Below are 144,179 nucleotides of genomic sequence, written 5' to 3' on the forward strand. Positions count from 1 at the left end.
TTCTGGAGGGTGTGTTTGTACATCGCCAAACAGATCCTCAAAGCTTCTCTGTCACGGACTATTAGAAGGCAATTAGCCACATGCTTTCATTTACATAACACCCCTACCAAAGACCTTAAAATTAGTTCAGAGTTTGGGTTTAGTCGAGTGGAGATATGCCAATGGACAGACGGAGTACGGTGAGGGGGATGGTGAGTGTCGAAGTGGAGACAGATGGCAGGAAAGCGCAAGAGGAGCCTTTGGGGGAAAATATCCAGTAGTAAACTGTGTGGCAGTTAGACTCAGTAACAGTGCTTGACTGGTGTATTTTACAACGTGAGGCTGCCATAGGAACAAAAGAGAAGAACAGTATAAATTGCCACCGGGGCTATTTCTCGACTGTGAGAACTTCTCTTTGAAAGAGCTGGACACGGGGAGAGGACAGTGCTTTCCAAATGGCAGAGAGAAAGCGGTCAACACTGGGTATCAGGAGGCATATTGCAGAGAGCGAAGATCTCAGACAGGAGATGGCAGAAATGGGAGCATGAAATCTGTCCCAGGTTAGCAGAAGCCAGGTTCTGATTCACACAGCTGTGGGCATCCCTTAGCTGAGACGGCCAGCACCACTGAAACTCCATGGACCAAGAGGCAGGAAAGAAGAGCTCTGGCATCTGCAGGGGAAAGTGGGCCCCGAGAAGATCACACTGGAGTCAGTATCACCCCGTGTGTCTCCTAGCGTGGCTGTGGGGCAGATGCCTTTCCTGAAGGCAAAGCATTAACTGGTAGTAAGTGACCAATGAGCTAGCTCTGACTGCACATAACACACTCCTTCTGTTTCCTGGAAAATTCCAGACAGACACAAGAAGGGAAGACCTGAGGCTTTGTCGCTTGGTAAACTGAGGCTCTTAATCCATTTATCAAATGTAAGGTTAAAAACAACCATGCATGAGATACCATTGATGGGCCTCAGGAGAACTTTGGGTGACATATTCTGAGTGCCTTCACACTAAGAATTCTCCAGGAAGAACTGTCTTTACCAAGAGTCACCTGATTCCCTCCAGACCAAGAAATGACCAGCAATATGGTCCTTCCTCTGCAACTGACAGTCTCTAATGAAGAGATGCTGTTGTTCTGCTCCCCACCAGAGTCTCCTAGAATATGTGGCAGGGATGAAGGTTGCTTCATTGGTCCTGTTGGCCAGCCAGCAGAGAGAGTCAGAATGACAGTTTATACCTTCTAAACAACACCATCGGGACTTCCCTGGTGGCGCAGTGGATAAGACTCCGCACTCCCAATGCAGGCGGCCCGGGTCTGATCCCTATTCAGGGAACTAGATCCCACATGCTTGCTGCAACTAAGGAGCTGATGAGCTGCATCTACGGAGCCTGCCTGCTGCAACTAAGACCCGGCACAACCAAATAAATAGTTAAAAATAAAAAACACCAGCAGCTAAGTTTTCACTATGTTATGATTTTAAACCAATACATAAAAATAATGATCATGAAAATATCTTTACTGATTTTCATGTTTATAAAGATAATTCATGCTTATTTTTAAACGATGTAACAATATAGAAGGTAAAAAACAATATCCCCCTTCCCAATAAAAAGTGTTTAACAGTTTGGTTTACACCCTTCCAGAATGTTTTCTAAATAAAATAGTTTGAGTCCCCATGCTAGGTCGTTTGGGGAATCTAGCATTTTCTTCAGCTGTTTCAATGATTCCTGAGGAAGATGCTAATATAGTGGTTGCGTATTCCTCTTGCTCTGGATCCTATTCTGAATTCAATTGCTTATTGCTTTGTGTTGCCTCCTGTTTACACCTGCTGACTGCTCCAGCTTTTCTCTGGTTTTCTTGGCTCCAAAACTTCAAAACAGGAATTTCTTCTGTGGACCATGCTTTCCCCAATGTGTTCAGCAGAGAAAGGGATTGCTTCCTCCTAAGTTCAGTAAAGGACCTTTCAGGAAAAGAGGTGATTGTTTCAGTGGAAAGCTTCAGTGAGTAGAATGACTCATCTTTCAGTCCTAAGACCTGCCTGATGACATCAGTACAACAGCCTATGTGCCATGATGCCCGCCTTCATTTTAAATCCCTTTGAGCTATGCTTTTTGGCTCCTGTAGAAGTATGTGCCTATGGGTACGTTTGGCCATGCTTACAGAGATTCATTTAAATCTTAGCATTGGTAGATTAGAAAACCTGTTTTAAGTGGTTTATAATTTTCAGGATATTTGTTGGTATTATTATTCTTAAATATATTTATGTTTAAAAAGCAAGCTTATATAGGATACATGGAATAAGCTTGACACAGAACTAATATATATTTTAGTTTCACATGTAATAACATGCTTTTTCTCTAAAGCAGAACCCCAAACATTCAATGATGTGCTTATTTATTCCTAGTAAAAACACCCTCAGAATTATATCTTTTTTTAATTTTGTAGGCCACATTATTTGATATCTAATTTGATTCAGTTGATGATGTGTAAAGAAGAGATTTCACAGGAAAAAAAATCAGTTAACTAGTCCAAGAAATAATATATCTAAATATTGAAACGCATACTTTAAACCAATAGATGACAGGGTTGAGAGACGTTTAACCTTTAAAGAAAAATAGAAATAATAAGATATTTTCTGTTTGCAGCCTTAGATTTTGTTTAAAATAATATTGCACAGTGTTGATTACTACACCATTTGGCTCCGTTTGAAGAAAGAACATGATTGTAAGAGCAACTTTTGACATTTGAAAATCAACATTGTTTACATTTGAGAAAATCACTATAGGTTGTTTTTAATAAATTTAAAGAGATTTACAAACACTCATAGAAACTTTATTCTATGTTCATATTACTTCAATTATATTTTTCATAAAGTTTAATAACTGTAAACACTCTAAATGAAGCCATATGTCCAGAGCAGGCACTGATTATAATTCTTTTATATTATACTTGAGTTCAAGACATTTCCCCAGTTACAAATGATTTAAAAGCTAACAGGGCTTCCCTGGTGGCGCAGTGGTTGAGAGTCCGCCTGCCGATGCAGGGGACACGGGTTCGTGCCCCGGTCCGGGAAGATCCCACATGCCGCGGAGCGGCTGGGCCCGTGAGCCATGGCCGCTGAGCCTGCGCGTCCGGAGCCTGTGCTCCACAACAAGAGAGGCCGCTATAGTGAGAGGCCCGCGCACCGCGATTAAGAGTGGACCCCGCTCGCCGCAACTGGAGAAAGCCCTCGCACAGCAATAAAGACCCAACACAGCCAAAAATAAATAAATAAATTTAAAAGCTAACAAAAGGTGAAAGAGTTGGTAGGTTCATAATTGGAAAACAAGATATGAATAGAGAAACTAATGATTGTGAATTTGTATCCAGAACATACAAAAAAAAAAAAAGAAAGAAACAAAAGAAACACGAAAAAAATTTTACCCAGTTATCTGTTGGCTTTCTGATACAGAATATGGTATTAAATCCTATATGCAACAACATACATTATGGATATAGATGTTTTACCAGTCAAAAACATTTGGAATTTAAAAAATTCCAAACAGAATGAGTTTGTTCAGTTAGGGATTGAGTTTCATGTTTGTATTTTTATCCTTCACCCTTTACTCTTCATCCCCAAAACATTTATTGAGTGAGCAGTATGTAGTCAGTTGATACATATTTATCATTTTCAGGTCGAAGATAGCAGCTGAGTGACTATAATTAGTGAAGGAGGGTTTTCAACGGGCACTCATGTTCTAGGACTCCCAGTTTAAAAGGGGAGACAGAGCTAGGAGAAAGATTTGTTGGACACAAATATGAGTAGGAGTAAGGGACTCTACCCCTTGGATCAGGAAATTAACCCCTTTCTCGTGTGTCAAAAGATACTCTAAGAGGGCTTCCCTGGTGGCGCAGTGGTTGAGAGTCCGCCTGCCGATGCAGGGGACACGGGTTCGTGCCCCGGTCCGGGAAGATCCCACATGCCGTGGAGCGGCTAGGCCTGTGAGCCATGGCCGCTGAGCCTACGCGTCCGGAGCCTGTGCTCCGCAATGGAAGAGGCCACAACAGTGAGAGGCCTGCGTACGGCAAAAAAAAAAAAGATACCCTAAGAAAAAAACATCTTGCGATGCCCTCAGGCTTATGCTTGGTGGAGGCAGGAGCCCAGGGACCTAAGTGTTCAGATATCTCAGTAAAAGGGTTTACGGTCCTATTGTGTCCCTGGCCTTGTCTTATGACCTTTTTCCCTTTTCAGCTGCAATAATCCATTCCTTCAATAAAGAAATATAGAAAATAAAGAAAACCAACCCAAGTTCATCTTCCTCCTTCAAGTTTAGGGATTCTCTAAAGATCAACACAGACTTTCCCTCCTCAACTTCCACTGAGACCTGGAAGTCTCTGTCTTCTCAGTGGCTGTTGACCCTACTAGCCCGCAAAACATTGCTGATTGCTCTAGTTTCTGTATAAGTCTTACATTAGGTCATCTAAAATTAATTTAGTTCATATTTCCTGGAGGACAGTAGCCTGAAAACCTACTGGAATGACATCTGCAGGCACAGGTACCCTGGGGAGCTTTCCTCCAGGAAAATTACATGCACTTAGGTTTTGTACCAACTTAGTGAAAGCTCTTCCATGTGCTGAAAAGATACACGCATGACAGCTTGATCTCCGGGCTGCAGGTAGACGGAGGAATGAAAGGTGCGCTGATCTACTCTCCCTTCCTCCCCCTTCCCTCCATGTATGTTTACATACCTGTTTCCATTTGCCCCTGTGTGCACCTGAAAAATCTCTCTAGTGAATTGAAAACAGTTTAAACTCATTTCAGAAGGGGTGAGTTGGTTTTAATAAAACAACGTATGACTATCTCCAGGAAAGGAGAATTTTGGATATTTTATATGTAATTATGAATTATATTAACTATTCCACTGAAAATGACAATAACAATAATAGTATCCTCATCATTAGAATATACTGTGGGCAATGGGTTCATATTTTCTTTTTATATTTTCTGTATTATGAAAAAAAACCCTGGAGAACTAAAAATTTATTCTATTTTGGTAGGCATACTGTTGATTCTAAGTGACTTTTGATTCTCTGTTGTATCTCTCCACCACCCTGACAGCTGAATTAATCTAAAACCAGCAAACATTTTCTAGTGCAGTTGGCTTGGTGCATTTGTCATGTGGAGATCTGACTTTAGTCAGCCAAATAGCAGTCTCATGACATATTTAAAACATCCCTATGCTCCAGGGATAGAAATAACCTTCTTCTCCATACTCTGTTCAAGTAAATATTTCCTGGTAGCATTTCTCAGGGCAATATTGCTTACGTGAAAAACCAACTGTTCCTTGCATTCTTGTTAATACAATAAATGGACATGCTTTAATTGGTGTTCTCTGGCACAACAAAAATCTGTAAGACGAAAGCAAGGAATAAGTCTAATTAGGTCACATTCTTGCTTTTGGAAATGAGCATTCTTCACTTTAATACTTACAATAAAAAAACACAACTTTTTTTAAATGAAGAATAGCCAAATAAACATAATCTTTTTGTGGAACTTTAACATTAAAAGACCATTTTGGCTAAATATGCAAGGAGGAATAAAAATTTTTAAAGCCTTGTATTTAGTTTTCTTTTTGGAGTTTTCTAATGTTACTAGGTGTAGGAGTCTGTATTTTCAAATTTAACTTTATAAGCAACAGGGTTTACAATGCCTAAGTTTAAAAATTAGGTGAGGTGATGGAGGAGATGCTGAGCCCAAATAAATGGGTGAAGTTGTGAAATTTATACCCCTTTTATGGTTTCAGAGACCTGAAAAGTGTTAGTTCGAATATGGAGGATTTTTTTCTATCAAAATAAGATTTAAGAAGTAAATAAGAGATCAAACTTGGGCCAAAACAAACTATTTCTAGAAAAATGGGAAACTCAGGGAATTTCACTAGCCAAAAATTTTAATGATAAAGAGCTAGAATAGTGCTATAGACGTTAAGAAGGATAGAAATGAACGGGAGGGAGAGCATGGCACACTTCATCTCCAAATATGGAGAACTGAGGCTTCATACTACTGGGAATTACGAAAGCTTTGGGGAGATAGAGTGTAATAGAGGAAGATCTTATCAAGATAATGTGACTGAAACTCAGGCTAAAATTTCATCTACTCCGTTATGAATTCTACAAATATTTCTTGGACATTAAGTGTTTGCCAGGACATGAACTGCTCTCTTTGGGTCACAGCAGTGAGCTAGTCAGAACAAATTCCTAGCTCTTAGTAGAATATATGTTCTAGTTGGAATATAGACAGTTTTTTAAACTGACGGCTCCCCTGGTGGCGCAGTGGTTGAGAGTCCGCCTGCCGATGCAGGGGACACGGGTTCGTGCCCCTGTCCGGGAAGATCCCACATGCCGTGGAGCGGCTGAGCCCGTGAGCCATGGCCGCTGAGCCTGCGCGTCCGGAGCCTGTGCTCCGCAACGGGAGAGGCCACAACAGTGAGAGGCACGCGTACCGCAAAAAAAAAAAAAAAAAAAAAATCCTCTCCCTAAAAGCAACCATAAACCTGGACAAAACACCATATGGTCATTTCAATAGTTACAGAAAAAATATTTGGCAAAATTAATACCATTTATGAAAAAAATATCTCAACAAATTAGAAATAGAAGGAAACTTCCTCAACTTGACAAGGGCATCTGTGAAAAACCTATAGCTAACATTGTACTTAATGATGAAAGACTGAATGTTCCTTCCTCGTGATCAGGAACAAGGCAAGGATATCCACTCTTATTACTTCTATTCAACATTGCATTGGAGGTTCTAGCAAGAAAATGAAAGGCATCCAGTTTGAAAAGAAAGAAGTAAACTTTTATTTATTCAGGTGACATAACTCTGTATTCAGAAAACCCAAGGATTCCATTAGAACTAATAAGCATGTTCAGCAATGTTGGATACAACATCAATACATAAAAATTGATTTTATTTTTATATACTACCAACAATTTGCAAATAAAATTAACACAATTTCATTCATAATTTCATTAAAAAGAATTAAATACTTAGGAATAAACTTAACGAAAGAAGAGCAAGATAGGTAGAAGAAGAAAAAATATAAAACTTGGCTGAGAAAATTTACAAAAGATCTAAATAAATGGAAAGACATTTCATGTTTATGGATTGAAAGACTTAATATTAAGATGGCAATTCTCTCCCAATTCTCCCTAGCAGAAGATTTGCAAAAATTGATGAACCAATCCTAAAATATATATGGAAATGCAAAAGACCAGGATAGCTAGAACAATTTAGGAAAAGGAAAAGAAAGTTGGAGAATTTAGAATTCTTGATTTCAAAAGGTAGTATCAGCCTGCAGTAATCAAGATAATGTAGTATCCTTTACACTTATGGTGAATTGATTTTCAACAAAGGTGCCAAGGCAATTCCTTGGGGAGAAAGGCTAGGCCTTTCAATAAACAATACTAGGACAATTGAATATCTGCATTCAAGAAGAGGAATTTTAGGACTTCCCTGGTGGTCCAGTGGTAAAGAATCTGCCTTCCAGTGCAGGGGACACAGTTTAGATCCCTGGTCGGGGAAATAAGGTCCCGCATGCCTCAGGGCAACTAAGCCCACGCACCACAACTACTAAGCCCGGGCGCCTCAACTAGAGAGCCTGCGTGCCGCAAACTACAGAGCCCACTCTCTCTGGAGCCCGTGCGCCACAACAACATAAAAAAAAGATCCCACATGCCTCACAGATGATCCCACGTGCCGCAACTAAGACCCAACACAGCCAAAACACTAAAAATAATAATAAAAAAAAAAAGAATTTAGATCCTTATCTCACAGCATACACAAAAATTAATTCAGATCAATCACAGACCTAACTGTAAAAGCTAAAATTCTTAACTTTTGCTTTATGTGTGTTATTCGTTTAGTTTTCTATGTATGTGGCACATATCTATCTTTAAACTCTCAGAAGTCTAAATTTTCTCTCAAAACCTCCAACACAACAGGTACCCCATCAGTTTCAGAGTTTTGGAAGTTCTCCTGGAGTGTTCTGTTCCATGCCCATGTGGACTGATTCCTTTCTATGACAGAGTCATCATCTCTGAATCTCTCCCCATCCAACTCTTGGAGGGCTCTCCCTTTGTCTCTCCCATATCTGAGACCCTGATTCATGGCTCTTGCTTTATTTCCTCCAGAATATTTTTGAGAAAAGATGTATAGGAGATAAGTTTTTGAGATTTTGCAAATCTGGAAATTCTTTATTGGTCACCTTATCCTTAATTGGTCATTTGGCTGGGTGTAAATTTTTTGGTTGGAAATAATTTTCCTTAAGAAATTTGATGGCTTTGCTCTAATGACTTCATGCCAGTGAGCTACTGGGAAATTTGACTCAATCCAATTCTCACTTTTTTTACACAATTTTTTTCCCTTCTCAGGCAATTTTCAGATTGTTTTCATCCCATGTTTTAGTGATTTCATGATGATGTTCTTTGGTATAATTTTATTTTCATCCTGGACCCAGTGGACCCATTTCTACAGTTCTGAGAGATTTTCTTGGATTATTTGATAACTCTCCCCTCCTCTCCAGTCAAGTTACTCTGCTTTCTTTTTCTGGAACTTCTGTTATTTGGATAGAAGCTTCTTTGCTAATTGGGTGTTATTAAAAATAGCTATTTTGCATCTTATTTTCATCTCTCTTTTTTTTGCTTTGCTTTCTTGTGTGTTTTTTGTTGTTTTTTGTTTGGGTTTTTTTTTTTAACATTATTCTCTATGCCTTCTTTTGAGCTTTTCATTTACTGTATTTTATTCTTAATCTCTCAGCTTCCTTTTATTATCTGATTGTTTCTTATGGCATCTTGCCAGTTTTCACAGATGCTATATTATTTCTTAGCTCTCTGAGGATATTAAAGACAAATTTTTATTTTATTTTGTTTTCTGAGGATAGCTTCCATTTCCTCAAGTTGCATTTTTTGATGATTTGTTTTCTTTTTTTCTCCCTCTCTGACTTTCATTTTAGAACAGTAGAGAATTTCCTCAAATACCTTGTGATCTTTTGCAGTTCATTCATACTGAAAGTTGGGGAGTGAATGGGAAGTTCTAGGGTCTAGTGGGACATGTATACTGTGGGGTGACCTGACTCGGCAGTTTTATTGGGAAGCGCCCAACATCAACATCCACATCCTTAGGCTGAGTAGATTCTCCAGTGAATGATCTTCTGTCTGGTGAGTTTAAGTCAGCTCTCAGGGTTCTAGAAGCTAGTGGAGACAAAACTGTAATCTGACAGTCTGTACTTCATGTATTCCCCATCTTCCCTTTCAGGGCTGTTGCCCTCAGTGCTGCCTGGTCCCCTCACCTCCTTCCCCGATTCGAGTTGCTCTGTTACCCTTTCTGGAGAATAGACCTTCAGTTTGGGGCTGGAACAGATGAGGGTCATTGACGCAGGTGAGTAGAAGAGAGGGGATTTTTTTATCCAACTACTTCCTAAATTTTCAGAATCTTGCTATTTTCACTGTACTCCCCAGCCCATCACCTTCACTTGCAGAGGTATATGGAATTCACTGGCTTGGTCATTTGGAGATGCTTGGATTCAAGTCACTTTTCTCCTTTCAATAGAGAAATAGACTTTCTCTATTGCCAGGTTAGGATTTAGTTTTCTCAGATTTGCTAAGTTGGTTACCATCGATCCATATGCTTTATGGTTTCCAAAAGTATGCTGTTCTTTTCTCCCCTAACATTCTCTTTTTCTGTGCGTTTAAGGCTTTGAAAAACCATGTTAGTGCATTTCAGGAGAGAGAGAGGCCGGGCAAATCAAGTGTTCAGTTAACCATCTTAAATGTGTGTTATATTATTCTTTATGTCTTTTTGTGCCAGAAAGTTTTCATAATTTAAATTAATTAGAAGGATTTTCTGCTCTGAAATAGGTACATTCAGAATAAAGCTGGTGGTTGATTATAGCTAAGGGGATTGATCCCAAGAATGACAGGCACTGTATTGTCAGCAGAACCCTATAGAACCAGCTTTCTCTACTACGCAGAGAAATTACATTTCTCCTGACCTCAAAGGAAATTGCTATCCCTTTCTTGGTAAATGTAAATAAAAAAATACTTCTGGCTTGTTTCTTGCTACATATTGTACTTTTTTTTTTTTTAGCATAGATTTGAATAGTGATTTAGTAAATTGGAAATTAAGGAACAATAAAAAAATAACCCCCAAAACTCACATTTTAAATTTCCAGAATTAACGACTGGTTCAAAACAATTTCCTAGGCCCACAGATTTGTATTTTAACTTTCCTACAAATGAATAGCTATCTCAGAACACTTTCAGGCACTAGATCTTTCCATCAGGTCAGAGGGCAACATGATGCAGCTCATAGAAAGCGAGTGCTTGTGGGGTGATGTCAAAAGCCTCAGGGAGAGTCTGCAAGTCTGAGAGGGGCTTTATTCATCCCAGTCAAACTCAAGGGTCCCAAGCAGTCACCACTCAAGAGACAAGGGGATGCAAGGTCTAATTTCAGTGTGCTCCTTGATCTTCAAGAGTAACTGCCGGTAACTCCACTTAGAGGCTCATCTGCCAGATTTGGTGAAAACTTGCACTTACGGTCAAAGCTGCTGGTTTGGTTAGTCTGCTGGACGATGATAAACCCAGCCCGTCCTGGGAGGTTGGGTGGGGCCCCTTCGCACCAGCTCATTCCCTTTGCCTTTGATGTGATTTGCCCTGGAGCTCTTCACCTCTGTATTTATGGTTAAGAGCAGACCACTTCTCTTGGAACCGTGTTTTTGGAGTCAGCCAAGGGCAACAGGACTCTTCGCATGCTTTTAATTATAGGCTGTTTTTAATGTTTTCTTCTGCACTCCTATATTTCACTGTTAGTCAGTTTTGCTATACTTTTCTCTCTTTCCCCTCTGCTGCTCTAAAGTCATTTAATTTCAGAAGGAATCCTGCCTTATATTAATGACCAGTGGAGTGAAAACAATAACTTCTGGAATTTTTATTTACAAATGTGAATTAAATGGACAAGAAGGAATCAATTTCAGTTGCTTGAAATAGAATATATTTGTTGGGCAAGGTTGGTGCGATGGAGGAGGTAAACAAAAACTGGGTGGCTTGACTAACTTTCCATAGTTTTCTTCTAGAGAAGTTATTTCTAAGTGAAGAGCAGTTTTGTCTTTAGGCTTATTTATTTATTTTATTTAACATGTACTTAAATAAGACCTCCTAGTGCCAAGCTTTAAGGAATTTATAAGTATGAGCTCATTTAATCCTAACAATCTTATGAGATATCTTTAATTTTATCCATCTTTTATAAAGGATAAAAAATGAGGCACAGAGAAGTTAACTAATGTCCTTAAGGTTGCACAGCTGGCAAGTGGCAGGGCTGAGATTTAGCTCCAGGTGGTCCTCTGCTCCAAAGTCTATGCTCTTCTTTTTCTAAAATACTGAAACCATACCTTGTTACCTACAGGTGTGTTCTGCTTGTAGAAATTAAACAAGGAAGGAAGAAAGGAAGGGAGAGAGGGGGAGACAAAAGGTGTGGAGAAGGAGGAAGGACAGAGTGAAAAAGAATCATAAATGACAATGATTAGTCACTTTCATCACTACATCACAAGCTGGGTTTATTTAATTCAGTACCATACATTTAGAGTACATGCCATTTGAAAATGCTTCCAAGGTAATCTATATGCTGCGAAGCCAAGTGTACCTGTACTTGAAAACACTGAAATAGTGCATTCAAATCTGAATCTGCTTTAAATCAAATGTTTCAATTTTCTAAGTAGACAAGGATTATAGGGGAAGAAAGAGATTATTTCATCATACTTTTCAGAGTATTCAGAAGATTCACAATAACTGGCTAGGGAGAATATGGGTATCAAAAGGAAGATTTCAATTTCTACTGTGTTCCTAAAAATTGTATTTTCAAATGTAGATTCAATAACTGAGTTTTAACTTTTGCATAAATTGATTAGATAGATATTAGAAAGATGTATGTTCTTTGGGCAAATACAGCTCTCCCACAGCATACAGATATTCTTAAGCATGTGGTTATGAAATATATGACGAAATTGGAGATGTACTTTAATCGCGCGTGTGTGTGTGTGCGTGTGTGCGTGTGTGCGCGCGTGTGTGTTGCAGGGGCAGAAGTCTAGAGGGTGATGTCAGGACATAGAGGAAATAAGACTTCAGAAGTGAGCTGAAAGAGTGGGATCCAAAGAGTGATTGTGTGTCAAGCAATTTGAGGAAATATAAGACAGGAGGAGATAAAAATATTTACACTACACAGTTAATGATTCAAAATGTCATACCTAAACATTCATTTGGTTGACTGAATTTGCTTCCTAGTAAATTAATTTGATGAGTTGAAACAGCTCTGCTTTGGAGCATCACATAATGAAATGCATTGGCCTTTCACCCTCTCTCTGCTCTAGTCCTGCTCAGAATGGCACATCTCCATTTGTTTCTTTAGAGCCTGGATGCGTTATTTCTTTACGGTGGTTTAAACTTTGTGTCTTGGCTCCACTAAGAGTATCTTGATGCAGTTCTCTCTTAGATAAATACTCTTGCCCCCAATTTTTGCTTTGTTTTAGTTACTCTCCATGTTCCGATAATTCTTACCACATGGAGCAGAACATTTCAACACTATTTATTCGGAATGGAGGCCCTCATTTTGTTCTTTCTTTTGTTGGAGCTCAAAATAAGAAAGTGACAATATTTCAAAAATGGTTTTATATTAAAGAAAAATGTGTGCTGTATCCAGCTCAGAAGAGGAAATCTTGTCAGGTTTTTGACTAACTGTAATTAGATTCTTCTTCTAATGCTCCCTGAGTTACTTAAATCACTAAAATGCAAGCTCCATGAGGGAATGGATTTTTTTTTTTAATGGGGCTTTTTCAGCAATATCTCCAGCATCTAGAAGTATAGGCACACAATAGGTTCTCAAAAGTATAATAATGAATAAAATAACATCCTGGAATGCAATCTAAATAAAAAATTCACAAATTTCAAATCAAAAAAATATTTAAAGGGATTAATCCCAACAAACTAAGGACATATTCTTTCATAGGGTTGTGTAACCATGATGATTTCTTAGAAAGGTTTTGTTTCACAATACATGTGAAAACTTTATGTGTGCTTGTTTAGACGTTCTCATGAACTCCAGCTGCTCTGATAATTTTTAATCATTGGTAAAAATCCAGAAACTTGTAAATTCTAGTGGCTATTGACAAAAGGCTGAGTAAAAAAAAGCAAACTTCTCCATTAGAGAATGTGTGCTGTGAACATTTCTTTCTATTAAATATTTGAGTAGCATTTCTTAATTTTAAAATGTTCCTTCCATAAAAATCACAATATTCTTTTATTTATTTTTTATTTATTATTATTTTTTTTGCGGTCCGCGGGCCTCTCACTGTCGTGGCCTCTCCCGTTGGCAGAGCACAGGCTCCGGACGCACAGGCTCAGCAGCCATGGCTCACGGGCCCAGCCGCTCCGCGGCATGTTAGGTTCTTTTTTTTTTTTTAAATCACAATATTCTTAAACTTTCTGATTTGTCTGGTGCTCCCCAACCTAAAATTTCTCCTATAGATGGAAATCTTTCTTCTAACCAAAACTTCATAGAAGACTCTTCACAAGTCTGATGTCATATATCATACATACCTTAAATTTTGTCTTAATCTTTAACTTTCCTTTTCAGGCCGGGTCTTTAAATGAACTCAACTCCTACAATCATCTCTTTGCACCAGCTCATGTTAGCTGGGCAGAGCTGTCTTGCATCATCCAGTTAAGTTTCTGTTTTCTGTTGGAACATTCCAAGCTTCGGCTCTCCTGGTTTAGAAGCTCTGTTGTGAAATACCGCCAACTAGCCAAGTCGGGGAAATGGCTCTAACTGATGGAGAGTCACCTTAAAATGGGTGATCCAACAGAGGTGGTGATCGTGTGGGCTGAAGCCATGAGACTGAGGCTGGCAGGACTCTGGTGTGCCCCTTGTCACCCTTGTCCTTTTTTACACATTTCTCACTCTTCTGACTCACTCGGTGGGATTGGGTCTGTTGCTTTTTCTAATCTCTCTTTTTGCATTCTTGGCCACCAAAGAAACATACAGCATTCACACCACCTTAGACACGCACTTTTCAGGTAGTTCCTTCATATAAAAGGTAATTCAGAATTGACAATAAATATGCTTTAAGAAGTGGCTACCGTATAGTTTAACAGTTTGCCTAACTTTGCCCCCCTCAGATAACATGCATTTTATCACATGGTGTTTGCTGTTGTTCACAGTGAATCAAATTAAAATTAATGTTCTTTACTTGGGAGTACTTATTATTTCCTTGGGGGAATATATTGTTACAGGAATATCTGCAAGACTGAATTAAAACATCATTTTTAAATAGGAATGGGGACTTCCCTGGTGGTCCAGTGGTTAAGACTTTGCCTTCCAATGCAGGGGGTGCGGGTTCGATCCCTGGTCCGGGAGTTAAGATCCCACATGCCTCACGGCCAAAAAACCAAAACATAAAACAGAAGCAGTATTGTGACAAATTCAATAAAAACTTTAAAAATGGTCCACATCAAAAAAAAAAATCTTAAAAAAAAATAAAAGAGGAAGAGGAAGGAAAAATAGAGCAGGAGATGGTCTGTCTGGATGATATTTGGCCTCTTCTCTGTAGGAGGTGGATCAAATTGATCCCACAGGTCAGGTCAAACCCCTTTCCGGGAATATTTAGGCCTCCTAAATATTCTTCACACAAAAAAACCTACCTTACAAAGGTATATTTTAAAAAATATTTTCAAATCAAAACATTGGTTATGCTAGTCAAAAAAGATTTTTAACAATATTGGAGATATAGAAATGACACTTTGATTTCTCTGGTTTATATCCCAAATCATGATTTCTTAAAAACTCCCTTAAGGTTTTTTTCCCCTGACTTTACAGTCCTGCAGTATAAGTAGCAATAATAAAACATTATTTGTCAGTTCTTCTTTAAAAAGAAAATAAATTTTCTTTTTAAAATTAGATTTTCAAACTATTTTACACCCACTAACTGGTTAATGTTTGTATCATGGTCTAAATTACCTAAAAGCCTTCACTCCCTAATGTCACTAGGGGTCATAGAATTAACCTACAATTTGAAAAACAAAATGTGATCATGGCAATTTTCTCTATAACTTTTTGCTGCTGTGAATTCTAAACACTGATTATATACTTGAGGAAGAGAGATTACTCATTTTTTTTTCTAAGTTATTCCTTACAAGACACCAACTCTCATTTTATATCACATGAAGTTTAAATTTTCAACATGTTTAGTTTTTCTCTCCTAACATCTGAAAAGTGGAGGAAAAAATGGATTGACAATTACCATTCTGCCTAACAAGATTAACTGAGTGACTTTAAGTTGTGTCTGAGTGTACGTGTGGAGAGAGAGGAGAGAGTATAAAAGAGAAATACTATTTTAAAAAGATGGCTTACTTTCTTCAATTTCATTCAAAATTTCACTTCCCCTCTTCACCCTCACCATGAATTTTTAACATTAAATTTTTATATGTTCCATTGCCATTGAACCAATCTTAGTATATAGACACTCCTCAAGGAACTCAGTAACCACATACAGTTTTAGAAACTTGTGTCAAGAAAAGCTCCAAATATTTGCAGCAAATTGATTACCTGTGAGTTTTTGTTTATTTTATTTATATTCAATAAAAATACAACCAGTAGAGTTGTTTGATAAGAGATGTGAAAAAAATACATACCTGGCAGGGGAGGTACCATGATCTCGAAGGTAGTTTTCCCAGGGGGAGGTTTATCCATTGCCCTTTGGATGTGCTGACCCATGCGATTTCCCCAAGTGTGGGAAACTTGACTGCATAATTCGTAGCATTTGGGGGACTGTGTTTATGGTTTCCGCAGAAAAACAAAGAGGTGTAAAGAAGTTTCTAAGACATGTAACAGTTTATGGTTATTAATAAATATTTAATATTATAAGAAATTTCTTCCTTTACAGTTGAGAGAAGATCCTGTTGTCTTTGCTTTTATAGAAGTTGAAAAACGTTTTTCCCCCAGTTTCCTTCAAATAGGGAGAAAAAAAACACTGACTTCATAAAGTTACTCTAAAGATTAAATGTGACAATTCATGTAACATGCCTGCGTCACTTTAATAAACATACTGGTATTATTGTGATGATCGTTATGATTATTATGATGATTTTACTTCTAAGGCTATCAATACTTGGCTCTCCCCATATCCTCATTTTAACAGTTATTCTTTATTCTTTTGTTGTGTCAAGCTCACTGTTGGCATTAGTTTTACCAAATATTAACTTCCATAAACACATGGGAAGGTGAAGAGTAGAGATGAAGAGGTCGTGAATACAGGGAAATTCTCCCCAAGTGTAGGGCTCCCTGGAAATTACCCTCTGGTCATGCTCCTGTGTTCTCATTAACATTAATGGTTTTACTCCTAAGGCTTTTTTGTAATGGCCTGGGGTTTTGATAGGCTCTTTTTGGGCAAACTCTGCTGTAAGTGAGGTGATTGACCAGCAGTTATCTAGTCAATTAACAGTGACAGTCAACCTGATTATTTGTTTTATTTGTTTAATTACCTAAAGAAAAAAAAGATGCCTTTTGAAGACCAAATTGTGTTTATGTAAGGCTAAGTCGATTAATCTTTAATTTCTAAGTTAATTAAGCTTTAATTTCTTTAACTTCTAATTTGGCTATTTAAATGTGGAAATTTCCAAAGAACTGAGACTAGAGCTTAGATTTAAAAATGAAAAGAAATAAAATCTTGCAGCATAGGAAATAAACACACACATTTTTCCTTTTTTATTCAAGAATTGATTAGAGAGCTTCAAAACCTAGTTTAACACTCATTCCCAGACTATGTCTTATATTTGCCAGTTTCCACATGGAAAAATAATTGCTAATTATTCCAGTTTTGCATTTAAGGGAACCTCTTTTCATTATTTATTATGCTTAGTAATGACTTTCATTATTTTTTATTTATTATGTTTTAGGCTGCTTTGGGTCTTATTTGCAGCCCGTGGGGTCTTCATTGTGGCATGCAGGATCTTTCGTTGCGGTGGCACCCAGGCTTCTCTTTAGCTGTGGCTTGTGGGCTCCAGGGCGCGTGAGATCAGTAGTTGTGGCGCGCGGGCTCAGTAGTTGTGGCGTGCGGGCTTGGGATCTTAGTTCCCCTACCAGGGATGGAACCCGAGTCCCCTGCATTGGAAGGTGGATTCTTTACCACTGGACCACCAGGGAAGTCCCCCATTATGTTTTTTAATAATTACATTTTTATATTTCTAGTCTTTATGTTTTTTCATTATAGTATAGATTTCTTTAATTTTTTTCCAAAACCTCATATGGAATTTTAGAATCAAGTAGTACTGAATCATCTCATTCATATTCAGTTTTTGAACTTGATGCTGGTTGCTCATTTCGACTAAGTACGTAGACTTTTCTTGAAATTGATGGTTATAGAAGCATAAGCCCATAGAAGCACAAGCATTTAAAATACCAAATCTACTGTATAACCAGAAGGGTGATATCTAAGGGGAATATTACTGTACTCACAATGACTTCTTTCTCCCAACATGTTCACAGAGGTTAAAATTTGGTAAACCAATACCAGTGGTGGACATGAGACATCCAAAAGAATAACTGTTAAGAGGAGGATGTGGGAAGAGCCAAACATTGTTAATTTTGTCAGGCAACCACCTTTCCTACTTGTATCTATTAAAAAATTGTAACTTTGAATAACAATTCACTTCTCTCTAGGACTTGCTAGCTTCAGCTGCAAGATGAGAGTATGGACTGCAGGGTCCTTGAGGTTCCTTTCAAGGCAAGTCCTAGGATATTCCTAGGACTAACTCAGCACATTTTATCACCCCTCATTTCTCCTCCCATAATCACTGACAGCTTCAGTTGCTTCACTGCCATAGAAACTAAATTTAGAGAACATGGTTATTTTTCTTCCTCTAAAGATCACTCTGATAAAGAGCACAATTCCGGGGTCTATTGCTCTCATCAACGCCCAAACAACTTTTTAAAAAGGCTTTACAATGCTATAGGCTGAGTGCTGGTATAAATCAATTTCTTCCCTACCACGGTATTGATACACATCATAGTTACTTGTAAATGGAAATTCTAACTAGTGATAAAAAATAAAAGTATTATTTTTTTCCTCTAAGAAAATTTTATTACTTTTTCTAGTTGAAACAGTTTGATTTCAGAGTGCGGTTTATAGATAATACCGAAGTGCAGGTTTTGCACAGAGAAAGTGGTTTGCTTGTTGTTATCTTCATATGGAGGGATTTTTCAAGGCCAACTGGCACATATTTTCAAAGTAACCTCAAGAACTCAGTTAAGCCCATTTCAGTTTTTTAATAATAAAAATAAATGCACTTCTTCGTCCGTGCCACCATCATCATTGGTATCATCTGTTATTAAAATAAGGAGTATAATATTGGGCTAATAGTGGATCACGGCATCTGGCTCGTGTGAAAATTAACAGCCCAGCTGAAGGTTTCATGATGATGATCTGCTAGCTTTAAAAATTACTTTTATTTTTTTAGTGGATATGAGGTGAGAGCTAAGGAAAGTATGTAGTCAAAAAAAAAAAAAAGAAGAAGAAAGAAACCAAAGTTCTATTTTTGGCTTTTCTGCCACTGACTCACAGTATTAACTTGAACCAGTGGCCAACTTTCGTCTACTAACTAAGCCTATCCACACAAGAGGCTTAGTTAACAGATGAAATGAGAAATGCTTCGGCTTCCCTCTTTGAATGCTGGAGAACTGCTGAGATCACTTATATAAATATTTTTCTTTGAGCTCCTTGAAGACAGGAACTTTATAAATATTTAGTTTTATTGTTGCACCTTAGGTACAAGTAGACGGGAAATTATACTCCCATACTTAAGTAAGAAATAACCTATTTCAGATAATCCTGGTTCATACCAAGGACTTTGCATTGGCTTGTTAGGGTCTCTTGAGCTTTCTTTTTTTCCATCCTCCTCCGCCCTTGCAGTTGACAAACGTGGAAATATAAATAAACCTTCCACAGCAGCGAGGGTTCCAAGGTAAGGAAGCCCAGCATGGATGCAGACACGCTGGCTGATGGCAAGCTGTGTATCAGAATGGGTAAGGATTCAAAATACACATCACATTTAGAATTCCTGATTGAAAAGTGTGAAAAAATGATTCATTTTTTAAGAATGAGTAATTTGGTTGAATGTTCTGAACTCAAGAAGGACCTCACTGAATCTCTAGTTTTGTATTTTGTTTCTTTTTTAGATACATGGGTAGAGAAGAAACCTAAAAAATGTGATTGTAACCAGCAGGTTTAGAGTCACTCTGTTTATTTCAAGAGGAGTTTTACAAAAGTAATTCACCTGTTTCTTTGCAAATTCTTATTCAACAGGCTCTTCCTTCAAGGTTTTAATGGCACTAGGTTCTGGAATGATGTTCTCGGAATTCATACAAGTGTTATTTTTGGATGGTGGAATTTCAGGTGATTTTTTAAGTTTACTTTCTTATTCATATTTTTTGCATTTCCTGATCTTTTGCTTTGAATAAGGAGCAACTATCATTTTTACAAAAACAATAGTTAAAAAAGTAAATTTGAAACCTCTTGCCACTGATTTCATTCTCTTCTCGTCTCTATACCCTGAGTTTTTAATGGACCTGTGATTTCTTCCTGCTTTCCTTACAGATTTAAGACAAGCAGTTGTACAGTAATTAATTTCCCAGCTGGGAAACTGTGACTTGATGCAACTGAGCGGGGCGATGGTATTGATCTAGGGAACTCAGGCAGCTTATAAAGCACACTTAGATAAAATTGTCTCTTTTGTCTTCATTTACTGGGGTGATTCAAGCCAAGGCAGAATGGGTCTCTTGAGGATGAATTATGCTAATGATGTTCTGTTTGTTGACCTAATCTCAACACGATTATATTAGTTTTAATAGTTCTTAAGCACTCAGGGTGTTTTGGATGCAACGCCAGTTACAGACAAGCAAAGGGCAATAACTTCACCCTCAACATGCTGACTTTATGAAAGAATAAAGACCATTTAAGACCTTCTCTTTTGTGTATTCATGTATGGTCTCCTTTTCTATTTTTGCCTCAATACCAGGGCAGAGCAGAACATTCAATCATATCTGGGGGCCAAGCTTTCCCTCCACAGCCCATCTTTGTTAAGAGGATGCTTCCGGGAGGATCTGAAAATGCATCTATTTATTCTTCCTACAAGTATTTATTAAGCACTATTGCATGTTCAGCCATATTCTAGGCAATGTGCTAGAACAAGGAACCAGAATCTGTTCCTGACTTAAAAGGCTCCTGGAGGAAAACAAGCATATGGACAGACACTGAAATATTAGGGGCGCCATCATGAGGTCTGGACAGAACATTCCATGGGCATGGGTACCACTGTGGAGGGGTCAATGCAATCTGACGGACACGTGGGAAGAAGGATCAGAAAATACTTCGAAGAATGGAGGGAAGAAAAGGCAAGTGTGGCAGAGTGTGAGCAATCTGAAAAGGCACAGTGATGGGAAACAGCAGGGCTCTCTTTTGAGGATTCTAGAGGCAGCTTTTATGTGTCCGGTTGGAAGTGGGTGAGTGACATGGCAGTGATGGAAGGTAAAGCTAGAACAGTAAACAGGGGTCAGATTCCAGATGTGAATTTGGGATTTATATAACAAACCCCAGGAAGCAGATGTAACCATGTATTCCAGGCTCCTCTATGCTAGGGATAAAAGTGGGGTCACAAAACAGGAAGTTTGCCTTTGATCACTCTGCAGTAATATAACTCCCCTGAAATGCCTGTGCCTCACGTGGTACCAAGACCCACTCTTCTTGGCCTCCATGTCCACCATTTTGTTCCTCTCTCTCCACATTCCCTTTCTCTTCCTGGCCAGAGCAACAGCAGTAGCCATGCCCCTGTGCTTGTATAAATGCAGTTCTAAGGATGCGATTCTTAGTTTGCTGAAGTTGATGTCTGCCCAGGGAGCCCTGTGGCGGCTGGTAGTTCATACTCTCAATGCCTCAGTTCTTTAAAGGCTTCACAGGCTCTTTTATTTCTTGCCTTATCCCAAGGTTTCAACATTGCTCTACTCTGATGGTGGTCTGTTGTCATTGACTAAACCTGGAGACTTCAGTCCCCTCTCTGCTTGGGATGAGTCCCTTCTCAAGCAACTCCCTGAACTCCCTGGTAAACAGATCCGGTGGAAGGTTGCTTTCCAGAATTAGTCAAATATGCCCGAATCTTTGGGAGAGCACAGTTTTGATGCATGGTGGCAACTCTGGAAAAGTTATGGGAAAAGGAATGGCAAGAGAAAATAGGAGCAGGAAAAAACAGGCTGAAACGTGACTCGAAGAGAGAGAATTAATATAAGCAGCTTGTGTGGAGCCTCCAAATCCAAAGTAAATAGTACATATTTGTAGTATTCTTCTTACCCATATTTTTTTAATCTGATATCCTCTTATTTTTATATTTTGTATTATTCGTATTTTATAAGCCACCTTAGAACTCTTTTGAAACATGGCAGAATATAAATAAATGAATAAATAAAGAAGGTAATTTGCAGTTGCCACACGGAGTAATTAGCATTCTGCAGACAGGAGTGATGTGGGCAAAGGTAGAGACAAAAACACTTTTTGATAAACATGACTATGGCCAGAACTTGAAAGAGCAGGAAACGAGGATATCAAATTAAAATCTAACTCCCAAATGATGCTTCAACCCTGACCTATTTGCTGATGGCAGAGTGGTTTGGCAGAATTTTGTCCCCTCAAGACCAAACCAAATCAAACAAAAACCAGGCAGAAGGAGGCAAGCCTGAAGGTGCTGACTCCTGCCGTCAGGAACCAGATCTCCCCAGACTCGATGAAAGGGTGAGAGAGTTGCGCTAGACGAGGTGAACCGTGTTCCCGACGGGGTAGAGGCATCGCTGTGTACAATGGTTTCGGAAAATCGACAGCAGCGAATACCGAAATATTAAGCGGTTAACCCAGGACGGGACTTTCTCTTACTTGCCCTCCAGCAAACCCAGTGTTATCCCTTTGATTACTCGGGTCCTCCCCTCCTCGGTTAAGCTAAACTTACCCTCTGTCGGCAATTCCTTATTCTTTCCCCTGGGATCCCCACCCCCTGGTCCCCAAGACGTGCTCACTCTCCCCGCTCCTTTTCCCTCTGCCCCCGACCCCCTTGCCTCGGCTTCCACCTCCTTCTTTCTCCTTCCAGGACGTCCGTCGCTCCGCTCCCCACTGAATCCCACCTCGGGGACCAAAGCAGGGGCGCGGGGTGGCAGATGGATGGGCGGCAGGGGCGGGACGCAGCTGGAATCGGCGGGACCCGGGCCGACGGGCTGGCGGGCCGCCCGGGCCTGGGAGGGAGAGCGGGACGGTCCGGCCCCTCCCGGCGGGCGGGACGGGGGGCGGTGCCCAGCCGCCGGCTCTCGGCCGCCGCTCGGCGTGCGCCCACCGCGTTCCAGGCGGCGGGAGCCCAGGTGCCGCCAGGCGGGACGCGCCCGAGGATGTGCCGCTGGCCGCTGCTCCTGCTGTGCGGCCTGCTGCCCGGCGCGGCGGCGGGGGGCTCGGGCCGGCCCTTCCCGCACCGCACCCTCCTCGACTCGGAGGGCAAGTACTGGCTGAGCTGGGGCCCGCGGGGCGGCCGGCTAGCCTTCCGCCTCGAGGTGCGCACCGCCGGCTACGTGGGCTTCGGCTTCTCGCCCACCGGGACCATGGCCGCGGCCGACATCGTCGTGGGCGGCGTGCTCCGCGGGCGGCCCTACCTCCAGGTAAGCGCGTCCCCTCTCGGAGCCGCCCCTCCGCGTCCCGGCCGGTCCCGACCCCGGGCCACCCGGCTTTCCCTCCGGCCGAGACTGGACGCCGTCGCGCCCCGCCGCTCCGCCGCCCCTGCCCGTCACCCGTTTGCCTTCGCCGTCCGATCCTGTAGCCTCCGGCGCCCAGGTTTCACCGCTGAGCACGGTGACCCCAGGCAGCTTTTCGTCTCTGAGCACTTTCCTGTCCCCAGCGCCCCATTTAATACATCCCCCAGGTACACACCTGCCACGCACCCCCCCTTCATCCCTCACAGGAAAGGAGAGGGACCCCGGCTTTGGGGGCCTAACAAGACAGCTCTCAGGGTTGAAGGGACCAGAGAGCTGTAGCATTTGCTGTCTTGCTATCGAGGGTCGGGGATCTCAGAACTTCCCATATCTCGGCTATTCTGAAGCCTCCTGGCTCGCGGGCTGGGTCAGCTACCTTACCCGAGAGATGAATGAAAGGTCCCCAAGAATCGCTAGGAGCTTGCTATTCTGAGAGCCGTTTAGGAAGCCGCAAAACCTACAAAACCTGGAGTCCCCAGGCAAAACCCCCTATTAAGTGGCAAAACTTTTCACTTACTTTAATAGCAAACAAAATCAATTTGACAGCTACAGTTTTGCTTTGAAAGAGCCCGAGTAGAGTCGTTGCCTGTTCACAGATGTTTTTATGAATAGGAAAAATTTTTTTTTAAATTATGAGATGACCAGAATGATTAGGTAGGTAAGTTTTCTGGACATCTTTGTTCGATCTTGACCGACATTTGGACACTTCTCCACGACGACATAACATCGTGGTAAATATAGTGTTGCTTATCAAAGTTCATCCAAAAATGCTGACCATTGCCAAAAGTCTCTTGATGCAGATGAAAACTAGTTGCTCTGGCATTGTGTTAAGGCTTTGATGATGTTAAAATCGGATGTGCACGATGGATTTCAAAGAGCATTTCGCAGTAATTTTATTTCTGACTTCTAAGTTTGATTTCCACAACATTCTGCAATTGATTTTTAACGCTAATTTTGGCATTGGCCTTTTAACTCCGGCTAGAAATTTTAAAAAATGACAGCAATAAAAACTTTAAAACCGTTCTGTTGTCTATATTTTCATAAATTAGTCCTTTCCTCCCCAAAATAAGGACAACTCCAAGAAAGTAAAGTTATATGAGGATTACACTCTGTTGAAGTCATTAATGTATAAATTTTCTCCTTCTGGAGCATCTCAGACATTAAATTTGTAAACCAAGAATTTGACCCCAAACACAGGCCTCACTAGCTGAATAACTTAGCTCTCTTCTGATATGAAGTAGACAATACCTTATTTAAACACCTGTTGAGCCACATCTTTTTGTTCGTTTGTCTGTTGGGTTTTTTAGGGTGGGGAGAGTCAAATGCCCCTTAACTATCCTTGCAAGTTTTGTTGAAGGGCGCAAGTCTTACTATAGTGATATCATAAAACAGAGCATGTATACTTTAAAAGATAACTTGCTATTGATTTCCCCAGAAGAGTAGCAGTTCTAGAAAGCCCATCCAATTTGATATCAAATGAAAGACTAAGAGTAGAATTCTGTTTCAACATGCCATAATGGGCACACCACAAACACAGGGTTTGTTAAACTACAGTATTTTCACACTGCTGGTGGTTCTTCATAGAGATCACATAAGAATTAATTAAGTGCTCTTTAGATGGGTTTTGAAACATAGAACTTTTCTTAAAGTGATTACTGAACACATATCACTATGAAATAAGCCTTGGAAATGGATCCTTTCCCAATATATTTAATGAGCGCGAAGTAGGACTTTTTCCCTCTGTTTTTATTCCTAAGGAGATGAAATCTTTATTTTTATGTATGAAGGGTCACCATTTTCTTAGTTGACTGACATCCTTTACTATTCCATGTTTTTAAGCATCCCATTCATTTTAGGACATATAATATACAATAAAAATTATGCTTATCAGTTAAGGAGAAAGAAAATTTATTAAAAACTTCTTTAATAAAATGAAAGACCCCAGACACTAAAAATAAAAAGAAATGTATCAGTTCCAGCTGGATCATCCAGGCTGGGTGATTCCATTTCCCAACTCTTGAAATTGTATCTTCCCCCTAGAAACTATTGATTTGAGATTCTTCATGCAATGGTGTGATAAGGGTATCCTCAGCAACTATACCAAAAGGTAAATAGGGTTGTTAAACATTGTGTATGTGATTCCATTAGTAGACTGAATTTTGTGTAATTTTACTCCCAATAGGAACAAATTTTGGGGCTTCCCTGGTGGCGCAGTGGTTGAGAGTCCGCCTGCCGATGCAGGGTTCGTGCCCCGGTCCGGGAAGATCCCGCATGCTGCAGAGCGGCTGGGCCCGTGAGCCATGGCCGCTGAGCCTGCGCGTCCGGAGCCTGTGCTCCGCAACGGGAGAGGCCACAACAGTGAGAGGCCCGCGTACCGCAAAAAAAAAAAAAGAACAAATTTTGCATGAAACAATACAACAAAAAGCATTGGCTTCTGGGGCGCAATGTAGGATGGCATTAGAGTGTATGATAACAACCTAAGTTGACATCCTAGTCACCTCCCCTTGTGGCTATTTTCTATATATTTTATTTCATCCTTTCTTATTTAATTAAAAAAACTTGACCTTTACATATTTTTTATTCTTTTAGTATTATGACTTTTAATAATGATGATTATTAAACTCAGTTTATTATTAAACTGATGACCTTAAACTCTTCTTTTCAATAGAATGTTAACTCCTGGATAACTATTTAAGAATAAATCCTAACCAGCCAGGCAGAGAATTGTCGTTGAAACAGATGTCATAAACCCAAATTCATGTAGAGGTCAAGCAGCAAATGTAAAAGAGTGACAAGTCTTGAGTGGAACAGGCAGGATTGTAATGCAGCAGAGTAGAGGGGAGAGAAGAAACCCGAGTTTTTGCATGTGAATTACTGTTATGTAGAAATGCAAATCGAGTATTGCCAGATCTTCCGTTTGTTTTTGTTTTTTTGAGAGAAGAAACTTTTTTAAAAAATTTATTTATTTAACTTATTTATTCTTGGCTGCGGTCTTCATTGCTGCGTGTGGACTTTCTCTAGTTGCGGTGAGCGGGGGCTGCTCTTCCTTGAGGTACGCAGGCTTCTTATTGTGGTGGCTTTTCTTGTCGTGGAACACGGGCTCTAGGCGCGCGGGCTTCAGTAGTTGTAGCATGCAGGCCCAGTTGTTGTGGCTCACGGGCTCTAGAGCGCAGGCTCAGTAGTTGTGGCACACGGGCTTAGCTGCTCCACGGCATGTGGGATCTTCCCGGACCACGGCTTGAACCTGTGTCCCCTGCATTGGCAGGCAGATTCTTAACCCCTGCACCACCAGGGAAGTCCCAAGAGAAGAAAGATTTTTAGTTTGTGTGTGTGTGTAAGTAAAACCTTCTGATTGGTAAATAGCAGCCACAATTCAAAGTTGTACAAAGCACCCTGTAGTGCGCACGTACATACACAATTTCAGCTGAGATATATCCCATGGACAGCTTCATCCGGGACCAAGAGGAAAAGAAGCTAAAGTTAATAAAGAATCAACCCAAATTATGAAAATCCAGAAAAGGCAGAGAGGCAGGTCCCAAGAGTGAACATCTTGAGAGGCCCAGGTGGAAACTGGATGGCCCTTTATAATTTAGCCATGGAATGACGGACTGTGTCTTCTGCTGTAGTCACAGCCCCACTGGATTGAAGAGAGAATGTAGATGCCACCTCAGCATCATGCTGGGAGGAGGTCACATGGGAGGGGAAGGTATTAGTGTGGCCATCTTCGGAAAGTCCACGCAACCACACCCATCGTCACCAACTTGCCGGTTCCCTTCCAGCACTGCTTCTGAGTACCTGTCACCAGGTAGTCACCCTCTCTTGACACTGCTCGGTTTGGGAGGCAAGTGCTTACTTTTTCACCTCTTTCCTTACCCCCCCCTTCACACACAGACACACACACACACACACACACACACACGCACGCACGTGCGCGCACACCCGCGTTACTCACAAGAAGTTAGTGAATGGTTAGCCTCCCAGTCCCCATTCCTTCCACCCCTCCCCCCAGAAAAAGAGTTCTAAACCTCCACAAACCCACATTTTTCAGTGATGCCCATCACTAATTCAGGGCTGGACCCAATGAGACTGTCTCTGGAGGGCAGCGCGACATTTGCTTGTAGAGTTGTGGAGTGAAAAATCAGATTTTGATTTCCTTGCCTCAAGGCAGTATACTGGCTTGGACATCCTTAAAACCACACCCAGAGATGAGGTATTGTGGAAATTTGCCCTGCCCGTTTTGTAACCCTCCGACCCCGTCTGGAGATATTTCTTCAAATGTTGTATAACCAGGTACCATCAAAATGGTAAAGAAAAGAGAGAAACGCGGTTGTGAAAGCCCGTCCCAGTGTGCCCTGTTGGGTAAGTTGCTCTGGATCGGGTTACACTTGGGGACACCTTACCCCTGGGATGCTGCTGAGGTCAGTTTCGAGACAGTGTGTTTCACAGAACAGCCAGGGGTGGGGGTGGGAAGCGGTCTTTCCTCTTGCCTCGGCTCTGGAAAGCCTCACTATTTTGTCTCAATGAATTAACTCAACTCTCACTTCCCTGATGCACTCAGATTCGTGTCCTTTCCTTGTACTTTGCCCCTTTTTGACACAGAGTGATCCCACCCCGACCCAAGCCACTTAGCAACTGTGAGTCCCCATTTGGGGGAAGTAATCCGGGTTGATGAATGCCTAGCTTGTGTGAGTTGGAGAAGAGGGCAGCATTGTCAGATGTGCCTGTTGAATTTGCACAAAAATGGATTCACTCTTCCTTTGGGGGTGTAAATCGCTGGGGAATGGAGGCTGAAACCTATGTCATCATTTGTTACAGCCTTGCTGGTTGGCCGTCGCTAGGACTGAAACTTTTCTGTGATGAGAAGGAAGTCTTCAGCAGCAGGGTAATTGCTGCAGGGCTGCTCCCTGAGGAAATGTTCGGAAATTATGCTGTGATTTGAAATCACAGAAAACAGTGAGCATTCTTTGTGGTTAACGATGTGCTCCTTTTAAGTGCACCGGGGCCAACGGCAACAAAGAAATGTTTGGAAAGCAAATTGAAAAGCTGTAAGGGAAAGGCGAAGAGAGTGTGCAACCCTGACACAGCTCAGCTGGGGCTTTGTTAAGAGATATTTATAAATCTTCAAATTATGTCCTCTCCCCCCCCACCATCAATTTCCAGATGATGAAGGGACCTCTCCAAGCTTCATGCTTTGTGCATTAGTAATAAGTACACATGCACCAATGTAAGCTGGAACAGCAACACACCAGGATACTCTTCAGCTGTGTGGTTCTCCCTGGAAGAGCAGATGATTTCATAGCGCCAGCCTGAGGAAAGGGCAGAGTAAGAGCGAAGAGAACAGTGCACCTGAATTGACCATCAAGGTTTAAGACTTCAGGCAACCAACAGCCTATTTCTGGATTCTTGGAAGGAGAGGCAAGAATCCACTTCAAAGAAAGTGAACGGTGGTTTATTAATTCATCATTTGTAATAGAGCCTTATTAAAATAAGGTTGCTGGCAAAAGGAATGAATTCATTATATATCATGTTTCTGGAAATGTTTGATCCATATGTAAAAACAAAAAACAAACAAAAAAACACCTCTGTCTATGGATGCCTCACAATGCTGCTTATTGTAACTTTTTTTTCTTTATTTTATTTTATTTTATTATTTTTTTTTTTGGCAGTACGCGGGCCTCTGCCGTTGCGGAGCACAGGCTCCGAACGCGCAAGCTCAGTGGCCATGGCTCACGGGCCCAGCCGCTCCACGGCACGTGGGATCTTCCCGGACCGGGACACGAACCCGTGTCCCCCTGCATCGGTAGGCGGACTCTCAACCACTGCGCCACCGGGGAAGCCCTGCTTATTGTAACTTTTAAAAAATAATTAGTACAGAACTTTTTTTTTGTGGTAAATATTTTTTGTTTATTGAAGTATAGTTGATTTACAATATTGTGTTAGTTTCAGGTGTAAAGGGATGCAGTTACATATACATTCTTTTTTTATATTCTTTTCCATTATGGTTTATCACAGGATATTGAATATGGTTCCCTGTGCTCTACAGTAGGACCTTGTTGTTTATCCATCCTGTCTATAATGGTTTACACCTGCTGACCCCAGCCTCCCACTCCATCCCTCCCCGCAACCCCCCCGACCTTGGCAACCATAAGTCTGTTCTCTGTGTCCATGAGTCTGTTTCTGTTTTGTAGGTAAGTCCATTTGTGTCATATTTTAGATGCCACATAAAAGTGGTATCATATGGTATTTGTCTTTGTCTGACTTACTTTACTTTGTATGATAATCTCTGGGTTCATCCATGTTGCTGCAGATGGCATTATTTCATTCATTTTTAAGGCCGAGTAATATTCCATTGTATCTATATATACCACATTTTCTTTATCCATTCATCTGTCAATGGATATTTAGGTTGCTTCCATGTCTTGGCTATTGTAAATGGTGCTGCTATGAACACAGGGGCGCATGTATCTTTTCAAATTATAGTTTTGTCCGGGTATATGCTCAGGAGTGGGATTGCTGGATCATATGGTAATTCTATTTCTAGTTGTTTAAGGATCCTCCATACTGTTCTCCATAATGGCTGCACCAACTTACATCCCCACCAACAGTGTAGGAGGGTTCCCTTTTCTCCACACCCTCCCCAGCATTTGTTATTTGTAGACGTTTTAACGATGGCCATTCTGACGGGTGTGAGGTGGTAGCTCATTGTAGTTTTGATTTGCATTTCTCTAGGAATTAGTGACGTTGAGCATCTTTTCACGTGCCTGTTGGCCATCTGTATGTCTTCTTTGGAGAAATGTCTATTTAGGTCTTCTGCCCATTTTTTGATTGGGATGTTTGTTTTGTTGTTGGTGGCAGTATGATAAAAATTGAGCTGTAACCCAAGTGAACTCTTTGGGGTCCTCAAAAAAATGTTCAGATTGTACAGGGGTCCCGAGATGGAAATGCTGGCATGTCACTGGTGTCTGTCAGTCAGGCAAGGGATGCGTGATGAGCCGAGTGGCTCATCCAGTGAAAGTGCCCCATGCACAGTTCAGTTTAACCTCTTTTTCCCCTATTGTTATTTTTTTCCTTTGTGTGGGTTTCCGGGAGTGGAGTTTCCAGATTAAGAAGCAAAAAGGCTTTGGAAGCTCCCCACTCCAACTTATAATTACATATTTAAACATTTTAAAATTTTATTTTAATTTTTTTCTGGCCATGCTGCAGAGCTTATGGGATCTTAGTTCCCCAATCAGGGATTGAACCCGGGCCCTCAGCGGTGAAAGCACCGAGTCCTAACCACTGGACCGCCAGGGAATTCCCTAAACATTTTTTTTTAAACTGTGGTAAATTATATGTAACATAAAATTTACTGTCTTAACCATTTTTAATCGTATCTTCCCAAACTGAAACTCTGTCCCCATTAACCACTCAGCCCCCCATCCCCCTCCCCAGCCCCAGGCAACCACGAACCCATGCTCTGTGTCTGTGGATCTGCCAGTTCTGGACGTTTCCCATCAATGGAATCACACACTCTGTGTCTGGCTTCTCTCACTGAGCATCGTGTTCTCAGGGTCCATCCATGTGGTAGCAAGGGTCAGGGCTTCACCCTTTTCGTGGCTGAGGGACGTCCCCGTGTGTGGAGGGACACGGTGTGTTTCTCCATCATCTGGTGGTGGACACTCAGGCTGTTTCCACCTACTGTGCTGCTGTGCACACACACGTACAGGTTCGCTTTGGAAGTTTGTAGGTTTGTGTTGCTAAGCCCCTTCCCCTGGCTGGTCCCCACTGGCACGCTCTTCAGCAAAACTGCCTCATCGGTCCCGAGTCCCGAGGATGATCCTGTTGCTGAACGAGGGGGAAGGGCTGCATGTGTTTGGGTTCCTGCAGGTTCTTTCCCTTCTGCTCCCGCTGACCATTTACTCTTCCAGGGCCACGGCGGTGAAGACTAGGTCCTCGGCGGGTGCCCCCCGCATGTCTTCCAGGATCTGCTCCACCGTGGGGGGCGCCAGGCGGGTGGGCAGCACCACGCGCTTCTTGGCCTTGGGGCCCATCCCTGGCGGCAAGACTTCAGCCACAACCGCGGCCCAGTGGCCGCTAGTACAGAACTTTTAAACACAGAATATTTCTCCAGGAAACCTCTTCCCAATCTATGTCTTTTTAACTTGTTAAATTTTAAAATAGACTGGGAAAAAAAAGCTTCACATTAGGACAACATACAGCACACACATAAGCAGAGAATTCTACAAAAATAAAAATAACTTCAAATATATCACTTTTTGTTAACTGTAAAAATGGAATTATATATGAGCGCTGTGCAAATAATGTATAGACCAAATTTAATTTACTACTGAGGTCTTTTGTCGTCATCAAATGTAGCCAAAAATTATGAGAAAATCTTTAAACAATGTTTGCTTTTACAAGTTAAATGTTGATGTTTTGGGCATTTACTTGCTGCTCGTAAGAGCTCAGAGTTCAGTTGATTCCCCTTAAATTTCCTAAACCACCCCCGCCCCAATTTTACGGTTAAGAAACTAGGCCTTAGGTACCTATTAAACGACTTGTTGGAGACCATACAGATCAGTAGCCTGGATTCATTTCCTCTCAGTCCTGGTTTGGTGGTCTTTCTTCTCCTACAAGCAACTGGTAGCTTACATAAAAACATATTAACAGTTTTCTTCCTCAATAGTGAAAAACATGTTAATAAAATGCATTTTTAAAAAGTGATAAAATCATTGTATCTCTCTCACTACTTTTGTTGTACTATGAATGTCATAGATATACATTTCTATGATGTGATTTTTCACTCATGGAGTTCTTGGGTTGTTTTTTGGCTGTGTAGGGTCTTAGTTGCGGCATGCGGGGTCTTCGTTGAGGTGTGTGGGATCTTTCGTTGTGGTAGCGGGCTTCTCTCTAGTTGTGACGTGCGGGTCTTCTCTTCTCTAGTTGTGGCGCAAAGGCTCCAGGGTGCGTGGGCTCTGTAGTTGGTGGCACGTGGGCTCTAGTTGAGGTGCACGGGCTTAGTTGGCCCACAGCATGTGGGATATTAGTTCCCTGACCAGGGATGGAACCCTTGTCCCCTGCACTGGAAGGTGGATTCTTTACCACTAGACCACCAGGGAAATCCCTCGTGGAGTTCTTAATATATGCCATACCTTATGATAAGTCCTTAAAGTGTGTTATCTCGTGTAATTCTCACAATAGCTCTGTAAGGTCAATATCTTATTTCTCCCATTTTGTAGATGTATAAGCCTGAGGCTCCAGGCCACACAGCATGAGAATCATTTGGGACTTGCATATGACTTTTAGTAAAGTACTCACTGATAGGCAGAGAATGTTAGAATGTTCATTCGTTCACTTGACCAATATTTGTGGAAGGTTTATTGAACAGTTCTAGATGCTGGGGATATAGCATTTAGTGGGAGGAAATCAGTGGTATCAGGGGGCTCACATTTTGATGGGGGATAAACAAATAACAAGCAACAAAAATATCAGAAAGTGGTAACTGCTGTGCAGAGAATTAAAATAGGGTGATGTGATAAGGAACAACAGTGGGGCTGTTTTAGACTGGGATGCTTAGAATCAAAACACGAAGGAAAACAAATATCCCAAGTTTAAAGGTTGTCTTTCAAGATTAACCATAGTGTTTACAATTGAAAATATCATATACTATGAAGAAGATTATCTGGCATGGGCATCAAAGGACTCAGTAGACCTTGAATATAGGAGACTGCCTACCTGGAGGAAATATAATTAACGTGTCTCAACCGCATGAGCTCTCTTTTCTATTTCTGTGGCATTGTCACACAGATGTTTAGTAAGCTCAACTAGAGTCTTTCAGGCTTTGATCTAGAGACTCGGTGATTTTATTTTATTTTATTTTATTTTGCGGTACGCGGGCCTCTCACTGCCGTGGCCTCTCCCGTTGCGGAGCACAGGCTCCGGACGCGCAGACTCAGCGGCCATGGCTCACGGGCCCAGCCGCTCCGCGGCATGTGGGATCTTCCCAGACCGGGGCACGAACCCGTGTCCCCTGCATCGGCAGGCGGACTCTCAACCACTGCATCACCAGGGAAGCCCAGACTCAGTGATTTTATAGGAGTTTCTTTCTTAATACCAGGCATGAATGTTTTTCTCTTATACTCTGTGTTCTTTCTCGTCTTCAATAATATGAGAGAGCTAAAGGACTTTGAGAAGCTAGAGCAACCAAACCACACGCGTCTGGGGAAGATTTCCATCTTTCAGGCAATTTTTAGACTAAAACTTGGAAGTCTCAGTTTCTTAGATACAACTAAATTGCTACCATTTTTCCCCCTGCAAACTTCATGCACAGAAACCCACTCATACAAGGAAGTTCTTGGTAGATGAAACCATGTAGAAGCAAGGCCTCTGGTACTTTGGACGTCCAGATTCCTTTGGGCAGGGCCAAGGTGGATCTGTGCTACGGTGGATTGGAATCCAGCGGTGAGCAGGCAGAGCTAATGGAAGACTGAGAACTGGGAAAGATACTTCCTTCATCAGAAATTCCCGAATTTGCGCATTAGAATCACCAGGGCATCTTTTAAAACTTTCACCATCCAGGCAACCCCCATCCCTCCTTAATACCCATTAAATCACAATCTCTGTGGGGTGGTGGACACAGGCATTAATATATTTTAAAGTTTCTTAATTGACTCTGTGAAGGCAATTCTGAAATGTGCAGACAAGTTCGGGAACTACTGACCTTATGTGGTTAGGCTCTTTGATCAGAATCGGGTGACTCCTGTGTGGTCCACCTATAGAAGCTTGGAAGGTTCCAGGCACTGGGCATCGGGACGCATAGCAGGATTCTGGACAAAGCAATTCAGAGTGACCACTTGATGTTTGAAGCAAGGGCAAACATATGCTTAGATAGTTAAGATTATTTTGTAAAGTAGAAAAATAAAGTGGGTTTTTCTAGAATTGAAACACTTCTGAAATGTTCAACAGATTTGGTGATACTCCTAAGTATTTTCTCGAAAGTACATGCTGAAACGAGAGCAGCAATGGAAGAACTGTGGGTAGTGGTGTATTTTAAAACATGCTGAGCCAGAAATCTCCCTCCTCCTCATAGCCCTCTACCATTCCTACACACCTTTTGTCAGTCGGTACTAGCTGCTGTATTTCTAAGCAACAGGAATATCTGCCCACACAGAGTCTAAAATTCATAAGTTATATATGGCCACAGGGCATTAAAGGAATATTAATAAATGAAAGTCTTAGATAATTTCTCAGCCTGTTCAAGAGGCGTGTTCTGCTCTAAAATCTTCTTTTAGAATTACCAGTGACAAAATGGACTCCCTTTGTATTTGGAAAAATTCTGAAGTGTCTTTCTAGTTACGTAAATAGATCTTCTTTTCCTTCCCTCCTTCATTTTCCAAGGTTGCTAATAAGAAGTGAAATGCCCTAAAGCTATAGTTGCAGTAGGGAGAGGAGGAAAAGAAGCAGGAGTGGTGGATGATTAGTGTTTTATTAGGGTGGGGATGCAACATTTACAGGTGGATGAGTATGGCCATGCTGCCACAGGCTTCCTGAGGGACCAGGAAAGAGTCCATGTGCCTGGCGGGTCCTCAAGAAATACCTGCTGAGCAGCTAAACGCAGGAAGCCCTGCTCTGAATCCCAGCACTGCTGGCTACTTACTCCTTGTGTGGCCCTTGGCAAACTCCTTAACGTCTCTAAAGTGACAGTTCCCTTTATGAAGAAGGGAATTATATCTAACGCATGGGGCTTTTGTGAGGATTAAATGAAATAGGCATGTAAAGCTCTCAGCAGAGTATGTGGCACATTAAAAGTACTCAATAAATACAAGGTATTATTATAATGAGTCGCTCAGTGAAATATCAGAATTGTCAGATGATTACATGGAGAGAAACATCCCGGATTTTCAACTTGGGGAAAAATATCTACTGAAGGAGTAGATGGGGGAGATTCATAGTAATTTTTTTTTCTTTTTTTGTGGTACACGGGCCTCTCACTGTTGTGGCCTCTCCCGTTGCGGAGCACAGGCTCCGGACGCGCAGGCTCAGCGGCCACGGCTCACGGGCCCAGCCGCTCCACGGCATGTGGAATCTTCCCGGACCGGGACACGAACCTGTGTCCCCTGCCTTGGCAGGCGGACTGTCAACCACTGCGCCACCAGGGAAGCCCGATAGTAATTTTTGAGGAAATTCAAGGACAAACTTTAAGCAACTGGTTTGTGAATGCTTGGCCCTAAGCAATTGGTTTGTGACTAGAGGTCAGCATGGTTTCAATAAACACAAGTTATACTCACAAGACTGCATTTGCTTTTGCATTTGATTTGCTGAACCAACCTGTAGTTGTGGTAATAAATCAATGGTGTGTCTGGATGATTCTAAAGTAATTGGCAGGTCTCTTAGGATGTCACAACATGTTGATAACAGACTGCCTACATTAGTCCACAGAATAAGGACTCAAAAGATAGTGATATATGGGGAGGGGGAAGGGTGAGCTGTGACAGGGCGAGAGAGAGGCATGGACATATATACACTAACAAACGTAAGGTAGATAGCTAGTGGGAAGCAGCCGCATGACACAGGGATATCGCTGGGTGCTTTGTGACCTCCTGGAGGGGTGGGATAGGGAGGGTGGGAGGGAGGGAGACGCAAGAGGGAAGAGATATGGGAGCATATGTATATGTATAACTGATTCACTTTGTTATAAAGTAGAAACTAACACACCATTGTAAAGTAATTATACCCCAATAAAGATGTTAAAAAAATTAATTTAAAAATTCAACTACAAAAAAAAAAAAAAAAAGACAGACCTACTAGAGAATGGACTTGAGGATATGGGGAGGGGGAAGGGTAAGCTGTGACAAATCGAGAGAGAGGCATGGACATATATACACTACTAAACGTAAGGTAGATAGCTAGTGGGAAGCAGCTGCATAGCACAGGGAGATCAGCTCGGTGCTTTGTGACCACCTGGAGGGGTGGGATAGGGAGGGTGGGAGGGAGGGAGACGCAAGAGGGAAGAGATATGGGAACATATGTATATGTATAACTGATTCACTTTGTTATAATGCAGAAACTAACACACCATTGTAAAGCAATTATACTCCAATAAAGTTGTAAAAAAAAAAGGATAGTGGTATATTAAAATAACGGAAGGAAACTAAAAGTTAAAAATTCACTGAGAATACAAATAAAGTTAAACGCTTGGTTTAAAGATTAGTTGTGTATGTACAAAATGTGTAAAATTGGACTTAATTGGAATTCATATGAAAAAGGTCTAAATATTAGTTCTTCTTAAGCTCAAAAGATGTGCTTGTTGAACGCAAATATGCAATATTAGCCTATAAACTCTACGTTTACATCAAGGGAAGTAATACTGACATTGTAATCTGTACTAGGCTAACCGTAACAGAAGATACCTTCTTGAATAACTTCTTTAAAGGATGTGTGGGTGAACTGGGTCATTCTAAAGGAGAATTCCAAGGATGATTGAAATCTCTGGAAATTGGGGTACTTGAGTAATGGGAGACCACTGGCAATGTTTGCTTGGAAAAAGAACAATTAGAAAAGACATGATCATTGCCCGTGAAATAGTGGACAGTCTTCCTCAAGAAATATGGATTAGATGCTACCTATTAGGTTCCAGAAGGAAGAAAAAAGACCCAATTAGTATACTCTATTTTAGGTTAGTGTAAGAAATACATTTCTGACCATCAGAGGTGTTAAAATTGAATGAGTTGCCTTGTGAGATTGTAAACTCATGAGCTTTGTCACTGGAGATATTGAATACTGTGTGATCCTCTCTTAAAAACATTTTTGAGAGAGATCCTCTCGATAGGAGCTAGGATTAGGTATCCTTCAGGCTGTCTTCCAACTTGAGTGTGATGCTGAAAAGAAATTTTCTCCACAATCTTGCTTTTAGGTTATTCTAGAAATTAACAGAAGGGAAGACATTAGCAACTATGAAACTGTCTATGTTGTTTTTTAACCTGCCTCAAAAAGATATGCTGTCTCTGTGGATAGCTGTGCATTGAATCTTTATATTAGTTGTGAGAGTATTTCATTTCTTTCCCTACTATATATTTCAGTATATTTGAATTATATTAGTGAATATATGTTAATCATATATAGTGAATATGTATTAGTTTTGAAACCGAAAAAATGAAAAAAAGAATGTCTTATGACTTGTATATACTCAAAAGAATTTGGAGGGCTTCAGGAGCCTTTATATTCAAGGCTGAATAAAAGTTGGTAAGTTTCGGAAGCTTGGTTGATGCATTTTTTTGATCTAAGAGCAGTCTACATATTCTCTGCCTCCTGACCTTCTCACCTGGATGTCTAGGTAGCATCTTAAGTCTGCTTCTTCCCCAGCCTTCCCCATCTCAGTAAACGGCACCTCTGGGTACCTCCGGTCAAAAATTAGGGGTCATCCTTGTTTCTTCTCCTTCCTTCTTCCCACATATAAAACCCACCTCTTCAGATTCTATTGACTCTTCCTCCAAACTAAATCTAAAACCTGCCCACATCCCTTCAGTTTTACTACTACCACTCAAGCTTGAACCCCTGGGACCACTGTGTGACTCCTGTCTTCTGATCATGGCTCTTCGTTTTTCTTCTTTTCATTCTCCACACGGTAGCCACAGTAATACACACACACACACACACACACACACACACACACGTATATATATATTTTCATATCAATCAGAATATGTCTCTTTCTGCTTCAAGCTCAAATAACTTCTATATAAGTTTAGTATTAAATCTGAACTCCCTATACTGACCCATAAGGCGTTCACAGCATCTGGGGCCTCATGTGATCTCTGTTGACCTCATTTTTCTGTTCCAGGCACTACAGTTGAGTCACCCTGGTTTTTATTTGCTTCACCAAACTGGATAAACCTCGCCTTGCCCCCTTCTAGGTCCTTTCCAATAGCTGCCCTCTCTTCCTAGACCTACTTCCTCCTCACTTTCCATGGCTGGCTCCTAGCTGTAGTTTATTTCTCAAAGTAAATTTGTGTCTCAGTGGTGACTTTTCTGATCCCTCAACCCAAAGGCTTTCGAATCTGTGTCTAGAATCTCTGTTTTATTTTCCTATAAGCACTTATCAAAATATTTTTGGTTATATTGTTATTTAAGTTTAAAAAATTGTCTGCTTATCCTGCAACTCCACTATCAGTTTGATTATAATAAGGACTTTGTCTTATACTGTCTATACTGTACAGTCGTGTGCTCTCAGCCCTACATCAGGAATGAGGAATAGTAATGCAATGAAATATGTGTTGGAAAAAGGAGAGGAAGAAGGAAGGGAGGAAGGGACAGAGGAGGGAAGGCAGGAAGGAAGGGGCCTTCTCTTCAAAATTTATTCCTTTCATAAACTGGTCATGGAAAATTAAGAGAAGTCATCTAAATTTTTTAAAAAATTAAAGTGATGGAATACGGTGAAAGTAAAGTAACATCTTATGTCAATGGTAAGATTTGGAATTGTTTTTTCCATTGAAGCCTATTGTTAGAGATCGAGTCAAAGTTTTCATTTTACACTTTATCTGATAATTCTGTAATTATAGCAAAGTCTTAAATGACCTATATGAAAACTAAAATGAGATGATTGGCTGTGGGAGAAAATTCAGGATGTGTATTTCCAGAAGGTGGCACTTAAAGGACAGATTGCGCAGGTGGGCCCCTCATGGAACGCAAGCCAATAGGGCGCACATTTAGGCGTACTGGCAGCATTTAACAGATCCCTTCTTAGAGCTAGAGAGTTTCAGTTTTATCTGAAGTGGTTTCTGGAAGGCAAGCCCCTTCTGTTTTGACATTCCTCTCAAATTTCCAAGATTAGCGAAGAAATAACATTAAAATCAGCTTATACTGAAATCTGAAGATTATGTTTATATAGTTTGTTTATACGGTTTTATGGTTTTTTAGGATCAAGGATTCTCTTGAACACAAAAATATCTATTATTATACTATCGGTATTATTAAACTACCATAACACTTATTATAGAAATGGATATTACAAACAGGAATGTTGGAAGTAACAAGGCTTTTGTGATTTAGAAAAAGAAAAACTACAAGCACCTGTTGAAGAAAATGATGACGGATGGTAACATTTTTCTCAAGGGTCCCTCTGCAGCTGTGCTTACATTCAGTTCCCCAGGCTGAACCGGGGTTTATTCATATCTTTTATTACACCCATAAAGAGTTTTCACTTCATCCTGTTTAACACAGCACCGGTCAAAGCTCTTTTCTGTTAACAGAGATTTTATTCAAGAGAGGAAAAAAAAGACTGACAATGAGTGAGAACCAGTTTCACATCTGTGTAATCATGTTTTTTAACGAGAGGTCATAGCAATCTTGTGGATTATCAAAGCTAGTGTTTTTGGTTTGTTATCTTAGTTTGAAGGTGGCAGTCCGTACTCTGGCTACCATGCGAAATGCTAATGCCAACTTCTGCTGATGCTGTCTTTACTATTGCCACACAGCGTTTTGAAACCTCAGTAATACACTTTATCATTTATTTCAAAGCATAACATGTTCAAAAGGAAAAATATCCTGTGAGAATATGCTTCAGAAGTAATATTTTATTTATTTTGAATTTTATTTAGTTATTTATTTATTTATACAGCAGGTTCTTATTAGTTATCCATTTTATACACATCAGTGTATACATGTCAATCCCAATCTCCTGGTTCATCCCACCACCACCACCACCCCAACTTTCCCCCTGGTGTCCATCATTTGTTCTCTACATCTGTGTCTCTATTTCTGCTTTGCAAACTGGTTCATCTAGAAGTAATATTTTTATGACACCACTGCAGGTTAATTTTATTACCAGAGTCTAATTATCAACTCAATTTTCAAAGGTAAAAGCTAATATTTTATCTTTAAAAAGTATAAACAAGGTTAATACATGATTAATATAATAATCCGCAATAAAAACAAAAAATAATACCTCAATGACAATTCATATTGAAGCTGATATTTATGCAGATATTTGAGTTAGAATATGATTGAAATCCACATAAAACCATTTATCTAGGGAAATGTTACTTCACATTTCACTTCATAGAACATTAAAAATGAATAAGTACAAAGAAGAATGACTTCTGCATACCAGCTTTTATATTTACACAATTAAAACATCTACATATTTTTATTCTTAAATACTTACAAAATCTCTATAGGATCATGATTCTCTGAATCCTCCTCAACCCTCTTGCCCTCATAAAGTCAATTTTTAATGATACTTAATCGGAACCTACTTTTATTTATCAGCATTTTATGTTACATTTATAATTTATAAATATATTTAATACATATACAATGAGATTTTTATAATGGCTGTTATTTTTATAATGAGACCATGACAATGTGAGTACACTGTGATCAATATTTCTATTTTTATTTTTTTAATTTTTATTTATTTATTTTTATTTTTTATTTTTTTTGCGGTACGCGGGCCTCTCACTGTTGTGGCCTCTCCCGTTGCGGAGCACAGGCTCCGGATGCGCAGGCTCAGCGGCCATGGCTCACGGGCCCAGCTGCTCCGTGGCAAGTGGGATCTTCCCGGACCGGGGCACGAACCCGTGTCCCCTGCATCGGCAGGCGGACTGTCAACCACTGCGCCACCAGGGAAGCCCTCTATTTGTATTTTATAAGTCCTGGAATATCAAACACTACAGCAAGGTGGCTGAGGAATGGCCTTCACCACGGATGTACAGTGAAGCTGCATCTGGCCCCACTTGCTAAATGGGATGTGGAGTGGGAGAGAGGGGCACCATTTTGTTCGAATTCTAAAGGTGAAAATCTGATAGTAAAACTGATCCGGAAAATTTCCTTAAATAGCCCATAAGTACTATACTGTATGGTTTTGTGAATATAAATTTCTAGGTGATGTTATCAGTATTCAAATTCTTAATTGGTGAATGTTTTGCTGTTAATTTCATTCTCCATTTTTTTCCCCCTAGAAGATGTTAGTAACAAAATAAGTATTCCATTTAATTATCCCCTTGTATAACATTTATCTCTTTGTCAGACTGTCAGGAAACCCTTTAACTCGCTAAATATACTTTTTTTTGGTTTGGCCAATCCGCAGGATAAATTCTCGAGATTGTTCTCTGAGTGACTCCCTTTATTTTCCTCCTTCCTTCTTCCTTTTTTCCTCCCTCCCGTCTCTCCTTCCTCCCAGGGAGAATAATTGAATGATAAGAAATTTGAGACCCAGATTTTTTTTGCCTTTTTCTCTCCTCTTGCCTCATTTAACTGTGCTTTTAAGGTTTGCCAATATGCCATTTCTTACGGTATAATATTGACACCATCAGTCCTGTGTTTGATTATAGTTCATGTATCTTCTTAATACAGGCTGAAGGAAGAAAGTAGGTGCTACTGCGGGATATTTTGCTCCCACCAAGTTAAACTGTTCCTTTACCACAAAGATGTGAATATCGGAGGATAAGTTATGGGTCCTTATCTTTTAGTTTCAAGATTATCCCCGCATTTAGATTTAGCAAAAGGAAAGGCAGGATTCTTCTTTCAAAAGTGCACGTATTTAATGAGGCTCTGCAATATGCAAGTCCCTCCATTAGGCACTGAGGATATAAATTAACATCAGAAAACATTCTAAAATAGGGTTTCCCTTCCTCAGATATGTTTTTTAAAAAAATTTCTCTAAAATAGGTAGGGAATACCATCCTAGTGTTAAAGGATTTCAAAGAGCTGTGGCATGTATAAACTCTTTTTCTAAATGTTGATGTCAGTTTCGTAAGATTCATGTCCATTTAGGGGCTAAAAGGTCATAACAGCGTTCCCAAATTTCAGTGCCAGATGTGTCTGCATCACACGTCATGCAGACCCAAACTCATTCTAGCATCTGGTTAAACACCTTCCACACCAGGTCTTAACCATATGTAAATATACTTGAGAGCAAATGGGAAAATAATCTATTTTTCCCTTTTTTTGTTCCATTTACAATGTAAACAACTTTTCTAAAGGTATAAATTTATAACTGGATTAACAGGACTTGCTGTCTATTTCTAGGCAATTACCACTGGTTGAGAAGATAATGTTGTGTGTAGAATATATTGCATGCAACACGGGCATGGAAATAGAGGAATAAAAATTCAGAGAGGGAATGATCACTTCCAGTTGGAATGCTCAAAGAAAACTTCGTAGAGGAGAGAGAATCATGAGTCTTGGAGAGAAGGAAGCATTTCAGTGGAGTTGTTTCAGTGGGTGGAGGTAGTGGAGTGGATATCTCAGTGGGGTGAAGAGAGTGGGGAGATAAAGAGGAAGAATGAACAAAAGCAAAGGGCTTGAAAAAGATAGATTATTTGAGGGGAATAATAAATAGATAATAGAGATCATGTGGTGAGATTTTTTTTTAAGTCTTTATTGAATTTGTTACAATATATCTTCTGTTTTTATGTTTTTGGTTTTTTGGCCACAAGGCATGTGGGATCTTAGCTCCCCAACCAGGGATCGAACCTGCATCCCCTGCATTGGAAGGTGAGGTCTTAACCACTGGACCACCAGGGGAGTCCCATGTGATGAGATTAATGATAGACACTCTGGAAAACCAGGTTAGGCTAAATTCTAGAGAAACTTGAATCTAAATTATAGAACTTTTCACTCTATACTGTTGAATAAAATGTAATGACACTTTGAGAGTGATTTTCAAGGGAGACCTTGACAAAAGTATGAGGTGATAGAATCTGAACTGAGGTAGGAGAAGCTGAATGGAGCAGAAGTAAAAGCTGGGTTATTTTTTTAAAGGAGGAACTGATAGGAGCAGAGATTATCTGTGGAGGTGTGAGTAGTAAAGGAAGAAGTTAATAAAACTGTGGTTTTGAATTTGGATGGTTGGGAGAATGGCAGTACCAGGAAATAAAAATCCTTATAGATAAAGGGTGAATACAATTTTGGATACATTGCACGTGAAAAGACGGTAAGACTTCCAAGTGAGGGTATCCAATGGACTTTTGGGGTATGTAATCCTGAATAAAGGTGATGATTGGAAACTCCTGGAGTAGATGAGATTCCCAAAGGCTGAAAGATGAAGACAGTGTAGTATAATGTCAAGGACAGAAGTTCCATGACTGTAATTAGGGAATGGGAATAACAGACAAACTGTCACAGGCGGACAACCAACAATGGAACCTCCTGGAAGTGGGGAGTAGGGCCATCCTTGCCTTATTTTCAGGACTTACTTGTTCCCAAACTTAGTGGGGAAGAATTCAGCCTTTCATTGTTAAGTGTAATATTAGCTATAGGTTTTTATAGATTCCTTTTATAAGGTTAAGGAAGTACCTTCTGTTGCTAGTTTACTGACAGATTTTGCCATGAATAAATGTTTTAAATGGATTTTCTACATTTGTGAGATGATTGTATGATTTTTTTCCTTTTTAGACTTTAGTATAATGAATTGCATTGATTGATTTTCTAACGTTAAATCAACACTGCATGGTCATAATATCTTTATTTCTTTTTTTTTTTTTAACAGTATTGGGTTCTATTTGCTACTACGTATTTTTAAGAAAATTTGCAGTTAGGCCCATGAGAGATATTGATCTTTTTTGTAGTGTCTTTGATTTTGGTATCAGATTAATGCTGGCATCAAAAAATGAGTTAGGAAGTATTCCCTCCTCTTTTATCTTCTGGAAGTTTGTGAAGAATTGATATTACCTCTTCCTTAAATATTTGGTGAAATTCCAAGTGAAAACACTTTGACTTAGAATTTTCTTTGTAGGAAGATTTTTACCCATAGGTAGACTATAGGGCTATTCAAAGTATCTGTTTCACTAAGTTTTGCTTGTTTGTGTCCTTCAGGTATTTTGCCCATTTCTCATCTAATTTATTCAAGCTTTTTACATCAAAGTGTGCATAAAATTGTTAACCTCTTAATGTTTGTAGGATCTGTTGTAATATTTCTTGTTCATTTCAATTACATCTATTTGTTTTCTGCTGGTCCCATTTACTCTTTGCTTTATATTTCTCTTTTCCTGCCTTATTTTTTTAATTTATTTTTTTAAACATCTTTATTGGGGTATAATTGCTTTACAATGGTGTGTTAGTTTCTGCTTTATAACAAAGTGAATCAGTTATACATGTACATATGTTCCCATATCTCTTCCCTCTTGCGTCTCCCTCCCTCCCACCCTCCCTATCCCACCCCTCCAGGCAGTCACAAAGCACCGAGCTGATATCCCTGTGCTATGCGGCTGCTTCCCACTAGCTATCTACCTTACATTTGGTAGTGTATATATGTCCATGCCTCTCTATCGCTTTGTCACAACTCACCCTTACCCCTCCCCATATCCTCAAGTCCGTTCTCTAGTAGGTCTGTGTCTTTATTCCTGTCTTACCCCTAGGTTCTTCATGACATTTTTTTTTCTTAAATTCCATATATATGTGTTAGCATATGGTATTTGTCTTTCTCTTTCTGACTTACTTCACTCTGTATGACAGACTCTAGGTCTATCCACCTCATTACAAATAGCTCAATTTCATTTCTTTTTATGGCTGAGTAATATTCCATTGTATATATGTGCCACATCTTCTTTATCCATTCATCTGATGATGGGCACTTAGGTTGTCTCCATCTCTGGGCTATCGTAAATAGAGCTGCAATGACCATTTTGGTACATGACTCTTTTTGAATTATTCCTGCCTTATTTTAGATTGATTTTTTAATGATTCCATTAAGTAATATTATTTATACTAGAAAGAAGGCAAGATGTGAGCTGTCATGTATCATAACTGAAATTCTCTCATGTATCAATTTTCTGAATATTGAAGACTCAGTGGTTTACATGAGGCAGATGAGCGCAAGGGATTTTCAGTAAGTCCTGAATGAAGTTTCTCCTGCTTTGTCATAGCTAAGTTATCTGAAAAGCCAGAAAAAGGTGAAATAGCTGAAAGGAATTGGTTTTGGTGAGTGGAAATAAAACAAATGGAAAATTGGCAAGCCAGCTGGATATTTTGTGGGACTAAGGTTTTGGAAACATATTTGCAAGACTGGGATAATTATTCTACTCTTTGAACTGATTACATTTTGTACTGTATTCCTTTTGTTTGCAAAAACTGTGACTACTTGAATCACGTAATGAAATGTGAGCTTGGTGTAAAGGCACAGTCAGTTTATCTAAATCCCTTGTTGTTCACAGGCATTGTTATTTCATTTACATACTGAAATCTATGTGATCAAAAGTGGGAAAACCATAGTATCATAGGAATATTTCATTTGAATTGCTTCCACAATTACAGCTGGTTCTCAGGAAAAAATGTTGGACAAACCCTGACTTCAGCAGTAGAAGAAGTAACATTTTATGTGAAAAAAACTTGATAAGATGATTTTGTAGCCAGAAAGATAGAAACTAACCCGTCCTTTTCCAGCAGTGGCCACTATGATGTAGAACAGTAAAGAAGGATAACCTAGGATCTGACTGCCTAGGTTTCAATACTGGCTTTACCACTTACCAGCTGTGTGACCCTGGGCAAGATGCTAACCTCTTTGTGCTTCATTGTATCTCATACACTTGATCTGAAGATTAAATGAGTTAATACGTGTAACATGATTAAACTATAAAATGTACACAGTAAGTTGTAGTTGTTACCAGAGTGAAAGAGGTTAGTTAGGCTCTGTGCATTACTGATAATGTGGGGTCTGAACAGTATCTAGATCTGGTACCCTGGGTATCAAATTTACACACACTTGATAGCTAATTTAAAAAGGTGCTAGGAGGGAATTCTCTGGTGGTCCAGCGGTTAGGATTCTGCGCTTCCACTGCAGGGGGCACGGGTATGATCCCTGGTTGGGGAACTAAGATCCCACATGCCGCAAGGCCAAAAAGAAGAAAATAGATGCTAGGAATAGAAATGCCAAATACCATCCATTTGAGTATGACAGTTATAGACAATTTAAGGTTCTTCTCTTGTACACTGTATTTTCTCTGTCAAGCATGCAATCGTTTCTTCAAATGTTGATTTTAGTGTTAGAAAAACTAATTATAATTATGTTTCAACATGTTTATTCTAAATCAAGTCTTTGTGATCATCAAAAATAAAATATCCTTATGTACTGAAAAACCAGTATAATTACGGCAAATTTTGTGTTTTCTGTTAGTGATAAAAATTAACAACGTGATTTTTATAACTCCAAACATAGAAAGCTAATGGTAGAAAGCATGGAGACTATTTTCGGGAAAAACCAAACTCTAATTGAAGAAGAGGGAAGGAGATTGGCATTGAATGAGCTCTAACCATGGTTGGCAGTTTTTTCCCTCATATACTATTTCACTTATTTATCTTTCAAAATCCACAAAATAAGTATGTGTCATCTCAATTTTATTAATGTTAGAACAGAAGTTCAGAGTTTGACTTCAACAATTCGTCAAGACATTTCAGAGTAGAGCTGTGGGTCAGATCCTAGTCATTTGATCTCAAAGCCCACGCCCTCTCCATTGCATCTGTCTGCCTCCCAGAAGTGGTCTTACACCACTGAACAAGCTTAGTATGAAAATTATAGCTGAACCACCAAAACAAAACATCCCTAGCTTTTCAATATCTTATAATTCAACTAGTGTCATTTCTTTCCATATTTTCCCATTGCATTTCATTTTAATAAACATATGCCATTGAAGCTCCTACTAAAACAACCTATAATCTCAGGATGGGTCTCCTTGCTTTTAGGAGTGCAGAAGGGAAGCACCACAAGGTATAACAGTGGAAAAGTGCTGACCCTGGCCCTGGTCCTGGTGTTGCCATGAACTAGTTATTTCATTTGGAGCAAGCCATTTCACAGTGTTGAAGTTCTTTTCATTTGCAGAATGAGGAAAAAGTACTCAGCAATTGTGAATATTCATTCATTCCATCTCTTTCAGTGCTCTGTGATACTATAAATCCATTACTGCCTTTTCCTGAAGGGCCAGAAGTTCAAAATATGGACCAGTTTCCTAGGGAACTGTCCCTAGTCCCAACTATGGAGTATCCCATACTCCAGCCCCTTGGAAATTCCCAGGACTTAAAAAATGACTATAAATACAGGGTTTTGTAATAAGCAAACTGAGAATTAATTTTTTAAGGTGATATATGTATACTCTTAATCTAAATTATTTTCACCCTGAATTTAGGACATCCTAATTTTTCTTTTTCATATTTTCCACAGGATTATTTTACAAATGCAAATAGAGAATTGAAAAAAGATGTTCAGCAAGATTACCACCTAGAATATGCCATGGAAAATAGTACACACACAATAATTGAATTTACCAGAGAACTGCATACATGTGACATAAATGACAAGAGTATAACGGTAAGGAGTCTATCAGTGAATGCAGGCATGAATAGAGTGTACATTTGCAATTGGGAAACACTTTACAGAATAAAAAGAAACAAATATTTTAAAATAACCGTTAACAGCAAAGTCACATAGTCTTTGGAATATTTTTGAATTCTCTTTAGAAGCCACAAAAAAACCTAAGGCTATAAATTTCAATGAAGGCAATTTTTATGTGAATCTAAAATTTTGAAGAGCTGTTTAAAGTGTGTGAGATTTTTACCTATAAAAGGTTTTAGCTTCTTTATAAAGTTTTAAAATAGGTAATAGATAAAGGTTGGAAAAATTGTATTACACAAGAGAGAATTATGATACTGAGTATTAGGCTGTAATTCATCTGAATTGTAACTGATTCATTTTTGTAAATTTCTAAAGTCAAGATGAATAGTAGACTGTTGAAAATTGCCTGTCAACATATTATACAAGATTTCTTATTGTCAGACATCATGCAAAAATTAACATCTTTGTGCATATGCAAATTAGGTATTTAGAGGATCTAAAATTCATGTGGTACTTCGAAGGTTTCCATGAATTTCTTGAATCAATTTCATTTTGTACAGACCAACAAAATTATCGTTTTTATTTGCTGAGTCAAAGCTTTAAAAATGGGAATGTAAAAATCTGAAGCAAATTTGATTAACATTCAGCATAAAGGGTAAAAGAGGAAGAAAAAAAACACATGCAAAGACATGGGCCACTTTTTTATGTAATATACAGTGCAATTATACTTTAATTGGAGTAACAATTATAGTTGTTTGACTTAAGAAAGAATATAGCTTTTAAAATAAATAGCTTTTGTTTTATTATTTATTTTCAGAGTTCTTATTACGAAGATCTGGCAAAGTCATCTTTATCTGTGGGGGCACTGAACTGTTTATACCCCAGCAAACCCTCCCCACTGCCCCGCTGCCCTTTGGGCAATCTCTCATTTACTAAATGGAAACCGATTTCACTTGACAGTGCTTTCCCTAGTTGGGATACCCCAGTCCCTAGGAAATTCCCAGGATTCATAAAATGACCATAGATAGATTCTAGGATAATAAACAAACCTAAAATCAGAAGTTCCTGCTGTATTTCCACTTTCTGTAAATACATACATGTGAGTGGGCTAGTGTCTGGGAAAAATCTATTGTGAAAATAAAAATCCTGACCCGGGAGTCATTTTAATTTTCATTTTATTTATTTGTTTTCCCTAAAATGTTCCATTGCATAAAAATAGGTTGTAATTTTCCCAAACCCCTGCTGCTTAACAAGAGTATTTGCTCGGTAACTACTAGTTTGATAGTTTGGAGGTTTAGCGTGACAATGATTTACCGTTGCCGTAAGCATGAAAGCATAACTACTAAATCAGTTGTCCTTCATTCTGTTTTGGAACACATAATCTTGCATGGGGGAGATGATTTCTTCCAAAAAGGAACTCATCTATTTGGATTGTTAATGACTTAATCAGATTTACACAGTTCATGTGAGAGACCATATTGATAACTCCAAATGTCATTATTCTCTTTTTTGAGCTTCTATATCCTGCTTTGAATAGAGTTCTTTAAACTCAATTCAATGGTAAGGAAAGTGCTCTCATGAGACATAATCATGCCCCTGTCTGATCACCAGGAGAGCACGGTGAGGGTGATCTGGGCCTACCACCACGAAGATGTGGGAGAAGCGGGTCCTAAGTACCACGAATCCAGTCGTGGTACCAAGAGTCTGCGGTTATTGAATCCTGAGAAAACCAATGTGTTGTCTACAGCCGTACCATACTTTGACCTGGTAAATCAGGACGTAAGTATTTTTTCAGGTTTTTATGGTTCTAGGGGTGGGTTTATTGAAAATGCATAATGGGTTTTAAATTATTGTTTTTAATAGAATGTGACTTTTGTCCCCCTCTCCTTTTTTTTGAAGACAGGTCCTCATCCCAAACAAAGGTACAACATATTGGTGCCAAATGTTTAAGATTCCTGTGCTCCAGGAAAAGCATCATGTAGTAAAGGTATGTGACTCGCTCACAGGCTAAACTTAGTTTGTATGAACAGAGGAGAAATTGTTGTTCTTAAAACGAAAATAATATCAAATTTATAGAAGTGATTTTCAGTTATTTAAAAGTTACCTAGAGAACAAGGAACTGGCTTATCTGACCCACACACTGTCCTAAAAGTCACTGAATTGAGTGAGAAACTCGGATTGTAGCTAGTATTTTGTGTTTTGTCTCCTAATTTTATATGTTTAAAGGTTAAAGTTTTGGGATGCATTTGTACACCTCTGGTTATTTCGTAGGCAACAATTCAACATTTGGAATGATTGGAATTGCAATTTAAAATAATATATTTATGTATCAATAAATTCTATCTGGGAAGTTCACATTCCCCAATATTGTTTGAGAATATCTGCTTCATTGAAAATACTGGATATTGTCATAAAAATAACTGTTACAGTATATTTTTGAAAACAGGAAAACAAGAAAATTGTAGTGAATTTCTACAGAGCTGTAAAACACAGAATGGGATAATAAATAAAGCCTAATTTGCCGGTGGCATCTAATTCCCTCCCACCTCCTCTAGGGATAGGTCTCCCAAAACTTTTGCATCTAGTTAGTGACTGAACAAGTATTTTTAAAAAGTTACAAGTCCTTGGCTCTGTGCTAGGAATTGTTTGGGCAGTTCCACGGAGGCTGAATATATGTTTCATGCTTTCAAAGAACCTACAGTGAGATTGTAGGAGACGAGACCAAGACACAAGAAAGAATAAGATAGAATTAAATAGTGCACACAAAATACTGCAGACATTCAGAAGGCCAGACATTGCCGACTTTTTGTCCTCCCCCAGACTATGTAATGAAGTAGTGTGGATGTGAGAAAGGGAGAAACTTCTAGATTCTGAAATCTAGAGGGAAATATGAGGGTTCAAATAGCAAGTTGGCTCTTTAACTATGTGGTCTCAGATAAGTCACTCTGGGGTAGCGCTGCAGGCCCCATTTCCTCATCTGTAAAAGAGGGTTATTCGTCCCACTTTTCCTACCAACCTCAAACCATTCTGGCAAAGATGGAAACACTGAGCACATTCTATAAAGTGATTTAAATGTGTTAATTTCTAATGTATTTCTCCAGTGGCACAGATCTGCCTTTTGTTTACAGAATGATTCATAACTACTTAGAGAAGCAAGAGGGGTAGGTTGAGGAAATGTTTATTGAATTAATAAGTAGTCCTAAATATTTGTAGGTTATGTTTACAATCAGAAGACTTACCAACAGTGTGACTGTGGATGAGTCAATCCACCTCCATGCAATGTTAGTTTCTATTTCTTGCGTGTGAAAGGGGAATGCAAATTCTATTCTTACATACTTAATATAGTGCCTGAGTCCTTCCCTTAAACCAATGAAAAGTCTTTCTCAGAAAAGAGAACGGTATATTTGTACATACTGTGTGTCATACATTACTATGTGTCATTTGCAGTAAATTTAACTGGAACCTGGCTTAAGGGTCAAATGTAAAACTATAGATTAAGCAAATGTTTCACAAACCAGGTCCTTGATTCATTTTTCAGCAAATGTTAATTGATAGGATGTAAAGTCCTTAACCACTTACATGAATGCATTTTTATTCTTGTTTTTATTAATGCTGATAATTAAGTTGAATGAAATAAAAACAGTTGTCTACACTTAAGGGATGGCAGTATATGTTCTGACCCTCTATGTAGGGTATTTGCTTAGTACCTCATCCAAGAACTCTTAGCTAGCTTTCCCGTCACAGGCATATCATAGTAAAACTCAGATATGTGTGCATCTATTATCTAAGGGTGTGCTTTGAATTAAGTACTTTCGGGTTCACATTGCTGTCTTCATAGGTATCAAGAGGGATCTCAGTGACTGGAAAGGCTTTGGAGCAGTTTTTTTTGTTTTGTTTTGCTTTGGGTTTTTTTGCAGTGGTTGGAGATCTGTAAGATGACAAAAATTCTTTACCCTGAACAAGAGGGGATTTGAGGGAGGGGCGGCAGGTTGGAGAGCAAGGCTTATACAGACTTTCGTTGTTTCAGGGCAGAGGGTTGGTAGCTAAAATTTTAACCTCTTATTACTCATGAATACCACTTATAGACTAGATTCCTGAGCTTGTTGGTAATCCCTAAAATATTTTAAGTCATTAAGTATTATGAAACATTTAAGTCGCAAATGAACTCAAATAGGATAATATACAAAAAACAACAAACACAAAAACAAGAGAGAGCTCTATTGGGAAAATAAATTGAAAATATTTAGGTTGTATAAATTTTGAGATAGTCTTTCAAAAACGGTTTTAATTTGCAGTTTACAACAAAATTTTAATAAATATTTAAAGTAGAATTCATAGATTTCTAATTTACCTTAAGAAGTTATCTAATTTCCATTCTCTTTTCCTTAGCAGAGATGATTTCTAATAATTTAAGAAAAGTGTGTCTTCTTTTCATAGAACCAAAGACTCCTATATTTCAAAAATCCATTGGCTAAGTGCTTCTCCTTATTCCTTATTTTATATCCCACACATTGGCTGCATGAAAAAGCCTCAGTCCTTCTCTGATACAAACAAAAAGTGCTTTCTCAGAAAAAAGAACATTGTTTTTATATTGTATTATGTTGTGTGTCATTTGCAATGAGTTTTAAGAACATATTGATTACACTAGTATTATGAGAAATCAGTTGTATTCTCTGGACTCTATTTCAAAGCAAATGTTTATAATTGAAGTTTAAACATTGATAGTATTGCCTAGTATACATTTAGTAGTTGTAATAACTATAAAACTAAGCAGGTAAATAAAATATATCGGTGATTTGATCAATGAATACATTTAATAGAAATGACTAAAATTCAAAATACTAATTACAGCTTAAATTTTAATCATATAATGATAAAAATGATTTACTACTAAAGTACAAAATAATAAGGTAAATAATTTCTAAAATTATAACAAAGATAAATAATTTTATCCATAGGAAAGGTGGGATTATGATATAAATTATTGGTCGTTCCAATTTACTTGTGACTCCAGTTTATTGATTTGTATTTTGATGCTTGCAAAAAATGTCTAAAATTATGACCTGAAAATGTTGATATTGTCAGATGACAGATATGGAGATTGTGAAGAAGAAAATTCTTGGTAAATTATATTAAAACCACACTTCTCATATGAGATCATCTCTGTGAGTCCCTCTTGAGACCCACCCTCCAGCCCATCTCCTCATATTTAAGCATGACCCTATTTGAGCTTTGCCAAATATGTGGTATTACCCCAAATTTAAAATTTTTAGAGAAAGTGATTCTTTCCACTCTCTTTAGTCAACATAATATCATTATCCCAACTTACAGTAACGCTTGGATATACTCTGCTAGAAGCTGGGGTTGTCAGTTGGTTTAACACACTTCTTATTTTTCTTGAGGCGCTTTTAGCGTCAGGGGATTTTCCCCATAGATGAACTAACCTTCTAATTCATCTGTTTAAATCGGATGTGTCTTAATCAGTTTAATAGATAGTTGTTGATGGCTTATTATGTTAAAGAGGAGGAAAAAGAAAAACAGCCAGATTGAATCACCATCCTTAGTCATCTCCCCTTAAAAGGGATGACTCCCTAATAGGGAGGCAGTAGGCGGGTTCTAGGCTTTGCTGGGCCAGGGTTGAATTCCTTCTTTCTACTAGTCACTGAATGGCGGGAAGGTTATTAATCACATACAACTCAGTTTTACATGGGAATGATACTTTCCTGATGGGATTGTTTAGACTAAAGATTAAATAGCAGGTTTAAGAAAAATTTTATTAGCACTTAGTACAGTATCTAACACAGAAGAGTCTTAATAAATTCACTACTCTTATCAGTCCATTTATTTTCAGTTTTGCTCTCTGAATGACTTTTCACTGAAAACTACTATTTTGTGTGAAGGCCCAGAAAAGGACAAACATCATGCTAGAAGGTTGACTATTGCTGAGTTTTAAGAGAGGATTACTTTGACTAGTTGTGTGATCATGGGCAAAGAATTTACTGTCCTGTACTTCGGTTTCCTCATCTGGAAAAATGGGTATAATAGTTCTCACCTAATAGGGTTGTTATGACCATTAAATGAATCAAAAGCATTTAATATCTGTAATTTAGAACAGGACCTGGCACATAGTGTTTGTTAAATAAAGTAACTAAATAAAATTGTGTTGATCACTAGTGATACACAGTTGCTAATCTGTTAAACATCTTGTTAGGCTTCTGGGTTTCTGAGGGATTCCAAAACAGCCAACCCTTTCTACACAGTCAGAGTTCCAAATAAAACAGAGATTGTTGCTCATTTCATTTAGGAAGGCCACCTTGAGAACTCTCTGCTCAGGAGAAACGTGAAGTTGAGTGAAAAAAACACTCATCATTCTCCTCTTCCGCAATCTACACAAGTGAAATGCTGTGCTTTATACTTGTTACTGGACAGAACATCTTTCTTGCCATGAAATTAGATGCCGCTGTTCTTTTCCATTGCTGGCATTCATAAATCTGAGTGATTTAATTTGGGGAATGTTTCCTAGGATAAGAAAATGTAAGCACAATTGACACCGAATAACCATGAAATGTCCTTGAAGCCAGAGTACTGTATAGCCATGAAGTAGTCACTCAAAAATTGATTTTCCTATGCTAGACACACGGCATGAACCTTTGACTTTATATACTAAATTAAATGAACACTGCCATCCAGTTTCCCTATTATGTTCATTCCTTCTTCTTTTTGAAATAGAAAGATGCCATCAACTGGAGAAATTTAGCATTAGCACATTCTGAAACGTCAAGTGTGATAGTGGGTTTCTATTTCTGAAAATGTGTAAGACTTCAGGATTAAATTTAGTAAAACTTGGAAATTCTCAGTGTCAAACTACATGATTTGACAACTATTAGAGTGATCTCTTCTCAGTCAGTGTATCTTCCTTTTTTCCCTGAAATGATATTTCAAAATATATTTTCCTTCATGTGATCTTTCGCCCCCTGATGGAAATAGCATTTTGGTTTGTCATCACGACGCATTTTCACAGACTCCATGCTTTAGTTCTCATTCTTTCATTGTGTGTTTCACTTTACTGTGTGGCAGACTAGTAGGTGTTTGTTATTGACTGTTGACTGAACAGTTGTTTGTATTTTCACCCATTTTCAGTCCAACTCTATAGTACTTTTTTGGGTTTCCTGATGTTTCCCTTTTGTCTTTTCCTAATTCAACCATATTTCCTAAAGGCAAACTTTAGCTCTTCAGATAGAACTGTTTAGTATGTTGAAAGAAATTAGCTTTCAAAGTATGCTTCACGTACAAATACTTTCCATTCCTTTTAAATACTTTGCAACACTATATGTGGTTATTAAATGCTTAATACCAATGCATGACCACTGGCACCTGTGGATTTCATCACTGATTGACAAAACAGATGATTTTTGCCCTTGAAAAAAATCATGCTGTAAAAACGTAAGAATCTTCTTCTTTGGGAATTTGTCATCCAAAATTTGTAAATACCAAAATAATTTTACCCTTATGTCCAAGTATATCTAAGAATATCTGAAATGTTGTACAGCTTTTATCTACCAGAGAAGAGACGAAATTACTTGGGCATTTACTGTGGCTAAAACTATAACTTTGAACAGAAGAGAAGTTGGTAAGAGCACCGCCCCTAGCAATAATGAGTTGACTCAAATTAGCACATTTAAAAAATTGCTGACTTAGATTGTTCAGTGCTGCCAAGTTCTTTGTAGATCCTCGTGGGTTATACTGACTTCATGGAAACATTGGAGATTGCCGAGCTACATGGGTGTTCTTAATAGCCACTTGAAAGTGGAGGTAATTGAATTCACTTTGAAAGCATGTCTTTTCATGGAAGTGATTTATTGCTAACTCTGTCTCTAATTAGCTTTCTGACCCTAGAGAAAGTGCTTAACCTCACCATGATCCTCAAATTCCTTGTCTGTAAGATAAATGGATTGGACCAGATGATTTCAATTGGCTCTTTTTTACTTCTAAATATCTACGACTTGCTGAAAACTAAAAGTGAAATCTGTGCTGGGGTTTGGATGCCCTGTGGTGTGACTTCCTGATACACTTCATTCTCACTATCCCTGGGCATGCCAGGGTGACAGTGCTTAGGACCCCACTGCCTCCCTTAAAGTTAAAAGCCCTCCTTCTTGAAGTTAAAAGTCTCCTTCTTTAGTCCCTCGGTCATAGGCTCTCTTAGCATACATTCTGAGGCTTAGGTTTCCATCTGTAAATGGGGATAATAATGGTACTCGTCTCAAATGGTAACTGTCGTTACCAAATGAGATAATATCTGTAGAGTTCTTATATGTTTGGCATATATTAGATAGCTCAATAAGTACTAGCTATATTCCCAATTTACACTGGTTTTCAGGTACCTCTAAATCTTGGATATAATCCAAATAAAATAACTCTAAATAAACAGACTAAATAAACAACTAAATAACTCTAAATCTTGGGAATAATGTCCTTTTAAAATAAGGATAGAATCAAGAGTGCCAGGGTGAGGAAGGCTTTTAGGTTGGCACAGCGCACCGGATGGACTCTAGAGACAGGTAGGGGTTGTGTTCTAACTCTGCTTTTCATTAGCTCAATGACCCTGGGCAAACTAAACTCTCAGTGTGCATCTTCCCTTGTGAGGTAGGAAAAACAATTTCCAGTGAAGATGAAATGGTTACAAGTGAAGACACCTGTTGCATAATCGGCTCATAATTGCTTGTTTTCTTCTCTTGATGGGGATTATAGAGATGGATGACTATAAATTCATCTAGTATTTTCTCATACTTAAAGTCAGGACCGCACTGAAACCACGGTAGGCAGTAAGTCTTTATTTTATTTTGACGAAAAGATTCCCTGGGAATTAGATTTCATAGCTTGTTTCCATTATTCTAAACCGAAGGAAATTTAAGCTAATTTCCTCCTGTTCTGGCTAAGTAAGGATAAAAACCAGCTGGTGACTAACCTCTGGGAGATATTCTTTCACATTCTTAGGTCACCCATTAGCCTTCCACTCTATGGCCTTAAGTAATCTTCAGCCGACATTAAAAGATAGTTGTTATTCTTTGTTGCTCTTCTACCACCCAACTCTGCCCCCAATCTAGTGCATCTATTTTTTTTTAAGTAGTTCAAAAGGTTGGATGACAAAATTGAAAAGCATTAGCCCATCTGTTGATAATTATTGGCTATAAAAATTGGTAAATAATTAACAGCACTTCTATTGAAAGAGTACTAAGATGTTTAGGTTGGATTCTAGATGTTGATGGCACTATAGGATTGAGAAGTGTGGTAATATTAAGATACGAATGACTTGTACTTACATAAAGCTAAGTATGTAAGCAAAATACTTACCTATGTTTTTGCTACTTTAAATACATTATCTTGTTGAATTTTTCACAGCCTCCCTTGAGGTAAGTTGAATTACCACCACTTTCCAGATGAACGCAGTGAGGCATGGCAGGCATAAGTAACTTGCTTAACATTGCACAAATTCTGTGAAGCAGAGCCAAGATCTGAACACAGATCTTCATAGCAAAACTAGTGGGTCTTTCTCTCTACAATACTACTAGCCCAGGACTTAGGATTTTTCTAGGTGATCTATATCAAGGAAACATAATGTGAATAAGTTACTCAGTACCCAGGCTACTTTTATGTCCTATAGCATCAGTGCATAGACAGAGGGCTACATGAGCAGATCCCACTGGAACCTTCCAGAAATATCAGTATAAAGATCCTGGGAACTGACTTAGACCTGGTTGGATGGCATTTGAGTACACAGAGGCCTACTGTTTTCACTCTTGGGGATTGGAAATGCTCACGAACAAGAGATGACACCTATAAAGTTTCATTTGTGATTTAGGAAGTCATTTAAATACAATTCGATTTAGGCTGATTAGGTGAAAGATTAGGCATATGGATACAAAAGGGCGCGGAACGTTAGATCTCAGAGATGATGTTAGGGAGACAGGAACTTCAGTGGAGAGAAGGTAGCTTGCTAATCTGATTGGGCATGTCTTGTAGCATAAGGATCACTGGAAACAAGCCCGTAGCCTTCTCTATAAGCTGAGTTACAGTCCTCTTTGGAGTTAAGTGAAAATAATGGCAACGACCTATTTTATTGCCCTTCACTGGCAATGTGAGAAAAAATACTAACATTTCCATTTGGAAGTTAAATGTATGGCAAAGTGCCTAGAGAAAAGTACCCTAAAAACGAGAAGAGCCATGTTGTTGGAGAGAGGTCTTGAAGTGTTGATATCCCCGAGTGGCCTAAGAACCAGACTGAGTGTGGGTTCTAATCCTGCAGTAACCATTGGTCAGGTGATCACTCATGTGGCTGCACCACAGTGCTTCTCAAGAGATTGAATTCATGTTAAAAACACAGTCCAAAGACTATAAATCTGTATAACCAAGAGGTTGTTCTAAGTGATCTTTAACCCTTAAAATTCTATGCCTTTAGTGAAATATTGAAATTGATAAAACTGGAAGTGTATAAAATAAATCGACACATTCATACAATTTATAAAATAAACTGTAATAAAAAGTTATACTAAAAATTATAAAAGGAATGAAGATAATTTGTGTGTGTGTGTTCTCATGGGATATAACATGCCAATTTTATTTTGATGTCTATTTTCAATGTAAAAAATTCTATACTTTTCAAAACAGGATGACATCCATTATTTCCTTTTTAATGCAACACTGAAATTTCTTATAGTTGTTATGAATGGAGCTTTTAGTAATTAGTAGAGAAAAGTATATATGTGGTAGAAACTTAGTTTAAGTAAATCAGTTATTTACTATTCAAGTTTATAAGGCTGCACAGTTGTGTTCTTTAAAATATCAAGCCTCTCAGTGCATTTAAAATGAATGTATTTCTACATCAAAAATTCAGATTATACCTAAGGGTTTAAAATATATCTGTTTTATGAAGAAGAATATTACATTCACATATCAAAAAAGTTATGGCTGTGTGTTGCTTCATTGAATAATTATATTTTTCTTGACTCCTAACCTAGGGTACACATTAGAACCATGTGGATAGAATCTTTAGGATGAAGTCCAGGCCCTTACGTTAGTGGTAGTTGTTGCTGTCATTTGGAAAAGTTCCTTAAGTGATCTTGATATGAACTCTGTGGTTGAGAATCACTGTTTTATATGTATTAAAATTTCCCAGGAGACCATACTTAAATTATATTTTATAGCACCTAGTAAAATGCTCTTCGTATTACATAGCATCGGTGCATATTTTCATAGTAATACACTGTTTTATTCAACAAATGTTGTAAAAATTGAACACGCATCAAACATCTACTATTGAAACGCACTGTTAGTTGTCTGCACATGAAGATTTAAGCAATTTATGGTTTGGAAATAGTTTATTCCTGATGCATTGCACATTTTTTGTGCAAGTGGAGAGGCGAAAACACCAGCTGTTTCCTGGAGCCACAGCTGACATTCATTATAAAATTTCAACATGAACTAATTCAGATATATGGGATACTTTCTCCTATGAAGGAAAAAAGACTTATGTTCTAGGGAAATGTACACCTTGAAGTTAACTCTATACATTAATGCTTATAATGTAACGGGTCCATTTTAGAAACTGTATACGGAAGACCACCTTCCTGACTTTTGAATGCATTCCATTACCAACAAAGAGACATCTTTTCATCACTGAAATCCCACTGAATTGCTCTATGTGGAATCTTAAATATTGACTGATGGTCAGACCGTGTAAATAACTGTTATTGAGTACATAAGTGCTAGAGCCTTTCAGCCTTTTAGCTTGGCGTGAGAAGTCCTGAGAATGTAGGAGAGCCACTTTGTGATATGTTTCAGAAATCAGACGTGTACTTAATACACAATATGCTTAATCAGCTAGAAATATACCTTCGTACTATCCTCTAAATCGCAAAGAAGAATCAATGAGTGTCTAGTGAGTGTCTACTTCAGAAAATTCTATGTCTTTTGTCAGATACAAGGCAATATAAGACATAACCTTTCACCCCAATGACGTTCCAGTCTAGATGAGGAGAAGAGATGCACACATGCATAACAGAGAAACCCCAGAGCCGGCAAGCGAACGTGGTGTCAAACTACAAAGTACAGGCAGCTGAGGCAAAAAGAAGGGAGAGAGCAGTAAAGTTTTGGGCACAGTCCCATGCTGTATGGAAAGAATCATTTGGGGGAAAGTACAACCAGATGGATCTTAGGTAAGGATCCAGGTGTGGTGAGGATGACCAGGAGGCAACCTCCCTGTCTATGTGCTTCAGCGCCAACATAAAACGAGATGAAAGACAACATTTACTGAGAACACTGTACATTCTGTGAGTCATCAATCTTCATAAAAAAACCTCTAGGAAAGTAGGTAGTAGTATTATCCTCATTTTAGGAAACTGAAGCCTAGAGAAGTTACATAACTTACTCATTGCTGATACTTCTCCTGTTCGTATACTTTTCCCTGAGGAAGAAATGTCTCAAAGAATCCTTGATGCTCCGGCCAACATCTGCCTGTGCTAGAGCTAACCAGCAGGGCTGGCTGAACTTTAAATTCATAGTCATGTCAGATTAGAACGCAGAATCCCTGCAGTTACTTGTTGTCAGGGTAACTGCATTTTTTGATCAGAGAATGCCTTGGGCATACTACGCCAAAGCCCCTAGTGTCAAATATTGAAAGGGACTGTAGACTGTGGCCTTTACTACCTAAATGGGGTCACTGATTTTATCCTGAATGGTACCATTGTGTAGCTTTATCCCCAGTCATGAACTTATAGTTTTACTTAATGTTAGACCTCTGACAAGTTGCATCATACACTCTAAAATAGAAACCAAGGCTACCTCTTAATTGCACACATATGCATATAACCATTTAGTTCTTTAAAGAAAAGCTGCAGACAGTTACTCAGAAGAGAGTGATGGCCTTTCAGTTCTTATGGAAGTGAGAGGTCTTCCCCAGAGCTCCAGTCACTGTAGGGTGACTTGACTATTGAGTTTGTTGGACATCCACTCGCATTGTCAACATCAGTTGAGTTTTCTCAGTAGTTTACAAGTATGTAATGTGTGTGGGCTTCTTTATACAAGAGGTTTGTATCACTTAGCTGTTCATTTTGTTGAATCATGGACCTAGAAGATCTCGAGATAGTTTATTTATTTATTGCCTGAGCTTTGAAGAAATATTTCTTTAAAACCACCCTCCAAAGATGAATGTTTCTCATAATTATTAAAATATTCCATAGACTTTCCAAATTTATCTTTATTAATGAAATTGGATATTTTCTCCATAATAGCCGATTGTAACTTCATGACTTCAAGGCAAATTAGTCCTTTTTTTTTTTTTTAACATCTTTATTGGGGTATAATTGCTTTACAATGGTGTGTTAGTTTCTGCTTTATAACAAAGTGAATCAGTTATACATATACATATGTTCCCATATCTCTTCCCTCTTGCGTCTCCCTCCCTCCCACCCTCCCTATCCCACCCCTCCAGGCTGTCACAAAGCACCGAGCCAATATCCCTGTGCCATGCGGCTGCTTCCCACTAGCTATCTACCTTACTACGTTTGTTAGTGTGTATATGTCCATGACTCACTCTCGCCCTGTCACAGCTCACCCTTCCCCCTCCCCATAACCTCAAGTCCGTTCTCTAGGAGGTCTGCATCTTTATTCCTGCCTTACCCCTAGGTTCTTCATGACATTTTTTTTTCTTAAATTCCATATATATGTGTTAGCATACGGTATTTGTCTTTTTCTTTCTGACTTACTTCACTCTGTATGACAGACTCTAGGTCTATCCACCTCATTACAAATAGCTCAATTTCATTTCTTTTTATGGCTGAGTAATATTCCATTGTATATATGTGCCACATCTTCTTTATCCATTCATCCGATGATGGGCACAAATTAGTCCTTTTGAATGGAAACTGAACACAGTTTCATCACAGCAGTAAATACCATGGTCTGTTATTGAATATGCCCCTCTTACCTTTTATGATCTTGGTATCAGTATATACCCATCTGCAAAATGGAAGTAATAATTCCTGTCTTCTCAAGATTACTCTGAAAGTGCTTTAAGAATATTGAGTTTTGAAAAACAAATATTTGTTGATTGTTCTTTAGGTACCAGGCACTGTGCTTTACTTACTACTTATGTCATTTTGCAGATGAGGAAACTGAGGCTCAGAAAAATTAGATGACTTTCCGAATGTCACAGAGGATTTAATATTATAAAACATATCCCTGTAGTCTAGCAGTGGGCGCTTACCCAATTTATTGAACTTATATGAACCTAAGTATCGAGGACCTTGTTTTCATGGTCACTTAGAGCTGGTTTCAAATCCTGGCTCTCCCATTTGCCACTTGTGTGACCTTGGGTAACTTAAACATCTCTGGATGTCACTTTCCTCATAGGCAAAATGGAGACACTACCTATTCACAGATTAATTATTTGAAAATGCTTGTAGAGCATCTGCTCTAAAGGCATATGATATACTTATATTTTACTCTGACACTCTAACCCTTCTGTTTGCTTTTGTCATCATTTATTTCATGGTTGCAGAAAATGAAGTCTCATGAAAAACAAAACTGCCTTCCTCATCCAATTAATTAATTGAAACTGTGATTCAAATTTAGGTCATAAATCCCAAATTGCTGTTATTTATCTGTGTCTTCAGTATATGAAATACAAAACAATTTTAAGGTAAAAAATATACCCAAGAGTTATAGCCCTTTCTACTCGGTCATCTTTTAATAATCTCTAATGAAAGAATTTTTAGAGCTTTTGGAAAAGCTCTAAATTACTTAAATGTAACTATCCAGTAATTTAGAGCAGTTGTGAAACTCACTTTGATTTCATTGACTTTCATGAGACATTAAAAAGAGGGAAACATTGAAATATATTTATATCCAACTGGATTTCATATGGTATATTAGCTCTTTATAGTTTGCCATTCACTCTTTCTACTATCTTTGCTTTTTGTTTCTATATTCACTTTTTAGATAAAGCTTGGTTCCTCTAAGAACTAGCCTGCCAAACATATCTTATTTGTTATGTACGGGAAGCTCTCATTGCAAGAAGTTGTAGGATTCACAACTGAATTAGATTTACAAGGTTAGAGAACTAAGTTCTTTTTTTAAATGATAAACAGGAAATGTCAGTACTCTGAGTAATATTTTCCACTCATATAGCAAATAATTCCAATGGAGTTTTGGGTTGGTCACTTTATTTCGAAGTGTATTTGTTCTAAGTGCTAAAAGATATTTTAAAGACTACTTTATTTCTTCTTCAGCTTGAATTAATAATCATATGAAATTTGTATATGATATGATGTCCTCCTGGACTGACCTTTAACAATCTTGAAAAGAGATCACAGCTGTTGAAATTTTATCCCTCATTAGTTGAAAGATTAAGGAGTTTGTTCTGTGCAGTTTCTCAAGAGAATGCTTTCGTTTTTTCTTCTTTTTTGGGGTCTATTTTGTATAATGTTTTTGTCTACCTGTGCTGATTGGATATAAAATTTGAAAACTGCATTTAGTGAAGTGACTAGATGTTCTTATTTTTAATTTAAATGCTGGGAGTTTTTTAAAAAAGTATTTTCTAACGTGTGTACATATTTCATTTTCAATGTAATGAAAACTTGTTACAACAAGAAAAAAGTGAACTGTATAAAAGAAACAATAGCAGTGTCCCCCTTCTTCCAAATTCCACTTCTCTGGGGTAACCAGTGTTAACAGACTTATTTGTTAATTTCTATAACTTTATGCTCAAGGAAAAAATTACAGAATTATATAGGATTTTATTGAGTTAATATCCCTTCTTTTTTGAAACAAAAGTAGGATAACTATCTATCTATCTATCTATCTATCTATCTATCTATCTATCTATATTACTTTGAAATTTGCTTTTTCAAATTACCACCTTAATCACTGCAGGTCAAACTATAATAATACATACACTTTAATATTTATATAATTAAGTTCCCTATTATGTATAAACCACAATTCTTGCAGCGATCCACAATTGATGTGCATTCCAGGTGATTTAAATTTTTTTTGCTGCTATGAACAGTGCTTCAGTAAATATTCTTGTAAGCATATACTTATGTATTAGTGATTTCATTTCTGTAGGATAGATTCATAAATGAATGAGTTTGTATATTAAATAGTTTATAGATAGAGTAAATAGTTATAGATTTTAACTACTTTATAGATTAGTTTATAGATTAAATAAATGAGTTTACAGATTCATAAACTTTAACCTTGAGTAAAGGTTATCTGCATTACAAATTTTAATTTATTCATTAGATTACTTTCTAAAGTTTACACACTAGCAATGTGCCGATATTTCCTCATTCCCTCTCAAGTACTGAATATTTCAGTCTTTTAAGTTCATTGCTTACTAATGGATGAAAACTAGTATTTATGAGTGCTTTAACTTGCTTTTTTCAGTGAGAGACTGATGCTCTTTTTATTTATATTACCTCTTTGGTGAATTTGCTGTTCAATTCCTTACGGATTCCTTTTTAAAAAATCCTTTTACTGAATTAGATATATAAAAGTGTACAAACACTAGTATATGACTCACTGGATTTTCAGAAGGTGAACTGACTCATGGAATCAGAGTCAAGATCAAGAAATCAGAACATGACCACTCCCCTGGAAGTGGCCCTTGAGATCCCTTCCAGGTACTGTTTCTCTCCAGATATAACCACTATTCTGACTTCAGACATTGTTTATTAACTTTGCCTGTTTTGAACTTCATGCAGAGAGAATCAGATATTCAGACTCTTTTGTGTCTGCCTTCTTTTCCTCAACATGCTGTGTGAGTAGCCACGCTTTTGTGTGTAGAAAATCATGTGTTCATTTTCATCTTTGTGTGATATAGCGTTTGTCTGTACATTCCAGATTTTTTATTTGTTTGTCTCAGTTAGCTATTGCTGTGTCCCAAACCACCCCGAAATTCAAAGGCTTTAAATAAATACACATTTATTATAGTTTACAGATCAGCTGGCAGGTGTTCTTCTGTTTATTGCTTTGCTTACTCATAGGTCTGTAACAAGCTTGGGTTGTGTAGGCGGTTCTTTAATGGTGGCTGGGCTGTCGCATGTGGTTGGGAGTCAGCTCTCTGTAGGCTGGTCTAGGCGTCCTCAGCTGGGAAGTGGGCTCTCCTTTATAGTAGCATGTTCTCCAGAAGTCTAGATTGAGCTTGTTCAAAGATGGTGGCAATGTTCCAAACAAGAAGGTAGAAACTCTAAGGCCGTTTGATGTCTGCCCTTGGGATTGGCATACCATTACTCTTGCCCCAAGAATACAGTTTCAACCTAGATACAGGACAGTTTTTCAAAGTGTGCAATGGTTCTAGTTGCTCTGTATCCTTGTAAATACTTGATATTACCAGTGCTTTCCATTTTTAGCCATTCTAGAGGGAGTATAGTGGTGTTGCATGGTGTGATTTTTAACAGGTTTGCTGAGGTATAATTGATGTCCAATGTCTTGAGACACTGCTCAACATCGTTACTCATTAAGGAAGTGCAAATTAAAACCACACTGGGATTAGCTATCACATATAAAGCTACTACGAATACTCTTTTACAAGTCTTTGTATGGACATATGTTTTTATTACTCTTCGATACATATCTAGTAGTGGAATAGCTGGACTACATGGTGTGTATGTTTAATTATTTAAGAAGTAACCAAATAGCTTTTCAAGGTAGTGGTACCATTTTATATTCCCATCAGCAGTGTATTAGAATTCCAGTTACTTCACATCTTGCCAACTCTTTAATTTTAAGCTATTCATATAGATGTGTGATAGAAAACTGATAAACAACAGAAATTTATTTCTCATAGTTCTGGAGGCTAGGAAATCCAAGATCAAGGTGCCAGTAATGTGGGTTTCATTCCCAGACCTCTTCTTCTCGCTTGTAGGCAGCGGCCATCTCACTGTGTGCCCATATGCCCTCTTCTTTGTGCAAGCACAGGAAGAAAGAAAGAGAGAAAGCAAACTCTCTGGTGTTTCTTCTTATAAGCCTTTAATTCCAATATGAGGGTCCTACCCCTGTGACTTTACTTAACCCTAATTACCTCCCCAAAGCCCCATCTTCAAATACCATCACATTGGAGGTTAGGAGTTCAACATATGAATTTGGGGAGGACATATTAACCCAGATTTGTGACAGAAGCAGATTTTCTCATTGGCTGCCTTTGGTAGCATTTAGATTTTTCTAGCCTACATTTCACTAGAGTTGTATCAAATTGAGGGGTCCAGGTTCTATGTCTAAATGGGGGCGGGGGAAGAGATATGTGTCAAGTTCGGTCTCCCCTCTGCTATCATTCAATTAGCCTATCCTGTCACCGTTATTCCTGGAGACTCTAGGATCATAGTATAGACATACATTCTCATAGGAGCCTCAGTTTCTGTTTTTGTTTATCACTTTGATTTCAAACATATATACATATAAATTTACCTTTGAGAAATTTCCCTTAATTTCTTACCGAGCTTATCAGTACATTTGATGGTATGTTTAAGTTTTGAGAATCCAGATGTTTTCCAACTGAGGGGTGTTTAAAACAGCTAGCTATCCTACTGAAAGCTCAAGCTGTGATGGATACATTTCAGTTTTGCCAGATTCAGGGTTGAGGAGGCTGGAATGCCATGACCACAGGCGTAGAGAACAGATATTTCTAGTAATGTTTGAGGGTCTTGTGACATGATCCTATGCAGCATGGGTAGGAGGTTGAAAAGTGAGTTTCTCTTGAGGCAAAGCGGAACTATTGCATTCTGACTAGAGGAATGGCATGATTTGTTGTTGAGATTTTAGAATACAGAAGATTAGAGATAGGAGTTTAGCCTCTAATCTAGGACAAGTATACGTGAGAGGAAAAGACAGCCTCCACTGGGAGAGTGGCTTGGGAAATAAGGAGAGAATACACACAAGTGTTGTTGTAGAGGTGGAAGTTGAAACACTTGGCAGCTCACTTGATATTAGGGTTAAGACTTTAATAAAAATCCAAAGGAAGAGATGGTTCATGGGGAAGAGAAGATGATGAGTTCTTTCTTGGAACCATTATCATAACTCGATTTATCAGATCATTTTTAGGTTTCTTCTTTCAACTGCCAAGAAAGGAGATTGGCCACATTTCTGAAACTGCACATTTCTCTCGTAATATGAATACCTATGAAGGTTGTGAATAATGAAGTTTAGACTGAGTGTGGCTTTTATCTGATTGAGAGGAATATGGAATAAATCACCCATGCTTTTTATGTTTCTCTCATAAATAGATCCATTTTTTTGTGTAATTACTATAACAGCAGACCTAAGAATATTTAAGCTCTGATAAAAAGTATTGATTGCAAAAGTTATTTGAGATTTAATTTAAAGAAGATGGAGACCATGTTTAGGAAAAAGAAGATCAGACCTGTTAAGACTAATGACCCGTGAGTTATTCCTTGAGACTCTGAATGCCTGAGTTTGCCATTCAGGTCACCATTGAGTGCCTGGTGAGAAGAGAGAAATGTGCTGGATTTAGTGGGGGCAAAGAGGAAAAACAAAGTAAAAATGACAATAAGCTAATTAATTCTGGGTGGTTGCTGTTATAAATGATGTTATTTTCTATAGGTATAAACTTTTTAAAATCAGAAACAAGCAAATAACTTAAAAGATTAATGAAATACTTGCTTTGCTTTCCAGAAACCTACATCTAGAGGAGAAGACTTATTTATTCAAATAGTTAGAAGGCAGCAGGAGACTGAAGGGCTTTGAAAAGGTGAATTCAGTGTGATCCTGTTTACTAAGCTAAGCAAAGGCTTCGTGGAGGAGGGGTTATCCATCTAGAGTGGAGGTTCACCCACAGAAGAGCAGTGTTAACTCAGCCATAGCCTGAGTGAGACACTCTTCCTTTTGTTGTTTTCCCCTTTTCATGGAATTGCTCTATAAATGAGGACTTCTTTTTATGGAGGCCTCATGTTTAAACATGTAGAGAAGAAGAAAGAAACAAAGAGGGGAGCCAGAATTATAAAAGCCATTCGCTGGTATTTGTTTAATTTTCCTGAAATGTAAAGACTATACGTACGTATTTCTTTTAATCTTTAAAAATTTTTTTTTATTTAAAAATTAAAAAAAATTTTTTTGACCACATGGCATGAGGGATCTTAGTTCCCTGACCAGGGATGGAACCCGTGCCCCCTGCAGTGGAAGCACGGAGTCTCAACCACTGGACCGCCAGGGAAGTCCCCATATGTATTTCTTAATTGTAGTAATGGCTAATCGCAAATTCTGTGAGATCACCTTCTTTTTTATTATTTTTATCATCCCTTTTCCAACCAGAGGGCAAAGTTCCATAAATAAAATCAAATGACTCTTTGAAACAGTACTGTAGTGTTAAAGTACAAAATTATTTCTGAGCCTTATTCCAATTCTTTTTCTAACCATAGCTCCCCCTTCAGATCCCCACTGCAGTCTGTGTGGATAAGAAAGGGAGACAAGAACTGTCCCCCAGAGAATGGGACTTAAGCTAGTCAGCCCTGGGTGCAAATTCAAGCCTGCTACTCAGCAGCTGTGTGAGTTTGTTCCATTGACTTAACTGTGCCTCAATTTCCTTGTCTATAAAATGAGGCAATAATACCTGTCTCTGGATGGTATGAAGATGAAATGAAATTAAATGTGATAGTATGTGTAATGTGCTTGGTACACATAAATACAATTGATAGCTATTACTGATGCTATAGCACCTATATATTTCCTATGGGATGCATCTTTTTACCTAAACTTAGAAGTTAAGCCCCAGGACAGTTGTGCCGTGCTCATCCTTAGACCTTCAGTTCTGGGTACAGTTCCTGACAATGGTGCTTAATGAATGCTTGTTGGATGAATGACTCAAATCTAAATTCAAGTCAGTGATGGTGAATTATAAACAATGTTCAGTAAAGTATCTCTTATCCCTGAAACAAATGAGCTTTGAATGTGTGGCATTGTGGATTATGTATCTAATTTCTGGGCTGAACTGAACAGTTCTGCTCTGTTACTTGTAGACACTTCATAGAAAGGGCCAAAATTCAATGAAGTGAATTATGATTTGGAAACCTGCATTTACTACCAGCTCTAAAGCGACATTATTTTGTATCTTGGAGAAAAATACTTAACATCAGTTTCTCCTACTTTCATTACAGGATAAAAACATAGACTATGCCTTAAACTTAAATTTAATTTAAATTTAAAGAGCAGTGAATTCTACACCTCTGGATAAAAGCCAACATAGAATTCTGCATGAGGCAGTGTTATTCATTTGTATTGCTTACAATTACATCTAATCTTTAAACCATGCGTGAAGGAATAAAAAATGCCATGTAATGTTTATTTCCGTACTCCTAGAGGAAAAAAAAAAGTTGGCCCATCTATTAAATTTCTCCAGGAAAAACAATCCTTAAATTATGATGAATCAATGCTAAAATAATACACTTTACTTAAATGTGCCAAAATTATGATGATAAATTATATATAAACACAGGTACTAGAAGTTTCAGGATGTGGAAACAAGTCTTGAAGAGTTAGTTTTAAAATATGCAGAATTAAATCAGTTATTTTTACATGTAAGTTGTATTGGGCTAAATGAAAAACTAAATTTTTTCTTTCCCCTAATTTGGGGCTATGGCATTTTTACTTGTGGATCATCTGTTAGTAATTGAGTTCTGTCCTTTCATGGATGGAATTATTAGGCCTTTAAACCATTAAAAAAAAAACACACACACACACAACAACAACAAAAACAAAAAGCAAACCAGCAACTGTAGCTTCAAAGGAGACCAAGAAGCAAAAACAATCCAGGGAGAGAGAAAATGTTTGATGCAGAACCAAGGAAAGGTCTCGGTGTCTTTGCCGGGACCCTCCCAGCAGGAGCTGTGTCTGTTCAGAGGTGAAGCCAAGTCAGTGACATCTGCCAGTGGGCTGGAAAGTCTTGACAACAGGTTTGGGGAAGAAAACTCTTTTATTCTAAGGGCTTAGAAATTTGGACGCTATAATTGGGTTTTCAGAGGAACAGAATGTTGTTCCATCCTGGTCAATTATTACTGTAAATAACTAATTTTAAATTAAAAAATCATGAGAGGAAATAGACTATTGTTGCATTGACTCAAGATTAGGGAAATAAACATTTTTTACATTTTTGGGGACTGTATTATATATTCAAGTGTAATAGCATAACACAAATGAGGTATATATGTAACATTCAAGGAAGTATCCTAGATAGATTAAGGATAGGAAATATGAGAACTAATATTTGATGATGTTTGTATATACCATGCACTGTTGTAGGAGTTTCTAATATCTCATGTGATTCTCACAATCACCTTATGAGGTAGGAAAAAAAGACTCAATTAATTACCTTGTCAGGGGCCATTCAGCTAATAAGTGATGAACCCAGAATTCTTAAAATATATTATAAAATTAATATTTCTTCAGTGTAAACAACTCAGATACAGAAGGCCATACAATGAAAAGCAAAAAGTTCTAATTTCTACCATCCAAGTTCTGCTTCTCATAAGCCATCATTAATGTTTTCTTGTATTTTTCTGAAATTTCCTATACATATGCAATCATACACCTTTATGTCTATTTCTGTTTACATTTTAAGTCCTCTCTCTTTACATATATATTTTTTCTTGTTTTTATATTTAGACTTCAAAGGAATTAAACTATATATTTTGACACTTGCTTTTTACATTTAACTATCTCTTGGAAAATGTTTCACTTCAGTATGTACAGATCTATTTAATTCTTTTATGACTGTGTAGTAGTCCATTGTCTGAATTTAATATAATTTAATTGATAACATTAAATATTTTCAGTTTTCTGCTATTACATACCTCCTGTCTGTATTAGTTTGCTCAGGCTACCATAACAAAATATCAGACTAGGGTGGCTTAAACAGCAGATATTTATTTCCCACAGTTCTAGAGGCTACGAGGTCCAAGATCAAGATGCTAGCAAGGTAAGTTTCACTCTGAGTCCTCTTGAGTTGTAGATGGCTCTTTTCTCATTGTGTCCTCCCATGGCAGAGAGAGAAAGAAAGAGAAAGAAAAAGAGAGCACTCTCCTGTCTCTTCTTATAAAGACACTAATCCTATTGGATTAGGGCCCCACACTTATGACCTCATTTAACCTTAATTACCTCCATAAAGGCTCTCTCTCCAAATATAGTCACTTTGGGGATGGGGACTTCAATGGATGAAATTTTGGGGGATACAGCATTCAGTCCACTCTCCGACATTGCCTTTTAACAAACTTCTAACATGTTGCCAATCTGATAGGTGAAAGAGTACGTGTTTTCATTTCCCTTTATGTAGTTATGAATGACTTTTAACAACTTTTTCTCTATTTGTAACCACTTGTATCTCTTTGCTATATACTTTTCACTCATGTAACTTTGCCTGTTTCTACTATTGTCTTTTTGTTTGTTTATCAGAGCTTTTTTATATCAAGGGAATTGGTGCTTTGCTTGACATAAATATGAATATTTTCCTCATTATTTTGGTAATTCAATGTTTACTTATCTTTGCTCAGCTGAGTGTTGCTTCCAGTTCTTTCGTCTATTAGCCTATAGTCCACTTCTCCACAGTAGGAGGTTGGGTCACTTTAGATAAAGTTGGAGTGTCCATGCATTTTTATTGCACTGTTCTGTCTCCCCTGTCATTCTGTGATGTTGAGCTATGTTCCTATCAGATATCCCCCATTTCTGCAGTTTTTATCCTTCATAAAGCATGTTGGTCCACGTGTGTCTCTGTACCCTGCATAGGATTGGCAAAAATCCAGTTATACTCATACCTTTGATATATGTATCGCTACATTGAATAGCATGCACTGACTAATAGCACTGTTGGATAAGTTCTCTGAACCATTTTTCTGCAGTATGAAACAGCAAATCATATCTATTTTATATAAACAATATGTACTTTTGATTCCATGAATTGCTAGAATCTAAATGCAAGTTTACCTAAAACTTCAATTCATTGTTTAAAAACAGCTCACACTTACAAGTAAGTTAGAAATTGCATGTCAGAGAATAACTAGCAATAACTAGTCTTGATGTTCTGTTTTCTTAATTAAAGCACAGAAATAATAAAGACTTTGAAGAAGTCTGCTCCATGTAATGAATTGTCAACAAGTGGTAAGACAATGAGTTGCTACTCCAAGTAGGGAGAAAAAAACTCATGTATGAAATTATTGCATCCAATAAGGAAAAAATGATAGATGTGCTAAGTTATACAGAACTGAGTAGAGTTTTCAACCTCTTACTATGAATTATTATGTGCTAGACACATTTTCTTTTACTTTTTTTTTTTAACATCTTTATTGGGGTATAATTGCTTTACAATGGTGTGTTAGTTTCTGCTTTGTAACAAAGTGAATCAGTTATACATATACACATGTTCCCATATCTCTTCCCTCTTGCGTGTCCCTCCCTCCCACCCTCCCTATCCCACCCCTCCAGGAGGTCACAAAGCACCGAGCTGATCTCCCTGTGCTATGTGGCTGCTTCCCACTAGCTATCTATTTTACGTTTGGTAGTGTATATATGTCCATGCCACTCTGTCACTTTGTCACAGCTTACCCTTCCCCCTCCCCATATCCTCAAGTCCATGCTCTAGTAGGTCTGTGTCTTTATTCCCGTCTTATCCCTAGGTACTTCATGACCTGTTTTTTTTTTTTCTTAGATTCCATCTATATGGGTTAGCATACGGTATTTGTTTTTCTCTTTCTGACTTACTTCACTCTGTATGACAAACTCTAGGTCCATCCACCTCACTACAAATAACTCAGTTTTGTTTCTTTTATGGCTGAGTAATATTCCATTGTATATATGTGCCACATCTTCTTTATCCATGCATCTGTTGAGGGACACTTAGGTTGCTTCCATGTCCTGGCTATTGTAAATAGTGCTGCAGTGACCATTTTGGTACATGACTCTTTTTGAATTCTGGTTTTCTCAGGGTATATGCCCAGTAGTGGGATTGCTGGTCGTATGGTAGTTCTATTTTTAGTTTTTTAAGGAACCTCCATACTGTTCTCCATAGTGGCTGTATCAATTTACATTCCCACCAACAGTGCAAGAGTGTTCCTTTTCTCCACACCCTCTCCAGCATTTATTGTTTCTAGACATTGGCTTCTAAACCAAGTCTTTGGCTTCAAGCTACCACACAGTATTGCCTCCCAAAAGAAGTTCAGAGAAACAAGGCAAATGTGAGCCAAAATAATCAGAGAAGGAATCCAGGGAAAACAAAAGCTGGGCTTTCAAGAATGAGTAAGACTTTAGCAAGCAAAGTTGAGTAAGGGGAATGTATTGGGTGGAGAAAACAGTGCTAATGAAATCATGGAGGTAAGAACGAACATGATGCATAAAGACAAGTGATTCTTAGGGATGGAAATTCATGCATATAGGGCTCTGTAACTAACACGCAGCCAACAACAGAGCGCCCCGGATGTCAGAGAAAGAAGTGTGGACTCGATCAGCTACCAGATGGGTGATATGGAGCCGTTGAATATTATTCAGATTGACAATGTGGAAAGTGGTAACCTGTGAAGATGGTCTGGCTGGGATATGGAGTGTGGTCCAGAAAGCAAGCTCCTGAACATTTAAGAAGATGAGTATGTGGCTATTGGTATAATTCAGGTAGGATGTGTAGGAGGTGTAGAGTAGGATGAATGCTGTGACTGGAAAGTAGCTTGAAGGATATTTTGAAGATGAGAAATATGAAATAGGATGAGCCACATTGCTTTGGCATATTCTAAATATTCAGTGTTCTCATGGAAAAAAATCGGCTTTCAAATGTGTTATAGAACCAGAGACGCAGCCATTAGCTAATATTTGGGGAACTCTTTTTTTTTTTTTTTTCAGAAGTCTTCATTAACAAAGCTTCTAACTTTATCCAGATTTGGGTGCTTATCTCAGTTTGCATTGTTTGTCTAAAGAGAGGGAAGAAACAAATGAAGGGTAACTGAAGAAAATAATTGTCATTGATAATTACTGTCGGCATCAAACCCATTTTTATTTCAACTGAGCATTGCTTGCATTTATTTCAAGCAAATCTGTTAGTCTGGTAGTTTGTGATGTTTCAAGAGCTGCAGCTTCATTTTGAGTTTGGCCTTTACCATTGTGTTGTCTTCATGCTTAGGCTGTTTTCCCTCATGGTAGGGAAATGGCAGCCTCAATTCCTGATGTAACACTTTCTCTTTCACATCTTGAGGAAGGGAGAGGACAGCTCTTCTGTCAGCCACCATGGAAAAGTCCCTGTGATTTGACCAATTTAAGTTCATGTCAAGGATGGGATCACATAAATGGGTTTAGGCCACTCAGGGGAAGTAGGAATCATTCTTAGCCCAATGGTGTAGTTAAGCAGTTCAGGATTCTGGTAGGAAAATCAGTGCTGGAAGGCAACCAAAAATGATCATTCTCTGGCCTTTGCTTCTCTACCGTTCTAGAATATGAGCCATATGACTGTCAGATTCATGTACGATGCATCTTTGTTTCCCCCCTTGGCACCTAACAAAGAGCAAACAGTAGAGTAGATATAGGTGTGTGGGGGGGGGTTGTTGGTTTTTTTTGTTGTTTTTTAGTTGATTAGTTGAGTGCGTGAATGGAGGGCATTTAAGAGAAAAGATTTTCAGAGCAAAATGATAAGGAACATTTATATTCAAAATTATACATCAACACACATAAGTGTCAGTGTAGCTAAGTTTCTTTTGGAGAAAGGAGGGTGGTCGTAATTCAGAAAAAGATCTCTGTCAAGAAAATACGGCTCAGTCTTATGTCTACAAATTTGAAACTCAAATCCTAAATAAATTGACAAGGCACATATAAATTTGTATTTCATATGATGACATATTTTGCAATAAAACATTTGACCATGGTGATATTTTTTTGATTGAATATTTATAACATAAAGCCTTAAAATTTGATTTTGAAATACTGGCGTTTGTGAATAAATTATTTGCATAGTTTTGCTTGTTATCTATGTGGGCACAGTGTTAAAAATGTATTTAAAAACCCAGAACCCAATTTATAATAATACATCACTTTTTGAGCACCTACAAGGTGTCTGTTGCTTTATAGGTACCAGCCATTTGATTCTCAAGTAATCTTGTGAGTAACTCTCATTATCACTGATTTCCTGATAAAGAAACTGAGATAGAGAAACAGAGCAACGAGGAAACAGAGATAGAAAGTCACGTAATTATCAATTCTTTTTTTTGTGGTGGGAATAATTAAAATCTAGTCTTTAACAAGTTTGATGCAATTATATTACGGTGTATAAATGTATCAAATCAGCATGTTGTACACCTTAAATTTACACAATGTTATATGTCAAATATATTTCAAGGAAAATAAATAAATATGAAAGTAATGGAGCAAGATTCAAACCCAAGAAAATGTGGTCCAAAAATGCTCTTCCATTATGCTACTTGCTTTAGGTTGGGTTCCCAGATTCAGTCCTTTAAGACAAGGTTTTATGTACAAGGATTGATTAAGGAAGTACCAGGAGAAAACAGTAGGGGGCAGAGTAAGGCTAGGGAAAGGGAAGAAGCCAAGCAAGTGTGTGACTGCTTTGTAGTTCCAGGTTTAATTTAATCCCATTGTCTTAGCCCGTTTGGTCTCCTCTAACAGAATACCATAGACTAGGCGGCTTCTAAACAACAGAAATTTATTTCTCACAGTTCTGGAGGCTGGGAAGGCCAAGATCAAGGTGCTGGCAGCTTTGCTATCTGACGAGAACCTTTTCCTCAGAGATAGCTGTCTTTTCACTGTGACCTCACATGGAAGAAGGGGCAAGGGAGCTCTCTGGGGTCTCTTATAAGGGCACTAATCCCATTCATGAGGATCTGCCCTCATGACCTGATCACTTCCAAAGGTCTCACATGTAATACCATCAGCTTGGGGGTTAGGATTTTAATATATCCATCTGGGGGGGCAGGGGCACCAATATTCAGTCCATAGCACCCATGAAGAATATAAAGTGTGTTTAGAGTTGTCCTATTTAACACAAGATTACCAGACATTCATATTCTCTTACCTTTCACCTTCCCTAGAGGAATGTACATTTTCTGGTATTTCTTGCTGTTTGCAAAGTGAATCCAGAATCATGCCTCTGGTGCCTAGAAATTAGGCACCAGAACCTGGGTGATGGGTACCCAGTAAAGGCTACAGGGAACTGAAGTGATCTTGGTGGAGTAGACGCTGCCCCATCTACTACCCTGCCAGTAAAGAGGCCAATACATCAGTGTGGTGGTTAGGAACACGGACTCCCAGTCCAGGCCGCCGGAGGTCAAACCAGGGCTCTGACACTTGGGCAAGTTTCTTAACTTATATGTGTTTTACTTTCCATTTCTATAAAATGTGTGTGAAAATTCTATTACCTAAGCTCATCAGGTTGTTTTGAGGATTAATGAATGTAATATTTATGTTTATATGTCTAGTCTGTATATAGACTAGAGCCTTAGAGCCTGATGGAAAGTAAGAACTAGTGTGATGGGACTTGCTCAAGGTCATGTCGCACAGCCGGTTAGTGGCACAGCAGGAAGTGAACTTGGTCTCCAAACCTCCAGGTCATTCCACTACTCCTTGCTGGCCATATAGGTGTTAATTTAAATTTTCTTAGAGTAGGTAGGTGATCTCTAGCTTATGAAATATCTCAGTTAACCAAAAAATAATATATAAATATAGGGCCAGAAGCTATCTTAGAGTTCATGAATAGTCTATTAAAAATTCAAAAAACAGTACATACACTGAGCATGCTGTTATGAACTTTCTTAAAGGTAATTTTCTGTTTTTTTTTTTAATATGCTTGAAGTGTTTGGCAAAAGTACCTCATTCATTCACATGCAGAAATTAATGACTGTAAATCATAATGTTTTACCTTTCTCAAGGGCATTTGCATGTTCACCAAGTAAAACAGCCTTAGTACTAAGTGCCTATGTGGAATTTCAGAAATCAATAAGCAAGGGAGAGAGACATTTATGTGTGTTAGAGGGGGTGATTTTTTTCCCCCATATTGCCTATTAAGGGCATTTTATTGAAGTAACTTTGTTACTAACTTAGCCAGATCCAGTTAAGAATAATAATTAAGATAAAAGAGTAAAACAAAAGCAAGGCATTTTTATATGGCAAGTTTCCTAAGAGAAGAAAAGATATTTTCAGATAGCACATACATAAATGCACACACATATTGATAAGCTGATGATATATAGCTGTGTGGTTATCAATCAGGGCTCTTGGTTGCAAGTAACAGAAACCCAACTTGAACTAGCTGAGGAAATAGAAAGGAAGGTACTGATTCATGAAATAAGAGGAAAGGTTGAATAAGTAAGCCACAGAATGGCAGAGATGCAGCTGGTCTCAGGAACAGCCTAAGTTAGGTATTCGAAGACTGTCTTGGCTTTGGCACTTTTCTGTGTGCTGACTTTATTGTATCTCACCACATGCTGGCTTCTTCCACAATCCACAATCTCCACAATCTTCCACAATCTCCACCTTCTAGAGATTATCTAGATCTAGAGATCTAGATAATTACATAATAAATGACCAGTGGGTTCTTTTTCATAGTTTGAAAATCCCCAGAAAGGATGGATGCGTTGGGCACCCATCCCTGAACTGGTCAGTTGTGGCTGCACGGGCATGGTCATGCATGAAGATGGTAGTTCCTAGGAGAATTCAGGATTGCAGTACGGAGTGAATTATTTCCCAGCGATCTCCTTTCCCTCGGTTTTTCCCTTTTCTTCATTTCTTTTAGTCATCTCCATCTGATTTGAACATGATTTCCTGGGCTTTAGCTGTCAAGTCCATTCAAGCTGTGACCTCTTGATGCTATATCAATAAGTCGGGTTTTGCTTTGAACCCTGAACTTTTTCAGAGTGGATTACCTGTGGGACAGTGATATCTTTCTCTTGCTCAATTTGGGTGCCTCTTAAAAGTCAGATATATTGTCATTCTCAAAGAGTTCTCCCCATCAGGGATGAAGATAAAGAAGGAGAAAGGGAGAGAGGGAAGCAAATAGTCACATGACCTTATAATCATCTATCTATACTACTAGTTCTGGCTGAAATGTTCTCATAGGCTGCATCACTTTACGAGCCAGGTGCCCTTTGGATAACCTTTGTCAGAGCTGGTTTACCTGCTATTACATGGACAGCAACCTGTGCTTCAGGTGCGTATGTAAAGAGGGATGCCAGGAACAAGAACGGGCAGGAAGAAAAGTGGTGATGGGGATTTACAAAATTTCCAGCTCATTACAGATTCCACCCATCACCTCTTTCCTTTTGTTTTAATTTTTAATTTATTAGACTGCAAGTTGGTTTTGGAGAGCTATGTTCCACTCATGTTCCATCAAGTCACATCTTAAATGGGTAGACTTGGAAGAATAAGTATAGGAAAATTGCTCATAAGAGCTCTAATCACCTCCTGTTTTTCTCACTGAGCTCAGTATACTTAGACCAGTCAAGAAGGGCATTTTAACCCCCTCATTTTACCCGCCAAAAATAAAAACAAAAGTAAGATAACACATATATTTAGTTATAGATAATTAATCTTATTTGTTTTTACTTTTTACACTTTTTATTTTGAAATAATATCAGACTTACAAAAAGAGTTGTAAAAATAGTAGAGTTCCCTAAATGCTAGCATCTTACATTTACTTAGTTTGATTATCATAACCAGGAAATTACCCTTGATACAATATTATTAACTAATCTACAGATCTATTCAAATAGGAGGAAACAATGTATATTTGTGATAAGTTCACATCACAAACAAATGCAGAGCTAACCATGGCCTAGGTACAGGTGTAAAAATCTGAGAATTGTTAGTTTTTTATTTAAAAAAATTGAGATGGGGGGCTGTATTAGATTCCTAGAGCTTCCATAATAAATGACCACAAGCTGGGTAACTTGAAACAGCAGAAATTGATTCTCTCAGAGCTCTGGCAGCCGGAAGTCCAAAATCAAGGTGTTGACCGGGCCATGCTTTCTCAGAAGGCTCTAAGGGAGAAACCTTCCTTGGCCTTTCCAGCTTCTGCTGCTTTCTGGGGTTACTTGGCTTGTGGCAACTTGACTTCAGTCTCTGCCTCTGTCTTCACGTGGCCATCTCCGTGTGTGTGTGTGTGTGTGTGTGTGTGTGTGTGTGTGTGTGTGTGAGAGAGAGAGAGAGAGAGTCTGAATCTCCTTCTCCTCTCTCTTCTATTAAGAACTAGTCATTGGATTTAGGACCCATCCTAAGCCAGTGGAAACTCATCTTAACTAATTCCATCTGCAAAGACCCCATTTCCAAACAAGGTTACATTCTGAGGTTCCAGGTGGACATGAATTTTGGAGGAACATTGCTCAACCCAGTGTAGGGGAATTAAGCAAAAAATAGGTTTCTTTCTGCAAGTGTTAGTACTAAGGTAATTGATATTTGAAAGTTGAGAAAACATGGTTACATTCAGGCTACCTTTTTTAAAAAAATAAATATATTTATTTTATTTATTTATTTTGGCTGTGTTGGGTCTTCGTTGCTGTGCGCCGGCTCTCTCTAGTTGTGGCGAGCAGGGGCTACTCTTTGTTGTGGTGTGCGGGCTTCTTATTGCAGTGGTTTCTCTCGTTGCGGAGCATGGGCTCTACGCACATGGGCTTCAGATGTTGTGGCATGTGGGCTCCAGTAGTTGTGGCACGTGGGCTCAGTAGTTGTGGCTCGCGGGCTCTACAGCGCAGGCTCGGTAGTTGTGGCGCACAGGCTTTGTTTCTCCTTGGCATCAGGTTACCTTTTAAAGGTAGCACTCACTGGACTTGTTGATCGACTGCATCTCTGGGAGATGGTGAGGGAAGTGGGATGCAGCATAAGTCACTGGAGTTGAGATGGTCGGGAAGTTAGGAGGCATTGCATTCGATGACTCAGCCTCCTTAATGTTGGCTTCATGAAAAAGGGAGTAGCCACTTCATTTCCATTCAATAAGTAGTTATTAAGCAGTCTGGGTGTTGCAGGGACTTTGCTTTGACCTGACTAAAGAGGTCAAGAAAAGATGGGGTCATGAGAAACAGTATAAATATCTGGGGCTTTTCAATGTCTAGGTCATTTTACCATCGATGTTAATTTTCATCTTTGTCTTGCCTATGCTTAGCAGCTTTTATTTCTTCTTCTTCTCTTTTTTACTGCTAAGTCCTCTCAAGAGTATCCCAAAGTTCCAGTTTCTTGAACTAACTGGAGGGGTTGTTTTACCTGCTAAAATCCTTCAGGTTGAAGACTTCCCTCTCTTTTTCATCTGCGTTTTTGCTCTCCGGCTGTGTTTTAGTTTGCACCCATGCTAACAGATAACCCGCGGCTGCCAGGCCATCCTTCCCTGGCTTCTGTTGCATACGAAGGTGGGCGTACCGGCCTACCATCTGCTCTAGGTCTGTAAATTCCAGCTATGTGCAAGAAGACAGTAATCAGTCACACAGTTTAATATGTCATGAGGTGGGTGTCATCGCCACCCACTTCCACAGGCACTTTTAAAAAATATTTCTTTTTATTTATTTCTTCTGCTGGCATATAGCCAACTAAAAGCAAAATTCAATTAAATGTTCATGACAGTCTCAGGAATGCCAGTTTATTTATATTTGTGTACTTTATCTTGCCATGACCTTCTGTGACAATTTCTAACATTGTAATACTTTTCTGAATAGAGGCAACTTTTGGCATTCCCATTTTGATTGTGATAATAATGTGACACCTATGAAGTAGTAATCAAAATAGGAAATCCTTTGTAAGTGCTGCCCCTTATAGCACTGATAGACAAATAAGCCTTACAGCCTTAGTTGTCTCGGAAATATTTAAATACAAAAGTATAGCACTCCACCGTTGTTTCAAACAAGGCAGTGATGCAAAAGGAAAATTCTTTCCTGTGGACTGTTACCAAGAGCACGGGAAAGAGTAGTGTTGATGTTTGCATTCAGCCAACAAGCAGTGTGAGTCATGGACCCCTGGTGCATCTCACTCTCCTTCCTCAGATGTATTCACTGGTCTCTGCCTCAGCCTTACTTGGGAGAAAAGAAGGATATCACAACAGGGTATAAAACTCAAGTGCTATGACTGCTTCAGGTGTTCGTGGAACAGGTTGCGGCAGCAGAAGATAACGTGCAGCCGTCATCTGGTGATTGGTAGCCATGCACTGGCGTCCCTAGGCTCTTAAGCATGACAGGAAGCTTTGTGGGAAATTCTCTCCTGTGCTGGGCACCATAAGCCAATGGCCCTGTCCCGTTCTCATCAAGGAGCTCACGTTCCCTGGAACTTGGACCCTGCACTGTCGGGTTATTCCCATCCGTGGGGATATTCTTGGTGTCTCACTTAATTATCCCCCATGGTCAACTTAAAATTCTCTATCAAGAAATTTTCCTCTTTTCAGGAGTTTGCTGACTCGTATTTTTCCTCCGTCCGTGGCCTCTTCATTCAGTAGTTATCCTTATGTATCATTCTCAGGTACTTCTCTTTCTTTGTCTCTTTCGTCTCACAGTAGAAAAAAAATTCTTTTTTTCCAAGGGCTTCACTTCTTCCAGGGCTTCCTATATTTTCTTATGATCAGTACCTAGGTTTGCCTGCAGTAAGTTTCCTTCTTGTTTTATGAGTGTATTTTTCTTAGGAAATCCTCATTTTCTAGGCTGTACTATCCATTTGTAACCTGGGGCTTGGATTGCAATTTAATTCTCCTTAAAGCCTTCACTGAGTTTTGAGGAGAGACCTTGTTATTTGCTCTCCTTAGGCGAGAGCACAGTTAGAGGTCACAGTTTGTCTCCTCTCCCTAGAGGCTAAGGGTACTTGGACTGGGTGGCAAGGAGGGCAGGAGACTCCCCAGGCATGACGCTCCCTCCCAGTCTGGCACTGCTCCCCTGATGGCAGTACTGCATGGGGATTTTCATAGTGGCTCTGAAAGCACCTCCTGGCATTGACATCTGCCTGACAGCTGTCGGCAACTTGCCTTATGTGAAACCCTTCATCTGCCCGCTCACTGGGAGCAACCTCCAAGGTCATTGGTGCATCTCCAACGTATCTTCCTTCAACAACGTGTTGCAGCAGAAGAGTACTGACCTTGGGGTCAGACCAGCCTAGTTTCAAATCCCCATCCACCACTTCCTAGCCATGGTACTTTGAACTTGCTGCCTAAACCTCTGAGTCTTAGTTTTCTCATCTGCAAAATGGAGACAATAACATTTACCTTGTAGATTTGTTATAAATAGTAAATGAAATATGTGAAATGACTCAATAGTGACTGGTAGTTAGTAGGTGCTAAATAAAAGACAGATGTTACTGTTATTGTTCCTAGAATGCATTGTTAGCTTGGCAACTTGGTGTTGGCTTCAGCACTTCCTTTATACATAAAAAAGGCACTTATTCTTAAAGAGTTTTTTTTTAAGAAGTTTATTTGAAGCTCCTCTAAGACAGGTACCACCCAGCCTCACATACTCTGCCCCCACCCTCTCTTAGCGCCCTCTTGCTGTGCCATTATGAAGGCCTCTAGTTTATGTAGCTGCCTTGGCAACAGCCAACCCTCATTTGCCCTAAGGGCTCCTATCCAGGACCTACCTTGTAGAGCTCAGTACAACCTATAGGTTCTGCCTGAACTTAGAAGGCACATAACAAAACTCTCACATGTGCCTGAATATTTTACTATGGACATGTTAGCAGTTTCCTGTCCCCCTTGGAGTACTGAGGTGCCCAAATAAGTACTCGCAAAAAAGCTCAAACTAAATGTGCAAACTACAATCTCGTAGAAATCCTGGGCTGTCCTTCTGTGTACTTGTTATATATTACGCAATCATGCCTGAACAATAACTGTCATTTTCAAGCAAAATAGAAAATAGTTTCTGTCTTCAGGGCACACAATCCTCTAGAGATGAGGCGAGTGCAAACACAACCATGTGCAGCGTCATTTTCTGTGAATGTGATGTTAAAAATGTACGTGTGGGTTAGGTGTGGCAGGACTCTATGCAACACAAAAGAAAAGCTGGATTTAAAAACTTGAACCTCTGACTGCCCATTGAGATCTCTACTCACTGCCTACTGCTTCTCTCTTTGGCTGCTGAGGTTTTCATATATATATATAAACATATATATATATAAACATATATAGAGAGACATATATATACATATATATAAACATATATATGTATAAACATATATATATAAACATATATAGAGAGACATATATATACATATATAAACATATATATAAACATATATATGTATAAACATATATATAAACATATATATATGTACACACATATATATAAAGAAAACTAGAAAATCAAAATGGAGAGACTTAGGAGAAAATAGCTGAAAACACTTCACCTTTATGACTGTCTAAAGCAAGGATTTTAAAATGAATTTTTTGCATTTGAGTAGTTAGGGCTAAAAGCACAAATGTGGATGAGCTCTAAGACAGCTAAACTCTTGGAAATTTAGGAACACACCAGGCCTTCTTTGGCAGATGAACAGAAGGTTCAAAGAACCCTGTAACTAATGGCAACACCTATAGCCCAGCTAAGCTAAGTACAGGGCTCGTCCACTTCCTCTGGATATAAGGCTCTTTGGGTTGTTAGACCCAATGAGCTTTTAGCTCATTCTGGGCTCCTGGACAATGTTCTGAAGGGACTTACAGAAGGGACAATGGAAGGAGCATAGTCACCTAAATCACGCTTTCAGGACCAACTTTACCACTCATTCTATTTTCACCAGTTTTCGTCTTCTAATTTCAGCAGTGTCACAGGAGTGCATCGCTACAGTGACTTTTTCTCTCCTAAGTTCTAATGGTAAAATTCTTGTTAGCATTTGATTTTAATCACTAAAATAAAAATATCCTTTATTGAGCCCTCCTTTGTGCCTAGCACTATGCTCTGTACCATATAGATAGATGATAGATGATAGAAAGATAGATAGATAGGTGATACATGATCTATTACTGCCAGTAGGGTTGGGTAAAGATAAGGTGGTAGAGAGGTGGTAGAGAGGGAGACTGAAGGCGTTTATGCCTGTGTGATTTTTTTTTTCTATGTGAAAAAGAGAGAGACAGAGAGACAGAGACAGAGAGATGGAGAGAGAGACAGAGAGAGACAGAGAGTGGCCAGGGCAAAGTAAAACCTGGAAGAGAGCAAGCAAGTTTTGAAACAGCTGCTATGCAGAATGTTAAGGGAAACAACAGTGAGTTAAAAAAGCAAACAACAGATTAGTAAAGTCCTAGGATTCTTGGAGGAGTAAATGGTTATCGCATCTTTGCTGTTGCCATTGTCTTTGCCACTGCCATCACTGTCAGCACCATCATCATCATCACTGTCATCGTCTCCAGAACAAATTATGCTGCAGCCACATAACCATTACGTAGATGAGAAAACGATTCCTTTGAAAAACTGATAATCATTTATGCTCATTTCATGCTTATCGTAGGGTGTTGTGGGGTGTTTTTATTCATTGCATTCACCTGTGCTTGCTTAGGTTAAGCCCGTGATACAGAGAGGCCACGAGAGTCTGGTCCATCACATCCTGCTCTACCAGTGCAGCAGCAACTTCAGCGACAGCGTCCTAGACCACGGCCACGAGTGCTACCACCCTAACATGCCCGATGCCTTCCTCACGTGCGAGACTGTCATTTTTGCGTGGGCCATTGGTGGAGAGGTGGGCCAATGATTACTGAGATGTAACGAAGTTAATTGATCATTTTTCCCCCTACGAGTCTAACACTTACATGTAAAACTCTATATACTTTTTTTTTAAGGTATTTATTTATTTTTGGCTGCGTTGGGTCTTCATTGCTGTGTGTGGGCTTTCTCTGGTTGCTGCGAGCGGGGGGCTACTCTTCATTGCAGTGCACGGGCTTTCTCATTGCGGTGGCTTCTCTTGTCGCGGAGCATGGGCTCTAGGTGCCCGGGCTTCATTAGTTGTGGCACGTGGGCTCAGTAGTTGTGGCTCACGGGCTCTAGAGCGCAGGCTCAGTAGTTGTGGTGCACGGGCTTAGTTGCTCCGTGGCATGTGGGATCTTCCCGGACCAGGGCTCGAACCCGTGTCCACTGCATTAGCAGGCGGATTCTTAACCACTGCGCCACCAGGGAGGCCCTATATGGTATTTTTGATATGAGGGTGGTTTATTTTTCTTTCCATAGGAAGTAATTCTTTCCTTAAGCCATTTTATTTCATCAACTATAGATGAATGGAGTTGAAAAACGTTGAAATATCGTTGAGAATGGCTGGCTTTTGGGTGGAACAGAGCTCTGAGGGACTTTCACAGGACAGTATGTCATGGAATTTTGCTTGTTTAGGGTTTTTCCTATCCACCTCATGTTGGATTATCCCTCGGTACTCCGTTAGACCCTCATTATGTGCTCCTGGAAGTCCATTACGACAATCCAACATATAAGGAAGGTGAGTGTATTTTTTATACATTCTACCTATGATTTTAAAAGTTTTGTAACTTTTTATTTTAACGGAGTTAAACAGACTTAAAATAAAATAGCATCCAGTGGTAGAAAGAATTAACCTATACATTTGTCATCCAGTTAGGATACTTTTATTAGAATGAAAAAGGGCACTATTAGTAGTTACACTGGGACAACAGTCATTAACCAGCGATGAACCAGGCAAATGGGCACATGTGATCACTAATTTTAAAAAGCAATTTGCATATTACTTACCAGGAAGTAGAATAATAGACTTTTCCCTTTATGATGTAAATTAGTCCCAAATACATGGTGCTTACAAAATATTTTCTTTCTAAAAGCATATATAAAAAACTATCATTCATCACACTAGAAAATATTAAGCATTTTGTTGTGTGATAGGCAAACCATAAATATACTCAAAAATATTTATGCAGTGACACTGTGTAATATGATGTTGAAATGAAGAGAGGTAAGTATTTACACCTGAATTTACTATGTAATATTCCAAAGCCAAAAAATTGAAGGATTTAATATGAAATTATCAACAGAAGAAACTTAAAGTTATTATTTTACACTGATTTGTGCAATTTTTCAGCAAATACTGAGCACCAGTGATGTGCTGGGTCTGTGTTTAACAACATAATGTCCCCACCCTCATGGACATTATAGTGTAGAGGAAAAGAGAAACAATAAAATAATCACAACAATTAATACAAAATTATATATATGTTAATTGATCCAAAGGTCAGTTCGGTAGTCACAGGTAGGTAAGTCACCACTGCAGAGAAGAAGCAATTAATTTTATAGTGGAACGGATTTATGAAGTGTTGGGGCTCATACCGTCCGTCCTTATGATAACTTATGTCACAGAAAGAGATGTGTCTTATTCATCTTTCCTCCCCACTGTGCCTGTTGTTGTGCTGTTCACATGATAGATTCTTAATAACTGTTTGTTGATCGAACGACTGATGAATTATTAAAAGACTGGTAATAAACTATAAAGAAAGTTAACCATTAATACTTTTCTCCATCACCAGGTGGTTTCTAGACCAAGGGGTTTTCACCTCTATGTAAATGTTACTGAACTTCACCTCAAAACAATATAAAATGAAACTCCTGTTGAGTTATTCTATATTCTAATGAATGACTTTAGAATTTTCGTTCTGTCTTCATGTTAGGTAATTGTGGAATATATCAGCTAGTCAACACAAATGTGTCTCCTGTGGTATGCTGTGTAAGTCAAGAATGGTTGCAGACCATATGGCGACTCGTCTTTTAATACCTCTTTGTGAAGCTGAATGTTGCCATCCATTAGTCTTTGCTTGTACTCCTTTCCCTTGTGAGATTTTTAAGAAAAGCCAATGAACCCATTTCAACTGAATCTGGAAAACTTTTTCTTTTTTAAGAACTTAAACTCACTTTTAATTATTCTTGTTTAAACGCTCGTTCCAGGCTTATTAGATAATTCTGGATTGAGGTTATTTCACACGACAGATATAAGGAAATACGACGCTGGGGTGATTGAGGCTGGCCTCTGGGTAAGCCTCTTCCACACAATCCCTCCAGGCCTGCCTGATTTCCGGTCTGAGGGTCACTGCACCCTGGAATGCCTGGAAGAGGTATGCTATGTCTGAGTTTATGAGCTGCTGTTTCCAGATTAATCTATGCTCTTAGAAACTATGTTTGGAAAATTCCAAGTTAGTTTATTATTAATCTTTTTCTTGTTGTCATGCTGTAAAACAATTATTTACAATTTTAGCAAGACCTTTATTGCTTTTTTAAATCTGGAAGACTACAGGTGTAGAATTCTAAAGACAGGAATAATTTTCAGGGTGTTTTCCTTCCCTTCCCCTCCTTTGATTGTTTCATAGTGGATACTTCGCTTTCTCTTTTACAATTTTGACCTTTGTTTGTGTAGTCCCCTTTTCCTTTCTCAACTTTATCTTTTATCCGTATTTGTTTTCTCCATGATTCATTTTCATTTTTTTCTCATTTTCTCTGATTTGTAGTTGCCTTCCCTTCTTTAACCAAAGAGCCAGAACAACTAATATAAAAATACATATTGGATAAGGGAAAACCATATATAAGTATTTCATAATGGCTGCTTCCATTTATAGTTCTTTTTCCTTGAATTAAAGTATTTCGACATGGTTAGTATTCCTTATGAATTATAGGATATTGTGGTTGTAGACAGTGTGGCAAACTGGTGGAGTGGAAAGATTGTGCTCTTCTGAGTTATTTAAGCCATTTAGACCATGAATTAAATTGCCATGACATCAACCACTAGCTGTTGGACCATGAGCATTTCATTTAATTTCACTCTCCCAGTTCAGTTTTCTTATCTGGAAAAGTGGGAATAGATTCTCCTTTTAAGAGTTTCAGTGTGCAAGCTACCAACATACTGGAATCTTTCTGCCAGGAGCTTTGACTGCTTTCTTACCTACTAAAAGAAGAAAGAAGAAAGATAATATTTAGAAGTGGTCCAGTTGGTCCTCAGCAAGCATTAGTTCCTTTTCTTTTCTCCCAGCCAGTATTGCTTCACAAAGATATCACTGCTAGGTATAAGTCAGGAAAAATCCAAATTCAAAATGTCTGGCAGCTCATGCATTCACTCAAATTGTGTAAGCGTTTCTTCTCAGTTGTCTCTACAAGTCTGTTTTAAGGTGAACTGTCTGAGCTTATTTGGGCTAATCAGGCCTCCCCTGTGTCCCCTGTAGGCTTTGGAAGTTGAAAAGCCAAGTGGCATCCACGTGTTTGCTGTTCTGCTCCACGCTCACCTGGCAGGCAGAGGCATCCGGCTGCGTCATTTTCGCAAAGGGGAGGAAATGAGATTACTCGCTTATGATGATGATTTTGACTTCAATTTCCAGGAGTTTCAGTACCTAAAGGAAGAACGAACAATCTTACCCGTATGATTGTTTTGTTCTTTTTCACTGAATGTCATCAAAGTCCTGAGACGTAGGTCTGCTGAGAATTAGCCAGGTTTCTACTGGTGAAATAACTCGCTCGTCCATATCCTCAAAGCCACCCACGTGGCTGTCGCACAAGCCACATGGAATGTGTTTGCTCTGTTTTCCCAAACTGAAACTCATTTTTCTTACTATTCCCAGGGGCAACTCAAGTTGTTGATTTACAAAGAAAATAAAAACTTGGGTTTTGTGCTGTAAGCATCATTTTTTTTTTTTTTTTTTACTTGACTCCCCAGTTAACGATCCTTTGGCTTGCAGTTCAGGTAACGGTAAGATCAGAAGTTTGCTTTCACCATAAGATAGTTTTTGGAAGTTTCATTTCAGTAAAAATGAATATAAGGTAATTCTTTCATTTGACAAAGATATTTGGACATAGCTAATTATTCCATTGTGTGTAATCCAGCTTGCAACAGTACTTGGGGTTCTAGTGGAAGGACACAGAAGAGGATTTTATGTTTTATAATAATGAAGAATTTAAAAAATTTTATGATGCTTCATTTTGTCAAATTTTTTGTTTAATGGCCAACAAGCTCAATAGTTATATAAATTCCTACCCTTATTCTCTTCTTAAAAGTCAGGTACTTATACTAGTTATGAAGTGAGAGTAATAGCAATATCTTTTCTACATGCAGAAATTCCCTGATACACCCTGAGAGTAGGAAGATGAAATTTGAGAAACAGTGATCTCAAGATTCTTAAGGACTACCCTCCATTTTATGGTGTTGTCTTGTCTTGGGACTCTCCACGCAGTTTTATTGGGTTATCTCAGAACTCCTTGTGACACATAAGTGGTGTGCCATAAGTAGGGTATAAATATGTTGAGCTACTGATCTCTGGGCTCTCTGAATATCTAGGCAGGGAGGACAAATCTGGGGGCCATTACCCAGAGCTCACTCCCTCTGATGAATAGCCTGTCCACTCACCTGACTGGGGAGCCATAAAGAATTATTTTCATTATGTACAGAACTGTTCAAAAGGTTGGAAAGTACGTGAAAAATAAATTACTAGTAATTTGCCTCATAAATCTGTTTTAAGAAAATGAATACCTAAGGACATTTAAAGAAAATAACGTAAATGAGGAGATAATCACAATAACTAGTATCTGTGGCTAACTTTTATGAAGTGTTTTATCTGTACTAAGAGCTAAATGTGTGCTCTGTCATGTAATCTCCCAACAGCTGTGCAAGATAAGTGCTATTTTTATCATTATTTTTTAGATGAACAAATTGTGCCCAGTTTAGTCATTTCCTTACCTAGGTCATGCAGCTAGAACATGGTGGAGTCTGGCTTGAACAAAGAGAGCCTTATTTGTTTCTTTGATTGCTTATTATATGAGCAAACCTAGAATTTAATAGATCAAAGGTCTTCTTATGAATCAAAGTACTTAATGCATGCATTCATATAGCAAATTAAACTGTTGGTCTACAAATGTATTAGATAAATAGAACAACATGAAACTCCAATCTGAAAGCTTCTACTTTTGTGTTTTAGGGAGATAATCTAATTACTGAGTGTCGCTACAACACAAAAGATAGAGCCCGGATGACTTGGGTAAGAAGAATTTTATTATTATTAAAAGTTATTTGTGGAGGAGGAGGAATAAACTTTGATCTTAGAAGAGAAATAAGTGAAAAGCATTCACATTTGGAAGCAAAATTCCTGAATGTCTTGAACATGAATCATCATAAAAGTAAAATCAGAGCTGTTTTAGCATTTTATCAGATTAACTAATGATACTTTGGTAATATTTGCAGTATAATTTAGTGACCCCTTCAGGAAAAGCTATCCTTAGTCTTTCAGTTTTTCCTCACCAAATATTATTATAAAGACCTGTGGTCACTAATGACCATGCGCGTGAGTCTGGACTTAGATGAATCGAGACTTCAAAAGGAAGAATAAATTCCATGACCTTAGCGCTTCTGACCCAAAGAGGAATCTGGTCCCAACAGATTTACTGGGGAGTTCTGCCACACACTCAAGAAATAAATCACTCATGCCTTCCTCGGTCTCTTCCAGGGAGCACAAAAAAAGGGGGAACACCTTCTACCAACTCATTTTAGGAAGTTAGCATAAGCTTAATACTGAAACTTGATATGGGCAGTACGAGAAAGGTCCACAACATGCACCAGAGGGAAGTAACTTTGACAAAGTACCGACAAACCAAATCCAGCATTATATAAAACTGTAACGTTAGGACTGATTTGGGCTTAACTAAGGAATGTAAAATTGGTTCAAATTAGAAAATACACTAATGCCATTATACATTAAGAGATCGAAGGAAAAAGACTTATGATCACTTCAATAGGGGCAGAAAAAGCATTCATAAAATTTGTCAGTCGTGGGGGGAATAAAGGACATTTAGCAAACTAGGAACAGGAGAGAATTACCTTAACCAGATAAACATTAGCTGTGAAAAATCTATAGCAAATATCAAACTAAGTGAAATGCTAGAAGTAATTCTTTAAAGTCAGGAAGAAGACAAGGATGTTTATTATCACTGGTTTTATTCAATATCGTAGTAGAAAAGAAAAAAATGAGATATAAAGATCAGAAAGGAAGAAGCGAAGAAATAAAACATTATTTACAGATATTGTAATTTTCCACATCAAAACCTCCCCCAAACTGATAAATCTAAAGTTAATTGTATTTTAGTGTACGATAAATTATCTCAAGAAAATTCAATTTAAGGCTATAAATCCTATAGAAATAAAATAACATTAGATGCGTTTGATCTCTATGGAGAAAATTATTAGTCATTATGTAAGACATTAAAGATCACCTAAAGAAATTAAGAGATACTGTGTTCATGGATAGAAAAGCTCAGTGAAACAAAGATAATCTTTCTTTTCCTTTTTCTTTTTTTTTCTTTTTAAATTGGTTTATAAATTTGATATAATTCCAGTAAAGAAAGATCAGAGAGATTTTATGATTTGGGGTTTTGGTGTCTAACTAAGAAATCTTCACCTAGCCAAAGATTTTCTCCTATTTCTTAAAAAAAAATTTCTAAAAATGTTACAGTTTTAGCTTTTACACGGAGCAAGTTGATTGTAAAATCTACATAAAAGAGCAAAGCGTTAAGAATTGGCAAGACACTATTAAAAAGAACAAGATGGGAAACAAGCTACTAGATTTGATGACGTATTTTAAAGCTATGGTGATTAATAGTGTGGTTTGGGTCCAGAGTTGGAAGAGTGGACCGGAATAGGGATCCTGGAAACAGACCTACAAACCCCCTGTATGGAAACTTGGTTTAAGATCGAAATGGCATTCAGATAAGTGGCAAAGGACGGACTTTTTCATTAAAGAATTACTGGCACAGTTGGGTATCCAGATGAAAAAATAAAATTACATCTTTATCTCCCACAATGCACAAAAAAATAATTTCTAGGTAGATTAAACATTAAAATGTGAAAAACAAAATATTAAAACCACTAGGAGAAATATATATAAATATAACTTTAGTACTTTGGGGTAAGAACTTACTAAACAGAACATAAAAAGTGCAAACTATAAATTAGAAGATTGATGAACTTGATTACCTTAACAGTTTTGGTTACCCAAAAAACACTATTAAGTGAAAAGATAAGTTCTAAACTGAAAAAAAAAAATTGCAATACACAAAGCATTAGTATCCAGCGTATAAAATAAATTCTATAAATCCATAACATAAGACAAACATACAATAGAAAAAAAGCAGAAGTGTGTCCCTCACTGGACATTGCCATCGGTGTCAAGGAATGACCCACTTAAAGTTATACTCTCTTCAGTGGGGCAGCCAGCAGCCAATGACTGGTTGATGTGAGAATACAAAAGCCCAATTCCCTTCCTACAATTTGGTATAACTCTGAATGGCCAGCCCAGCTCAGGAACAAATTAAATGTATTTACTGAGGTGTCAGCTGCACTGAGGAGATCAGCTTCTCCTTTTGCCCAATCCTGCATCAAGTGCAAAGCATTCTGTTTTGCAGTTTGTAAAATCATTGCATATTAACCACTACATTAATGTATAACTATGAACAACACTACTATGTTTTTCACCTTCACTTTTGAAAGATAGATGATTTGCTGGATACAGAATTTTTGATTAATTTCTTTTTCCCTGGAGCGCTTGAAAATGTGATTCCAATATTGTTTTATTACTTCCATCATTTATGATGAAATGTCAGTTGTTCACTGTATTACTGTTCCCCTATATGCAATGTATCGTTTTTCTTTGCCGCTTTCAAGATTTTCTCATTGTCTTTGGCTTTTAGCAATATGACTATGATGTGTCTAGGTATGGCTGTCTTCATAATTATCTTTGGCATTTATTGAGCTTCTTGGGTCTGTAAGTTAATGTTTTTCACTAAATTTGGGAGGATTTCCACCATTTTTTTCAAATATTTTTTTCTATTCTTTTTTTCTCTTCCCTCTCATTCTGGAATTCAAATTACATACATGGAACATTTAATATTATCTTACAGACCTCTGAGGTGTTTTCACTTTCTTTAGTCTTTTTTCCTCTGTTCTTTGGGTTGGGAAATTGCTATTGATTGATCTTCAAGTTCACAGCTTCCTTCCTCTGCCATGACAAGTTGCTCTCGAGCTCATCCTGTGAATTTTTAATTTAGTTATAGTACCTTTCAACTCTAGAATTTCTATTCGGTTCTTTTTTCTAATGTTTTCCTTTGTCTGATGTCATTCCTTATTTGTTCACTCATTTTTCACATATTTACCTTTAATTATTTGAACATCTTTCTTTAGCTCTTTAAATATATTTATGTCTGTTTTTAAGTCTTTACTGAATCCAGCATCCATGTCCTCTCACAATTTATTTCTACTAACTTTTTGTCCTGAATACAGATCATAGTTTCCTGTTTCTTTTCATGTTTAATAACTTTTGGTTGAAAATTGGACATTGTTGTAGCAACTCCAGATGCCGTTCTTCTTTTTAAATTAGTACCTAATTTACTACTTAGATTCAAACTGTGAACTGTGCCTCCCCTGTGGTATGCAGCTGCTGATGTTTATACACATAACAGCAAGATTATGGAAAACTCAGTGCAATCAGGCAAAGATTCCATCACACTGACCGATCGGTATCTTGTTACTGAACATCCTCTGAAATGTTCACTGTGGTGAGAAGTTTACATCACATACTCTGAACTTTGAGGACATTATTAAGTTATTTAAGAAAGGCAGCTTTTAAAGAGATGGAAATAATTTTATTAATTTTTAACTGTGCCACTATCTTTTGAAAAACCAAATTGGCCTTTAAGTGATGATTTTTCAGCTTTGAGGTTTATGACGTTTCAATACGGGAAGAAACTGCATAACATTTGCAGCTTGTGTTCTGTAAGTGTCAGAGTTGGTGGAACATATACATTTCTAAGTAAAGTATCTCCATTTTCAGGGAGGATTAAGCACCAGGAATGAAATGTGTCTCTCATACCTTCTTTATTACCCACGAATTAACCTGACTCGATGTGCGAGTATCCCAGACATTATGGAGCAACTTCAGTTCATTGGTGTTAAGGAGATCTACAGGCCAGTCACGTAAGTAGTACACGGATTTCATGGTAGGGGTAAGGATGGGCTTTATTTTCATAGTAGATTCATCACCATGGTATGGGATTCCTTAATGTGCTGTTCTATTTGATTATTTTCAATTGGGGAGTCCAAGGAACCTTCTTGCTTGTTATGTCCAGGGTCCTTGAGACTACTCTTAGGTTCAGTAGTTTTCTAGGAAGACCTAAAGGATTCAGCTTATAGTTGTACTCATGACTAATGTTTATTACAGTGAAAGAATATAAAGAAAAATGAACAAAAGGAAAAGGCACATGAGGTAAAGTCCACAGGAAACCAAATGCAAGCTTCCAAGAGACCTCTCCTAGTGGAGTCACACAGAGTGTGCTTAATTCCACCCACGTCAAATTATGACAACATATATGAAGTGTTGTCAACTGGAGAAGCTCATTAGAGACTCAGTGCTGAGAGTTTCTATTGGGGGCTGGTCACATAGGTGCCCTCTGCTTAGCAAATACCAAGATTCCAGACTCCCAGAAGGAAAGCAAGTGTTCAACATAAACAGCATCATTCGTACAGACAGTCTAGGTACAGTAAGTTACTCTTATCATTTGGAGAAAGTTTTATGTCCTATAGGAAATTGTTTGCTATTTAAGTTCCCTGATGCCAGCCAAAGGTCAGCCTTCCAAGCAGGTGTTCCTAAGGATGGCAGTCTCACGCCTTCTGTGTTAACTCTTTGTGCACAATTGCATATAATAGAAATGACTTAGGATAAAATTATAAACAAGAGAAATATCATTCTTGCTCCCTTGAGATTGTGTGCAAGAGTGGGGAAGAGGTAATAAGCAAATAAACAACATAATATAAAATTTCAGATATTAAAAGATGTTATGAAAATAATCAAGACAGTGAAGGAAGTGTATAGTTGTTCTCAGTAGGGTGGTGAGAGCTTCTCTTGGGAGGTGTCTTAGTCCATTTGGATTCATTACTGCCATAGACAGGGTAGCTTATAAACAACAGAAAATGTATCTGTCACTGTTCCAGAGGCTGAGAAGTCCAAGATCAAGATTCTGGCAGATTCAGCATCTGGTGAGGACCCACTTCCTCACAGACAGCCATCTTCTCACAGTGACCTCATGTGGCAGAGGGTCAAGGGAGCTTTCTCAAGCTGCTTCTATAAGGGCACTAATCCCATTTATGAGGACAGAGTCTCCCAAAGGCCCCACCTCCTAATAATGTCACCCTGGACATTAAGATTTCAACATGTGAATTTCGGAGGGTGGCGGAACACAGGTATTCAGACCATAGCAGGAGGTGATGTTTGAGCAGAGACCTCAGCGATCAGGAGCCGGTCAAAGAAAGATATGCAAGTATACTCTTCAGGGAGAAAAGCCAGTATAATGGATGTTGGGTATGAGGTTAGCATGTTCAAAGAACAGCAAGAAGGTGAGTTTGGCTGAAGCAGAGCGAAATTTGGCAGAGAGTAGGTGACGAGGTCTAAGAGCAAGTGGGACCATATAGTGTAGAACTTTTCAGGCAACATAAGGACTTTGGGTTTTAAGTGTGAAGAGAAGCTATTATAGGGTATAGGGTATTATGAATGTTAATTTAGCTACTGCATTGAGAAGGGACTCTAGGAGGGCAAGACTGGAAAGAATCATATCTACCTGGAGACTTGTGATTGTCCAGTTGAGAGGTGAGGGTGCCTTGGACCAGGATGGTGCCAATAGTGTTTATGAGAAATGGTTCCAATCAGGTTAGCTTTTGAAGGTAGCACTCTCTGGACTTGTCGATTGACTGCATCTCTGGGAGATGGTGAGGGAAAGAGAAGAGTAAAGGGAAAGTAAGGATATGTGAATGGTGCAGGGAAACATGTTTGAAGAAGAAATGGAGAACTATTATTAATTAATTATTATTATTAATATTAAGGTTGATGTAGAATAAAAGGGTTTTATCCATTCTTAGTAGTGCCACAAAGAATTAGGGTGGCTCGTAGAAATTTTGAAGTGTAGATTTTATTTTAATATAAGGAAGTATTTTCTAATGATTAGGATTTTCCAAAATGAAAAGGACTGATGTAATTCAGGAAAAGATACACATAGAGTTTTGAGGGGGTGTATTTAAGGAGAGCTTAAATAAACTCTTAATGAGGATGTGGTAAAATGCAGATCTGAAGGAGAATATAATTATGGTCTCCTTTTTTTTTTTTTTGTGGTACGCGGGCCTCTCACTGCTGTGGCCTCTCCCGTTGCGGAGCACAGGCTCCGGACGCGCAGGCTCAGCGGCCATGGCTCACGGGCCCAGCCGCTCCGCGGCATGTGGGATCTTCCCAGACCGGGGCACAAACCTGTGTCCCCTGCATCAGCAGGCGGACTCTCAACCACTGCGCCACCAGGGAAGCCCTGGTCTCCTTTTTGTCCCAAAACTTTATAGGGATTATAAATTAGGAACTAAAAACACTTTTATTTTTAAATTAAACCTGCTAGTCATAGATATGTTCTACTGAGTTCTTATCCAGACAACCGAATGACCACTAGACAATAAGTCTGTATCTACTAAAATACAACTAACAAAATGCTGGTGTAAATTAGGTTGTAGGTTATGAAGTATTTTCACATACATGAGTTCATTTAATTTATTTTCACACAATTCCAATAGGTAGAGCAGTATTTGCAATCCCAGTTTAGAGGATGAAATGGAAGCTATGAGATTAAAAATCTGTTCAACCTCATAGAGTACATACTAAATGGGGGACCTGGGGTTTGTATTGTGGTTGCTGATATATGTGCCTTTTTGTTCACAATCAATAACTACATTGCAAATAAGTAAATAAAATATCAATAAAAATCAAAACAGCACATAAAACATCATTCTAAAAACAATAGGATGTAGTCTTGTCTTTAAAATATTGAGATTATATTGTTTCTTACTAAGACTTAAGTAGTTTTTTTTTTCCTTTAGAATATTTTTAACGTATTGACTAGAAACTTTTCCTAATCAAGAGAATGTTGGAGTGAATGTTGGATGAACATTCAAAACCGTGTATTTACAAGATGAATGAAATGTGTTGTGTGGTCCAGTTATTTTCTTTTGTGTTCAACTTGTGTGAAGTCTCTGAAACACTCAGCTCCTGTGTCCCAACGAGCTCTGTCAGTGTCCGCACGTTTGGTCTCCTTCAGGAAATATTGAAGTTGGGGTTTTCATCACTTCTCAAGACAGGGAGGGTTGCTTCAAAGAACAAGGCCAGTTTTGAGATGTTATTGCCCACATAAAACCATTTAACTACATGGTTAAATATAGTTATTCTTCAAAAATATGAGTGAAAAAGAGCCTCTGTTATAGAATACATGTTTGGACTTTAAATCAGACTTTCAAGTCTAGTTCGTCATCACACTGACAAAAATATCATTAAAGGCCAAACCAACAAGGTTCTGGTGAAAAGATCAGAAAGAGAAACGGTTTGAGTGCTTTTTTTCTGTTTTGCTTATAAGAATATCGCTAATTTGGTTTTAGGACACAATACTAAACAGGAATATTATATAACATATAACCTAGAATCTCCTATTTTTGCTTTTAATATAAGGACTATTTCGGTGTCCAGTTTTTTTTTTAAACATTCTGTAGCAATTCTCGGATTAAAGGATGCATTGGCGGAAAGATAGAGACAAGTACATCCTGTCTCAGGAATGGTCTGTTTTGGGGGATGCAGTTTTTCTCTGCCTCCTACAGATCTGGCAAGGCTTAAGGAAAAACAAAAAACTCCCAAAGATCAGATAACAGAGTAGACAATGAGCTCAGATAAATTTGTATTCTCTGCTGCACCATACATCACCACTGTCTGTGTGGTTCCAGTGAGGTTTATGTGATGGAAAGTTCCTGCCTTATTTGTTCTATTTCTTAAAAAAACAAAATCAAGAGAGGTGTTTGTATTTTTCTTTGCAGGAAAAAAATGACTTTATGTTGATAAGGTGTAAAAGTCACACAGGCTTTATTATAGAGTTTAGGTAATGCGGAAAAAGGTTTTAAAAAAGAGGACGGGGCTTCCCTGGTGGCGCAGTGGTTGAGAATCCACCTGCCAGGGCAGGGGACAGGGGTTCGAGCCCTGGTCCGGGAAGATCCCACATGCTGCGGAGCAACTAAGCCCATGCACCACAACTACTGAGCCAGCACTCCAGAGCCCGCGAGCCACAACTAGTGAGCCCACATGCCACAACTACTGAAGCCCACGTGCCTAGAGCCCATGCTCCACAGCAACAGAAGCCACCGCAGTGAGAAACCTGCACACCTCAATGAAGAGTAGCCCTCACTCACCGCAACTAGAGAAAGCCCACGCACAGCAAAGACCCAACGCAGCCAAAAATAAATAAATTGAAAAAAAAAAGAGGACGAAAGCAATCACCCCAAATTCTGTTAGAAATAAGCAACACTAACATTAATGGAATGTCATTACAGACATTTTTCTATGTAGGTATTGATATGAAGATGAATAGAGTAGCATTAGAAAGATTATAATTTGTGCACTGCTTTAAACAAAAATATTAAAATTTAATTTTGTTTTAATTTATCAGAAGAAAAAGAAACTAAATCAAAATTGAATAACTGTTGAACAAATAAACATTGCTATTGTTTTTAACTACAAGAGATAATATTGTATAAAGGAGCTCTCAAATGTTGAGAAAATAGATCATAAAAGATATTAACACATTTTTTAAAAAAACATGTTTCAGTTTTAGATCCTAAAGATGAGGACATTCACACTTTCACATTTTCTCCCAACCTCCCTTTTGTACCTCCAAATATGTATTATTTATATTAGAATTTTTGTATTCTCAAGATTTTAAATTTTCACATTTAATTCTAAAACATAATTTCCACAATATTTAATGCAACTTTTATAGATTCAGTGATAATCCCTAATCTTTATATGATTTCTGCATTTCTGAGTTCTTTAATTTGATTCCTCAGGGTTTTGTCCTCAAGTTACTTAATCAAGAAGGGCTTCCATGTGCCCTGAGTTCTTTTATATTTGAAAATTTCTGCATTTATATTTGGGCAGCATATAATATTTTGGGGTCTTAGGGTTTTTTCCCCCCTTTGGAGATGTCTTTGGATGAATGGGCTCATTCTTCCTCTACCTGGAGAATTCATAAGTTAAATTGAACATATTTCAGTGTTGAGCATGTGAATCAAATTTTCCCGAAACACAAAGTGTTCTTTCAGTACCTATATTCACTTCTTTTTTTTTCATTTCAAGGGAATTTTATCTTATATCTACAAACTTTTTTCTAATCTATTTGGGATTTTTCTCAAGCATCTTCCCATAATTTTTCAGAAGTGCTCTTCTGCTCTCTGTTTTTTCTCACTTATTTGGTACTAATTTTTTTGTCTTAAGTTTATTTCCTTTAGTCTGCTATCCCTCTTTTCATCTCATTGTGTTGTTTTATCATCTTGTATTTGAGCTCTTGTTTAATTGAATTCATGTTCTTATTAAATAAACTTACAGCGTGAAACACTTGAGGGAATTCTCTCCAGTATAATTGATTTATATCTTCCTCTAGAGTTGATTTTTTCTGTCTCCTTATATGAAATGTGATATAATTTCCTTTCACCCTAAGTTTGCATGGTTGTTTGTCATTTCTTGCTTACGCTGAGCCAGTTCTGTTTAAAACTTCTCTTTGCTCTGGTTAAATATAGGTGAATTTTTACTACCTTCTAAGCAAATCTGAGAGAGCTTTCTTTCTCTCCACACCACAGTTTGAAGTTTGGGTGATGTGTTTTTATGTACTTCCTTTTCTGTATTTTGAGGGTAAAGGGCTGTGTGTGTAGAGGTGGGACTCTGTATCACAATGCATGGGTTATTCCTTCCTCAGATTTTATTAAAATCTATTAGAGGATGTTTACTAAGTGGTTAGGGCTGAATGCCTTTCCATAAGGGAATGTCCCAGGCCTTATATCATGCTGTCAAATCTGTTGCAGCTCTCAAGCTTTTGCTTCCATCAGGGAAATTCAGCTTTACTGGGTGCTTCCCAACATTCACTGGCTCAGGGAGTGTCCAGAGGATTAGGAGTTGTGCCTCGTTAAGTCAGATTTCCTGGTTTCCTTCTTTAGCAATTTGATTGGTAAAGTATATACTGTGTCTTTTTTGTTGGTTTGTTATGTTTTTATTTTCTTTAAGTCAAATTGCTTGAGGTAGAACATACATACAATAAAATGCCCCTATGGTTAAGTATACTGTTCTAAAGTTTTCTCAGATGTGTACCCCTGTTTAACCACATCACAAATGAGATATAGAGCATTTTCATCACCGCCAAAACTTCTCTCGCACCTCTGGAGACAATCCCCCCTCCACACAAAGCTCCAGGAAACCATGAGACTGCTTTGTCACTATCTATTGGCTTTGATCTTTTCTAGATTTCATGAAAATAGGATAAGATGGTATATACTATTTTGTGCCTGGCTTCTTTAGCTTACAGTGTTTCTGAGATTCATCTACACTGATGAATGTATACTGAGACTCATATATATACATGAATATATACGTATGTATGTATCAGCAGTCCTTTCCTTTTTATTGCTGAGTAGTATTCTCCAGTGTGTATATACCCAAATTCATTTATCGATTCACCAGTTGAAAGACATTTGGATTCTTTCCAGTTTGTGGCTATTATGAAGGAAGTTGCTATGAACATGATTGTGTTCATCCTTGTATGGACATATGTTTTCAATTTCTGGGTTAACACCTAGTGGTGGAGTCCCTGGATTGTACACTAAGTTTATGTTTACTGCATAAGACTCTCAAAATGTTCTCCAGAAGAGCGTACCTTCTTACATTCTCACCAGATTAATAAGATCTCCTGCTGCTTAACAATCTTCCCAATGTATTTTGTATTTTCCAGATTTTAAATTTTATCTATTTTAATGTGTATGCAGTGGTATCTTATTGTAGTTTTATTTTCCATTTCCCCGTGACGCATGATATAGAGCCTCTTTTCACATGGTTATTCGTCATTTATATATGTTCCTTCATAATGGTTCAAGTTCTTGTCCATTTAATTGGGTTACTTTTTAAAAAATTATTGAGTTGTAAGAGTCCTTCATAATTTTAAAGAGGTCTTTATACTTTGGATATAGATCTTTGTCAGGTATACGTTTGCAAATAATTTTTCCCAGTCTGGCTTGATTTTACGTTTTCAACTGTATTTTTTGAAGTCTGTTTTATCATTTTTGGTTTGTTTTGTGCTTTTGATATCCCACGTAAGAAATTGCTGCCTGCCCAAGGTTGTGAAGATTTTCTCCTGTTTTTCTTCCTAAAAACTTTATAGTTTTAGCTTTAGGTTGATGATCCATTTTGAATAATTTTTTGTGTGTTGTATATGCTGAGGTTCATTGTATTTCACACAGATATCAAGTTGTACAAGAACCATTTGATGAAAAAAACTACCCTTTTCCTATATAATTACTCTGGAAGGTTTGCTGAAAATCATTTCACCATATACTAACAATTTCTGGACTCTGAGTTCTGTTTCATTGTGGTACATGTTTAGCTTTACTATAATACCACACTGGATTATTATTATAGTTTTATAGTAAATCTTGAAATAAGAGTGTGTAACGTGTAAGTCTCCAAACTTGTCATTTTTTTCTTTTTCCAAAATTATTTTGGATAGTCTAAGTTTATTCCGTATTTGTGTATTTTTAAATCAACTAGTCAATTAAATTAAGCTTACAAAGGAAAATTACTCATCAATATTAAATCCTTCCTTTTTATCAACTATAGTGATATATAAATAATACCCTTCTATTTATATGTATATCTGGGTAGTCATTTGGACACTGCCCAGATGTGCAGAAATGTAACTGTTTTACTTTCTAGAACATTCCTAATGTTTCTAATAACTAAGTCCCAGTCCCAGTGAGAGCAGAAGAACTTGCTACTTCAGCATTACCTGTTTCTGGTTTACAGCTTAGTCTTTTAAGGAAAAATACTCAGGATAAATATTTACTTTTTCAGGATTTCTCCTCATTCTATCTTTTCCTTCTCTTTTCTCCAGTGGTAATCTGGAAGTGTGGTGTAGGACAGGCTGGAAACGTTAGGAACTTAGTTGGTGTGATGTTACAGAGTAGGAGCCTGAACAAATTTAGTAGGAAGGGAAAGGAGACAATAAAAATGAGACAAGATGCCAGGTCAGGGAGGTTGTGACGTGCTTCTCCTCACCCAGCCTGTCATGCTGGCTCCAACACAGGATTCATTGGGTCTACCCTTTCCTACATCCTTTCCCATATATTTATAGTAAGTAAATAAATGTGTTTATACCTCTTCTGTCATTTTATACTGTGAAATCTCAAACAGATACTAGTTTACTAATTTGTTTTAGCAGTAAAACTTTTTAAGATTTCATCTACGTATGTAATACACTATTCACTCTTACCAGCAAGGCTGCGGAAAATTTAGGGCACTTCGTCCACCTTAGTGCTTTAGCAGAGATTCCATTGCCACCTTGTGGTGTTTTAGGTGATTACAGGCTGATGATCTCCACAGCCCGCCCCCCCCCCCCCCCGCCCCGACTCCCACCCCGCTAACCCCCAGCATTTCCCTGGTGATGAAGTTGATTTTCCTTTTTTCAAGACAAATACCTTAGCTCTTTGAAAAGTAAATTTGATTTTTAATATTTGATTTAAAGTTATTTTATATTTAATGAAATATAAAGCTTTTAGTGTATAGGACATTGTATGTGAATATAATGGGCCTCTTTCAAGTCAAATTTTTACTTTATGCAAGTTTTTACATGTACAAGTTTTATTTTATACTAATTCTGGATTGTTTCTCTGCAGGTCTTCACAGTGTATTTAATTTACAGTGTTATAGATCTAAGGTCATTGCTAGATATGTTTAATGTAGTATGATGGTGATTGCTATCTATGGTACTTTAAGGTCTCTGTGCAAAATAGTACATTTAAAACTCACCAAAGATATATTGACTTTAATTAAAGGAAAAAGAAGGTTAGGAATAAAGAATATAAAGATTCTCATATGTGACCTATTGTATTATTCATTGTCTTATTAGAGTACAGAGGAAATGATTTTGTTTTAAACATTAAAAATTTATCTTCGTAACTGTAAAAGATTAATAAAGGATGTTTAATTTAATTAAAAAGATAATATTCAATGTGCCTGAGTAGGTTATGTGTGTAAGAGAGAGAGTCGGTAGTGACATAATTAAATGAAGAAATTGTGAAGATCAAATATTAAAATTATAGATTCCTCAGCTGGAGGTTAATTCATTGTTAATTACTGAAAATCACTGGAACTTCCTCTTGGGGTGTCAAGGGAGCCAAATACCTACTGGTTACCCATGATAATCTCCTGGAAGGTCCATGGAGTAGTTTATATAAATTTCTGAGCTATGCCAACACTTACACTTTTCCTTTTTTCAAGAATCAATAATATCAAACTTATATTTAATGAAACACGTCACCTGAAGAGTACCTCTTGAAGCTGGTCATGTCATTCTTCTGTGATTTCGTCCTTCTTTCTTGAACATTTAACATATGTTTCTTTAGAGCAGCAAGTAGAAGCAGAAGGTATCATCTGTAGAGTATTTTTTTCTCAGTGGAATATTAAAAACACTGGTTCCATTTCAAATTTTTCAAAACTTTTTGTCACTTAGGCAAGCTAAAACAGGGCAGCCAGCAGCGGTCAGGCTTTTCAACATCATGGAATTGAAATTTCCAACGTTGTTCAGTACCTTTTGAGATTCTATACGTTTCTTCATTACACCATTAGCATTATACTCGTCAGAACTGAATGCTTACCAGCTATATTGTTAACTAGAACCAAAACAAGTACGTGAGGAATTAGGAGGCTCTGGGGAAGCTTTCTAAGCCAAAACGATTTGTTTAAAAGTAATACCCATCTGTTACTAAACCGAGGAATTTTGTTTTTATTTTTAAAGACTCCTTATTTTATATGTATTTCTTCTAGCAACTGCTTAAGAGTTCATCAGTGCTTTGCATTAGGTTATCTGTGTGTGTGTAAAAATGAACAAGTATGAAGTCTATTTTAGAATGTTGAAAAGTGACGGAAACATGTAATGCTTTTGTTCTGAATATGACTAATTATGGTTATTTATTTTAAATTCAGGACCTGGCCTTTCATTATTAAAAGCCCCAAGCAGTATAAAAACCTTTCTTTCATGGATGCAATGAATAAGTTTAAATGGACTAAAAAGGAAGGTCTTGCCTTCAATAAGATTGTCCTTAACCTGCCGGTGAACGTGAGGTGTTCCAAGACAGACAACGCAGAGTGGTCGGTAAGCCCCACTTTGTTTTCATCTTACCTGAATCCGCAACAGGTACAATCAAAGGAACAGACAGATATCCGTAAACCCAGTGGTCCAGCTCTTGTCACCGTTTTTGGTTCTCTTGGTATAGTATAGATTAGCCAAATCTTGTCTTTTGATATGTGTGCGAATTTATTCAGTGATTACTTAGATTGGCCCCAAACTCCTGATTCCACTTCCTTTGAAGAAGGCAATCTATTCTAAAACTAAAGTTGGAGTGAAGAAGGAATAAAATGGGATGAGAGCTTCAAAAAAAGACAGAGCGTGTTTCCTATCTCTTCTTTCCCACGGGCGTGCCCGGCCCTCTTCGCCCCCTCGCTGGGAATCCTTAAGGTTCTGACACCCGGACGGTGCACAGCTTCAGCATCCGTACCGCCACCCCTTTAAGCCCTGCAGAAGCGCAAAGGCTGAGCAAGCTTGGCCGCAGTCCTGCTCTTAAATCACACACTCAGTGGCAATGTCTGCTCTTTCCTTTGCAGATTCAAGGGATGACAGCATTACCTCCAGATATAGAAAGACCCTATAAAGCGGAGCCTTTGATGTGTGGAGCTTCTTCCACTTCTCTGCGTGGAAATGTGTCTCTCGAGCTGCTCCTGTGCTTCATGGTTCTGGGCGGCACACTAAGCACCTCGAGCTTGTAATTACGTGCACCGCTAAGCACGTAATCCTGTTGTGCTCCGTCACCATGGTTTTCCGAGATCCGAACGTGCAGGTTAAAGACACTTTGGGCGTGAAGGGTGAGGGTGAAGCTCTTGGAGACTTTCCTTTCACATGTTCCCTTCCTCCCCTCCCCCTCTTCCCAGGCTGCCTGAGAGATGTCAGTCGGGTTCTCGTCTTTTCCTCAGAAACATCTGATAAAATGTATCGACCCCCAAATAGAGCAAAGCTGGCCTGACTTAATATAACCTCTTAAAAACTATGGATAAAGTCAAGTGGAAGTAAAAGAATTCTTTATCTCCTTCTGTATTTCATTTTATTGAAATACTCCTTGTTATTTTACTTTTTAAAATTGTTGATTCGGTTTCTATATTCCTTTTTTTTTTTTTTAATATTTTCATCTTAAAGGTGTAAAAGGAAGTACTCTCCCTTCCAGTTGTCTTCCTCTTTATTGCTCTCTGGTGTGACTTCCCAGATGTAACAGTGGTCCTTCCTACCTTCCCGCGTTCCCTGGTTCTGTCCTTTTCTGTGCATTACCCACGGACCTCAATGCTTTCTGATGGTGCCCATTCTGAGTCTGAGTCCCAAACTACCCTGAATCCATCTCAAAGTACTTTTTTTCCCCCCTTCCCTGCTCAGCACTGGCCAGGTGAGTTTTTTCCTTGAGCTCTGTCACTATCTAAAAAGAAAGAGGCTATGGGAAACATAGAAATGGTACATAACTGATTGTAGGCTGAGGAGAAAATGTAATTGGCCGCAAACTCTGTGCTGTGAGGGGTGTTTTGTGGGGCTCCAGGGCAAAGGCCAGGTAGTGTGAACCAGCTGAGGAGGGTGTGAGGTCCCTCCCTGACCATGGTGGGTGTCACACGTGTTGCATACTGGCTCAATCTGAGTCACAGTTGCTATTGTAGATGTATTTTTATATTAGATAATAAACTAACTTTCCATCGTAAAATTGTCACCAACTGAAAATCTTGTCACCTTTTTCGGTTCTCTTGGTATAGTATAGATTAGCCAAATCTTGTTTTGTGTCTTCTGCTCATTTCTTAAACTAAGTCTGTTTGGATCATATTAATAAACTAAATAAAATTAAATTTTTGTGTGGTATCTTGCATACTCCTTGAGAGAATCAAGTGGTTCAATACCGCTTGATTTGCCAGTCCAATCAATTAAGAATGTTGCATTTTTCCATTCCATTTTTAAGCCCTCCCTAGCAAACAATGTCTTCAACACAAACTGTATTGTCTTTTAAATAAATATTATGTTTCGGAGTTTTTCCTTCTTGATTCTCAGAATTTGTCCATCTAATGAAATACTTGTAATGTTTTTGAGGAATATTTTATTGTTAACTTTAATTCTTTTTATTTCATAAGTATTATATCAGATTCTATGATTTTCCTTCTAAATATTTATGTAAGAAATATGATCATCTCAAGCACTCCCTATTTGAAATTTCATGTTTATTTTTACTTCAGAATTTCTGAATCAGAGATATCAAAGTAAAATGATTTCCTTTGGAAATTGTGTAATATTATATTTGTTTTCATTGTTCTTAGTAAGGAAGGTGCAGATACTGGCTAGAAAAGGATACACAGCTTTTGGAAACTCAAATCTTTGGAGCCAGGGGAATCTATTTTTCTACTTAATGTTGCTAAGAATAAAGCTGACATTCTTCTGGTAGGAATTCTCATGAATATATATAATTTTGAGGCATTGACTCTTTCTTTGAAATTGGGATAGGTTATCTGTTGAATATTTGGTAGGATTCTGATTATATTCTAAGTTAGTTTGCTCTTTGGTTGAGCAGACCTTCCTGAACAGCCCAGGCTTTTTACTGCTGCCCTGGATCAGGTCACAGTACCCGTTTCCTAGGCTGTCAGGGAGGAGTGCCTGAGACTCAAGGGAGGACAGAGTCTCCATGTACAATGGTCCCTGGTTTGAGCCTCCGTGTGATAAAACCAAAATTCATCAAGGCCATGTGAGGTTGAAAGTATCTTGGGTGATCATTTTCTCTGGTGTAGTCTCAGGCAGGGTCAAGGGTGAAAAGAGTGATTAGAGTGATGCAGTCAACAGAGGCAGATGAATTAAGAGCTCTGGACTTTATCTTAACGGCTACGGAGGCCAGTGATGAATAGCAAATAGCAGGACATTTGGAAGCAGGATATAACTGCACTGTACAATTTGCTCAACTAAACTCATATTGTTGGACGTACAGGCCATTTCCAGTTTTTCAATATGATAAACATTGCTGTGATTAACGTTCTTATAATTAAAACTCTCATTTCTATAAGTATTGCCTTATAAGTTACTAGAAGTGGAATTACATATTAATAATTGCATATTTTTGAGAATTTTGATGAATACTGCCAGATGCCTTCAACTTGTTCAAATTATTCTCAAATGGTTCAAAGAAGAATCCTATCTATCTATCTATCTATCTATCGCTCTATCTATCATCTATCTATCTATCATCTGTCCACAGAGAGAGAATAATAATTCAATATGGTAAAATGATACCAACTGAGGACTGTGGGTGAAAGATACAGGAGTTTTTTAATACTATTCTTGCAACTTTTTTAAATTTGAAATTATTTCAGAATAAAAAGTTACAAATGCAATAATGAAAGATCCACCTATAGTAAAGTGATCCAGGCAGGTGACCTTCCCTAGACAGTGGCAAAGAGAGAAGTTGGAACGTGATTATGCCTCAGATGCCCATGGGTAAGTGCAGGGATGACTGGCAATTTGCCAGTTCTGACTAAGGATGGAATATATTCCCAGTTTAGAGGTCCAGAACAAAGGGCTTGAAAAATTTAGGGATTTGGAAAGGATCCCAGAACAAAAAAGGAAGAGGTTTTGGAGCTGGAAATCATTAAAATTATGTATCATTTATTTCATGTTTTTTCCCCTGATTATAAATCTAATGTGTAGTAATGCCTATTCACTGAAGAAAATTTAGAAAATATGGTAACTTAAAAAATAGACAAAACCCAAATCTGTTAATCCTATTACCTAGAGACTACCAACTCTAACTTTTTGGTTCATATGCTTCTAGTATATGTCTGTGAAAGTATATATTTATGTGAATCCATATTTAATATTAGATAACACTAGCTTCCGAAACAAATTCCAAAATATCAATGGCTTAACGTAATAAAGTTTATTCATATTCATTTACTAGTTTGATGTGTGTGGTTCATTTGCTAATTGGCTTTCCTTTTTTTTTTTTTTAAACGTCTTTATGGGAGTATAATTGCTTTACAATGGCTTGTTAGTTTCTGCTTTATAACAAAATGAATCAGCTATACATATACATATATCCCCATATCTCCTCCCTCTTGTGTCTCCCTCCCTCCCACCCTCCCTATCCCACTCAGGTGGTCACAAAGCACTGAGCAGATCTCCCTGGGCTTTCCTTTTTGTGGTGATTCAGGGACCCAAGATCCTACGGTTCCATCATTCCTAGAGCCTAGGGGTCTATGCGTTCAGCCAGCTAACAGAGAAAGACCTGAACTAGAGTGACATAAATGACCACTTTCACTTTGCTGGTTAAAATTAGTCACGTGGCTTCACTGGAATGTGAAAGGGGCTGGGAACATAATGTCTGTTTGGATAGCTGCCTCCTAATGATAGCACTACAGAAGAGAAGCTCTGATGCAATAGATATTTTTAGCAAAATTGACTTCCATCTAATCCAGTAAATTCCAAGAGTTTTTGAGTTTTAGAGACAATTATCAGACCAGTATAGTGTTGTCAACTATATATATATTTGTCAAGTAGGTCACTAAACAGGATAATTAGTATTTATTTAACAATTTTTTTGAAAGCCTACTTGGAACCAGGCTCTTACTAGAATGTTGAGCTTATGATTGTGAGTAAAAACAGATATTGTCTCTGCCATGATGGAGATTATAGCTGCATGGTAAAGCTCATAGCTGAGCCAAATAAAATCTCCTATCTTTATTTATTTATTTTTTAAATGGAAGGATTCAGAATAAGTGTCAGTCCTTCAAACTGAATAAATTTAGCTTTATGAAATGCTTATTCACCATCCTGAACCATCCCTTTTCCATAGATTATTTGGACCACAAACATAGTTTATATAGTTTTATCTATTTTTGGTCATCTTAGCGTTACAAGATCTTGATTGACAGTTGTATCCAAATCCATCATAGTCAAACTGGTAGTTTATGAGAAGAAAATGGTCAATTGAATAGACTTATGGCAGCATCCCCTACCCCCCTGGTGAGAGGTGTGTTCCATGGAAAATATGAATAGCGGTGGAAAATTGATACAAAGTTAAAGAGGGTTACTGTTGCACTTTTCAGAGTTTCAAATATATGAATGTACATTTGAAAGTCCAAGCTATATAGAATGAAACATTTCCCGAACTCATTGACCACTCTACCACGTTGTAGTGGAACAAACTAAGGAACAAACTTTGGGGCACACACTTTTCCCCGCAGAGCATGTCCAGGTTTATGGAACAATTTTTCTGAAGATTGCAACGTGTTCATGGCTAGCTGCAAAGCATAGCCCAAAAGACATGGGCCTTCCACGTGTGTTCATTGGTCTATTCCTTATTTGCTGTTCTTTTTGCCAACAAACACTATTTTTTATTAATCTAGAGTTAGTACAATTTACGGAGAACAAAGAAAAGGGAATTTACTTTTTTTAATTAAAAAAATACACTAAAATGAATTACATGGCATGAATAAGGTATCTGAGAAGTGTTGACAAGACTATATTTTTGGAAAGTTTCAGACCTATAGACCCAGACTAATGGTGTGGAATTGATGTAATAAAAAAATTAAAATTGGGAATAACCATCTACAAATGTAGAATGCAATCCTGAATTAAACCAATTTCTCCCTTAATATTTTTAAATAAGCCCATTAAATCTTGACAACCAAAATAATTCCATATATTTATACAATGCTTTGGAATTTGCAAAGTGCTTTCACATTTCTCAGTGTTTAAAACTGCTTTTACAAGTGAGTATTTGTATTCAGAAAAGCTAAGCAGACAGCGCGTTGTACTGCAGTAATCATAGCAGACCTAAGTTTCAATCACTTTACAAACTACACGTGTATAAATTAGATGCAAATTACTTGGATTTACTAAGCTTCTGTTTCCCATTGGTAAAGTAGGGATAATAATTTCTAACCTAATAAAATTGCTTGTGGATTAAATGTGATAATGAAGGTATAGCACCTGGCACAATGAGTTGTCAATATTAGTTTTTGTCCTCGCTTTGCAAGCTCTCACATTTCAGGTGCACAGTATCTGATTCCAAATGCAGATTTTCTCTCCTACCTTACAGACATAATCAACTGAAATTTGACTTTAACCAAACCACTTTTGCTGAGTGAATGATACGTAATCAAATGAACATTAGTCTGAGTGAATTTGGCAATCACGCCCTCAAAAACAAAAATCTTTAATGACTGTCTACTTGTTATGTTTTATGTTTCCAAAGAGGTAAAATACTGTTTTGCTCTTTTATTTCCTCTTGAAAATAATCTGTTCTCATTGAAACTAATGATATTTCAGAGTTCAAATGAACTATGTTTCTTGTCTTTTATGTGATTAGTTTTTATGTGAATAGCTTTAAAGTTCTCTATTTTTTATTGCTTCATGAGACTTTTTCTTCCACATTTGATTACAGTAACTTCACCTCACCTTGAGAAATTATTTTATAAGTTGTCTTCTCTTATTAAGATATTTTTGGAAAAATGGACTCTTCTAAATAATCCTACTAAATATAATGATACTCTGTTAACCAAAAATAAGGAAAGATGGGGGAAATAAAAGAGTGGGGTGAGAGAGAGAGCCATAGTAAACAAGGAATGTGTTTCTATTCGCCACTAGAGGGCGCTTTGTGTATCTCTCGTCAATCCTGTCAGCTCTGGAGCAGGATTTAAACATGCTGGATTCGTCCAGCTGCTCTGAGGCTTCACATGTTGGACGACTCCTACTTCCTTCCATATTACCGTTATTCTTGCTAATTCTAAATTCAGTTACCTAAAGTTTAAGCTTTCTTTCTGAGGGTTTAGCTCGAAGGTCAATCTTAAGTTTCTTAACCTTTTACTGTGATGATTCTAAGCCTCTTTCTAAAATTTCCAAATTGTCATTTTACTGTAGCTTGTGTTTTATACTTTCACCTTCGATTATGGGATTATTTAGATCTTCAACTTTCTGTTATCTTATCTCTCACTGTTTTCTTTTCGTTTTTTAAATTTAATTCCCAGTTTCAATTCTGCTCTAACCATCTTAATCATTTCTTCCCAATCTCTTTATTATTAAGTCCATTAGTTCTCCATCAAAAAAAAAATATATATATATATATAGACTTCTTTAATAATAGCTTGATGCCCTTAAGTGGGATTGTGAGCAGTGGCAAGAACGCACTCTATAAACAAGGAAAAGTGGAGGAAATTTTGCCCCAAACTCTCTGCATCTACATCACTGGCTCCCTGTACAGGGTTTCCCAGGGCAGATGAGGCTGTCTTCAGTGCTTGAAGTCATTGATTAATCTTTCTAGAGTCATAAACCCTATCGCTCAGATGACACACTGGATTTGCAAGGATAGTGTTAACTTTTTTACAGACCATTTAGTGCTCAAATGAAATACTCTGTTCTTTACAACTCCATAGTCTCCAAATTATAAAAGCACAGGATTTGGAGTAAACTATGACACTTTCATTCCCCTAGCCAGGAGCCGTATACGGGCAGTGCACTTGGAGAAATGAGCAAATATGGTAACTAGGCCTGCTCTTGGGGTTGCCTGTTTTTTTCTGTCACTTTTTGTGATTGTTAATGAGCTGGAGAAATTTTCTTTTTTTCTTTATTAAAATCGTCCATTTTTACAATTAACAAAGATTTCCTGCAGTCTGTCCTTTGCATAATTGAGATGTGGTTGTACATATGAGCTCTGCAGGAAGTCCGTGTGCAGCCTTTAAACAATTTTAACTTTTCATCCATCATTTACCCTTCAGCCAGACATGCTGCTACAGACTTGAAATACACTGGTGAACAAGAAAGCTCAAGTTCAAATCTCAGGAGAAAAAGATTGTAGGTACGGCTTTAAACAAATCTTTTCTTTTTAACTTTTCTTTACATAGCTAATACAGCATCAATTCTGATAGCCATGGGACATAGGTTTTTTTTTACATATAGTTTACAGCTTTACTTATCGTAATGTTTGACCTATATATTGCTTACAATTAAGTGTTGTATTTACCGTCAATGTTAGTGATATTTTTAGGACTGTTAGCTTACTTTCTGTATTATTTACAGATGAGTTTATTTAACAGTTAAGAGGGTTTCCTTTAAGTAAGATATGCCTGCATCTCTAATATGAATATTACTTTTCATGTGATGTGGATCCATTCAGCTTTAATTTATAAATTATACTTGTGAGCACTCTGCTTACAAGAGTAAGAAGGGTAGGAGGAGTGAGCAGAGAGCTCTCAGAGGAGGAGAGCTCGGGTTGTGTTCTGTGGCTCATATTCCATATCTACAGAAAAACACTTTTGCTTGGAATTGTTACAGAATGCTTAGTCTCCGGGTCATAGCAGCTTTTAGTACTTATTCTGATGTGATGACTTGACATTAAATCTTTGCCTTACTTCATTACAATGAACATAAGATTGATTTAAAGTTGACCCAAGTACAATGAAGAAGCTAGAATAAGATATTAAATTTTCTAAAATCCTCTTTAAATCATCATTTTAAAATTCATGTCCGTTAGACTATCTAATGGGATTTAACTGAAAAATTTTCATTTTCCTTTGTAACCCCGATACAGTTTAGCACAGTGAACTGCCTATAGTAATTTCACTATGAGTATTAGTTAAAGAATTCTGAAATATGTAGTTTTAGAGTATCTCCAATTATGCTTTTAAAGTTTTTTAATAGTAGGTTGGGCTTCCCTGGTGGCGCACAGGTTGAGAATCTGCCTGCCAATGCAGCGGACATGGGTTCGAGCACTGGACTGGGAAGATCTCACAGGCCGCGGAGCAACTAGGCCCGTGAGCCACAACTGCTGAGCCTGCGCGTCTGGAGCCTGTGCTCCGCAACAAGAGAGGCCACGACAGTGAGGGGCCCGCGCACCGTGATGAAGAATGGTCCCCACTCCCCGCAACTAGAGAAAGCCCTCGCACAGAAACGAAGACCCAACACAACCATAAATAAATAAATAAATAAATAAAATTAAAAGAAAAAAGTAGGTTGCTAATTTCCAGTAGGCTAAATATGTTTAATATTTAAAACTTAAAAAATTTTGAATTTTTTGTACCAGAAGTGACATAAAGCACGTAATGTCAGACTAAGTAAATCAAACTTTTTCATATAAAGTTCTTTTATGGGATATCTTACTGTTGGTAGAAAAACACAGTAACCAGAACTGTGAGACTAGCTTAAGGCCATGTCTGGTACGCAGGGCTTGCTTTGTAAATGGGCAAAAGGATAACCATCATGTGATCTAGCTTTATGAATTCAGATACTTAGAGGATGAATAGAAAAACACTGCCTAGCTGGCTACTGCCTAAAATTTCAAAAATAGAACATTATTGTTTGGTCATTGGAAAGCTAATACATTAAATATTATTCCTTCCTAAGAAAGAAGGATTTTTTTTTTTTTTTTTGCGGTCCGCAGGCCTCTCACTATTGTGGCCTCTCCCTTTGCGGAGCACGGGCTCCGGACGCGCAGGCTCAGCGGCCATGGCTCAGGGGCCCAGCCGCTCCGCGGCATGTGGGATCTTCCCAGACCGGGGCACGAACCCGTGTCCCCTGCATCGGCAGGCGGTCTCTCAACCACTGCGCCACCAGGGAAGCCCAGAAAGAAGGAACTTAATGGAATGTGGTGGAGGTAAGAAGTTTGGAGGAGATGAAGTGGGTCGAGTATTCAGATGAAAGAATGAACAAGACTACCTGCAAAAAAAAAAATGGCCACTAAACAGAATCTAAGACAACCTTCTCTCCAATTTCTGTAGTTAGCACTATATGTGTGCCTAAGCCACACAACCAGGGTTTGTCAAGGTAATTTGCATTTAATGCATCCTCTCCTGTCATCCGTAAAAGCAGCAAGATATTTACTTCAGTATAAAATAGGAGCCTGTGGTTTAACATGAGGAAAAGTCTAAGGCAAAGTTTAAAATGGGTCCCCATATACAACAGCTACATTTTCTTTCAGTCTTCTGGGAGTAGAAATGGCCTTAATTAATCAAGAAAAAACGTTATGGGGTGAAATGTCAAAGGATAACAGTGTTCCTTCTCCCCTTTTTGTGGTAGGTGTGACCTTCCCAAAGAATAGAAGGAATAACACATTGTTGAAGTCCCCATTTGGTTTTAAAGGACATGGGTGCCACTGTGGGGACAGATGCCCAGGCAGCTACAGAAATATTCTCGATCCTGGAGGGTCCAGCAGTCCGCTCTTGCAGACAGAACAATAGTCTGGGGTTTGAGCAGACACTGTGGTCCCGCAGATTTCTTCTCATCTTTCTTCTTCCTTTCCTCCGTGTTCTCTCCCCACCCTCCCTTCCACCTTCCATTTCTCCCCTCCTGTCTTCATTCTGTCTTGCAAACTCTCAGCTAGACGGCACACATTTACTGAGCACCAAACTTGGCCGGGTTACCAACAGGACAAATTTCCTGACTTTGTAGAATTGACAGCCTCAAGGGAAAGCAGTACCACGAACAACCATCACGCAAATGCCACTGTTCATATATTAGAATGGCTAAAGTCAAAAACACAGAAAAAAATGCTGATGAGGATCTGAAACAGAAATATATAAGCGTACACATTGCTGGTGGGAATGTAAAGTGGTACAGCCACTCTGATCAAAGGTTGCAGTTTCTTATAAAGAAAAGCATTCATTTAGCCTACAACTCATTCATGGAGCCATCACATTCCTGGGTGTTTACACTAGAGAAAGGAAACCTCATGTTCACATAAAGCCCTACATGAATGTTTGTAGAAGCTTTATTTATAATAACTAAAAGCTGGAAACAAACCAAATGTTCTTAAACGGGCGAATGGAAAAATAAACTGGGCACATGCAACTTATGAATTACCACTCAGCAGTAAAAAGGAGTGAACTATTGATACAAGGACTTGGGTACTTCTCAATGTCATATGCCAAGTGAAAAAGAAAATCTCAAAAGATTACATAATGTATGATTCCATTTATATAATATTATCAAAATGACACAATTATAGCGATGGAGGACAGACCAGTGGTTGCCGGAAATTAGGGCTGGGTGTAGGATTTGACTGTAAAGGGGTAAAACGAGGAAGTTTCTTTGTGATGATGGAATAGTTCTGTCCCTTAATTGTGATAGTTACACAAATACGTACCGGTAATAAGATTTCATAGAACTATGCACCCCTCTCCTTAAAAAAAAGAAAAGTACATGCAAATACTGGTGAAATGTAAACATTGTCTATAGTTGAGTTAATTGTATTGTAACAGTATTGATTTACCACTTTTGACAATATACTATGATTATATAAGATGTCATCATTGGGGGATTTATTGTTCCTTATATATTTTTCTATGTCCTCTGGCCTGTGAATTCCATGAAGACAAGAATTATAACTTTGTTGTCTCACTTGTTCCTAACATACTACCAGGTACGGAGAAAATGCTCAATAAACATTTGTTGCATAAATGCATTCTATCATAAATTATCAGATGAAAAGTCAGGTTGCTTCTGAGATCAATCTCATCTAATGTCTCTGCTGTATTTAACACAGTGATCTCCTTCTGTCTTCTTCATATTTCCCCCCCTGGCTGTGCATTACAATTCTCTCTTTGTTCTTTCCTGGACTTTTATCTTTTCTTAAACCCTACACAGTCCTTGAATCGAGGAGGGAAATGCCATAACTATGGTGACGAAGTGGGTAATTTAAATAAGGATTTTACTTGATGATCATAAGAAAATGTGGAATGAAGAGGTCTGTGTCCCAATCGGAGAACACAAAACTCAACTGAAGGTTTTGATTTTTTTTTTTTTAATTAAAAAAGTGTTGAGCAGACCTTACAAATGCATTTATGTGGTTTAGCACCTTCCTGCTCTTTAGGGTTCTGTCTTCCCTGGTGTTCACGAGTATTATGATAATTCCTGGCCTCAAACATATTGGACTAGACATAGCAACAAAAGTATATATACACAATTATATTATACAATTATAATTATATATAATATCTACATATTATCTATATGATAATTATATATAATATATATTATGGTATATGTAATTATATATTTCTAATTTCAAATCTCAAATTTATTATACCCCAGATAGAACTCCTCTTGCCCCAAAACGTCTATGTTCTTATCTATTTCCTTTTTTGTGAACTGGCCACACAGTCCTCTCATTCACCTGAACTGGAATTTGAGCTCATCATCAATTTCACCCATTTCTTCAATCCTCACGGTCTGTCTGTCCTATGTCTTGTAGACCCTTGAATGCTCTCTGCCATTCTCACTGTTAGGAGTTTAACTCAAGTCCTTATTATCTCTCATTTGATCTTTTTGCCATAGTCTCCTTGTCAGTGATTCCAAAACCTGGATGTGTGTCAGAATCACCTGCGGAATTTTGTAAAAATAAAGATCCCTAGTCCCAGTCGCCACGTCATACCTACTGAAGCATAATCTCAGGGATGGGCCTAGAACATTCACAGTTGGTTCATTAAAGCAATGCAGTGACTTAAAAATGCTCATCAATATTCTTACTGTTATGTCATCAATCTATACTTCTTACTGAAACCACTGGCAGCCATGCTGCTCTTTTATTCCTCTTCCTAAAGAGCAGGCAGCACCCTAATGCGACAAAGAGAAACCATAGTCCCAGGTGCTGCTGTAGAGTGCCTCAGGCTTGAGGACTTTAATAATGGACCCTGCAAGTCAAAAGGCACAATGAAGGCAGACATTCCAGCTAGAAAATTATCCAGCTAAACTCAGAAGAATTGAAAACCTAATTGTAACACTGAATAATGAAATCATTTTCCTCAAAAAATAATTTATCTTTTTCATGGATGAATTGCTATTGTTTAAACAAAGTATTTCTGTTGGTTTTGGTGAGAGGGTTTTAACCTTGTACTGGAAGCTAAGGACCATGTGAAACCCAGCATTACCTGAATTAAATGAGGCTGTGCTCAGGGGCTGGAGAAAATCCCTCAAGTAGAGTGAAAATATCTCTTCATTTCATTGTTCTAACATTTAATCATCTTTGACAGAAACTCATCCTTGAAAAATAGCAAATTTTCATAAGTAGATGAAAAAAAATTCTAAAGTTTCTTAATTAAGCTTCTACTTACAAGAAATATTCTTTCTTCAAAATGACAGCGCTGATTGCCAACCCAGAGTTTTGAAAAAGAAACTGACTGGCTCAGGGCTGGCAGCACAGCTGTGATGGCGGAAGAAGTGCCCTCTTGTAGCATGAATAAAAATGACCAGAAGTGCTGACAAACCAACAGTTCTCATTCCACTTGTTTTCTTGCCTTTGGAACTATTGAGCTAATAATGACTTCTCTCTTTTATCTCCATTCAAATACAATAGACACATGCAAGTGTTTCTTTTGCAACAGCTGAAACCTTCTCCGGTAACCTAGGACAGAGTGCTGTTTGGAATTTTAGCTTCTTTTAGATTGAATTAGAAGGACACTGCCCTCTTGTGGTAGATATGTCACTTTGCAAAGAGAGTGATAAATTTCTCCGGAGGGACTCCCAACGTAACAATTTAAATATTGCCAAAAGGCCGGGTGGGCATTTGAGGAAATGCATAGATACCTTGAATGCAATCCTAATAGAATTTCACATTTCCTATTAGCATTACGTAAGAAGAACAAGAAAGTTCATCTTAATACAGCCTGTTAAAAAACATTTGTTATAAAGTATTGGTTTTGAACTCAATGTTTCCTTCCCTTGTCTTCTCTCATCTGGTGTTCATTAAAAATAGTGCCATGGCTAAGTGTTTCTAGCTACTTCAAATAGAAACAAACAATAAAACTTCCCCAAATTTATTGTCAATATTTATTTGTGAGAAATGCTACTAAATTAAAATTTTCTATCTCAAGAACCTGAATGTTTAGCAGGGGTCTGGCATAATAAAAACATACTGGTTTCATTGAATTTTGTTTAATGAATAAATGGAAAGCCTCGCATTGTATTACCTGTCTGCTAGAATTCAGACACCATCTTTCTCATGAAATAGATGGGTTGGGCAAAGAAAGCTGTGTAAATTAACTTTTATATTTTAAATGCACTTGAAAGGAGTTTATTGTGTTAAACATGTATTTAGTGCCTGCTACGTGTCAGAATTGTACTGCATACAAACTGTATAGAGAGAAAAGTCTAGAGAGTATAGAGAGAAAAGAAAAAGTCCTTACTTTTTAAGGAGTGCACTGACCAATGAAGCAAATAACTACCCACTATGTTTTACTTTTTAAAAAATGAATGTTTGTTTTTAAACAAATCACAGATTTGTTTAAAAATAAGCTATATATTAATTTAGTTTCTCCCCCCAAAAAGCATACTTTTATGGCTGATTTTTCTATTTTTTAAACTTCCAAACTAGAGTGAAAATAAAATTTTAATATGAAACTGTTTGCACACTATGGCCATCCTATGAGGCCTGTATAAGTCAAGGTTCTCCAGAGTAACAGAACGAATAAGATATATATAGATATTTATAAGAGGAAATTTATTATAGGAAATGGTTCACAGGGTTATGGGAGTGGAGAGGACTGTCTGCAGGCTAGAGAAGCCGGAAAGCTGCTGGTGTAATTCAGTCTGAGTCTGAAGGCCTGAGAATTGGAGGTTGGTGTAAGTCCCTACTGAATCCAAGGCCCAAGAACCAGAAACATCGATGGCCCAAGGGCAGAAGAAGATGGAGGTCTTAGCTGAGAGAGAGGTAGAGACAGAGAGAGAGAGAGAGAGAGAGAGAGAGGAACAGAGAGAGACAGACATAAAGAGAGACAGAGACATAGACAGAGATCAAGTTCATCCTTCCTTTGCCTTTTTGTTCTATTCAGGCCCTCAGTGGATTGAATGACCTGCAGCATTGGTGAAGAAAACTTGCTTTGCTCAGTTCACCGATTCAAATGCTAATCTCCTCCCTACACACCCTCACGGACACGCCCAGAAATACAAAATGTTTTAGCAGCTGTCTGGATATCCCTTAGCCCAGTCACATTGACACATAAAATGAACAAGGCCCATTCTTGCCTTTTGAATAGTTATAGAACACAGAAACTTGAGATCACAAGACATTCAGATAGAAGAGTTTCCCTTTTCCATATAATTACCTTAGCGCAAACCCTTCAGAACAAAGTAGGGGCCACTGACTCTACCCTAGGGGTAACCATTCTGCAGCTTTCTGGAAGCTGCAGAGGGCCTGGAAATTAGCAGACTAGTTCTGGGAAGGTAGGATTCTGCGGAATAAAATGCTTATCAGATTTTTTTTCTCTCAACTTGGGGACTCTGCGACTGAACTTAAGGCATATCCAACATAATAATACTTTAATTCAGGAAGAATAAAGTACACCAAGAGTTATGTTTGCTCTTTTCCACAGGAGAGGTGATGACTGTTCACTTTGGAACACAAAACTAGAAAAGGTATTTTCTCCTTGGTTTTGATTTGCAGTGTTCTACAAAGATGCTACTTTGAAAAATTCTTCCACACTGGTCTGGTTTAATGCCTGACATTCCATTATTCCTTTCACACAGAGAATCACAGACACTTTCCTATATGCTTAGCACATTCTAAGCACTTAGAAAAGAGTAGAGTGAGGGGAGAGAATTTACAATTTGCTTTTCAGGATCTATAGTCTGGTCAAAAAAAAAAAGTCTCAATATAAGAAAAAATGGGGGGCTTCCCTGGTGGCGCAGTGGTTGAGAGTCTGCCTGCCGATTCAGGGGACACGGGTTCGTGTCCCGGTCCGGGAAGATCCCACATGCCGCAGAGCGGCTAGGGCTGTGAGCCATGGCTGCGGAGCCTGCGCGTCCGGAGCCTGTGCTCCGCAATGGGAGAGGCCACAACAGTGAGAGGCCCGCGTACCGCAAAAAAAAAAAAAAAAGAAACAATGGAGACCAGCAGAAAATGAAAATCAGTGTCACAGGAAGGTACAAGCAGGGGGAAGGATCAGAGTTATAGTCAGTACTTTCCCAGTGCCACCGTCTTCATGCACATTTTCTCACTTAACCCTCAAAAGTCAACACATAAAAGTGTTATAGAAAGGGGTACCAAGAGAGTGGGCTCTTGTCTAACACTTGGAAATGAAATGTCTGAGGAGACACACATACTGACAAAGCAAAAGACTTTATTGGGAAGGGGTGCCCATGGCGGAGAGCAGCAAAGTAAGGGAACCCAGGAGAGCTGCTCTGCCTCGTGGCTTGCAGTCTCAGGTTTTATGGTGATGAGGTTAGTTTCTGGGTTGTCTCTGGCCAGTCATCCTGCTTGGCCCATATTTGGTCTGACTTAGGGTCCTTCCCAGTGGCACATGCATCTCTCAGACAAGATGGATTCCAGTGCGAAGGGTTCTGGGAGGTTGGTAGGACATATTATGGGCTGGTGTCTCCTCTCTCCTTTTGGCCCCTCCTGAAATCTCCTGATTAGTTTTCGGCAGCACCATGTTCCTTCTCAGGACCTCCTGCTGTGAGACAACTCAGGCAAGTCGTTATCATCATGCCTGGCCAAGGCAGGCAGTTTCGGTGAATGGTTCCCTAACAAAAATATTTCATGCCAAAGGTCATACACTAGCTCTGTAGAGAACCTGGGGTACAAATAACAAAGATAAAAATAATACAATTTTTATAACAAGAAGATATAGTTGTGTTTTTTTAATACATTTATTTATTCTATTTTATTTATTTTTGGCTGCGTTGGGTCTTTGTTGCTGAGCCCAGGCTTTCTCTAGTTGTGGCGAGCAGGGCTACTCTTCATTGTGGTGCACGGGCTTCTCATTGCGGTGGCTTCTCTTGTTGCAGAGCACGGGCTCTAGGCATGCAAGCTTCAGTAGTTGGGGCACACAGGCTCAGTAGTTGTGGCTCGCGGGCTTAGTTGCTCTGCAGCATGTGGGATTTTCCCCGACCAGGGCTCGAACCCGTGTCCCCTGCATTGGCAGGCGGATTCTTAACCACTGCACCACCAGGGAAGCCGAAGATATAGTTTTTTTGAGGTTCAGTTATATATCATTTATTATACTACATAACAGGTCTGTGAAGTAGGCACAATCATTCTTATTTTGCAGGTGAGAAAACTGAAGTTTAGGGAGATTAAGTAATTCCCCTTTATTACCCCCAAAAGAATAAAAAATAGCTCACTGAGGATTTAGAGTCAGTTCCAGCTGAGTCATAGGCTCATGCTCCTGGCACTCTGCTGGGATGCTCTCACATCTGGGCTCTGAAGCTCATAATTTTGCCACTACTGTGCCCTCTTCAACATTTCTCCTTCTGCAGCATGAACCATCCATGCCAAGAAGAGTTCAGTGAATATTACTGTAGCCTGAAAGGTTCTTTGGGTCCAGAGGTTCTGTTGAAAACCACACATCTCTAAAGGGTTCAGTTCTTTAGCCTGTGTTTTCTACTTGTCACCAGAAAGAAGATCCATGTGGTCAAGTAAGTTTGGGAAACACTTGGTTCAACAACATATACAAGTTGTTTTGCTTTTTTTTAACTTGAGGAATTCTCAGTATCATTAAATAGTTGTAGTAATAGTAATAATTTTAATATTCCCTGTTAACATGTATTGAGCACATATGATTTGTCAAGTATTTTGCTAAATGTTTAATATATGGCCCCTGATTTCATGCTAACAAAATAATAGGAAGAAGAGACTATTACTGGCCCCATTTTATGGAAGCAGAGCAGTTAAGAAACTTATCCAGGCTCCTCTGTGGAAGAACTGACTCTGAAATTTACAAATCTCCCTTGACCTTGGGTAAGTTTCAGTTCATACCATTTCCCAGGCATATTTGAACTTGGAACATGTTTTGGCGTGGCCAATCACAAGACTGCTTTCTTTAGGAGATGCATTGGCAAATACCCCTGTAATAATAAAAACTAATACGGAGAGGCACCACGTACCAAGCCAGGACTCAAGGCTTTGAAGAGATTGTTTAATTCATCCTTGCCTGTTAGTAAGGTCACGTTTTTAGGATGTAAAAGCCAAGCCGTAGAGCAGGTAAGAGACCTGCATATGGTTGGGAGCCAAGGAGTTCATGCTCTCCAGGCCATGCTCATCACCCAGCACCATACTCCTCCCTGGCCCCTCACCCCACGAGCAGCCATTCTTCTGGGCTCTGTCCCAACTTCCTGCTTTCTGGGAAGCAGAATCTTGATTTGAAGGTTCCAGACAGACACTAGAGACCTGGAGAGAAAGGGCCCTGGAACAGAGGTCTAACTTGTTAGCAGGAAGGCAGGACTGTAGGTCTGTGAGGGACACAGAAGAGAAGCTAGTCATGGCGAGGTGAGGGCACCAAGCAGGCTGGAGCGGAGGGTGGGAAGAAACGTCAGGCCGAAGTGACAGCTAGAGGGGGTGGGGTGAGCAATCCAACAAGTGTTTGTGTTGGGGTGTGGAGTCAGCCTGGGATAGGTAGGGGAAGCCCTCAGCTGTCTCCCTTGGCCTGGACCACCTCCATGAGGCTATAATAGGAAACAGCAAATCTGACTCCATATTAGATCTGTTGCTTTGACTTCAGCCTTTGTTTTCTATTGCCTTTGCTGCAAGTGAATCCCTGAAGAAAGTTTGCCTGTAGCTTAAAACATACGTAATAATCCATCTCCGGGAACCCTGCCCACCATGCCTGAATGTTAAGCTAAAATGCCTTTGTTTAGCTCACAGGAAACATCCTGACCAGGTCCACCTGCGAAGAACTGCAGGAAAGAAGAATTTTAACACATTCCCTCTGGAGTCTGGCCAGAACCAGGAAATAGCTGCAGCAACTTATGGCCTTTTTTACTTTACCTCCTTACTTCCGTCTTTCTGTATCATAAAAGAAAGTAGTATCCAAACCCAGGCAAGATGGTTCTTTAGGACATTAGTCCACCATCTTCTAGGTCTGCTGGCTTTCTGAATAAAGTTGCCATTCCTTGCCTCCACACCTTGTCTCTCCATTGATTGGCCTGTTGTGGGGTGAGGGCTTAGACTCAGTAACAAGGAGACTAGGTGACATTCACTTGGAGGGCTTGGGGGCTGGCACAAGCATGGCTGCTCTCACAGGGAGCAGGCTCCCTGCCTCAGCTGCATGAGGCCATGTTGTGTGTGATGCCTCTGACTTGGTCTTAGAGGAGCAGGCCCCCTCACCCCTCATCCCCAGATGGTTTATTAGAAAGAATGGCACCTTTGTCCCAAAGAGACAATACTAAAGGGGAGGCCCAATAGATAACACATGTGACCATCAGGAGCTTTTATTTCATGAGGTTTCCTTGGACTCAGGCTTCAAACGCCAGGTAGGGCCTGTGGAGGAAAAATCCACAAACAGAATCCAGCAGCTCATGCCTGGAATTCATATAGTCAAAAATTGTGTTCACTGATATTTCCACTATTTGGTCATTACTGGAGAGTTCCAAGTTTAAGACCAACAATGATAAATCCTCCAAAATGCCAAAGGTAACTTGCTCCAGAAATAGCAAGGAAAACAGTGCTGAAGAGGAGAAGGGAGTGATGCTGATTGTGTGGCATCCTCTGAGCCAGGACTTGAGGAACTTCTGGGTAATTTTAGCACATTTCTTAGTTGGAAACACCGTGTGTCAGGGGCACCTCTCCAGTCCATGCTGGAACGCAGTTGCAGAGATGAGGGGAGCCCTGCTCTAGTTTAATCTGGCTGATCAAGGAAAGGAACGGAATGTGCTCCTTCCACAGCTGCAGGACCCTCCTGTCGTGGCACTTGCTGCTCCAGGAGAAGGTCTTGTCTAGCATTATTAATATTCTGGAAAGTTCTCTGACTCGTAACACTGGAGAGGTCAGAAACCCTTTTCTATCCATTACAGTACTGTAGAAAAGCTGTAGGTAATCATAATATGACCATAGTTCTCAAATTGGCCATGAGGAATGCCCAGAGTGATCGTAAGAGATAAGAAACCACAATGACAGGCAAAGCTTGGAGACATCATGGGTTTGGTTCCAGATCACCGCAATAAAGCAGATATCACAGTAAAGTGAGTCACATCAATTCTTTTGTGGTTTATATATATTTTGTGCTCTTTATTTTATTTGAAAATTTTAATTTTATGTTAGAGTATAGCTGATTAGCAATGTTGGGTTAGTTTCAGGTGTAGAGCAAAGTGATTCAGTTATACATATACAAGTATTTATTCTTTTTAAAATTCTTTTCCCATTTAGGTTATTACAGAATATTAAGCAGAGTTCCCTAAGCTATAGAGTAGGTCTTTATTGGTTACATATTTAAATATCGTAGGAGTCACACCAAATTTTTGGCTTCCCAATGTATACAAAAGCTCTGTTGACACTATACTGTAGTCTGTTAAGTGTGTGATAGTATTATGTCTAACAAAATGATGCATACACTTTAATTAAAAAATAATGCTATTGGGAAATCTCTTGCATTCCTATACACTAATGATGAAAAATCTGAAAGACAAATTAAAGAAAGACTCTCATTTACCACTGCAACAAAAAGAATAAAATACATAGGAATAAACGTACCTAAGGAGACAAAAGATTCTTTATGCAGAAAACTATAAGACACTGATGAAAGAAATTAAAGATGATACAAACAGACGGAGAGATACACCATGTTCTGGGATTGGAAGAATCAACATTGTGAAAATGACTATACTACCCAAAGCGATCTACAGATTCAATGCAATCCCTATCAAACTACCAATGGCATTTTTCACAGAACTAGAACAAAAAGTTGCACAATTTGTATGGAAACATAAAAGCCGAAGCTTAAAAAGCCAAACCCGAATAGCCAAAGCAATCTTGAGAAAGAAAATGGAGCTGGAGGAATCAGGCTCCCAGAATTCAGACTATACTACAAAGCTACAGTAATCAAGACAGTATGGTACTGGCACAAAAACAGAAATATAGATCAAGGGAACAGGATAGAAAGCCCAGAGATAAACCCACGCACATATGGTCACCTTATTTTTGATAAATGAGGCAAGAATATACTGTGGAGAAAAGACAGCCTCTACATTAAGTGGTGCTGGGTAAACTGGACAGATACATGTAAGAGAATGAAATTAGAACACTCCCTAACACCATACAGAAAAATAAACTCAAAATGGATTAAAGACCTAAATGTAAGGCCAGACACTATAAAACTCTTAGAGGAAAACATAGGCAGAACACTCTATGACATAAATCACAGCAAGATCCTTTTTGACCCACCTCCTAGAGAAATAGAAATAAAAACAAAAATAAACAAATGGGACCTAATGAAACTGAAATCTTTTGCACAGCAAAGGAAACCATAAACATGATGAAAAGACAACCTTCAGGATGGGAGAAAATATTTGTAAATGAAGCAACTGGCAAAGGATTAATCTCCAAAATTTATAAGCAGCTCATGCAGGTCAACATAAATAAAACAAACAACCCAATCCAAAAATGGGCAGAAGACCTAAACAGACATTTCTACAAAGAAGATATACAGATTGCCAACAAACACCTGAAAGGATCCTCAATGTCACTAATCATTAGAGAAATGCAAATCAAAACTACAATGAGGTATCACCTCACACTGGTCAGAATGGCCATCATCAAAACATCTACAAACAACAAATGCTGGAGAGGGTGTGGAGAAAAGGGAACCCTCTTGCACTGTTGGTGGGAATGTAAATTGATACAGTCACTATGGAGAACAGTATGGAGGTTCCTTAAAATACTAAAAATAGAATTATCATATGACCCAGCAATCCCACTACTGGGCATATACCCTGAGAAAACCATAATTCAAAAAGAGTCATGTACCACAATGTTCATTGCAGCTCTATTTACAATAGCCAGGACATGCAAGCAACCTAAGTGTCCATCTACAAATGAATGGATAAAGAAGATGTGGCACATATATACAATGGAATATTACTCAGCCATAAAAAGAAATGAAATTGAGTTATTTGTAGTGAGGTGGATGGACCTAGAGTCTGTCATACAGAATGAAGTAAGTCAGAAAGAGGAAAACAAATACTGTGTGCTAACACACATATATGGAATCTAGAAAAAAAAAATGGTTCTGAAGAACCTAGGCACAGGACAGGAATAAAGACGCAGACCTAGTAGAGAATGGACTTGAGGATATGGGGAGGGGGAAGGGTAAGCTGGGACGAAGTGAGAGAGTGGCATGGACATATATACACTACCAAATGTAAAACAGATAGCTAGTGGGAAGCAGCTGCATTGCACAGGGAGATCAGCTCGGTGCATTGTGTCCACCTAGAGGGGTGGGATAATTAGGATGCGAGGGAGATGCAAGAGGGAGGAGATATGAGGATATATGTATATGTATAGCTGATTCACTTTGTTATAAAGCAGAAACTAACACACCATTGTAAAGCAGTTATACTCCAATAAAGATGTTAAAAATAAATTAATTAATTAAAAAAAAGAAAATAGAGTATAGACATATGCCATTTGCCATCTAGCAACATCATGTAACGGGGTCATGAAGATCACAAGCATATATTGCCATGTGATTCTCAATCTCTTTTATGTGGAATATATGATATTGTATTTCAGTAATACAGCGCCACTGAATTCAACATCAACATTCAAAAATATAAATTGATGTGGAAACCCATCCTGCTTAGCTTAATGTACTTAGACTTTCAGTATTCAAAATCTTCCGTGCGTGTACAAACTGTGAAAAAATTAATTTTATTAGATTTCAATACTTTAATCTTGGGTTTATTATTCCCTCTTTGATTTTCCGAAGTATTCAGATCTGCTAACAGTGTGGAAATATAAATATATGAGCTTGTACATACACATGAGTCATAATAAAGAGCTTGTCTCATCTCAATGGAAATAAATAAATAAATAATGCTGTTGGGAAAATGGTGCTGAATAGCTTTGCTGTGTTGCCACAAACCTTCAATTTGTAAAAAATACAGTATCCGTGAAGTGGAATAAAACAAAATATGCTGGTAGAAGGCATTAAGAAGGAATTTAGAGAATCGAACTGACCTCCTCCAGCTCTATAACCAGTCCAGGGGCTAGGTTTCCTTAGCTGTCTGAGCTCTGTATTTGGCAGGGTTGAGTCTCATCTGTACTCTGCAGGAGAAAGTGGCTTCCTTAATTAATGATGTCTCCTACCAGTGGAGTGATGTCAACTGTATCGTAGGACAAACCTAGTTTTATACAAGCTTGTTGAAAAGAAGCCTCTCCTTCTGCTTAGGTAGACTTTGAGCTCATAGGAACGCATTCTTAAAGCTCAAAAGACGCATTCCCAGAAAATTTCTAAGAAGAAATAAGAACAGCGGAGGACAAAGATGAAGAGATTTTGAAATGTATTCCCATATGATATCTGAAAAAGAAAAGACAAAGCTAATAAAGTTTTTTAGCAGGGGATATAATACGAATTTTTTTCACAAGCATTTACATCTTCACATTTTATTCACAGCTAGATATACAGTGACTATTACAGGTATTATAGCTTACAGATTTGTTCAAAATGGAAAAATAGTTTTAATCAACAGTATTGTGCCTACAATATTAGATTCACTTCTGAACATCATGTAAACTTCTTCAGCTAGGCAGTTACTTATCATCAGCTGTTGACAAAATCTTATATCCAAAGTCGAATTATTCTAATATAACATTGCTTCTTAAATGTTAGCAGTAGCAGAAACAGCTTACCTTCATTTCTGATTGACCTCCTTAAACTAGAAATTTATCTTTTAGGAAAAAATGACCTATATCCAAAGTTCTGACTGATACAGTATGATTTTTGAAAGCTGATGTACCAGATTTTTTTTTTAACCTTAAAAGAATGTATTCTAAAAAACAAAGCAACTTCCTTTCCTCACCTCCTCCTTCTGTTTCAAAAGCAAACAACAGAGAAACAAAGAAATAAACAAAACACATTTCCTGCACGCACTTGTGTCTTCATTAGAAGAATAACAGGAACTGACGATTCCCATTAACTATTCATGGCAAACAATGTATAAGCTTGTGAGCCAGAAATCTGACAAACGTCAAAGGAGTAATATTATTCTACAAACAATATTTTCTACCTGTTTTTAAAGGTCTGGGAAGGTATGAGCCTACCACCCCACTCTACAAGTTATTTTAAAAAGAGGCCCAGGTAAGAGCTTCAGGTAGGCAGCTGGACCCCACACTGGGAAAGAAAGAGGAGGGTTGAGGAAGGAAGTAGGGCTGGTAGCTACTGATGAGCTGTGTTTATCCACACTGAGCTAGCAAATACGAACTAGGCAATACCTCCTGACTCTGGGGAATTGCCAGGTGCACGTGGATAAAGGGAGAACTCAGGGACACAGGAAGGAGAAAGGCCAATATTTGTTCTCAGTATCTGGCTGCTAAAACAATTGACGCAGCTCACACTGGCTAAGAAGAGGCCAGTAGGCTGAGCTGAGGGGAGGGGAATTGTCTCAAGACATGGAGGGAGTTTTCACATCCTGTTAGACTTGTGTTATTTTTTGCAGTAAAGCTATGGAAAATACTGGAAGGTTTGGGCAGGCAGTTTGAAAACAAAAGTTGTGCTCCTTGTAACTGTATGCTTGCCTCTTCGCCAGCCAGTGTGTGCAGAAGAGAAATGGCCCAGCTGAAGATCATTTCCTCTTGCTCCGATGCTCGTTTGCAATGATTGATTCTTAAAGGTCACTGGATGGCTCGCCAGCACATTTTTGTACAAGGAGTCCAGCTTTCTGTTTTGACGTTAGTCAGATACACATGTGGCACCTGAGGAACAAAGAGGAGACGGGAAAGAATCAGATTTTCTTTTGGCTCAGTCACTGTCAACTTGGAATCTCTTACATGTCTGAGAGCCTTATTTGGCCTAGACACCCCCAACCTGGCAAAAAATTCTTTTGTAACATTTTTGTACTACAGTTTTAAGGGTTCACTCTTTGTCTTTTTTTTCCCCCACCCTTTTAAACGTTTCCCTTTTCTTTCTTCCCTTTCCTTCTTCCTTTCTCAAACTTTTCTAGACCCTTATTATATATGTCAGGTACTGTGCTGCTGGGGATGTATACAGGTATATAAAACAGTCTTGGCACCAACAGGGTTTACAGTCTAGTGAAAGATTTGAAAACAATTAGTAGCAATACAACCTTCTAAATACTACAAGGGACTCATGTACAAAGTGACATGTGTCCTAGACAATGACCTGCCAAACATTAGAGGTCCACACTAATTGGTACTTTAATACAATTAAAGTACCAATACAATACAATACAATACAATACAATACAATTTTGATCTCTCTCTCTCTCTCTTTTTAAGCTAATTTATCTCTCTATCTGATCAATAAGTGGGTTTTTTTTGTTTGGTTTGGTTTGGTTTTTTTTGTTTTTGCGGTACGCGGACTTCTCACTGTTGTGGCCTCTCCCGTTGCGGAGCACAGGCTCCGGACGCGCAGGCTCAGCGGCCATGGCTCACGGGCCCAGCCGCTCCGCAGTATGTGGGATCTTCCCGGACCGGGGCACGAACCCGTATGCCCTGCGTCGGCAGGTGGACTCTCAACCACTGCGCCACCAGGGAAGCCCAATAAGTGGTTTTTGAAGATTTTTGTTTTTTACCTTTTCTTTCTTTTTAAAAAGTTCACTTGTAGAAGATTGCCACGATGTGTTGAATGGTTATTATGTGCCAGCCAGGCATAGTGCTAGGATTTCAGGGTTACACAGATGACTAGAAAGCCCCTGACTTAAAATAGTTCATGGTATTATGGATGAGACAGATTTTCAAAGCAATACCATATAATTCAGGTAGGTAAGTTCTAGAAGTTATGGATGAGGTACATGAGAACACAGAGCAAGAAAAGGTTACTTTTCAGAGAAAACTCTAATTCAAAAAGATACATGCACTCCAATGTTCACAGCAGCACTATTTACAGTAGCCAGGACATAGAAGCAACCTAAGTGTCCAGCAACAGAGGAATGGATAAAGAAGATGTGGCACCTATATACAAAGGAATATTACTCAGCCATAAAAAGGAAAGAATAATGCCATTTGCAGCAACATGGATGGACTTAGAGATCTATCATACTAAGTGAAGTAAGTCAGCCAGAGAAAGACAAGTATCATATGATATCTCTTATATGTGGAATCTAAGAAATGATACCAAAGAACTTATTTACAAAACAGAAATAGACTCACAAACATAGAAACAAACTTGTGGTTACCAAAGGGGAAAGGGGGTGAGGGAGGGATAGATTAGGAGTTTGGGACTAAAATATAAACACTGCTATATATAAAACAGATAAGCAACAAGGACCTACTGTATAGCACAGGGAACCATACTCAATATCTTGTGATAACCTATAATGGAAAAGAACCTAAGAAAGAATATACATAACTGAATCACTTTGCTGTACACCTGAAACTAAACACAACATTGTAAATGAACTATATTTCAATGAACATTGATTAAAAAAAAGAGCAACAGTTAATTTTCTCTGATGAACTTCCCAGGAGATGGGTGGGTCAGGTGAAGTCACAAAGAGAGGATGACGTTTGAGCTAATGCTTGAAAATGATTGCGTTCACCAGACTGGTGGCACTGTGTTTAGTTCAGATTGTACCCAAGTTTATGTATGACACAGTAACTTTTTTACCGCTGTGGAATGCATGTAACTCAAAATTAATTATTGCCCATCCCTCTTCTTAAGTCTTCTGGTTGCCTTTACTACTGTAGTCATGGTACTCAGATCCATCCCTTTCTTAAGGCCTCCCCTACCACACTCTACTCCTTTATTTTTTGGCCCAACACCTTATAGTGTCTTTCAAGTTAACCCTCCATGATCCACTCACCTCTGAGCCTCCTCTTACCTCCAAAGGACTCACTGATACACAGCAATCAACAAAGATCCACCTAACCACATCATCATACAGTGGAGGCTTTAAAACGTTCCCCCACTCCCCCGCCCATGCCCCTGCAACAGCTTCTGTACGTGGAAGGGAACAGAATAGAAATTTATTTTTTCACTATTAATTATCCAAACAACTACTCTACCCCCTAGAAAGTAGAAATCACCACAGTTTTCATTTTTAATCATTTTCATTCCTATGAATTATACTTGACACCCGACCTCATACTTTTCTAGGTATTTTTATACTAGTATCACCTGTTCTTGTTTATTTGTTACTCATTATAGCACATACCACGTTATATCACATCTCTATAATATATCATTATATCACATCCCTGCAATAAGACATAAATGCAATTACTGCGTACCCTGCCTGATCATCACATGCTAGTCAGATATGATTATACTGCCAAGCTCCCAATTTTCTTAAACAGAAAAACTAAAAAGGCAGTGGAGCCTTTTGGGCTAAAATGTTGTAGACTATCAAGACCAGTCTTGACTGTCAGAATCAGTGACAGTAAGGTAAGTCAGCTAACAGTAGGGGACATAAGTGGTTTGAAGGTACTGAAGTCTAAGTTTAATAGATTACCGTTGGTCAAGTTAGTTACAACAAATTCTGCTGTTGCCTTTGTTCTTTAGAGAGGCTGAACTGAAGAGACCCAATTGTTTTTCATTTCTAAGAAGAAGCAGGCCAAGTACATTTTTAGGGCGTCTGCATTTTCTGAACTTCTCCTGAATTATTCTCGTTGAATGGAGAAAATATTGCTTTCTGAGAAAAGGTATGTTCTTGGAACAACTGCTGAAAGCTAAAAATAGTGGGAATTGAACATAAGAATGCCTGGAGGGAAGAAAGCCAAACTGTAGATTTTGGTTACTATATTTGACTTAAAACATCCACTCCAAAAGGAAGAAAACAAAATTCTCATAAGTTTTATTAAAATTCCAACTGATATTATTTGAAAAGCAGCTATCTTATATGATTGAGATTTATTTCCCTTAAAATAACACATTTCGTTTCATTAATTTTTCTGAGAACTCAGTATTAATTCAATTGGCATAGCATACTAGACATTATTGGTGGGATAACTAAATTTAGTTTTGTACAGGTAATCATAAAAGAAAAATCAGAATGTTCTATTTCAAAGTATAGGTTAACTTTCTCCACAATTTTTAAGAATGCCAGGTTTCCTTTCCATTTATAGATGTCATTCTTTTCATAAAGCACATAAAACTTCAAATGAAAAATTAAGACTTGCCTACTGAAAATGGCTAATGATTTATCTGAATCCAGTGCCTTGCCCCTTTGGAACTTACTATTTGGGTATTAAAGAGAGAATAATAACACTTTTATGTATCTGCTGGGAGGCAACATCTGTGAAACCATATATTTATTGATGAACCCAGAGCAAGCTTTTGTTTTTAGTCTTTTATCTAAGCCCATATACTTTAATTTTGACAGTAAGTGACACTGTGACAACATTCTAGCTCCGAATTAATTTTCAGGCTAATCCAGCAGATGCCATTAATCTTTGAACAGTAGCAATAACATTGGCAGTTCTTCTACCTTTCCTCGTTGATAGCTTCTGAGCTCAACGATGCATTTTCTTTGCTATGGAAACAAATAGCATGAGGGTCCAAGGAAATGAAGCATGATAATTGTCCCAGGAGTTCAAAATTTATTGCATGTTGCTTTGTTGATGGACCTGTTATCTATGTCATAGACTGAGATAGCTCAGTGAAGTCCTCGTTCATGCTCTTAATCCTTTCCTACCCAGCACCCACTCAATCATTTGGGCTGTTTTATTTTTTGAAAACATAACATTTCAATTTTGGAAGAGACATCAAAGTTGTTGCTAAATATAATATTAGGTAAGACTATTACACTGGGAAAGAGCCATGTGAGAAATTCTTGGTGTAGCAGGGATTGATAACGTACTCAAAACGCTGGGCCTCAGGTAGAGTAAAAAGTCCATTTGTAAAGTATCCAATAAACTAGCTTGGGGGTTGTGGGTATTTAAAGTATGGCTTCATACACAGAATAAATGCTTTTGGGCAATCTCTAAATAATGTGGATATAAATATTGTCAAAGGCCTAATTAATTTTCTTGAGCAATCTCAATTTCAGTGGTAGAGTTGTACATTGAAACACACCATACTCCTCACTTATTAAAATAACTCTTGTGATCATAAATCAGGTGCAGTGTCTATTATCTAAGGAGATAAAAAAATATCTGATTCTCATTACATTCCTGTGAGAGAGGCAGATGACATACACCATTACCCTATTTTAACTAAAAGATTAACGTTGCCATTAATTCATTGAATACACATTAATTGAGCACCTAACAGGTGTCAGAGAAATTCCAGATGTTGGAGATATGCATTTACAGCCCCTGTTTTGAGGAGCTAAAAATCTGTGCAGAGTCTAGTGTGGAAATTATAACATGATAAACCAGGGTTAGATAGAGCCAGCAAAAATGTTTGTTTTGATCTGTATAGACTTAAAAAATTCTATTGATATAGCTAAAATAGATACTTTTCTCTCCAAATCTTGATTTTTAGGCTTTTATTTAAAACCTAACATTGGGCTGCTGCTTAGGGGAGGCATCTGTTCTTTAGTTCCTACCACTTTCTGGCAAATACACGAGGCCACTTCTTTCATTTGTACGTAGTAGTAACGCAAGGAATTGAATGTGAGAATCTGTAACGCTTGACAATTCAAAGTGAAAAGTTATAGGGAGTATAGTAAGCAGAATTTCAGGATGGCCTTCACAACCCTCACCCCCTGATACTGTTCCTGTGATTATGTCTTGCTGTATGACAAAGGGGAGATTGTCCAGATAGGGCTAGTCTAATCACATAAGCCCTTGAAAAACAGTTTTCTCTGCCTGGGAGCAGAGGAGAAAGTCAGAAAGATTTAAAGAATGAGAAGCACTCAAGTCACCCATGAGAAGGACTGGATGACCGGTCACTGCTGGTTGATGATGGAATGGCAGAGCTGAGACTGCCTCTAGAAGCTGCAAGTGACGCCCAGCTATCAGCCAGCAAGAGAATGATGCTCTATCCTGCAGCTGTAAGCAACGAAATTCAGCCAACAACTTGAATGAGGTTGGACGGCGATTCTTCACCCAGAACCTCCAAAAAGAGCCAGCCCAGCGAGTACCTTGATTTCAACCTTGCGAGACCCTGAGCTGAGAATTCAGATGAGCTCACTGGGACTTTTGACCTACAGAACAGTGGAATAATAGATGGGTTTTGTTATAAGCCAATAAGTTTGTGGTCAAGTGTTGTAACAGTAATGGGAAAACCAATCCAGGTGAGGAAATAGCTAAAGTCAACTTGGGTGACTGGAAACATACGACCGTCTTTAAGTGAGATAGTGAACATAAGAGACGGAATCAGATAAAAAAAAAAAAGCATGGTTGATTTTAGTTTTGGAATCAGATCCTTGAATGGGCCATGCAGTTTTATTCACTCATTCTTTCATTTATTCAGAAGTATTTACGGTGCATATACTAGGCATTAGGCTTGGTTTTGGAGATATGGCTAAAACTGACCTGCATCCAAGTTCTGGCACGTACTAAACACTCAATATTATATTGAATTGAGTTGAATTGCATTAAATGCCTTTGAGAAGACTGAGTTTGGTGGCTTAAAATTCTTAAGTTATATAGTGAATAAATGTCTGTATCTTCACAGCCCCTACCCCCCACTCCCACCACGCTGCTTTTATCACTTCTTATTATCCTTGTTGTATATTTTTTACCTTGTTTATTCCTGAACACAGAAACACCATAGTTTAATTTTTTACCGTCAATTTAGGCATTATATTGTATGTATGTTTGAATATTGCAAACAGAATTCTTAAAATTTGCCATTGAATCAGTGGACTGGACAGACTGGGTTCTCTCGTCTGCAGGCTGCTCCTCTGCCTGAAATACACAGCAGATAGCAGGCCACGGATTCTGTCCCCTAACTTGCCATCATGATGCATCCACCGAGGGGCATCAAGCTGGTCAGGAGATGATGCCCTGCTACAATTTGTTTTGTTTTGTGTTATTTTCATTGCAAAAATCTTCAACAACTGTAAAGTTACAGGCTCTTTGTAAGACTTTCCTTGGGGTTCTATTTCAGATTTACTATAAATTTAGTCTTGTTGTGGTGAAAGATGCCAGATCTCTTGAGCTTTGCTTGAATCACGAATTTCACTAACCATTATTTACATCAAAACTAATAACGAGGGGCTTCCCTGGTGGCACAGTGGTTGGGAGTCCGCCTGACGATGCAGGGGACACGGGTTCGTGCCCCGGTCTGGGAAGATCCCACATGCCGCGGAGCGGCTGGGCCCGTGAGCCATGGCCGCTGAGCCTGAGCGTCCGGAGCCTGTGCTCCACAACGGGAGAGGCCACAGCAGTGAGAGGCCCGCGTACCGCAAAAAAAAAACCCCAAAAAAACAACAAAAAAAACTAATAAAGAGTATCCAATCAAAATCTTGGAAAAAGGCACAGTCATTTGTTCCTGCCTTCCTGATCTTATCTTACTCCAGCTGGTCTTAAATCGTTTGGTACCAATATTTTTATCAGACTGTTTTGATCCGAATGGAATTTTTTAAAAAGGAGAAAAGGAAATTTTAGTTCCTAAAATTTGACTTAATCCAATTAGAGCAAGAAATAGAAAGAGACAAAAGAGATTTTAAAATATATGCATAAACAATCTCACTGTAAAATATAATTATTAAGTAGCTTTAAAAGTACTGAGAATTAGCAGTGTTTTAAAAATTAATATAGAATGCTTATAAGTAATAATAATAAGGTATGAAGATTTTATACATTAATAGGCTTCTGTAATCATGTTGAATAATATATGAAGAAGTATATAAATATAGATATCTTAAAGCCATTTACAAACAAAGGTTTATTGAAAGAAAAACTAATACTCTTTCGCAACATCTTCACAACAGCCTTCTTCCCATTTGCCTCTTCAGAAAAGACTTCTCAATTAACTGTGCAAAACATTAACCTTCCCCAACCCCGTGTCCTATATTCTAGACTCTATCATATTATTCCATTTTATCTTCTCCATAAATTAGCAATAATGGAAAAGGTTACATTTATGCTTCTGTTGTAGTGTTTCCTGTCAGTGTTCTCCAACTCCCAAATAGAATATGAACTCCTTGAAGAAGTTCTTCCTTTCCACATTTATATCACCAATATCTAATACTTAGTAGGTACTGATAATTATTTGTGCACGGATTAACTTGCTTTTCAAATATGGTAAATAATTTTGCCATAAACTTATAAAAAGATGTTAAAATTAGAAATAGATACAAGCACTAAGATATAGTTCTTTAATCTCTTTGTTTTGATGTAGTAGAAAAAGCAGTAGGTTTAGAATGTGTATAACTGCCTTTGTTATGGTGAAAGATGTATTCCATCCATCCAAGAAACATGTATTGAGAGCTAGTCATGTGTGGACACTCTTCCCTTTCTTTCATTTACTCATTTAATTTACAATCTGGTTGAACATTTTTTATTTTCTGTAAAATAATGACAATGATCTCCATCTACTTCTCCCATGAAGTCTATGTGAGAGTGCTTTGAAAACTGTTGAGTTACCCTACAATAGTAAGATATTATTATTATGACTAACATATTATCGCTAGAAATGAACATATTCATATAAATGAGGGCCAGAAATTCATGGACTTGTATTCAAATCTTTCTACAGCTCTCATATATGCTCAGACAAATGGAGGGTAAAGATAAATTTCTACACAATTTTTTCATGAAAGAACAAATCATATACTATGTGATGGATAACAATACATTTGTTCATTCATTTTAAAATTCATTTATTTGACAAACAATTATTGTACCAATACTACATGCAAAACACTATGCTAGGCACCTGATGTGAAATGAACTCTTTAAAGAAGGCAATTTAAGGATAAGCCAGTGTTATTTCAAATCTGTAAAAGATCAGTTGATCAAATGATTTCAAATATTTTCATATTCCTAATCATTTAAATAAAGTCTGGATTAATGTCTTGTTCCCACTTTCAACCCAGGATTCTAGCATCATGTAATGCTGATGGTAGGTAACATTTTTAGAATACCGCACCTGTACTGCTGTACTTGCATTATACCATTTAATACTTGCAACAACTCCAAAGGATAAATGTTCTATTTCATATGTTGGCAACAATGCGTCTGAGGTCATATACTTAGCCACTATTTTGTACTACTTATGCTTTGTTCTCTGAATACCTAGATACCCCATTTCATATACCAATTAGTGGCTCAGTAATGTGATAGGTCAGTGGTAATTGCTCTCCTGACTGAGCCCAGGTCCTAACTTGTGTGTGTAGATCACAGAAACATACAGTAACTAGAATTCTGTAAACATAGGCAACTTTCCATCTTGTCTTTCCCAGATACCACATTTTGGCAGCATAAAAAAGTGGATCCATTAAGTGTGGAGAATATAATAATACCTCCGAAAAGCTGGGGAATGTTTCAAAGCTTGTCAAGCCAAATCCTGCAGCAAACGCTTCTTTGACTTCACACGACTGAGGATGTCCCAGCATGTCTGCCTCTAATGTGTTCAACAAGAGTACCATTGAGCACAGTACCTTCTATGCTGGGGAAGCATGCTGGATTCCAGACAGCCATGGGTCTTCCTCCTCGCTTACTCCTCAAGTGCAGATGCAAAAGTCATTTGAAAAATAGTAAGAGTGTCCTAGTTTTAATGAGAGAACCATTACAAGAAGGAAATTCTCCTTAGCTCAATATGATAAAAATCAGATGTGATGTTTTCCTATTTACAGAAGGAGAACTTTCATCGAAATCCTTGCCTGAGAGAGATTAGAACAGACAATGGTTACACAGAAGTTTGGCTTTGCTGGAACTGATATATGCAAGAGGGATGTTACCCATCAGCTGCCTCATTTGAAGCCTGCACCAGAGGTTCCTTGTGCAAACTGGAGGACCATGTCTGCAGCTGCTACACGTCCAAGAGTAAAACAGCTTCAGAATTCACCTAATTAACGTTTAGTGTAACAATCTGCTGAAATCTGTTTCTGTGATTGGCAAGAAGTCCAAAAGTAGCCCTTGTTTCTTTTTTTTTAATTGAAGTATAGTTGATTTACAGTATCGTGTTAGTTTCAGATACACAGCAAAGTGATTCGGTTGTATATATATATATTATTTTCAGATTATTTTCTATTATAGGTTATTATACAATATTGAATATTATTCCCTGTATTATACAGTAAATCCTTGTTGCTTGTCCATTTTATATACAGTAGTGTGTATCCGTTAATCCTATACCCCTAATTTATCCTCCCCCTTTCCCTTTTGGTCACCAAAAGTTTGTTTTCTATGTCTGTGAGTCTGTTTCTGTTTTGTAAATAGATTCATTTGTATTATTTTTTTAGATTCCACATATAAGTGATATCATAGGATATTTGTCTTTATCTGACTTACTTCACTTAGTAGGATAATCTCTAGGTCCTTTCTGTTGCTGCAAATGGCAATATTTCATTCTTTTTTATGGCTGAGTAATATTCCATTGCATATATATATCAAACTTTAAGAAGAAGATATAAAAGGCCTTGTCTCTTTATTCATGGAGTTATCCAAAACTGTGGGCAAGGCGGTTTGATGTACATCCAATTATGATTAGATCTTCCCCTTCTTCTACATAGAATTCTATATATTGCATGCAGAACAATGCATCCAGATAAGTCTAGATTTAGGGGGGGACCACTGCTGTCACTGTCCTGTTTAGCTTCACTGGCATTACTTCAACATGGCCCGAATCTCCTTCTCTGTTGTAGGAAGGGCCAATGAGCTGGAGATCAGAGATTCTTGGCTCTTGTCCCACACGGCTACCAATAAGCCATGTATGACCTTGGTTATGTCTCTTTATTTCTCCAGCCAATGAATGAGAGTTTGGAAATTTCTTTCTAAATCTAAAACCCTCTTTTTTGTTACTTTCTTTTAAGTCGACATTTCTTTTCATCCATGGACACCTCCATGACTTTAGCTATTTGTTCACATCCCTTCTATCTTGAACAATCCAAACACTCTAATGAGCCTTCTTCAAATTCAACCGTTCTCTTGTATGGAAGCTTTAGTCTTTAAGTAGGACACACCATGTATTTTCCAAGTTACTGAACTTTGGGAACAAAGGAGGGTCTGAGAGATATCAATAATTTGTAGAGATTTTATTGGAAGGGAGGGGAATAATAGTCTATCATTGTTGTAGATGATTTGAGGAGGGCTTTGCTTGGGAAAGCAGAAGTGCAGCCAGTTATCTCGTGCTTCTCAGTGACATCTGAGAATGAAGTTCTGAAACCCTCAACAGAGCTCACCAAGACCAGAATATGATTCTGTCCCTACATCCTTCCTGACATTAAAATTTTATTTATTATTTTTATTTCATATATTTCATATTACTATTGCTTCATTGTTTCAGTGGTAGTTCTGCTTTTTTTCAACTGAAAAAAAGAAGCTTACATCATAGAAGTTCATTGCTAATCAGTAGCACAAAACTAAGAATACACAAATAAGAATGGTAATAAAGGATCCTTAACAACAACTTATGCTACTAGAGTACAAAATAGTATATGTTACACTATTTAATAATATGAACCCAATTTCTAGTTATCTTAAATGTTTTTTTCTTTTTTAAAGCTTATTTAATTAGGAAAGGAAGAGCTAAGTGAAACCTTTGGGAATACTTCTGAGTAAAAGAAACAAAAACACACCCTTTTAAAACGTTTTTAGGTGTTGCCAGAAGATGGTGTAAAGAGTCCAGTCTAGCCTGGTTGTCTTGCAGCAAGGAGAGGCTAAGGGAGGTTAAAGGGGGAAAGAGTCCCCCTCAGAAGAGGTAAAGCAGGGCAGTGGAGCAGCTGGAACTGGGGGTGCTGGTGTTGGAGTGGGCGGGGGGAAGTGGTGGTAAGTTTATTTGCAAATCAGGAAACTTGGGTCCTGCCTGTAGTGCTTTCTCCCGAGGCCGAGTTCCCCCCTCTTCTCAGGACAGTCATGCTTCTCTTCAGGTCACCTCCTAACATGAATCTCTCTTTTTCTTTCTAAACCTCCCTCAAAGATGATTTTTGTCTTTAGAAGTGACCACACATAATATATACCCTATGGAGCGCAACTTCTCTTCTTTAGTCATAACACATTTTTGAGTGGAGTCCATGAATATTTTCATAGACTGTGAACTGCCCGGTAATGTAACCTATAACCAATGATCCAAAGAGACTAGTTACCACTGATCAGGTGTCATGCCTTTAATCCACATTCCTCCCTCTTCACTTGAGGGAACTGGGAGAGTATGTGAAAGGGTAGTTATATCAGAGAGATGTTCCACAGGTTTCAGCTTGACGTTGTTGGAAGAGCATCCAGGTGTTTCAGCATGTTCCATCTGGGCTGTCCACTCACATTGGCAGAGCAGGGCAACCCCGGAGGAAGTCAACCTGGAGGATCCCCTGTGGGGTATTGGTTTTCCTTTTCCCAGCAAAAGGTCTGGGCATGAGAGGAAAGTCCTGTTGCTATTATTGAATCGCATTCTTTGAGGTGGTTGGTTTTTCTACTGATGTGCATAGCTGAGATTTAGCAGCCCAAAAAAGCACTTGGAAAATTTTATTTTTCTGGTAAACATTACTCACCCTCAAGGCAAGTGTTCCTCTGTGGGAATATTATTAATTGGGGATATTCCTCAAGAAGTAATTGATATATGACTGTTGAGTGAAAGAGCTGCCTGATATATAAATATATGTCTATTGTCAGTTCAAAACTAGTATTTGATCGGTCTTGGGTGCTTTAGGTCCTGGTGATCAATACAGTGGTTCTTGCTCTCTTCTGAGCTTTTTTCCATAACTGCAATGGCAGGTACAGCAAGATAAGCACCAAAAGAAAAGCAGATCAAAGTTCCCCTGGTATTTTAACGACAGGGTCTGTTACATTTGGAAAATGTCTTTGCAGGAAGTAGAATTAAAGATGGATCATGTATATGGAGCACCTGTAGTGACTCAAGGAAACACCAAGTATCTACAGTTCCGGTTTGCCATAACAATGTTAATAAAAGCCAACATTCACTGAATACTTACTATGTACCAAGCATGGCGCTATGGATGCCACATATTTATTCTTCACAATAGCCCCTTAGTTAGGCACTTTCATTACCTTTATTTTATAAGAAGACAATCGTGGCACAGAAAAGTTAAACAACTTGCCTAAAGTCACACAGCTGATATGTGGTTGAGGAAGGATATGCAAGCTGCCAGGCCAGGTTACAGAGCCCAGTCTCTTACCCACCACATGGTACAAGCTCTGTTTTGAACTCTACAGATGAACATAATAGTACAGGAATGAGAGAAATGAGCTCACTGCTTTAGCACCTGGTCTGTTAAGGAACCCATCGACTTGGCAACCTTATATATTTGGAGTATAATTGCAAACCAGGAATAAAAAAAATACAGCAGCTGTGAGCTGCTAAAAACACACTCAGTCAAGGCACTAAGGCACAGTTACCGTATCCTTGGGTGGGCATAGCTGGTCTCACTTCAACTGTATTTACTATCATCACACGTACATCACAATTATTACCATATCACACAACTTATTTATGGTTACTATAGATGTAAATTGTTTCCAAATCCAAGGCAATTCAGATCTGCAGTCGTTGACTTCTATATTCACAGAAGAGAGTGAGTCCACAGGAAATGATGAGTAAAGAGCTAAATGGAAAAAAAAAAATGTTTATAAGTGTAGTGCAAGGGTCCAAATCCTTATCAATTTTAATAAACCCCAGAACCATCATATCCTTGCAACAGAGCTCATTAAGAAATGTCCATGTGGGTGATACTAAATGATGAAGAAAATCTCAAGTGACATTTGATAACTGCTTCAAGAAGAAGAAAACATAAAAAGCTGTTGAGAAAGACTTCTATTCAAATTAGTTACTCTTGAAACTGACATATAATACTTCAGGGAGTAAATACCCTGCTAGAACCAAAGCACATCTATCCACAGCAACGTTCCCTGCAGGGTCCATGTGGTGAAGGTTGATTGCATTTTTCACTTCTGTAAGCTAGCAAACCTCCTGAAACAAAGGGCCTGAGCATCATGACCTTGCACGGGTAGAGTTGGTGCCTGCCGGGCACGGAGGGCCATCTCACAGCGTGGGGCTGCCAGCAGGAAGAGACCTTTTAGGGTAAGACCAGCTTTGAAGATCCAGTCAGGAGGCAGGTGGCATTTCTGTCTACAGGACTTCAAAGTAGTTTATTTACCATGATAGATGTAAAAAAAAAAATGAACATGATTCACATATTAGCAAACAAATGTGCATAACTTATTCTTTGGTTTAAGACTCAGAGTTCAGACCTGTTTTGCCAACACGTGATAAAGTTTTCATTAAAATGCTGACTGTCTTAATAATGGACTAGAGGTCTCAGCCTGAGAAGCAAAAATATACAAGCACCTTTCTCTTCATTACTTTAAAAACCACTATCCTAGTATAGAACTGATGATTTTAGTAGTGTATCTACTATGACATAGGAAGCAAACATGTGAAAAACATTCCCTTAATATTCAGCTTTATTTCACATACTCTGAACACTCAGGTTTTGGAAAATGAGCACTTCTTTATAAACAGCATCAATTGCATCAAAATACCCATCAAAAATCTGTTTTCTTCTGCTTTTTTCTATCATAACTCTCCAGTTAAAAAAAAGAAACACAACAGTTAAATGATGTCACCCTGGGGAGCTTATGTGGTAAAATTAGAATTAGGAAGAAACTTCTTATTAATATATTTGTTTTTAATGTGACAACCAAAAATCTTTGCTGTTAAGCTGAGTATTAAGTCTAGAATACATAGAAGGTTTTTCTTCTCTGGAGAAGGGAAAGATATCAACAAACACTAAGGCCCTACTGTAGATCCTACTATATATACAACCCTACACCATGCACTGAGAATACACTAGTGAGGAAAAGAGAAAAGGTGTAGGTTCGGAGTCCAGTGAGTCAGATACGTGTTCAACTGCCTAACAACACAGGAAGTAACTACAGGTACCCTACTGCCAGGAAAGAAGGAGCTCAGGTACGTGGAGAGGAAGCAAGTGGCTCTCTGGGCAGGAAGTGGGGAGGGAGGGGAACAAGGGGACAATGGGAGGGGAGGGTGATATAGAAGTTAAGATCCCCAGTTCTGAATTCAGCCAACAGACCTGGATTGTAAACCTAGCCTTACGACTTCCTAGTAAGGGAACCTTAAGCAAATTGTTTATCTTCAATGTGCCTTTCCTGTAACATGGGAATAATAACAGGACCTTCCTCCTTGGGTTGTTTTGAGCATTAAATGAGACCATGCATAGAAAATGAGAGCTCAGTACCAGCATAGAGTTGCCTCTAATAAATGTCAGTCAAAAATAAAGAAAGAAGAGGGCTATTCCAGTCGAGGAAGAGACACTTGAGTTTGGTTGAAGAATGGCTAGGTGGACAAGGGTGACGACAGAGGAGCACGAAGTAGAAAATTACACGTGAGGGAATTGTTTGGAAAAAAGCAAAGAGCGACCGGAGTAGATCCTCCATGAGGTGAGGAGTAATAGGGTGGGAGTGAGTGAATAATACAAGTGAAAGTGAAAGTTTGGTTCATTGCCACCCCCAGTCACAATTAAGAGGGGGAAAAATACCAAATAAAAGTTATGGTCTTCATTAGGTGCCTGAGTGCCTAGCACTCTCTGGGCATAAAACAGGTGTTTATATTAATTATGAATTGGCTTTATTTAAATATAGCAGCTATAAATCTCAGGCTACCACTCAGGCTGCATCCCATCGGACCTATCACCAGCATTTGACATAATGATCATCCCTTTAGACTTTCTTCAGTTGGGTTCCAGGATACTGCACATTCTTGGTTTTCTTATTATTGCACTGTTGCCTGTGTCTGATTCTCATTATATTCAACAAGCTAGTGACAAAGAAATACTGGCATCTCTCCCTTTGGGAAGAATCTACCATACAAATCACCATGGAATTTGGACACTTTCTCCGCTTCTCTGCAGAACCTCTCCAAGGAACCACCTACACACAGCTCTCTCCTGTCCTGTCCTACTCTACCTGCCCTACTCCATCCCCTCGTTGACTGACTTTCTTGCCTCTTATCCCATGTACTCTGGACCATTGTGTCTCTTCTTTCTTGAAGTCTTCTGTGATACCAAAACAAGCCGTATAAGATGTAATTTAATAAAATCAAAAGGATTACAGGATAAAGACGTCCCATGGAGTGTAGGCGCAGAATGACTTCCCGTGGTGTTGGCTTCTCATGCTCGGTCAATGTACTTGGGAAACTAGTACTTGTCCATAGCAGGGACCTAATCTCAGCAATCTGCCACAACTCTGGCTGGTCTTTCTCTCCCCTCATGAAGTCAGTTCCTGGAATATCAGAAGATTTATAAATCTATGTTTTTTAAGTCTGTGGTATTCTGTGATAGCAGCCTGGACTTCCACCTTCCAAGGTCACTCCAACCTCTGCATCTGCCTCCCTTCTCTCTCTCTAACTTTGACCCTCTTGCTCCCTTTTATGAGTCTCGTGATTACATTGGGTCCACCAGGAATCTCCCCATCTCAAGATCTTTAACTTAGTCATACCCATGAAGTCCTTTTTGTGTCATATAAAGTAACATATCCAAATTCTGGGGATTGGAACATAGACATCTTTTTTAGAGGGAGTTATTCTATCTACCACAGTGTCTTAGTGTGAGACACTAAAGTTTAATGTTCAGTAGACCCAGACTATCTGACCCTGAAACCATGAGGAAGCTTCAGCTTTCCATAGTTAACATTTTCCTGAGCAGTAACTATGTTCCAAGCTCTACAGGATCTGTTGGGAACGTAAAACAATAGCAACAGCAAAACAGTAATAATAACAAATATCACAACTACCCATATATGAATACTTTCATGTATCAAGCAGTTGAGACAAATTATCTCTAAATTTCACAAGAATTCTGAAAGATTTTATTTCCATTTTACCTACAATTGCAGAAAACAAGGTTCCAAATGGGTGAAACATCAAGAACTGGAATTTGAACATGGATTTTCTCATTACAAAATGTAAGCTTTTGAACTAAAATA

At 38.4% G+C, this 144,179-nt stretch overlaps 1 protein-coding gene across 1 annotated transcript; it reads left to right on the forward strand.

Moving 5' to 3' along the window:
* Nucleotides 1–22,471: 22,471 nt before the first annotated feature.
* On the forward strand, nucleotides 22,472–103,998 carry MOXD1 (monooxygenase DBH like 1; the record flags this gene model as incomplete). The annotated part of the gene is made up of 12 exons (XM_082855994.1): nucleotides 22,472–22,735; nucleotides 46,956–47,102; nucleotides 48,738–48,905; nucleotides 49,030–49,113; nucleotides 83,604–83,783; nucleotides 84,425–84,527; nucleotides 85,997–86,163; nucleotides 87,262–87,453; nucleotides 89,005–89,064; nucleotides 92,905–93,047; nucleotides 103,159–103,327; nucleotides 103,837–103,998. 12 exons carry the CDS (start codon nucleotides 22,472–22,474, stop codon nucleotides 103,996–103,998), a joined length of 1,839 nt encoding a protein of 612 aa, XP_082712120.1.
* Nucleotides 103,999–144,179: the final 40,181 nt, after the last annotated feature.

Source organism: Leucopleurus acutus (genome assembly GCF_964270905.1).
Source record: "Leucopleurus acutus genome assembly, chromosome: 15".
NCBI lineage: Eukaryota > Metazoa > Chordata > Mammalia > Artiodactyla > Delphinidae > Leucopleurus > Leucopleurus acutus.